We start from the raw sequence: 143054 nt of genomic DNA on the forward strand, positions 1-143054 counted from the left end.
AAGAGAGTACTTGAGTCCACTTGTGATTGTTTTTGCTTTGATTGCAAATTGAAGATTTACATCCTTTCCATTATCAACACACTGGTTCATAGATGCAAAGATATTCATTCACATTACGAGCAATGCTATAGAGTGGAGAAAAGTAGAAGCAACAGAACCTTTTGAATATAGGATCTGACATCCCTTGTTAACTTTCTGAAGAGCTGCACCATTTTCACATAAGTTACAGACCAAAAATTCTTGCAACTTGCCAATAATTTGAAAAGTTTAGGCAGCAGACCATTCGAAATAAGCCTCCAAGTAAAGGACCAGCAAGGTCCAGCCTCTTGTTAGCATAGTGATCCCTATCATCTTCAGGTCTTCGGCCAAGGACACAAAGTAAAAGCCGATGGATGATGTATCTAGTATTATGACAAAGGAACATGTATTGGTACCCAATCATAGGCATATATATTAGTGTGCCCTCCTTGGATATCACAACTTACCCAAAATAATAAGCTTTCTTAGTTTCACAGAACTCCCCAGTACCAACATGTGGAAGCATTTCCCTCTGGAGGATTTCTTTGGCATACCTACAAAGCGAATGGAATAGTTTATCTTAGTTAACAGGAAGTAGTAACTCTATAAAGCAATAACAAGATTCGCACTTAATTCTTTTATCTCGCGTGACTCCCACCGTGGAACCTCTTTTGCCAATGTAGTCAAGTGCAACCTAATACCACAATAAGTCGACAGATATATGAATGGCATATTTAAGAGCATAAACAATAGAAGTAAACTGCACAAGTCGCTCTAGCCAGCACAGCTAGATGAGAGCACTTCAATGATAAAATAAACCAAAAACTATGGCAAAATGACAAAGTACTTGTTGATTTTGAATCACAAATGCCTCTTCTAAGGAAGGCCGAAGTAGTTCCATCATTTGCATGTCAGAAAAATCATAACAAATGTGCTCTAGTATGTCTTTGTCAGCAACAAAACCTAATGCTCGAAAGACGATTATTATGGGAATTTCTGTTCTTATGTATGGGAGGGTAGCACGTATATACTGCCCTGACGAACCCTGCATTGCAATTATGCCCCTTTCAATAAAGAATCAAAGCAAAACAAGGTGATCAAACTATGATAGATTAAAATGATATGTAAAGAAATTATGGTTACCCCTCTGGCACTGGTCCTAGAAAGCATCCTGACAAACATGCTACTAGGTGACTTGTTTTGTGATTCAGCTATAGACCGAACTTCAGCTACATAAGCATATTTATTTGGCTGCCTTTTCTTAAATACATAAACATGGTTAGTGCTCATCTTTTCTTGTGCAATCAGGACCTTTTCACTCCCATTAATTATGAAGTATCCTCCTTGATCAAATGGACACTCTCCAAGCTCATTTAAATCTTTCTCCGGTTTCTGAAACAAGCTACAATAACTTGACCGTAGCATGATTGGAACCTGAGATGTAGATAAACCCATTAAACACATGGTCAATGTATAATCCTCTATTTATCAAGCATTTTATACCTTCCCAATAAAAACTTTGGTAAACTCCTGAGCCTCAGTAACTTCTTCACAGTCATGCCCTTTTCTTATGACTCTTTTAGTAACATCCACATATAGTGGTGAAGAGTATGTCAAGTTCCTCAGTCTTGCAGCCTTAGGAAATAAGGTAGCAGTCTCACCATCTGATTCTGTCATCATCGGCTTACTCAGGTATATTTGGCCAAAGCTTATCCTATAAACAGTCTGCCAAAAGCACAAAAGTTTGTGATCAATCATAGGATCAAGGACCATATTGTTTGCATTGTATAACTTTGACATTTGATTTCTATAATCATGATCTAGTGACAATTACTACCCCTTGGAACTCACTGTAGATGCACACATATGCATGAACAACAGAAAGGGGAGAGATCGAGGCAAGCATTCTAAATAATGAAACTGCTGCGAAAAGCATCTGCTACAAGCAATGCTCATAGCGTTTCTTCTACAAATATTACTGTAAGCTTTGATGTTCCTGTTATCGACACAAGAAAGGGGAAAATTTTTGTTTCTACGACATCCTATAGTTTGGCTAATCATATCCTTAAAAGGGAAATGGAAATTAAATTTCAAATCAAAGATGGAAAACCACAAATTATAATACCATCCATTACAACAGCTTTCATACATTATCATCCTTAATTATTTCAAAAAAAATGGTATAGTTCATAGATGTGACCGGAAGAAAGGATTTAGATTTTTCTGTATTCAAAGATGCAATATAACATGAGATTAAACTAGTTACTATGATCATTTTTCCATCAACAAAATACAATTACATATTCCAAGTAAACCTATTTTTTATATTTTGAGTGTAGCTCTAGATAGTCAAAAAAACACCAAATATCTACATTTAAGTCTTCTAATCGCTCAAAACAACGTAGATGCCAACATAACAGACGCTAGACACTAACACAATAATTATGCAAGCATGTACTTTTCCCCGGCCAATCCTACAAAACTTATAGATTTTTCTTCTTTTTTTTTATTTTTAGTTTCATACTCTACCAAACAAAATTCCAATGGAGAAATCATGTCCTCCAACTGTCTCATGTTGCCTATAACAAATGTCAACCCATCACACCATTATTAATGTTCCAACCTAAGCCATCTCAGTATACTTACTTTTCAATGATAAATGCTTGCTTGCTCCCACTATAAAATCATACAAAACGTCAACCAAAAAAAACTAAACACTTAAATGAGAGTGATATTACAAATTGTAGAAAAAGAAAGAAAGGGAAAAAATACACCTCAACAAAATCAGATTGTCTGCCGGGGTTATGCTGACTCTCAGGTCGGATTTCGATATCAGCAGATTCATCAACAATTTCTTGCATGGTGTTTTGTATGAACTCGTCGAATGAATCCAGCTGTTGTCTAACCAAACCCTTGTCTTCAAAATATGCACTGATCACTGCCCATGCATCTTCTTGAGTTATCTCATCTGAGTCATCAATATCATATTCTTCTTTTCCATCATTACTATTCACATTTTGATCAATAAATTCATCGTTTCCACCAAACATCTTTTCTTTCAACAAGAAAAATTAGTCAACATGCAGATGTTTTTATGAGTGTTTTCTTTTTCTTTTGTGTTTTTTAGATTGTGTTTTCCATTGGTGAAATAATCTTATTAGTGTCATTCTCAATGATTTATGTTCAAAGTTATTACGGATTTGATTGTTCCCAAGGAATAGGGTTCAGTTTTGAACCCGAGATGGAATGAGTTACAGTTAGCAAAAGAGAGAGGAAGCCTTTAGATCCGGGAAACACTATTTATGGAAAAGGAAAAAGTTCAGGAATTGCTAGATTTATTAAAGGCCTATTTTTTGTTTTTTTTTCAACTTTTCCCCTCTTATTCTTTATTTTTTTATTTTCTGAGAAGGAGTTTTGATTTAATTGAATAAAAAATTAATATGAATGAAGTTATTTGATGCTCTAAAAAATTTTTGTCAAATTTGATTTGCCAACTAACTAAAGTTAACTTTTAAAGTTGACTTGGAACCAACTCTTTTATTTGATCTTAAAAATTATGTTTGAATTAAAGAACGACCTCAATTTGGACTAATTCAATAAAAGCTGACATGATTTCGACTCAAAAAACAATTTAAAGTTTAGAAGTAATATTAAGTTTGTTAACAGGAAAAAAAAGAAGAAAAAGAGAGGGATAATAATAAGGAAAAAATCGGTCGAAATAGAAAGGAAAGAAGGATTAATGGCCAAAAGAGCGGTAAAGCATTTTTCTAATAGAACAAACAAATATCATCAACAAGGTTGCTGAAAATTCTGTAGCACGATTTGCTTCATATATAGAAATTCTAGCCTTTTTTGAGACATAGCATTAATATGAAATAATAAATCATACAAAAAGTTTAAGCGACACAAAAGCAATTACTGATAAAATCTCAAAACGGTAATTGACATAGTATTAGTGGTACATAAGAGTCAATTGCACGATTAAAAATGGCACAATGATAACAGAAATTGAGGTTTTAGAATTTAGCTTAAGCATTAAAAAGTGAACAATTAATGCGAATTTAAATAAACAATTAATGCAAATTTAAAGGTTAAGGAATACAGAGATAATGGCCCAAGCATTAATGCATTATGAACAAAATTTGTAATTGTGTTCAGTTTTGTGAAAGTGGCCTTCTTCATTAGCAACTGGAGAAATTCAGTTAATTATCCAACAATTAAAATTATGACAAATTCTTAAGTATCAAAGAAATAGTCTTCTGCATGCCCAAAACTAATGCAATTTGTGGAATGAGTGATCAAAGCAGTAAATCTGATGTTCTCTAACAGAGATATTGCTTACATGCATGGTCAATTCAATTGATTTTAAGCCATGCCAAATTAGGCACTATTTACAAAACTCTAAAACTGTAAATTGTGGAAGTAATTTCATTTCAAAGAAACATAAGAAACCACAAATTGCTAAAATTGTATCTCTCCCAATTAAACGACAACCAAAACCAATAGCAAAATTCAATGTTGTGCTCTATAAGATCATAACCTAACCAAAAGTTTTCAAATTTTCACCTCCATTATAACTGCAAGCAAATCAACTTACTCGCATATAATTAGGTCAAAAAGTTCTTCAACTCTTGCCAAAATTGTTAAAAGAGTATCCTATGCTCCGAAAGTTATCAGGCTTAATCGAGTTTTAAATATATACATATCTTTTATTATTTATAATAATTATTGATGAAAAACCTTTTTTTTAAAAAAATTTCTAAATGTCATTACTTTGTATTAGTCGAGCTCAATTAAAGTGAAATCTAAGCTCGATAGTGCTCAAACTAAGATCACCCACTCTTTCACTAACCATTTCCACTAGAACAACCAGAGAGATTAAATAAAGGAAGAAGAGAAGAAAAGAAAGGGAAAAATAAAATTGTAACCAAAAGGCCATTGCTACATCTGTTTTTGAAACCTAAAAGCTACTCTCCAAGATTTAGTTCCAAACAAATTGACACTTTAATTTTATAAAAGGTTCATAGTTTAGAGGCATGATTATTTTTTTTAATCAAAGTTATCACTTAATTAATAGGACTGTCAATGAGGCTGGGCCAGCCCGAGCTCTGCTCGTTCGGCCCAACAAAAAGCCCGATGAGCCCGACATTTTAGTGAGCCGGTCTGAACTTGAGCCTAAAAATTAAACCCGAATTAAATATGAGCCGAGCGTGGGCCCTATTAGGCTCAAACCCGATATAGATCCGGCCTTTAATTATATATATAATATTTATATTTTGATATTATGTATAATTATATACCCAAATATATTATTATTAAATACTAAATATATATATTACAAAATATAAAAATACATCTAAAGACTCTTCCATGAGATTTCTTGAGAGCCAATATTAGTTATGCATAACTGAATCTGTAACTTTTCTTATTGGTTGAATAAATTTTTGTATTGGCATAATGTTGGTTGATTTCTTTTTGATCTACAAACACAAATCATCAAGTATGTTTGGATTCAAATCACAAGATTATAAAAAAAAAGTTTAACTTTTAAAGATGTATTGGCTTATGATCGCATGTTTTATTATTATTTTTCATGTATTTTGAACGAATTAAATATAAATATTATTGAAAAAGTTTTGGTTTATATACTTTTTAAGAACTATTATTTGTTCATGTTTAGTTTTAATATTATAGTCTTGTAAATGTTAAATTAGTTTCACAACTTAATAGTTATAGTAATTATATTAAGAAAATTAAGGAGTAATAAGTGAGTTTGGGCTAAACCCGATTAAGGCTCACAACTCGAACATTATGTGAGTTGAGTATGACCTTCACATTTATAAACCCGAAACTCATAGCCCGAAACCAAAAAATGTTCCAAATTAAATGAGTTGAGTTTGAACTTATGAAAGCCCGGCTCATTAGCCCCGATTGACAGGCCTGTTATTTAACCCTTAAAAATTCAATCCTCCCCTCATCCTCAGTCAGCAAATTATCATGTACAATCATCAAAAGTCGGTGGCTTCCCATTCTTTTCCTTATCCTTTCACCCACGATTCTCACTTTAAAAACGTTTTCACGCACTAAACGCCTCCATCCACACGCACATTCACACACACAAAGAAAAGGAGAAAGACCAAACGGTCCCAAACTTTTAATATTTTTCTTCGACTACTCTGCTACTTTGCGAACAAGCTAAGCAACCCCCATCCAAAGCTTATCTATTTATATCGAAAAATACCCGACAACTCGAGAAATCGATTTAATTTGTGATTGCTGAAATTCGACTATGGCATCTGGATCGGCGGGTCGGCCTAGCAACTCGGGCTCCAAGGCGTACAATTTTGCGTCGGATGATATCTTGTGCGGCCCGTATGAAGATTATGGCAATCAGGATGGTTCGAATGGGACTAGCCACTCCGACCCGGCTATCGGAGCTACTTCGGCTAAGGTTGATTCTGATTTTGTTTTGGGTTTGGATTTAGTTTTGGTTTTAGGGTTTTGGACTGGGTGTTAAGTCTTTGTGTGAGTTTTGGGGTTTTTTGGTATTTTATGATGGATTCTGTTGTTAGGGTTTGGGGATTTTTGTGTTTTGATTGATAATCGATGGTTTAATTGGCGGAAAATGGAATTTTTTTTTCTTCTTTGTTTTGGAATCAAGACCTAGACTTTTTGGTTTATCAGTTCGATGGTCGTTGTGATTGAGCATTTCACGGATAAATGGATGAGAATTGATAATTTGACGTCTGAAACCCGGCTGCTATGAAATTCATAGCTTTCTAGTTATTTGCTTAAAGAGATGAGTGTAAACTATGTCAACAAAATATTCGTTTTGCTAAATGGTAGAACTTTGGTCCATTGGACAAGCTCTAGTAAAGTTTCTATTAAGTTCATCAACTTAGAATTTAGCAATCCCTCTTTGGTCCTGCTGCAATTCTCGGTTAAATGGTTGGAATTGCTGGAAATTTAAGATAGCGTGCATTTGATGTTAGTAAAAGTATTGACTGATGGAGCTAATACTTAAAATAAATTAGAATTGTTTGTTCAGTATTTTTGCTCTTGGTTGTTGCAGAATATGGAGTCGCACAATATTCATAATTTTGTTTTTATTCGTTTATTTGTGTTATGAGATGCAAAAAAAAAGTCCTCTCATGTTTTAACACTGTAGTCTTTGTTTTGAGGATTGTTAGTCTTTAGTGTTAGCTCTTAATTGGTCCTGCTTTTTGTTGCCATTGTATATCCTTCCAAGTTTTCGTTTTTTACCTGACCAGTGACCTCAGGTGAATTCAGTGGGTACCATCACATTTTTCATTGATGTAATTTCACTGAAATCTAGCAGCTTAATAATAGGGATTTTGCTTTTTGTTGAGCAGGAGTTCCACAAAAATAGAATGGCAAGATCATCAGTTTTTCCTGCTGCATCTTACAGTCCACCAGAAGAATCTTCGTTTAATCAAGATGTGATTGCGACTGTCGAGAGGACCATGAAGAAATATGCAGACAATCTCATGCGTTTTCTTGAGGGTATTAGTTCACGTCTGTCCCAGCTGGAGTTGTATTGCTATAACTTGGATAAAACCATTGCAGAGATGCGTTCTGAATTAGGTGGTGATCACACAGAAGCAGAGACAAAGCTCAAATCACTTGAGAAACATCTCCAAGAGGTGTGTTTCCTAGTTTTATTGCATATACTTAGCGTTATTGAGTGCAGTAAACAGTGCTGTGCTTAAGTTGGTTATATGCAGAATTTGTTGAGATTGCAGGAGGGAAGAAATATTTTGACTGGGTTATATATTATCTATCATAGTTTGTTTTTAGCGGAAGGGGAGATAGACAGGAGAAAGAGAAATATTTAAAAATTAGATAACGCAAATATTTGTTGGTCTCTGCTAACTTTTTTGCTACAATTCGAAGCTTAAGCTAAAGGACATTGAGAGATTTATTTTTACCTCCTCTGTCTATGCACTGTTGAGTGGACAAAAAGTGAATTCAAACAAGAGGAAATGTGGTACTAATAAGAATCAGTGAACCTTCCAATAGGTTTGTGTATGTATAGTATTCGAGACATAGTGCAAAAGTTAATGGTTAAATGGGTAATCAAATGGAATATATATATTTCTTGGGTGGGGAAGTGTTTTTTTTTTGGGAGGGGGGGGGGGAAGAGCTATGGGTTGGGGTAGGCAGTGTAAGTGAGGGATCCCCCGCTCAAGCCCTCCAACTTGCCCTAAAAAATAAAATAAAAGGAATATGTTGGCTTTTCTTAGGAAATGCATCAATATATGCAACATGAAAAGCAGCTTTACCACAGACATCCATGTAATAGGGATAATTGATTTCCAGCCCTCTTAATGCCTGAAACTACTGACCGAGTACTTGTGGTGCTGTTATGTACCTAAACTCTTTTAGTGATTCTTAAGCACTTGTTCTAGCCTAATGTATCTGCTTTCTATTTCCTCAGGACAAGGTTAAGTTATTTCCTGCAATTGTAGAATACCAAATAACTGATCTTTGATTTAGATTTTTATTCTGCTACTTTCTTTGGATTCCTGCTTTTGGCCTGATTTCCTGGTTGTTTTAGCATCCCAAATGAAACAATGGCTTGATTTGACCCATCCTTCTGTATTCTTGGGGCAGGTACATAGGTCAGTTCAAATCCTAAGAGATAAACAGGAGCTTGCTGAAGCTCAGAAGGAACTAGCCAAGCTTCACCTTGCTCAGAAAGAATCTTCGTCAGCAAGCAATTTGCCACAGAAGGAGGAGAGAGTTAGTGCGCCAGCTTCTGATGCTAAAAAGAGTGAGAATTCATCAGATTCGCATGGCCAGCAATTAGCACTTGCACTTCCCCATCAGTTCCCACAGCCACAGCAGCAGCAGCCGCCTCCAGTGGCACCCCCACCTCCAATGCCGTCTCAAAGCGTGCCACAGGCACAGGCTTATTATTTACCACCACATCAGCTGCCAAATGTCCCTGCTGCAGCCTCCCAACCATCTCAGGGTCAATATCTCCCACCTGATTCACATTATAGAGCTCCCCAATTGCAAGATGTTTCTAGGGTGGCACCACAGCCAGCCCAGTCTCAAGTAAATCAGACACCACAGGTACAGCCTATACCTTCATACCAGCCCCAGTGGCCCCAGCAGTTGCCTCAGCAGGTTCAGCCACTGCCACAGCAATCTGTACAGCCTCAGATTAGACCTTCATCTCCTCCTGTTTACTCCTCTTATTTACCTAATCAAGCAAATCCTCCTCCTCCAGAGACATTGCCTAACAGCATGCCAATGCAAGTACCGTTTTCTGGAATTTCACAACCAGGTCCTGTCCGTGCAGAAACAGTTCCTTATGGGTATGGTGGGGCTGCAAGGCCGGTTCAACCACAACCTCAACCCCAGCATCTCAAGGCTACTTATGCCTCTCCAGCTGATGGGTATGCAGCTAGCGGGCCACATCCAACACTTTCACCTGGTAACACGTATGTAATGTATGATGAAGCAGGAAGACCACATCATCCAGCTCAACAGCCTCACTTTCCACAGAGTCCTTATCCTCCTACTACAATGCCTCCCCAGAACTTACAGCCTAACACAGGCTCAAATCTAGTTGTTCGTCCCCCACAGTTTGTTCGCAACCATCCTTACGGTGATTTGATTGAGAAAGTGGTGAGCATGGGTTACAGGGGGGATCATGTTGTGAGTGCCATACAAAGGCTAGAGGAGAGCGGCCAGCCTGTTGATTTTAATGCCGTGCTGGACAGATTGAATGGACACTCTGCTGGGGGTCCTCAGAGGGGATGGTCTGGGTAAGCACGTAACCCAACCCCTCCAGTTGCAGCTATGCTGACAACTGAGTAGCTTCCATCTTGCTTTTAATAAAGGATCATGTCATTCCGACAATGCTACAAGTATGTATAGGGATCGAAGAGGTGCGTTGTATTTGTTTGTCATCTCTTTACTGACCTTTTTGTTTTATTTGGTGGTAATGTATCACGCTTGCAGTATTATTGCAATGGGAAACACTCGTTTGGAAACTCCCTGTTTTAGATCCCTTTTTAATGTTTTTTTTTTTTTTTGGTGCCCGCTTCGTTCCTTCTCTTTATCCTGGGTTTACGGAAACTGAAGGCCCAAAACAAGTTGTCACAGTAATGGATTCGAGGGAATGTTCCCAAATAAATTACATTATTAATAATTCTTCTCCGTCTCAATATGATTACTCCAATGTTGAATCTTGTGGCGCTGGAAACATAATTATGCTTACTGTTTCTCATGATGATTTTGTTCGGCATCCTTCTTTGTGTCGATTTCTCCTCCTGCTATGCTATCTCGAAGCTTCTTTAGCGTTTATTTCTTCTGTTCCAGAATGGGCCTCATGAGCAATTGAATGTGCAACTTCGCTGTCAATTGTCCGTACCAATTTTTCTTTAGCTTCTACGATCAAGTCATAACTTGCAAGTAGTTAATGAGGCTCGGATGCTTCTAATTAACGGTAAAATGATCGTTTGTCTTTTAAAATGGCGAATCCCTCAAAGTCTACGAAGTTAAGAAGCTGAATAGGACGTGGACTTTCTACTGCATCAGTTGTACAGTTCTTTGTCTATAAGCAGAGTTAAAGTCAAAAACGCTTGCAACTTGATATACCAATCATCAACCGAACAGGGCATTGTAGATAATACTCCTGGATGTTTTTCAGACCCCATCATCCTGATATACCGATTATCAACTAAAGAAACATGTATCAAGCTTTTTCTTAATCTTAATTAGCAAGTTAATTGAGGCTGCATTTGATGACCACTTGCCTCATCTTTATTGAACAAGTCCATCGGAAAAGCCTTCCCTTTAAGTAAAACTGAATCCCGGTGTAAATGGAAGAATGAAACGCGCATTTGATCAAAGCATATGTGTAACGTAAGAGGAATGATTTGGTCTGATCTGAAATTGTCGGATCACACGGTTTACATGACTTCTTCGTCTCTGCCCCCTTTGACTTAACAATTTTTTCAGTCATTTTGGTTTTATAAGTATGTGACGAAACTCTCTATTATGTTATCTGCAAATGTTACAATTTGAGCTTTTACAAACCTTTTTTTTTTTTTTTTTTTGAGATTTTACAAAGTATCTTCTCTTTAAATGCAAAATCAACTAATATGATATGATATGTGCCCATCTCATCTGTCGCATTCCTATCCTGGCTGGTTAAACGGCTAAATGATGCCTGTAGCATGTTGTTGGCCCAGGCATCAATTGTGGAGTCTCCCCACTAGTATGTCCTTTTCAACAATTTCTTGGATTCCATGAAAATTAACAAATGAAATTTCATAGTCATTATCCTTTGATTTTGCATCAAATTTGAAATTAACGCATTTGACAAATTGTTACTAAAATAACCGTAACGAGTAAATGTCCAAAAATGCACATGTGAGGAGGAGGTTCTTTTCAAGTTTTTCTGTGCAGGAATCTTTAATATTCCATTTGGGGGAAGTTTTAGGGATCCTAATAAGTTAACGAAGATTTTGGACCTGTTTGGCAAATAAATTTTTGGTCAAATTTCTTTTCTACAAGTTTTTTTAACAACTTTTAGTTATAGTAACTTCAAAAAATTCTTCAAAATTTTTAAACTATACATTTTAAAATATCTAATAACTTACACACTTCAAAAAAAATTTTCTACAACTTTTACAGTAAGTTGCAACAAAGTTTTAGACAAATACTCAAAAAACTTATTTATCGAACGGGCCTTTGTTGTAAATATGAAAAATCTTACAGGTCTATTCCTCTTCATGTATGTGTGCGTAACAACCAATGGCTCAACTTGGCTCTGCAGCCAACAGATCCCCTCTAATTTATTTATTTATTTTTTTTTTTGCCTCAACAGATCCCCTCTAATTAACTCATATTGTTCCTTTTGAAGTGAAGCTTTCCAAAATCTGTCCTGAAAAGATGACGATTGAGTCGAAAATTTACGCTTTACCGTGTTGAATGACTAGTCAGTCACAGCCCTAGGTAGGCAACCTCCCAAAAGAAAATGTACTAAATTTGGCAACCTAACTAGTTGTGGGGGATTTAGGACTGTTCAGGCTGTTACTTTGATTGACTAATCAGTCTTAGCCATCTAGGTTGGCAACCTCCCAAGTACAATGCACTTGCTAATGCCGGCCACCTAACTACAGTATTGAGGCATTTGGAATTCTTCATAGCAATTTAATTGAACCCTGTCCAAGTATAATTAACTTTCTCTTGATGTTTGATGGAATTTATAGAGTTATCCTACAATTTGGATAAAGGTCAACATCGAGCAGACTTTAGAAGTTTAGCTCCCATTTGAATTGCTGAATTGCTATTTTTTGAAGTTTTTTTTCTAAAAAAATATATTATAGCGATTTAATTTAATGTATATGAAATTTGAAGTGCTGAATCGTTATTTTTTGAAGTTTTCGTAGAAAAAAAATTTTGTAACGATTTAATGTGTATAAAATAAAAAAATAATTAAAAAATGCATACACGGAAAATCTAAATATTCTTAGATAGAAAATTGCAATCCAAACACCAAATCTATCTAGGAAAACTCATGATATGAGACTAACAACTTTGTTGGAAGTCTCGTGTCTCGAGACTAGCAACCTTGTTGGAAGACATTCATCAATTAAAATTATTGTTTCAAATGTGCTCCTTTTGTCTAGTTAATAAGCAGTATAATCATTTTTTTTTATAAAATATCATAAATTCATTAAAATCTGCACTAATGGCAGAAATTACACATACATCAAATAACAGATCTGAAGGAAGGATACTGCAGATCTGAAAAACAATAAAAATTACATTATAAAGCTTCAAATTTAAAAAATTAGATAAAATAATTGTAACTCCACGCCATCTGTGCAAGGTTCTAATCGTCAGATCTGCTAATTAATTGCTCTAAATTTAGATATTATGGTGAGATCTGTCGAATAGATCCAAAAAAATCCAAATTTGATGGTTAAAATCTAAAAAAAAAAACTCAGATCTAATAAAAGAAAAATGAAAAAAATATCAAAACTCAAATCTAAGGAATATAATCATATTTGTAATAGAATTAACTCATATGCCCTGGGCATAATCCAAGATGAGGAACTTTCGATTTCTCTTGGACACTGATTATATAGTTCTATCAAGCATTTGCTCGTAACTGTTCAGTTTTGGCGATCTATAAAAATCACTTACCCTTTTTGGAAAAAAAAGACAACGTAGCGTAGGCGTTACTGGGTAAGGGCATAGTCCGGACAGGCAATTCAATGCAAGTCGCTGTGCATGGACGCGACATTAGGAATATGGTGAAGAAAACAGAAGGGTCTCCATCCATATCGAAGTACAATATTAACTGTTGGAAATTGACATGCAGCAGCAGAGGAAAGGCATATACAACAGGAGGCAAGAAAGTGGCCATCCACAATGGCCATAACATTCATTCCACTATTTGTAATTTGTATGAAGTTATTTGTATAAAGATTTTTTGATTGTTATTATAAAATACATTTTTTTATTTTTTTATCTCACATACATATAATGCCATAAAAAGTGCTATATTGTTATTTTAATTTTTTTAAAATAATCTTCTATCCAAGCGCATCATTGTGATCCATTTATACTTTGTTGTTGCTTGCTTTTAACTTTTGTTTTCTGGATTTTTGGGGGGGGGGGGGGGGGGTTCTTGCTCTTTCAACGTAGTCTTCTTGATATCAATCTTAAACTTTGTCTTTGATCTTACAATCCAACGGTGGTTTATTTATTATACTGTGGCATTGGTGCTTTCAATTTTTTCCTTTTACAAAAAATTGGCTCTTTTGTATAGTTTTTTTTCCTTTTATTCATGACTATGTTAACTTGGTGCCTGGTGGTAGTTCAGTCATTTTGATTTTCTTTTAATTGGGTTTGGATGCAATTAATGACAGGGATTTAATGGTTGTTTGGCAAAAAAACACAAAACCACAAGGGAAGGATATAAAATTAATTGGTAGTGCATTAATTTTAATGTTATTTGAAAAAACGATCTGGTTAACGAATTTTAGTATTTAAGAGATGATACCTTTAATTTTGGAAAATATCTGATAAGGAAATAATTTTCCAAATAACAAAAAAGACCATTTTAAATAAATCAACAAAGGTATAGTGAATTTTTAGCCTAGCTGTTTGTAAATCAACTTCATCTCTTCTTTTTTTTTTTCTTTTTTTTTTTTTTATCTAACATGAGTTTAGAAATCTAATAATTCTTTTTCTTAAAACTAAGAACAAAAGGTATGGCTAACTTTGTGCTATTATTTTTCTTCTTCTTTTTTTTTTGTTTAAAAGATGCATAATACTGTCAAGATTCCTCAACTTACTTATTGTTATACTCTTATATATATATATATATATATATATTTAACGACAAAGGGATAGGAGGTTCCCAAATTCTAAACCAAACCCAACCAAAACAAGACCATTGCAGCTTACCCAAAAGAAAAGGACCTTTATGAAGTTGGAACTTTCTATCCACCATAAATAACAAATTGAAAGGAAAAGCACAATTCAATTTTGGAGAAGACATAGACTAATAAATGTTCAAGATTTGTAAAAAAATAACTAATAAATTCAATAAAAATCGATAAAACTAGCAAATCATATATGATTTTCTAATTCACTTCATTAAACAAAATGTATACACTTTCTTTACTAGGTTTATTTTCAGGAAAAAGGTTAGGCATGCCATTCAGGTTGCGAATCCCTTAAATATAGCTTTCCAAAATATAAAATAATTAACACATTCATTAAGCATGTTACTTCTTGTCCATATTAACCAGTGCCCGTTGGGCACCAATGGACAACAGTTAGAAAATCAATAAAAAAAAATAAGAAAAGAAAAGAAAAGGAAAAGATGACGTTGATAAAGCCATTCTTATTTATTAAGCAAATAAGAAAGGGCATGGAACGGGGTGGCACCAGTACTGTGCTTTCTAATCTATATAACTTTACACTATTTAGAAGTTGACAAAGTGGTTTAAATTAGAATCGGAGTACTATTAGGTCCATTGCATCCTAAAGAAAGACTGCATCGATCTAAACTCAAATCTTTGTTTAATTTAAGCTCCGATTTGAATTTTGAACACGCCACCTTATAAAAACCATTTGGCAAAGTGTGCTTGACACGGGGCAGCGGAATCTAGGCGTTGGCTTGGCCCCAACCAAGGACAAAAGCATCAAAATGTCCTCAAATAATAGCCTACTTGTCAATTCTTTTCTAAATGGCCAAGTGCTTTTTGTCTGAAAAGAAGGATTTTGACCCTCATCTTGTTTCTTTTTCTCCATTTTCTGGTGGTGTCACGACAAATATATATATATATATATATATATCTTCTTTTGACATCTGATTGGGACTATTATATGAACAGGTTAAGTGCATGTGAACAAAGATGTCAAGTGCAACTCCATTTTTAGCAGCTTACATATGTTCCTAAAGCAGAAGGCTCCGGGCAAAAAAAAGTAGAAGGGAATAAAATTGGTAGAGAGGGAATTATGGCAATTTTTGGATATCAAATTTTTCTAAATAATATTTTGTTTACATCATAAATATATTTTCCAACCCACCTTTTTATATTTTCAACCACCTTGTTATCTCACATATATCACATCACAAAAAATATTACAGTAATTATTTTAAATAATGCTCTATCCAAACAAACATTGATTTCACTTTTCCTGTCATTTGGTGGAGGTTTTGAAGTTCAGATTTTTCTTGGCTTTTTTTTTTTTTGGGGTTTCTAATTGTTATTGTACTCCTTTTGTTTTTCTCATTGTCTTGAAAATTAACATGTATCATTACGTAACCATAAAAAGAAAAAAAGCCCTTCTTTAAGCACTATAAGTACTTATAGAGTGTTTGGTAACTAATTTCCCTTAATTTAAAGAATCCAACTTTTGTTAAAAGTATTTGTATCAGAAATGTTTCTTTGTAAACCACAACAATCCCAAACGAAGTCTAAGGCAGAAAATGACTAACATATAATTGTCATTTAAATCAAATTGAGTTATGCATAGCATAGGTCTGATTTTCTGTAACATGATATAATTCCTTTGAACATCTAACTACTTAAAAGCTGTGAAACTAGTCTTGAATAATTTAAGAAATGAGTTGATTATGTATTTGTCTGAAACAGTGTAGTTAATGAGCAGATTTACCTTCATTGAATATGCATAAGCAGAGTTTGATCCCATATCTACAACTGCAAACAAATACAGAGCATTTTAAGCTAACAATAATGCTTATAATCATATCATAAAATCTAAAATGTAGAAATTCTGGGTTCTAATTTCTCGGCCCTCTTTTGTTTCTTAAATTTCATCCCTCTCTCACTAAAAGAAAATAAAAAAAAAAATCGCATATCGTAAAAGTATCTATACTCCTTGTCAATTTCTTGATTCCAACTTCTCTCTCTTTGTTTTTTTTTTTGGGGTTTAATTTTGGTTCTTGACAATTTGAATTCCAACTTGGCACCTTTTATAATGAAATCAATTAAGTTAAATTACTACACCTTGTGGTCCAATAATGGGTACATACCATTACTTTGTCAAACAAAAGTGTTACAGAATTGATATTGTCAGAATGAGTAAAATCAATACCTAATACTAAAGAAGCCTTTGGTCTGTAACTAATATTCGTAAAACAACTACTTGGGCATTTCTCCTTCCACAAGAAAACGAGTGGAAAGTTCCAAATGAAAGCAGAACTAGAAAGAAACCGTAAAAGCTTGTTTTGGTAATTTTTCCTGTTTCATTCATAGTGGATAGTGCCCCTTACGAATAGGAAACTAAAATAAAGGGGAAGATCCCAATTGCAACCCCTATTCCCCCAAAACTATGATCTTGGATTGAAAGTTTTAAAGATTTACGAATTCCCTACATAAAAAATCATCATCAAAAAGATGAAAATTAAAATTCCCTTTATAGTTTGATAATGGTAAAATCCTATTCATGAACGAGACCTTAGTCTAATGACTAAAATTAAAGATTTTAAAATATAGAAATCATGAATTATAATTCCCTCTTCCTGTTTCGTAAATCTCACACTTTCTATACTAGAAAAAATATATAAACAATCTTACCGTCCCAAAATTCAACAGAAAAACACAACCGTGTAGTAGGCACTTTTTTTTTCAAAAAAAAAAAAAAAAACTGTCATTAGCTTAATGAAAAAGATAAGAAGAAAACACGCACCACGCCAAAAAAAAAAAAAAAAAAAAACTTCTGTTGTCTGAATTCAGAAGTTGTCCATGCTGACCGTAAGACAATCCACATGCAAAATGCGCAGAGATTGCCTCATTGCCAGCGTTTGCCCATATCCATGTTCCCACCAAATATTTTTTTCATTTTGCACTAATGCCAAGTCTTTGTACAACTCTTGCAATACAAAGTACAACAAACTTTCACAATCCCTACTTATCACATGGAATATAAAATAAATTACCATCTTAATCAATCACAAATCTTCATTTCTATAAGTATTCAAAAATTTCAAAATCCAAATCTAAAACTAAACGTATAAAAACCCCAAATGGGTCCCACTCCTCGCCCCGTACAAAATCCCCACGCGCTCACGCGCCCCCATACATCCCTCTGTCACTATCCACCCCACAACATCTCTCTCCAGTCTCCCCTGTTCATTTTAGCCATCTTTTCTTCTCTTTCCCTGCCCCCATAAACCCCTCCAATTTTCTAATCCCCCAAAAAAGATAAAAAAAAAAAAAAAGAAGAGCCCATCTGAAATCTGAGATCTCCGGCCACCCATGATATAATGGGCCACCGTCAACGGCAGCCACCACCGCTTCAAACGGGTCCGCCACCACCTTACCGGCAAAACCCAGGTCCTCAATATCCAACCCGTCAACCCCAGAGCAACCCTCCATCCTCATCACAACAACACAGAGCTGAAGAGGACGATGTTTATAATATAATCCCCGTCCATAATCTTCTCGCGGACCACCCATCTCTCCGGTATCCGGAAGTTCGCGCTGCTGCAGCTGCTTTACGAGCCGTTGGTGACCTCCGGCGACCCCCGTTTTCGCCGTGGCTTCCTCACTACGATTTGTTGGATTGGTTGGCTTTGTTTTTCGGGTTTCAAGCTTCAAATGTGAAGAACCAGAGAGAGCACCTCGTTCTGCATTTGTCCAATGCTCAGATGCGGCTTACTCCGCCGCCGGATAATATTGATTCGCTTGACCCTTCAGTTCTCCGGCGGTTCCGGAAGCAACTCTTGAAGAATTACTCCAGCTGGTGCTCCTTTCTCCGGTTGAAGTCTAATGTGTGGATTTCTGATTCGACTCGTCACGCCTCTGATCCCCGGCGGGAGCTGCTGTATGTCTCGCTTTACTTGCTCATATGGGGTGAGTCTGCGAATTTACGGTTTGCTCCTGAGTGTTTGTGTTTTATATTTCATAATATGGCTATGGAATTGAATAAAATTTTGGAAGGTTATACTGATGAGAATACTGGGAGTCCCTTTTTGCCTTCGATTTCGGGGGAAAATGCATTTTTGAATCGGATTGTTAAGCCCATTTATGAGGCGATTAAGGCTGAGGTCGAGAATAGTAGGAATGGGACGGCCCCACATTCTGCTTGGAGGAATTACGACGATATTAATGAGTATTTCTGGAGTAGGAGGTGTTTAGAGAAGTTGAAATGGCCTATGGATACTGGGAGTACATTTTTCGTGACCACAAATAAGGGGAAGAAGGTGGGGAAGACGGGCTTTGTGGAGCAGAGGTCGTTCTGGAACCTGTTTAGGAGCTTTGACAAGCTTTGGATCATGTTGATTTTGTTCCTTCAGGCGGCCATAATTGTGGCTTGGGAGCAGAGGCAGTATCCATGGCAGGCACTAGAAAGGCGGCCAGTGCAAGTCAAAGTGTTGACCGTGTTCTTTACTTGGAGTGGTCTGAGATTCTTGCAGTCTTTGCTCGATTTCGGAATGCAGTATGGTCTGGTTTCGAGGGAGACTAAGATGCTTGGCGTTAGGATGGTGCTGAAGAGCGTGGTGTCAGCTGGGTGGATTGTGGTTTTTGGGGCATTCTATGCAAGAATTTGGTCACAAAGGAATGCTGATCGGGGGTGGTCTGCAGCAACAAATAGGAGGATTGTGAATTTCCTTGAGGTCGCTTTGGTGTTTATTGTTCCAGAGATTTTGGCTTTGGCTCTGTTCATATTGCCCTGGATCCGAAATTTCCTCGAGAATACTAATTGGAGGATATTTTATATGCTGTCCTGGTGGTTCCAGAGTCGGACATTTGTGGGTAGGGGTCTGAGGGAAGGGCTGGTTGACAATATAAAGTATACTTTCTTCTGGGTTGTGGTACTTGCCACAAAGTTTGCCTTCAGTTACTTCATGCAGATCAAACCTATGATTGTTCCGACGAAGGCTTTGTTGGACCTAAAAAATGTTAACTATGAGTGGCACGAGTTTTTCAGCAGAAGCAACAGGTTTGCAGTTGGCCTGATTTGGCTTCCTGTGGTTGTGATTTACTTCATGGATATTCAGATCTGGTATTCAATCTACTCTGCAATTGTTGGTGTGGGAGTTGGCTTATTTGAGCACTTGGGTGAGATTCGGAATATGCAACAGTTACGTTTGAGGTTTCAGTTCTTTGCTAGTGCAATTCAATTCAATTTGATGCCTGAAGAGCAGCTACTGCATGCTAGGGGTTCATTGAAAAGTAAGTTCAGGGATGCCATCAATCGATTGAAGCTGCGCTATGGTTTTGGCCGGCCCTTTAAGAAGCTTGAGTCCAATCAGGTGGAGGCAAATAAGTTTGCCTTGATATGGAATGAGATTATCTTGATATTCAGGGAGGAAGACATCATTAGTGATCATGAGGTTGAGTTGTTGGAACTGCCACAGAATACCTGGAATGTCCGGGTGATCCGTTGGCCATGTTTACTTCTTTGTAATGAGCTGCTTCTTGCTCTTAGCCAGGCTAAGGAACTGGTGGATGCCCCTGACAAATGGCTTTGGTTCAAGGTATCCAAGAATGAGTACAGGCGTTGTGCCGTCATTGAATCTTATGACAGTGTCAGGCACTTCCTCTTGGAGATTGTCAAACGCAACACTGAGGAGCATTCCATCATCAGGACCTTCTTCCAAGAAATTGATGAGTGGATTCAGATGGAGAAGTTCACAAAACAGTACAAGATGACTGCACTGCCGCAGATTCATGATAAGCTTGTCAAACTTCTTGATTTAGTGCTCAAGCCAAAGACAGATGTTAATAAAGTTGTCAATGCTTTACAAGCTCTCTATGAGACTGCTATTCGAGATTTTCTCAAAGAGCAGAGGAGTCCTGATCAACTGAGGGAAGATGGTTTGGCTCCACAGAGGCCAGCTTCCAGTTCTGGACTGCTTTTTGAGAATTCAGTTGAGTTACCTGGTCAAGATAATGAGATATTCTATCGCCAGGCTCGTCGCTTGTACAAGATTCTCACATCTCATGATTCAATGCTCAAAGTTCCAGCAAATCTTGAGGCAAGACGTCGAATTGCATTCTTTAGCAACTCATTATTTATGAATATGCCCCATGCTCCCCAGGTTGAGAAAATGATGGCTTTCAGTGTTTTGACTCCCTACTACAACGAAGAAGTGCTATACAGCAAGGAACAACTTCGTACTGAGAATGAAGATGGGATCTCTACGCTCTATTATCTGCAGACAATTTATTCTGATGATTGGAAGAATTTCTTGGAGAGGATGAAGCGAGAAGGAATGGTGGATGAGAAAGAACTATGGACAATGAAGATAAGAGATCTTCGCCTTTGGGCATCGTACAGAGGCCAGACGCTTGCCCGTACTGTGAGAGGAATGATGTATTATTATCGGGCACTTAAAATGCTGGCCTTTCTAGATTCTGCCTCAGAGATGGACATCAGGGAAGGAGCCCGTGAACTTGGTTCCATGAGACGTAATGATAGCATGGATCATTACAGCTCTGAAATGTCGCCCTCTGGGAGAAGCTTGAGCAGAACAAGTAGCTCAGTGAGTTTATTATTCAAAGGCCACGAGTATGGGACTGCTTTGATGAAGTTCACTTATGTTGTAGCGTGTCAGATATATGGGTCTCAGAAGGCCAAAAAAGATCCCCATGCAGATGATATCCTGTACTTGATGCAAAATAATGAAGCACTTCGGGTTGCTTATGTGGATGAGGTAACTGTTGGGAGGGATGAGAAGGCGTATTACTCAGTTCTTGTGAAGTATGACCCGCAGTTGCAAAAAGAAGTTGAGATCTATCGAGTCCAGTTGCCTGGTCCCTTGAAGCTTGGAGAGGGAAAGCCAGAGAACCAGAACCATGCCTTCATCTTCACTAGGGGAGATGCCGTTCAAACTATAGACATGAACCAAGATAACTATTTTGAGGAGGCACTTAAAATGCGGAACCTATTGGAGGAATTCAGACGCCGCTATGGTATTAGAAAGCCTACTATTCTTGGAGTTCGTGAACATATTTTCACTGGCTCTGTCTCATCACTTGCATGGTTTATGTCCGCCCAGGAGATGAGTTTTGTAACATTGGGCCAGCGTGTGTTGGCTAATCCTTTGAAAATCCGAATGCATTACGGCCACCCTGATGTGTTTGATAGGTTTTGGTTTTTAACACGAGGTGGCATAAGCAAAGCTTCAAGAGTTATCAACATCAGTGAGGATATCTTTGCTGGCTTCAACTGCACTTTGCGAGGTGGTAATGTCACTCACCATGAGTACATTCAAGTTGGCAAGGGAAGAGATGTTGGTTTAAATCAAGTCTCAATGTTTGAAGCCAAGGTTGCTAGTGGGAATGGCGAGCAAGTTCTGAGCAGAGATGTGTATAGATTGGGTCATAGGCTGGATTTCTTCAGGATGCTTTCATTCTTCTATTCTACTGTTGGATTCTTTTTCAATACAATGATGATTGTCCTAACCGTTTATGCATTTTTGTGGGGCCGGCTGTATTTGGCACTTGGTGGAGTAGAGGGTTCTGCTAATAGTAAAACCAACAATAATAGAGCACTTGCTACAATCTTGAACCAACAGTTCATCATCCAACTTGGTATCTTCACCGCCTTACCAATGATTGTGGAGAATTCTCTTGAGCATGGTTTCCTTAACGCTGTTTGGGAATTCATAACAATGCAGCTTCAGCTTTCATCTGTATTCTACACATTTTCCATGGGAACTCGTGCCCATTACTTTGGACGAACTATTCTCCATGGTGGCGCAAAATACCGGGCAACAGGGCGTGGTTTTGTGGTTCAGCATAAGAGCTTTGCTGAAAACTATAGATTGTATGCACGTAGCCACTTTGTGAAGGCAATTGAGCTGGGACTAATACTCACTGTTTATGCTTCATACAGCCCTATAGCCAAGGGAACTCTTGTTTATATATTACTGACTATCTCAAGTTGGTTCCTGGTGGTGTCCTGGTTATTGGCACCGTTTGTGTTCAATCCTTTGGGATTTGATTGGTTAAAGACCGTTTATGATTTTGATGATTTTATGAATTGGATTTGGTACAGAGGTGGTGTGTTTGCAAAAGCCGAACAAAGCTGGGAACAGTGGTGGTACGAGGAACAGGATCATTTGAGGACGACTGGTCTTTGGGGGAAAGTACTGGAAATAATTTTGGACCTGCGCTTCTTCTTTTTCCAGTATGGCATTGTATATCAGCTGGGTATTGCTGCTGGAAGTAAGAGCATTCTGGTTTACTTGCTTTCCTGGATCTTTGTGGTGGTGGCTCTTGGACTTTATCTGATTGTAGCATATGCTCGGGACAAATACTCTGCCAAGGAGCATATCTACTATCGTCTGGTTCAGTTCCTTGTTGTTATTCTGGTCATTGTTGTGATCATTGCATTGCTGGAATTTACACATTTCAAATTTGGTGATCTGTTCATAAGCTTGTTGGCTTTTGTTCCTACTGGTTGGGGATTCATTTTGATCGCCCAAGTTCTAAGACCCTTCTTGCAAAAAACCATGATCTGGGACATAGTTGTATCTGTTGCCCGCTTGTATGACATCATGTTTGCTGTGATTGTCTTGGCTCCAGTAGCAGTTTTGTCATGGTTGCCTGGTTTCCAGTCAATGCAGACAAGGATTCTGTTCAATGAAGCATTTAGTAGGGGTCTGCAGATATTCCAGATCATAACAGGGAAAAAACCAAAGGGTGACGTGTAATTTGAGGTAATGTTTACCTTTAATATTGTTGTCTTCAAATGTCTTGTCTCTTTTCGTTGTCGTGTGGCCCATATCAATGTCATTCTTTGGGTTTACACAACTTGATTGCTTACCCTAGTCTCAAAGTCTGTCCTTCCTGATTATATTACTAGCATAGTATGATTTCTGTTCTTTGGCATTGCGAGTTTCAACTGACTTCAGATATTTATTCTTTTGCAGATGTTGGCATTAGGCCATGTGTTACGACCATATGGTGGCTTTGCTGTTGTCTTGGAGTTTCTGCACAAAATGTGACATTGTGTGTCAAATTGCTTCTCACTATGGTATATTTAATCTTACTTGTTTTGTCTTTGCCCTATTTGTTTTGCCCAATATTGTATCCTAGCTCCCATCGTAGGATTTAGTTGCTAGTAGCTTTTTTGGAGAAATATGACATAATTGTATCCTAGCGGGAAGTTCAATCTGTCCTACTTTGTTTAGTTCTCATAATTTCTCCAATAGTCTTTGTAAATAGTCATGCTGTTCAATAAAATTGGATTTTTGCTATTTTTTTTTAGCTTATTTTGAATTTTGGGATCCTCCGCATGTATGCCCACCTCGCTGGTTTAATACAACTAGACTTGGTCCTCCTCTACGTGATGATGGCTAGAAAAAGAGATTTATAAAACATAATAACAGTTTTTCTGGATAGCGCCCTGTCTTTTGTCACAATTGCTGTGGTCAAACTAGGGAGATGCGGCTGAGTGATTTATTTGGTTTTGTCAGTTGTCTCTCCAGACTTTGAGGGCAGAGAACTGGGCTACACTTTCTGTAGCATCATTACAAAAGAAGCCTGCTGCAGTAGGCAGTAGACAGTTGTCTAACTGGATCACCTGAGCTCTGGGTTTGTTCGGGGGCTCTGCATATGGGGCATAATTTACTTAGAATTTGTGAAACCTTAACATGGATGCTCTATTCTTTCTGCATTACTTACTTTAGTAGAAGTTATCATGTTTCCCAAAAGCTACTCTGACCTTCGGGATTATGGATATTATAGTTTATTCTCAGTAATAAACATGTTTGTTCTGCATAATAATCCATTTGGTGTTCTCCCTGTGGTTTGCTCATCCAGTTCATATGTAATGTTCTTACAGCATCTCTACAGCTTATAGTAATACTTGTCTGTCATACAAGATCTTCAGATGTTTATTGTAGTCTCTCTGAAACAAATAATATGCCGCACCTTTGGCTGTTTTGCCATGGTTTGTATATTTGGTCTTTGGTAATGAGTTGCTTCTTCCTTGATCCGTTGAAAGATCAAGTTAAGTCCTCCTTAAACCGACCACGTTTCAGAAACACATCCACGGGTTAAATATAGATGATCTATCCTTTTGACTTGCTACCTTGCATAATCGATTGTCTTCTTAATCATAATCCAGCTATAACGCTTCCTATCTGTCTCCCAAACCTTTTAAGATTTCATTCGTCTAATCCAGAGGCAGGTTAGAACTTATTCTTTTTTCCAAAAGAAGGAACAAGCATATATCACTGTTTGTGTGCCTGGAGTGCGTCTTACAAACATGGAATAAACTTGAGGGACCACGTAGAGAGATGGATTATGAGGTTTCTGAATCTAGAGTTGTGATAGAAGTGATAATTTGGTTCTTCCTACCTAATTTCTCTTTTGAAACTCTCCTTGTCTCCCTGCAATCAATATATGATGTTATTGGTTGTTTTTGTGCAGGTTTAGAGTTGGACTGAAGATTAGGTACCGTACAGGACTTGACACCCTAGCTTTGTTTTCTATTTGTAGAGCTTCTTGTGTGCATTGTAGCAGCAGCTTTACTATAATGTGTCTGTTGATTCCGGTGTTGGAGGGGCAGAGGCACTAACTGGTTTTTCATCAATGCTAGATTTCATCTACTGTTGTAATTACGCTTGTTTTTTCCACGCAAATTTCTAGTGCCCAGATGGGGAACTTGTCATTCATTTTTAATACCCCAGGATTCCTAGTGTGCAGAGCTTACTTAAGCATATAATTTGGTTGTTACACAAATAGATTGTCAAACAACATAGAAATTAGCATTTGAATTCATGAGTTGTTGCAGTATAAACATCGTTTAAATTGACTTCCATTCAATTGAATACACCCAATTTTCATCACTTCTACAGAAAACTTTCATGATCTTATCTTTCGGCCCCATATTTTACACTTCCCCAATGTCTATTATTGCTTCTCATTAAGACTCAAACCTGCGAGTGGACTAATAACATCCACATGGCATATTTTTGGGCCCCTAGAGACCGCTCTAGCTGAAGACCAAAGGTCTGGACCAGGAAAGTTCTATACATGCAGACTCCGGATTGTTCATGGGCACCTGATATTTGGCACCAATTTCTTGCATTAGACTTTTGGGGCCAATTGTGTTCGCTACTTCTTAGAAATGATACATTTTATTTGAACCAATAACTTAATATGGATTTTAAGTAAACATAATTCCAACAAGTAAATATGAATGTAGGCTTACTTTTATGGTACATTTATTTGAACCAATAACAAATCTCCCCCCTGCGTTTCTTTTTCTCTTTCATTTTCTTTTTTAAGGCCATTTCATTAAAAATATATTTGCATGGGTGCCTCTAAATTATCTGCTTGGACAATATTAAGTCGGAATAGCAAGATCCAACCCAATATATTTCCTCTAATAAGAAATTTTTATGTACCCAACCAATTGCTAGGAATCCGATGGAAAGTATCTTGCCAAATTTCTTCTTTAGGCTCAATTTTGGTTTAGGTTCTTGTGGTTTAATAACCACTAAAGTTGATCCAGTTGCCAAAAAAGGGCTCCTAGAATTCAAATCTTAAATCTTGAATCTAATAGTTTGGGGGTGAGAAAGTTATGAGGAGGGAAGAGAGAGTAAAAGACAAAAATTTTAAAAAATGTCACGGTCAAATTTAATTAGCATACTTGAAATGATATTTACTTTAGATTGTTAAAATCGAGGGAATTGTGCAATCCACATTTTATTAATGATACTTTTACTATCATTTTTATTATATAATTTTCATTTATTAGATCATATGACAAATTGTGAAAATATCATTAAAAAATGAAATGCCATTAACATTTCTCAAAATCAATACTTAATTTCAGCCGAAGCGCGTAATATTTCAAACCCCTCCATCAAGAGTCAAGATCTTTGACATCACTTTTCTAAAATTGTTTCCAAATAATATTTTTACGTATATTGCCTTATTCAATATTTGCATTTCCAATTTACTCTTTTTAATTTTTTATGCTTATTTCTTTATTTTCCTTTATCACGAGGCAAAACTACAGCTTCTATAAACTGAAGAAGTAGCTACCTTATTCCTTTTTTTTTTTTTTTGCAATAAAATCCTTTCATCGATGGGCGGATTAATCCACTTATAAATTAAAACAATTTATGGAAGTTACTAAGTTATAAATATTCGGTTAAAGGGCTCAACTAACAATGTTGATTTCTCTAGTTTTTTGTGGGAGGAGCTAATTACTGATATATTTTGGAAGGTCTACTTAGAACTAACACTACAAAAGAAAAAATAATTGTCATGATTAACCAAAATTATTGTCCTTCTGCATTTGCTATTCATCTTTTTCTTTTTCTTTTGGCAGGAAATCAAGAAAAGAAGATGACCCCAAATAAGATAAAGCACGTGAAAGCAAAATTGCCTTTTTTGCAAGTCAAGCATATACACTTCATTTTCAGCACTTGCCTTTGAAAATTTCCAATGTTCCATCACCATCAATGATCACAACTCATAAGGGCCCAAATTTAAGACTCCACCGCTGCCCATGGCCAAAATTCCGGTCATTGTTCACTCCAAGTTCGTCCACTACCATCCACGTGGGCTGAAATAATCCGTATTACCAATTCTTTGGGCCCACGTGAACTTGATGTGATATTCCATTTCTTTTCGGATTTAGATCAGATCCTACAGCTGGCGCTAGATTTCGGCTCCTTTGTTTCGAATCAGTTGTTTGAAAGTTTCTGCACGTTCACATTTTCTTTCTTTTTTTTTTTAAGTCCAATTTGTTCACTAATTAAAGTCATCAATTTAATAATAATTGTTTCATTGACCTTCTGGCACCCAATAATTGTTTTTATCTTGTAATTTATTTTCATAACTAAATTCGAATTGTGGGAGATCATATGGGTTGTGAAACTTCGAGATTGGTTCTATTATGAATTTAAATCTAATTTTTATAGAAGGATTTAAATCTGCAATTCTCTCTTTTGATTTGGATCTTTTGATGCATTGATGACTTACATTATTAGTATTTAGGACTCTAGAGTTGTAATCGAGTCGAGTCGAGCTCATCATACGAGAGCTCAACTCGACATGCAAGAAGGATATTTGAGTTCGAGCGAGTAGTATTATTGAAATTTAAATTCAAGTACGATGCATTGCTCACAGAACTCGAGCTCGATTCACATGGGCTCGAGTCAATGCAAGTTTTATCGAACTCTAGCTAGAAAATTTCTCATTTTCTTGACAAATTTTGAGCGAAAAGACATTAATGCCCTTTATAAAAATTTCATACGACCTAAAATATTTTATAAATTCAACCACTCTTTTGGACATAACGATAATTTCATCATCATAATAATAATATATTAAAGAATTAAAATTAAAAAAGCTCGATAAGTCTCGACGAACCTTCGAGCATTGTTTCTGTGATTTGCTTGACTTATTGAAGTATTCGAACTCGACTCGAATTCGATTAACCCAAGTTAAAGTCAAGTTTTTAACCGAGCTGATCGCAAACAGTTCAGTTCGATTACAGTCTTATACGACTCAAGTATTAATGACGATTGGATATAATAAACAGGGTCATACTAAGAACTGAATTTAAGAAGAAACAGTGTTGAATTTGTATAAACTAAAATCTCCTTTAAAAAGAGAATATGTATAAACTCCTGAATAGCTTCTCTTATGGATTCTATGATAGCTCGTAAAATATTAAGAAGAAACAGTACTAGTAGAGTATTGAATTTAAGAAGACATTAGCACAATAACTGAAACATCAAATCGTGTTGAATCATTTTCAGTTAGTTTATTAATAATTGGTCTTTGTTTTGTTAAAACAAAAAACTGAAACATCAAGAATAATTCGAGAACATTTGCTAGATAGTTGTTTAAATTGATAAAACTTGTAGCCACCATTTTATTAATCACTACTTAAATTTAGAAATTACTCATTAGAAAATTGCTACTTATAAAATAATAAAGATTAAAATTTTTTGTATTGATATCTTCTGTATAAAAAATATTATAGCAATTTGACGTAAAGAAGTGATTGAAAAAAAACATAAAATTTTCGAGAGAAAATGGCAATAGGACTTTGCCCCTGGACAAGGGACGAGGGGCCTGGACGGTTGCTAGAGACAACCGTCCTAGGCAGTTCACGGCCTGGACGAGGTCTCAAAAATTTATGCGGTTCAGATCACGTCTTGTAACTCGATTTTCACATCGCGTGGGACCCACAAAAATGTTGTTATAGTATTATTCGCTATTGTTCTATTGTTATACCTTATACAAATGATGTCATATATAAATGGTGTTGTACCATCCGGAGCGGTTGTCAACCGCTCCAGCCCCGCGTCCCTGGACAAGAGATGGGTGCAGATTGGCGGAACGTCAGAGTGTCCCAGCATCAATGAATATGCATCTATAACCATTTCTACCATGCCAACCCCACAAGGACCCCACAAGGACCCATTGCCGACAGAAAAAAAAAAAAACCCCACAAGGACCCATTGCCGACAGAATCTTAATTACCCCACATGGAACTCGAAGAATTTATCAAATCAAATCCATTTTGAAAAACCTCCAGAAGGACCAGGACCCTGAACTAATCCACATCAACTGCTTCAAATTTTTCCCACGTATTCTGCACTTCCCATTTTGACACTGACTTGATTTATGCCACTTTATACCAGACCCTACTACTAACAAAGCCACACGTTACACTTTCTATCGTAGTAATTCTTGCCTTCTTCTGCAAATGCATAACGACCCTTCTCATATTTCGGTTATCAAATGAGGAAAGAGTATATTTCACAGTTAAAGGTTGCCTTTTTGAGCTACTAGTTCGTAAAAATCGAGACAAGAAAACAACAAAAGGGACAAAAAAAAGGGGCGACCCTTTTCTCAGTTTGCTGAGAAAATGGAGGAAGCTTTGTTGGGAGGAGAAAGTAGTGGAACCCACTCAAGTGCTTGGGGGAGAATTCGAAAAGGGGGTTTTAGTAGGAGATCGGATGCAATTGCTTATGGATCAACTTATCAGAAAGCTGCTGCTTTGGTTGATCTTGTGTGTTTTCCTCACTTTTTATTACACTTACCGTGTTTTATCTGTTTATTTGGGAATTCTTGGCTTGAATTTTGTGTAGAGAGTCTGTTATGGTAAAAGATTTGTGGTAGTTTGTTATATTGGTGCAAGTAAATGTTCTATAAAACTTCTCAGAAAAAGGACCTGCATGAGCTGAATGGGTCCTTACTTCTTATAGTGAAGTGGTATTTTCGGTTGTATGTGAAAAGAACATGACTTTTCCATGTGAAAAACTGAAGGAATTGTTGAAAAGGATTAATTAGGATAAGACTACAGTTAGTTAGACCTCATGAAAATTCTAAAGATTCTGAGGTCTATGATTATTCCCTATGAGAAGTACCTATCTCCCTTTCTCGTTGGTTTTGAGTATCATGATTTGTTGTAAAGCTACGATCTTTTCAGTCATTTACTGAATTTGGTCGTGTAGACAGACGAATAGAATTACAAATTCATTATCATCAAGCACTGGAGTTAGCTAGCCTAGTAATGGAACATTCACTTTTTTCCTCTTGTTGATAGGAAGGGCGCAATTCAGCATGCTTTTGTTGGTTTGGAATTTGGTGAATAAGAAACTAAAGCTTTGTACCCTATCTCTTGTTTCTAGATTGATACACCAACAGAGAAGCAAGGGAGTCTGTACACTCTTAAGATTTTAAATGCAAAAGAAAACATGGATGGAGAAAGAAACATGGTCCACATCTCTTTTAGGATTTGGAAAATGAGAATTTGACTACAAATAGGATAAAGTATGATCAGTGTTCTTGTTTTCAATCTCCGATGTGACGAATGAAGCCGTAGTCCTATCAATACTCAACTAGAAGTGGTCTGCAAATGTGAACAAAATTTTTCCTTGAGTTAAAAAGAGGCCTGGTACTTATTACACTCACATTTCCACTGTGTTGTTCATGCATTAGCGTTGCATGTGGAAGATGGATGTTGACTTTTGGTTACCCTCCCTGTGCTTGTTGAAAACTTGAGGATTGGAGTCATTTCTTCTTTATCTTCTTTGTGCAGTTTCTCTTGGTAATACTAGAACTAAAAAACTAGCCAAATGTGTTAATGTAGAGAGCTGACATGTCACTGTTGGATTGCTTTCTAGATAATTAGATCTGTAATTGAATTCTCTTCTTTGATCTTGGTCCTTCCCCAGCCTTAAAAGTTCTGTAGAACTAAACTGGTATGCTTCTGGGACTTCTTGTGGAACAGACGAGGGGAAATTTAAACAATCAGTTTCTTTGTCATTATCTTGCTTCTTTCCAATATTTGTTATGGTATAGTTGTATAAATGTGTAAGACCAGTCCACACTAGTATCTCTAGCAATCGTTTTTATAGACTTCTATTTTATTATCAGACGGTTTTCTCAATCTTTTGTTTCAACTTTCAATTGGTACCTTTAAACTTATTTGCAGTTCGAATTAATTGCATTTGCAGGCTGAGGACGGCATTGGACTACCTGAGGAAATTCTTGATGAATCAAGCTTTGCAATTGCTGCAAAATATTACTTCACATTCATTAAATTTGATTTCCTTTGGACCCTTAACTATTTTGCTTTGATTATATTAAACTTTCTTGAGGTAGGTAGTCCTCACCTAGCTTCTTGTTTAACCCAACCTGTGCAGATGCTCCTTTAGTGTATTATAGAAATTCTAATTATGCTCTGTTCATTTGCTGAACCACAGTTTTTCTGGCTGGTGTTTAACTTGTTTCAGAAACCATTGTGGTGTTCCAAGTATTCTGCACATACTTGCAGTGACAGAGAGTACTTCTTCCTAGGACAACTACCATTCTTAACTACTACTGAGTCTCTTATATATGAGGTAATGTCCATATCTGTGGCTGAGTTTTTTTCAGTTTTTTTGTTTGCTTGATTATTTTCCTCGGGAAACTTTGATTCCTTTACTTGTTGCTGCTTCAGAGATAGCTTGATGTTTAACTTCTCCTGCATTTTTGAATGTTTATCACTCTTGAATTTTCTTTTTAGAATTTGTATCTTCTGTCATTATTCTGATAATTAGCCTTTTGTTATCCCTCCCTTGACAGGGTGTTACTTTCCTAATTCTGGTTGTACATATCTTGTTCCCCCTATCATATGAAGGATTTGCTATTTACTGGAAAAGTCTGCTTAACCGACTGAAGGTACTTGGTCTCTGAATTTGGTTTATTAAGTCCCTATTTCAAAACTCTATTGATTTCCTTTGTTTCTTTGGATCCCAAATATTCTTCATTGCGATGTGAAAAGGGACAGAATAAGGGGATCAAGGAAGTTTTAAGATGCAAAATAAGTTTTGGTCCGACAGCAGTACATCACTTCTCAGATTGAGGCCTTAGTTAACCTTCGAGATTGGGCAACAAATAAGTCATTAACACTCAAAGTAATAATCATTAGTTCTTCTTATTAAATAAGTCCAAACTGTAATTATTCTTCAAAGAAAAAATTTAGGGTTTTTATGTGAAAGTGACAAGTCCTTTAAGTACAAAACTTCGGTAATGGAGATTTGATGATGACAGCCAGAACATGATTGCTTATACATTAGGCCATACGAGTTGGTTATGTAGCATCAGCATGCGCTAGTCTGGTCTTTTTGTTAAAGGGGCAAACCCGCTTAGACGTCCTATGTTATCTGGGTAACATGAACCGAGTTAAATTGTATATGGTTGCAGATCCACATTGTTTAAGTTAGGCCTTGAACTGTAGACCTGGGCATATCTAGGTTTATCTTGACTCTTTTCAACCAGCTACCTGAGTGGCTTTCAACCCACCATGACGTGGCTTCCCTACTTGACCTCCTTGTAGCTTGGCAGCGTCTTCTTTCTGTATGTCAAGGCGAGTCTGATGAACTTCAAAGGCTAGAAAAGGCGTGAACTCAACTCCATTGATACTGGTTTTCTGCATCATGAATTGCAGTTAGTGATGTCGTTGCCAATTCTTTAGAACTTGTATAAATGTTCCTGCTTTCTTGATTTTTCATATGAATAGGTGACACTATATGATAAATCAACCATATAGGCAGAATTGCATAGGCTGTTGGGCCATTTTTATACAGAATAATTTGGGGATGGTTCTGAAATTGATTTTTTAATGGAATCAATGAAATACTATACATGTTAGGATATGATGCAACTGCAAAATTTTCAATGGCATTGACTAATACTCATTTCTTTCTCACTGATTTTTCAGGTTCTTTTGCTGCTCATTATGGTTGCTGATATCTTAGTCTATGTTCTATATCTCTCTCCAGTGGCCTTCAACTCTCTTCCATTCAGGATTGCACCCTATGTCAGGGTTGTGTTTTTCATTCTAAGCATTAGGTATGAAAAGTTCATTTTTACCTAATTCCCCAATTATAAGTATCACCTCCTGTCTTGCTATTGTTCTTGCCAAGAGATCAAGTATAAAGGTTTCATCTTGCTATGGAGATCTAAATATTTCTTGAGTCTTGTAGAAATGTAATTCTAGACAGATATAGGACACTTAAAATAGCAATTATGAAGAACAGGTCTTAGGTTCTAAATTCTTTTCAAGAAACTTACTTAAGAAGGAAAAAGAAAAAGGACTTAAAAGTAATGTCCATGTCATCTGCTGGTAAAACAGACCTGAAAAATCAGAGCAGATTGCTGGTTCTTTGGCATTTGAAAGTTTTTTGGTGAATGACTATCAAGGTTGAAATCCAAGTATAATAGTAGCCATGTGATTTTATCGCAGAATCATTTGTTTGATTTTTCGTGTTCCACAAATATGTTGTAAATGCACATAATTAGTTTTTTTCCCCCATTTTGTATATTTCTTGAGTCAGATAAATGAATTCTGATCTACCAAATTGGACGGTTTCTTTTCAATTCAAGGGACTTGTGCAACAGCATCGTTATACTAGCTGGAATGCTGGGCACGTATCTCAATGTTCTGGTGTGTTTTCCTCTCTATCATTTGTTAATCTTGTTTTTGTATGTTTTTGGAGACAACTTAAAAAATATTTCAAGTTGTTACATGACTGTCTTAGTAATGAAACTCTTCTGTTATCCAACATTATCTAATGCTTGTTCTTTTCCTTTTCTCCTCTTTCATCAAACAATGTCTATTTTCAGGCTTTATCACTTTTATTTCTGCTATTCTCTAGCTGGATAGCATTTGTCATCTTTGAAGACACCGAACAGGGGAACACTGTATTTACCTCCTATGGCATGACGCTCTACCAAATGTTTGTTTTATTTACCACATCCAACAATCCAGATGTCTGGATTCCTGCATACAAGTAAGTTACATAAAAAATTGTACTTTGATGTCTACTTTATCATTCATTACAATTGGAAGTTAACTGTGCAATTATTTTACATCTGGTGGAGTTCTGTTGTCCACCTCTTGTGGTTTTGATAAATGCATTGAATGATTGATAATATTCTAATTTCATCATCCTAGTCCCCAGTATGTCTATGTATACATAAACATACAGATCAAGGAAAGGAGATTAAGCTTGCAGGAAATGACACTCTATATACAACAGATTTCTGAACTTGTTACAATAATTGATCTTTCATGGTTATTAATCCTTTCATTTTATTAATGTTTAACATAGCGCTAACGAGACTTCTCTGTCTTATAATTTCTTTAGGGCCTCCCGTTGGTATTGCCTTTTTTTTGTTCTTTTTGTGCTTCTCGGTGTTTACTTCGTCACCAATTTGATCCTTGCCGTTGTTTACGATAGCTTTAAAAATGAGGTATAGGTTTCTTTTTTTACTTTATTCTTTCCATTTTTTTTTAATGAATGGTTATATGGCTCTTTGTCTGAGTTATTCCTTGTGAATTCTAAACTTTGTGTGGCATCTCATTCCATCCTCACGAAATATAGTATTTGGGAATCTTTCTTTGAGATGTGACTATTTTTACAACATTTAGTGCTACATCTATCTGGTTCTTAGCATAAATAATTTGCGTTTTTCAACTTTTAAATAAGTTCAAATAAAAGATAGCCATCAAAACAGTAATTTTGTTTATTTTATTGTTTCTATTGCTAGTTACAGTTTCTTGTCCCACTATTTGAGGGTTAATACTCATTCTTATGTGTTTCCTTCTTTTCTTTCACCATCTCATGGTACATAGCTTGTAAAACAAGTGGCTGAGAAGGATCGTTTGAGGATAAGAACACTGAGCAAAGCTTTTAATCTGGCTGATACCTATGTGAGTATGATTCCTGCTTTTGTCTTGTGAGTCATTGCTGCATAACTGTATGCCTACTGCTCCTGTGCTACATCTTTCCATCTGCTTCGCTTTTTCCAATTACAAAATGATAGAGCCCGTCATGTCCTCACAAAACATGCATGTATGATATTCTGCCCAATCTTTGAATTTGGACAAACCATCTGCTATGTTCTAAAGTAACTTAGCAGTTTTTGCAATTTGCAGTAAACTTTGAGGTCTCTAATACCTTGTTTTTAAAGTCAAAGACTTTTAGGTAGATTATGCAGAGCAAAAAAATGAAATCTTATTAAAGCAATAGGCAAGGGCTTCTATCAGCAATATCTGCTATCTTTGCCCTGTCAATTCTCAAAATTGGGGCTTTGACAAGCATTAAGTACTCCCGCGTGGACTGCGATCATGTCGCTGACAGTTTACAATGTACTAATCTCTAGTTTCATATTTCTCTGACTGCATGATGCTGTGGTCTGCTCTCCCTCTTTATGGTGTTCTCAGTGGAACGTGAAGCTGTGGACGTTGTTGTGTTGGAAAAGATATGTGGGTTTTGGACACGATCTGGGGGGTATAAGAAATGACATATTAGTTGTCAGCTTAGGACAATATTCAAGAATAAACAGTAAAATAAGGATGCAATAGCAAGATGAAATGGATTTAAGAAATAAAACAATAAACACTGCCAACATGGCAAGTTGCAGCCAGACAGGAGCCACAAGCTTTTGTTTTCTCTGTTCATAATATTGTCTGTGACTCTTTTCTAGTATTTTTTCCTTTTTGGCATGTTACTATTTTAACATTTTCTTTTATTGTGCACAGAATCTTGGATTCCTTAACAAAGATCAGTGCATCCGACTGTTTGAAGAGCTGAACAAATACAGGTGTATTTTTCCCACCATCTTCAACTCATCATATATAAAAAACTTTCCCACTTTGAGACGGAATGATTATTGAGATTGAGATCAAGCTAGGCTTGTTTAATACAAATTAACCATGCTTGGACATGCTGATTTATCTGTTTAAAGATCAATCAGGAGCTGATCAGCCAAGCAACTAAAAACACATCCTTAAACAAAACATCAATTGGGATTTAGTTCAAAGTTAATTAAACACCAACTGAGTCACGGCAGCAGTGAATAGGGTAGTGAAGTCAGGAAGAAAAATTACCAGAGGCTACCATGTGCAGACCGCTAGTCGGCCTGTGGTGGGTGTGTTTGGCTGCCGGCTGGTTGTTGGAAGAGTCTTAGTGGTGATAGGTGGGGTCATATGGAATGGTGGCAGTGGTGGTGACTGGAGAGAAATGGCAGTCTTTTGAAATAATCAGCAAAGTGGGGAAATGAGGGAAGTAGTAGTTACTCTCTGTATGGTGAAAAGATTTTTATGCCTATGTTTGTGACAGAAGCTATGTTTGCAAACTAGGCTCATGTTTGTACTTTTATTCAGTGTTCGTTCGTTGACTTGAACATACAAGCCAAGCCAAGCTTTGTTCACAAAGTGATTGGATCCTTAGCAGCTACAACCACACATATAATACTGATCTATTGCTGAAATTTTAGAACTTGATGTGTAATTTTTTGTTCAAAAAATGCTTAACTGTGAAGATTAAAAAAGATATCTTAATTTTCATCTTAATTTAAGTGAGGCATGGTTCATCTTAATTTTTTGATGAACTTTGTGTTATACTGATTTTATAGCGACGAATGCTTGTCTGAAATTTAGTTAGTCACATAAACTAGCTGATAAACCAGAATTCCAGAAAAATAGTGCATGTGAGATGCAGTTACAAAGATTGTTTAAAGAGTGATGTGATGGGGAGCTTCAATGAGAAGCATAAAAGGTAGGCTGTGTCATTCTATTCCAAAAACGTGGCTCAAGCATGAGATGGTGCTCTTCTTTAGGCGGCAATTGGAACTAGGAAGCAGATTGTGTACTACTAACAACCAGAACACAGCCATAAATTTAGTTGGAAATGTATTTAATTCAGATTTTGTGCATGGCTCTATATCAAGGATGAAGTATAAAGCTTTTATACATGTCATGTTTATGTAAAATCTCTTTCATGCATTCTTGTCCTAACCACCCACGAGCCCTCTCCTACACCCCCCACCTGAAAAAAAAAAAAAAAAAGGAATCCTGCTTTTTAAAAAATCTCATATTTTCTCTAAAGATTGGACATTAACTACTGTCTATCATATGATTTTTCCTTAAAATATTTTGTGGGATTATATGTTTTGTAACTTACTATTGGTTTATTGTTTCCATAATCATTTCTTTGTCTTGATTATATTGACGATGCATATACTAATCCTTTTGGCATTAATTTAGTTTCATACCATTCTTGATTTTCATGTGTTCAGAACATTACCAAAGATATCCAAGGAAGATTTTGAACTAATATTTGATGAGTTGGATGATAGTCATGACTTCAAGGTATTTTGTATTTTCTTGAATTGTTTGTTGGAGTAAGTTGTTGTTGTTGTTGACATGCCTATTATCTAATGGTTTTAATAATCATAAATCTATCAATTAGAAGAAATATTCAAAATTTTCTGATCATCTTATCTTTGACGCTTTTACAATTTTCCAAGTTTCTGACAATATATGTAATTGTTTTTGTGGGGGGGGGGGGGTTAGAGCACAAGAGTTGCTGTCAGTGCTTCTTTTTGCACCAATCAGTAAAACTTTTGTCATCAATTGACACCATCATTTTGTTATTCATCATTGGACATGTATATGATAGTACTCTTCATTCCCATATCCATTGCTCCTTCTGGATGTGTCCAGAGGCTAGGGTTTTGCTTTCAAGGATTTATGGCCTTCATACCTGTGTGTGAAAGTGACAAACAGTGTTTTGATAGTGATACTGAATGTAAATGTTGTCTGGTGCACTCTTTCTTCCTCGTGCAGATTAATTTGGGCGAATTTGCCGATCTTTGCAATGCCATAGCACTGAGATTTCAAAAGGAGAATTCAGTTAGTTCACTTTCTTTGAACTATAACTGTCTCTTCCTGCTTCCCATTGCTTTACCCTGATTCTTTTACTCCTTGCTTTCTCTTCACAGGAACCGATCTTTGAAAAATGTCCATCAATCTATCATTCACCAGTTTCTGAGAAATTGAAGAACTTTGTTCGAAGCCCTACATTTGGATATATCATAGCATTCATTCTTGTCTTGAATCTTGTTGCTGTCATTATTGAGACAACGGTAAAGCTCAAAGATGCAGTTTGGATTGTGTTTCCCATACGTAATTGTTATGCATGATTAAATTAAGTCATTGTCAACAGATCCCCGTCATTGTTGTATGCTCGAAGCAAAACCTTAAAGCTGAATAACTTCGTGCCATTTTAATGCTAGAATATCATATAAATATCCAGAATATTTAGGGACTTTTGATTCATTTCAGGGTAGGTAATTTAGGGAGTTCACATTTGTTGCAAGTGGGTTCAATTTCAATTCTAATATACTGATCTGAGGAAAAATTAGAAAAAGAAAAGAGCTTAGGGTTTGTAGCTGAAGCATTGTTGTTTCCTTTTATGTTCCTGGTATTTGAAGATTCTTCTTCGAATTGTTGCAGTCAAACTTTCTAGGTTAAGCAGACTTTTTGGCTTAGGGCTGTATCTGATTTTGTTTTGTATGGTTGGAGAAAAGAAGATAAAGAATCATAAAGTTCACTGATATGCAAAGGTTTCTTTATTTCAGAGAGGGAGGGATATTGTAGAACTTTGAAGCATGAATATGGAAAACAAACAGTATATTTAATATGATTTGATAGGAGACAGTTTATAGTGGTCTCAAAGTGAGGAAGCGGCAAGAAGTATCTTAATGTTTGTTTAAACTATCCCAGCTCCTATTCCGGTAGTTACAATTGGGTAGCATCAGCTTGACAAAGTCCTATTTGCTGGGTTGAAGTGGTTTTTGTTGCAGTATTTGTCATAACATCCCATTAACTACAATTTTTTTCTGTCATTGTGCGTATGTATTCCTTATCCGCTCATTTCCTGTCAATTTTATGAAGTTAAGGAGAATTAGGATACACGATCTTTCAAGTAGAGAAATTTCATTTATTTTCTTTTGAGGCTTTGTCCCTTTACTGGTGAAAGTTGTTATAAGTGTTACTCTCAATCTCACTTTATAATCCAATGGGAATGAGTGCTTGTACCTGATCACTTACCTAGGATTGAGCATTGAAGGGACCTTTTCACCATCCACCTCTATTAATCGTCCCAGCACTTGGCACATCTCAAAGCTGCGATGTGAACAAGTTTGGAATGCTGGAAAAGTGGGACTAATTCAACCTTAAAACTGATTGCTGATGAGTGAAGGTTTCACGGGTGCCATGTACTTGTGACAAGTTAGAAGCTTATGACATGCATGGTCCACCTTGAGGGGGAGTGTTCAGAGAAGTAACATTATTCTTGACAATATTAGTTATGCACTACTTTTATAAATGGCAGTACGTCACCCACATTTGGTTGGCCAAGTTTCATCTACTTTTTTGTCAAATAAGTGAAGTTGATTGAAGTATGTCCTCCTTGAATTAGTAGTCACTGTGATATAGGTATAATTCTGACATTTGACAGAATCAATCTTATGTGTACCTTTTATGCATATAAACATGCTTTCTCGACACTAAGGACCAGGGATTTGCATGTACTGTTTTACATAATTGCTTTTTAATGTTGCTCATTGTATAACCTGATTGGTTTCAGCTTGATATAGAGGACAATTCTGCTCAACAGGCTTGGCAGAAGGTTGAATTCGTCTTTGGTAAGCCATCAATCAACTATAATACAATGTCTATTCAAAGCATATTTGCTATTTGACGTACCAGCAGCAGTGTTGTGTGTACTTGTTTGTTCTTGTTTGTTGGGGTGGGGAGAAATCTTGTACTGACTTTGTAAAAGAGTCTGAAACCATGATAAAGACAAGGTATATAATTCTTCTTAGGCATAAACTTCTTATTTATCAGTCTAAATATTTGTCAAAATTTGGCTTGAGGTTTAGTATTTTGCTTAGCTTTACCTCTACCAAATACATGATCATGCCAATAAAGCAGGTAGATGAGCTTAGAGCTTCCTTTTTCTACCTCATAAGCTACATGTTTACATTTATGCATATGTATGAATTTGTTTCTCTCTCAGTTCCTGCAGAACATGCATACTACATTTGCTGCAATATGTAATGCAATTAACTCCTCTCTTAAAGATGTCGCATTATTGGTCATATGTCTTCACGTGTTAGTGTTCAAGAAGCTGCATTTGTGTCTACAGGTTGGATTTATGTCCTGGAGATGCTGTTGAAAATTTATGCTTATGGTTTTGAAAACTATTGGAGGGATGGTCAAAATCGCTTTGATTTTATTGTCACCTTGGTGATAGGTAGGTTATATTCATTATTGCTACTGCCACTTTTTACCATCCAATCTTCAGTTCCCTGTGTTTCAATATCTGATGCTCCCATATAAGTTTCTTCTTGTTGTGAACCTTGGGAACTTCTATACTGGCTATCATGGGTGAAATGGTCTGGGCTTTAGTTCTTCGAAATATCGCCATCTTTGACAACCTTAATTCTTGTAAGATTTGACTTGATCAGTAACACAAGTCCCAGGAATCCTGTGAATATCATGGATCAATGACCAGACGAAGGATGCCCTGTCTTCTTGGGATATGTTAAGAGAATAGAAGTATTTTTGTAGACAATAAATTAGTAAGGGTATTCTTGTAAATAGTTTGTTAGGTTTGTCCTCCCAAAATACCTGTTGACATGGTATCAGAGCAAAAGTCCTAGGGTTAGGGTTAAACATCTAGTCAAAAGTACTGTTCAGCCGCACTGTTCATCGCGGCACTGTTCACGTGCATACTGGTCACGCGTCACTGTCATCTCGAGTTTTGACCCTTTCTTTGGTTTGACGTGCTATTCGCCATGGTTGAAAGGTTTGTTAATGCGGTTACCACTGACCAAATTGAATCGAGTTTTTCAGCACATGGGTCCCAGAAGACTGTTACTATATCTGAGGAAAATTATATTAAATTCCTACAGTACCAAGCTACAAATCACGCATCTTGTCCCTCTGTTTCTTTAGCATAAAAAGGTAATGACTCATGGATTATTGGCTCCGAGGCTACTGATCATATGTCAGGTACCTCTAAAATTTTTTCTAATTTTCAAGAGTCTACTCCCTTTCCACATGTTACTTTAGCTGATGGATCTACCACTAAAGTTAAAGAACTAGGCACTGTAGAAATTAATCCATCACTTCCGCTGTCTTCTGTTCTTTACGTACCCAATTTGCCCTTTAATCTAATGTCTGTTAGTAAGCTTACTAAATTTCTACAGTGTACAGTTACTTTTTCTCCTGATTCTGTTGTCATTCAGGATTTGAAGACAAAGAGGACGATTGGTGGAGGGCATGAGTATAATGGTCTTTACTTTCTCAACTTCAATGGTCCGATAGCATGTCCTGCTACTGTTTCTCCTCTTGAAATTCACTGTCATTTAGGTCATCCGTCTTTACAAAATTTGAAAAAGTTGATTCCTACTTTGAGTCAATTATCTTCGTTAGAATGTGAGTCTTGTCAGTTAGGAAAGCATCATCGTGTTTCTTTTGCTCCTAGAATCAATAAACGGGTTTTTGAATCCTTTTTGTTAGTTCATTCTGATGTTTGGGGTCCTAGTCGAGTCACTTCAAAGTTAGGTTTTAAATATTTTGTAATCTTTGTTGATGATTTTTCAAGAGTTACATGGCTTTATTTAATGAAAGATCGTTCAGAACTATATTTCATTTTTTGTGCATTTGTTGCAGAAATAAAGAATCAATTTGGTGTGCCGGTACGTACGTATACTTCGCAGTGATAATACGAAAGAATATTTTTTCACTCCTTTTAATACCTTTATGAGTAAGTCTGGTATTATTCATCAGTCCTCTTGTCCTCACACTCCACAACAGAATGGAGTTGCTGAAAGAAAAATTGGACATTTAATTGAAATTGCTCGAACACTGTTGTTGCACATGAATGTACCCAAACAATTTTGGAGTGATGCAGTTCTAACTGCATGTTATTTAATTAATCGCATGCCATCTAATATTCTTGGAGGTCAATTACCTCACTCCATTCTTTTTCCTCATGAACTTGTGTTTAAATTACCTCATCGTATTTTTGGATGTGTGTGCTTTGTTCATCAGCTTACTCCCCGGGTGGATAAATTAGATTCTCGTGCTATTAAGTGTATTTTCTTAGGATACGCACGAGCGCAAAAAGGGTATAGATGTTACAGTCCAGTTTTAAATCGATTTTTTACTTGTGCTGATGTTACTTTCTTTGAATCCACTCCATATTTTATCAAACACAGTATGCCTTGTGAGTTAGACCAGTGTCCCTTTTTTTCTTTTCCTGTTTTATCAGTCCCTTCCCCTTTATTACCTGAGTTATCTAGTCCACCAGATTCCATAGCTCGATTAACTCGTCCTCATTTTCAAGTTTACTCTCGTCGTTCCATGGTTGAGAAAGTTCCTGATATGCCACGCACTTCACCAATTAACTCTCAATCTTAAAATCCAGGTATGACGCCTTCCTTTGAGTTAGATCTTCCTATTGCTTTACGCAAAGGTAAGAGACATTGTACTTTCCATCCTATTTCTAATTTTGTTTCTTATTCTCGTCTCTCTATGTCATATTCTTCTTTTGTTGCTTCCCTTGATTCTATCTCCATTCCTAAGTCTATTACCTATGCTCTTAATCATCCTGGTTGGAGATTAGCTATGCAAGAAGAGATGTCTGCTTTGGAACAAAATGGGACTTGGGATCTTGTCCCTCGTCCTTCAGGTAAGCCTGTTGTTGGTTGTAAATGGATGTACACTATAAAAGTGCAGCCTAATGGTTCTATTGATAGATTGAAAGCTCGTCTGGTAGCTAGAGGATTTACTCAGGTGTATGGAGTAGACTATTTAGAAACATTTTCTCCTGTTGCAAAGATTACCTCGGTTCGTCTTCTTATCTCTTTGGCAGCAACTTACAATTGGCCATTGCATTAGTTGGATATGAAAAATGCATTTCTGCATGGAGATTTGAAAGAAGAGGTATATATGGAACAACCTCCTGGATTTGTTATTCAGGGAAAGAATTCGCGGTTGGTTTGTTGTTTGAAAAAATCCTTATATGGATTGAAACAGTCTCCAAGGGCCTGGTTTGGCCGGTTTAGTAGTGTTGTCATGGAATTCGGTTTGACAAGATGTGGAGTAGATCATTCTGTATTTTATCGGCATTCTAATGCTGGTAAAATTTTATTAGTTTTTTATGTGGATGATATTGTGATTATAGGTGATGATGTTGTGGGGATCCAGAAACTTAAATCCAATTTGCAGGCAAACTTTCGGGCAAAGGATTTAGGTCATCTACAGTATTTTCTGGGTATTGAGATAGCTCGATCTAAATATGGGATTTATTTATGTTAAAGAAAATATGTACTCGATATGCTGAGTGAAGTTGGGATGTTAGGTTACTGACTTGTGGATACTCCTATGGATCCTAATGTGAAATTAGTAGGAGATCAAGGTACATTACTAGATGATCTTAGGCAATATCGAAGATTTGTGGGTAAATTAAATTATCTCACTGTAACGAGGCCTGACATTTCGTTTGCAGTGAGTGTTGTGAGTCAATTTCTTGATATCCCTCGTACTAGTCATTGGGATGCTGTTATACGGATTCTCAGGTATCTTAAGAGTGCACCTGGAAAAGGATTGCTGTATCAAAATCATGGACACACTGATATTGAAGGATATAGTGATGCAGATTGGGTTGGTTCTGCCTCAGATCGAAAATCGACCACAGGATATTGTGTATTTGTTGGTGGTAATTTAGTGTCGTAGAAGAGTAAGAAGCAAACAGTTGTCTCCAGATCAAGTGCAGAATCTGAATACCGCGCTATGGCTCACACTGTGTGTGAGTTGGTTTGGTTGAATAGCATGTTACTTGAAATTGGGTTTGAGCATAAACAGCCTATGAATTTAGTGTGTAATAATTAGGCAGCTATTCATATTGCGTCTAATCCAGTGTTTCATGAAAGGACAAAACATATTGAAGTTGATTGTCATTTCATTCGAGAGAAATTGCTTGACGGAGTCATCAAGACATCTCATGTACTGTCTGTAAATCAATTGGCTGATGTGTTTACTAAGAGTTTAGGGGGCTCTAGGGTGAAATACATTTGTAACAAGTTGGGTACTTATGATATATATGCTCCAACTCGAGGGGGAGTGTTAAGAAAATAGAAGTATTCTTGTAGATAATAAATTAGTAAGGGTATTCTTGTAAATAGTTTGTTAGGTTTGTCCTCCCAAAATACCTGTTGACAGGATAAATGTGTTATTATCTTTGGTAAAAGCACTAAAAGGTGCTTAAAAGCTTTTCCATTAGGAAAATCTGTTTCTACCAGCAATTTAAAGACTATTTCTGCACAGAAAACAAACAAGCAATAAAAGGTTGGATTTATCTGAATCCACCCAAAAGATCAACCACAAAAATTATGCTATCTGTTGGGTCAAGCTGATCAATAAATGGAACTCAGTTGATTTTTCTATTTACAAATAAGAACTCTTTTGTCATAATGCGAATCATAACTTCAACATCAACTGCAGTTGGAGAAGTCACTAGATAATGGAAACATCCACCATAAGAATATTGCATTACTTAACTTGCCATTTTGTCTCTGATGTGGTAGATGACTTCTGTTTTTGCAGTTGTTGGAGAAACAGCCACTTTTGTGGCTCCCAACAGGCTGACTTTTCTTTCAAATGGGGAGTGGTAAGAATGTTTAATCTTCTTAGTTTTCCTATTGTAGTGCTCAGATCAAAGTTTTGATTGACTTGGAGCTAAGAGCTGCATATGGGTGTTTAAAAATTGGTCTATCTATATGCTGTCATTGTATCATTGTAATTCCCTGATGCATTTGGTGATATGTCCAAGCAAATAAAAGAGGAGGGCTGAATACTGCAATGGTCATGCATGGTCCTATATGAATATTGAATACTATTGCTGCAGCTACTTTTTTTTTCCTTTGATTTTTTGTGCGCATACGGCTACTTTATGATTTTGGCAAAGCTAATTTAGGTTCACTGAGTACTTAGTTTGCCAGTGGGAGTCAAATTTCACGTAAACCAGATTTTTTTGCTTGTTAACCGAGTTTTTGTTATGTTATGGGAGTATGCTTGATGGGTTTTTGGATATTTTTGTGGCCATAATAAGGTTTCTGCTTAACTCCAAGCTCTAGGTGTGATGCCTAATTTTGTTCTCCTTTCGGTTGAAAGAAGAACAAATTAGTTTCTGCTTGCTGATTGACCTTTTCCGTTGAAAGGTTTAAATCATTGGAGACCAAATTAGTTTCTTCTTCTTTGTTTTTTTTCCTCCATTTGCATAAATGTTATCAGATTTAGCTAGATTTAGTTCCTAGTACAAGACTTGCTTGATCTAATGAACATGATCTTAGCCTCATCTGGTACTACTGCACATTCCCACCTAATCAAAGGTTGAAGTTGATAGATATAAGACTGACTGTATTCATTATACGTTTGAATTGGTTTTGTTCTTCTCCCCTCTGATATTTATTACTTCAAATTGTAGTTAGGTCTAGAACTTTTATTACTTTTTGTAATGCCTATTTGAAATTCTCAGCAATAAGTTGATGAAATAATTGTATCCTTCATTTGTGAAGCAGCTTAAGCACCCTGTGTAATGTTCTAGACAATTTTAGCCACTCAAACTGAACTTTCAGTGTAGGCCCGAAATTTTTGAATATGCCACTGTTACCAAAGTTGGTTCTCAATTTTGGGATCCAGGGCTCATCGCCTTGTCTTTCTTGATGAGTAATTACAATTTAGGACTATGATAAATGGAATCCAACTAATATCTTTCCTTATTTGGTTGTAATCGAGAATAATCAGCATTTGCATACATTCTCAATGCCTATTGATCTTTTCAGGATCCGCTATCTTCTCATATTGAGAATGCTAAGATTGATAAGGCTTCTCATGAATGTTCCACAATACCGAGCTTTTGTTGCCACCTTCTTGACCCTCATACCAAGTCTGATGCCATACTTGGGAACCATATTTTGTGTCATGTGCATTTACTGCTCAATTGGCGTACAGGTAAATCAAGTATCCTTTTCTGACTGGATTTATAATGTTTGATTTAGCTGATTTCTTGCTTTTAGACGAAATATATGTGACAAATTCTGTCTAATATTGCTTAATCCATCAAATTCAGCATTAGGCCCAATTAACTTTTATAATCCTCCAATTTAATTATTTTCAGTGCTTTGAGTCCATTAGCCAACTATAATTGTATTATGTGACATCGGCTCTTGTGTATTCTTATAGATACTATTACTGCACATCTTCTCCTTGCAGGTATTTGGCGGGATTGTGAATGCTGGCAACCCCAAGTTGGAGAGCACTGATCTTGCTGATAACGAGTATCCACTGATGTTTCTGGAAATGCATGTATGCATTTATATATCTGTATATATGTAAATGGAGATGTGGTGATATGTACTTGTTTGAGTGCATGCCTAATAATTACACACACACATTGTTCTTTGACAAATTATTGTACCTTTTCCTTCTACAAAGCGAATTGTGTGAATCAGCTTTCCCCCTCTGTATTTTCTTGACAAGTTAGCTATTTACTTTTTAACTTCAACGACTACCCGAATGGAATGGTCACACTCTTCAATTTACTGGTGATGGGGAACTGGCAAGTGTGGATGCAGGTATTATAATTTCCATAATTTTGAGCATTTTTTCATGGTTACCAAAACGTATGCTTTTGTCAAAAAGCTACTTAGCTGTTTTTTTTTCTATTTTTTTTTTTTTTTTGTGATATTTGTCTTTTCAGCAAGCTGCTTATCGAGGTTTTATAAACTGTAATTTATACTGCCTGAGCATTCTTTCTCTATGCCTACCCTTTTGCTGTAAGACCATTAGACCAACCTCATTTGGTTAATGCATGAAGGTTAGTAGGCCTGGCTTTTGCTAGGGATAGGTTTTCAGTAAGGTTTGTCTGGTCCAGATCTTAGTTATTTCAGATTTAGGTTAAGGTGTTAGGTAGTATTATAATAAGCTATTATGTCAGTTTCTTGTTTTTATTAGGAGGGACAAGCAGACAGCAATGTTTAGCGTTAAAATTCACCCTCACTTCATTTTCTCAGTTGACCTTGCGGGTTGATTCTAGCCCTTCTAAGATTAAAGTGTAAAATGCTATTAGTCCTAAGTCCTAACTAATCAAGGAGGTATAAGATCGTGGAGATACCATTGAGGCTCACCCTTAAGCATTACAACTTTCTATCTGAAGTTGCATTTCCTTTGCAATCTGAGGAAGTTCCGTTGCTCATTTATCACATTCAGCTCCATACAGATTCATCAGAGAAGAAAGGATACTTGCAGGAGTTATGAGAAGTTCTCAGTTTCTTGGTAGCAAGTGAGACTTCTTAAGAATTATCAACCATTGTATTTTCGTAAATTTGCTTAGCTTCAGAGGATGGCTGTCCTTTGCCAGTTTACATCACAATTACTGCTTGATTATCTCCCCATATGTTCACAATTCTATGAACTGTTAGAACAATAAATAATTTGCTTGAGAAACTCACCTGAATTGCAAGTTTGTCCATTGACAGATATTATGTACTTGTCCAGAGATTGAATATGTCTACATATTATCTAAATGGCGGGATATTATTAATTGTGCATTCAACTTTGCCTTATATTAACAGATGCTGAAATTTCTATTTTTATGGCTTTGTCTTGCAGCCATTTACATACCATGACTTAGAAATAATGAGAATTTCTTCGTTAGGGCTATTTAGTTGCCATACTGGATTCTCTGATACTTTCATGATAAAATTTCAGAGCTACAGGGATTTGACTGGAACTTCCTGGGCTTATACATACTTTGTCAGCTTCTACCTTATCACTGTTTTGCTGCTTTTAAATTTGGTAAGCTTCTGTTGCAATTTAAAATCCTTACTAGATAATTGAGTGGTCATATTTTACAGTTGTGTGTGGTGTGTCAACCCCTCTACTTGCAAAAGAACTTGATAACAGTAAATGAATGCCTTCCAATTTTCATGGAACTTTTACTGCTTGGGTAAGTATCATCTTTCATATTTGAAAGCAGTTATAAAGTTTGGATACATACATGGCCTATTATCTTGCTTTATTGTGCTTACATTTGTTTTCTTTGTTGATATAAAAATATAGTGTTCTTGCTTTTGAACAGCGTTCTATCCTGTGAGAAAATTAGCAAGTTGGATTCTTTTATTTGATATAACATTTTGGTTGATTCCTGATGTCAAAAGCTAAGACTTTATGCTCTTCATTTTCATTTCAGGTTGTGGCTTTTGTCTTGGAGGCTTTCTTTGCGGAGATGGAGCTTGAAACTTCAGAGAAATGTGAAGACACAGAAACCCAGGTTAGTCTATTTAGTTCATTTGAGCTGCTCTATCAGAGTAGAAATTTTAGGTACCATAAGATTGTGTTCATCAGTAAATCATTTGCTAAAAGGTACTTAATCAAACTGTCATTTTAGGAATTTTTGTTGAATATCTTAGAAATTCTTCGTAGTTCCATTTCCTTCTTATTGTTATTTAATTATGGAGGTCTTCAAGGCTGGCTCTCTATGAAGTGCTTTACAGTTCTGCTCTGCAAGTTTAAATTAGCCACTGGAGGAAATACTTGTGGCCTAGTTCTTGTTGCAAATTAATCTTTTAAGCCGCAAATGTCATATTCAAGCATTAGATCATGTTTCTTCTGGATAAGCGAAACTAATGCAATTCTGCATGCTAGATTGGAAATCGTCAGAGCAGAAAACTAAGAAAAATGAGAACCTTGATGTCTTTACGATGAGGAATTTTTATATGTATGATGATGTCCCAAATGAATTAACATCTGCTAGACTGAGAGCACTAGCCTGTCAATCGCTTGGCAATTTCAGTTGACTTTTTTTTGTTGACTTGATTGGTTTCTTGCAAAATTAAGTCAAGCTTCAGGCTTAAAGGTTTTAAGAGGTATAAACTTTAGTGCCTTATGCCTAGATTCCAACCCTTTTATTTAGTGTGTATATGGAATTAAATGTACATGCCTTGAAGATGTCAAGTTTAGATGTACATAGAAATGAGCATGTAAAATTTTTAAGTTATATATGGTAGCTGGAGTTCTAGCTTAAGCTCAAGCTTAATTCCAAATCAAGTTTGTTTTTACTTCATGAAGACACTAAGCTCGAGCTGAAGAATAAGATTTTGAGCTGTGCATATTGAAATCTCAAAGAAATCCTGTTTAAGCATCGTTTAAAGCTAAGCTGGCATGAAAAAGATTTGCCATCAAGCAACATGCTTACGGGAAGAGGATTTTCACCAGACAACTAATGAACTTTTGCAAACTGGCTTACTTTTAAGGTCTAAACATCCTAGTAGGGTTGTTTGCCAAAACTGATTTTTTTTTTATTGGAAATAAGAAATATTGTTGGTTTTATTGAGGTTCCAGAAATAGAGAAATCAACTTCTAAGAAATTGACTTCTCCTTCTTCTTTACCATTTCCTTCTACTTCTTGTGCTACTATTATTTCTGTTCTTCTCAAATTCTTCACTCTCCTCCCCCTCCCTGTCCCTGTCCCTCTCCCTTTCCTCCTCCTGTCCATAAATTCTTTATGCACATACAATAAGAGAATAAAGTGGAAGAGCAGCCACAAAAGCACACCATGTGATCCCTGCCTCGTCCAGCATCTTTCACTCCCAACCATTTCTCCCATGACCACTGCTGCCACCATCATTGATATCAAACTATCACCGCAGGGGTGCCTTCTTTCATTTGGCGTATTAGCCAATTCCTGGTGCCCAAAATATCACGATCATAAGGATGTTAAAGTAGATCACATCCAAAATATTGCTGGTGTTGTGGGCCAGGCGTTCCTGACTGCCTTCAAATCCTGAGGCTAGCAGCTACAGAAATAAAGCCCTTCTCGTCCTCATCAAAATCAGGAGTAAGAGAAAGCCAAGAAACATCATCAGTAGCAGAAGAAGAAAAGGGACAATTCAAATCAACAAGAAGAGTTGTGCCTTAGTGGTTTTGCAGGGTTATCTGCTTGGAAGAAAGAAATCGACTTTAAATTCGATTTCTATAAGGTCGATGTTAAAGTCGATTTCTCTATTTTGGGAACCTCATTGAGACCCACAATATTTCTTTAGTATCCAATAAAAATAGGAATATTGTGGTAAACATCACCAACCTAGTATCATTAGTCCTTTGACAGAATGTGTAGCAGCTTTCTTTCCTAGATGCTTAAGTTCTGGTTTATCCATTCCATGGACCCCATCTGATGCTTGTGGTATTTTCATTTGCTCTCATTTTCTATATGGAAACATCCATTTAAGCAGTCCAGTATAATTCTTGATTGTCCACCAGTGACAAGGTGAATGATACATAATGCAGTGTGTCATTCTCAGATCATATCTTCAATCACAATTTTCAGAGCAGTTAACCACCTTAGAAAATGATCAATTATAACCAGTCAGCTCAACAAGCTACTAAGATGATTTTCTTGATCTTAGAAATTCTTTCTCCCTCCTGTTTCATCCTATTGATATGACTTGTGGCTTAGATGCATATTTTTTCACCAAGTCATAACCTTTTATTTGTACCACCTTATTCTACAATCAGGAAGGAAGCCGGAAGGAACGCAGACGTAATATTGGGTATGTCTTGTCATTCTATTCAATATGTAATTTTCATTTTAGATGTGGATTATATGAGATACGTTCAATTGACAAGTCATTGACTCTGCAGCATGAAATCACGAAGTCAGAGAGTTGATATGCTTCTCCACCATATGCTAAGTGCTGAGCTGGACAAGACACAATGTTCAACCGAACCAACCCCTTAAACCGTTCGATCCTGGTATTTAAACACAATTCACTAGTTTGTTCCACTGTATTTTATACGCCAAGCATTACTATTGGTATACCTTACCATGTTACTGATAGATGAAGCATTAATTTGTTTCACGATAATACAATGTTTATGAAGTTGAGCACACCTTAGTGGTTGCATTACTGTAAAACGGTAAAATATAACTATCAAAGATTAGAATTTTACTGAGCTTACCGTATATGAAGTTGAGCACGCCTTATTGGTTGCATTATTGTAAAATGGTAAAATATAACTATCAAAGATTAAAATTTTACTGAAGTTAACTTAATGTTTAGAGAGTCTTACCTCATGGTGAAAATTTCAACTGACCAAGGGACTGAAAATTTTCACCTTTTTCCATTTACTTGCAGCATATATATGCATAGAGAGACACAGAGAGAGAGAGAGAGAGAGAGAGAGAGATCAGTATGCTAGTTACTACATGCTGGTAGAACATATCATCATCCTGAAGGATGTCCAAACTCCAAAATTTTCTAAATTTTGAGAGAAATTTTCTGTTTAGCAGATTTGAACCAATAAAACTCTTTACTGCTTTCCTTGGAAAAGAAAAGAAAACAGCAATTATATTTTATCAGGCATAGTTTTGTAAGCATCACCGTATGTCTTCAGATGAGCAAGATTTTGTTACTAAATTGCTGATGTTCGTTCATCTTATTTCCCTCCTCTTTAACAGGGTCTACTAAACAATGGGGAGCACAAACAATCACTCATGAGGTGGTTACTCCCATTCTAGGCCAACAGCTCGTGTTAGAGCTTAAGCCATGTAAAGAATTGATGTTTGAGTTGCCTATAGCATGGTAGAGGAAATGGGATGATGCCGTACTGGTTTTTATTTCTTCAGATCAGTTCTTTGTTTTTGGCTCGCTCCTTTTGCTTTCGTTTTGTTCCCTCCTCTGTCTGCATCTTGATGCAAGGTCATTGTCATTCTCATCTCTTCGTAATAGCTTGTTCCACAGCTTTCTGCAAGTGCCTGTTTAAGATTCCCTTGTGTTTGCCATGGCTATGCGCACATTCTTTCCTTCATCAATAAAAATTTGGTATAAAATGAATGGCGCCTACTACACTAATGAAATATAAAATGTCTAGGTGCCTTTTTTTCCCCCGAGAATCCACATTATTTCTGTTTTTTTTTTTGGAACTCTCTGTTTCGATGGGAGTATTTTTCAAATACAATAAAAAATTTTAAAAAGTATTCTAAAAGGTAATTTAAAAATTAGTTTAATTTTTTTTTAAAATTTTAAAAAATATCTCAAAATATATTCTAGAAACTCTTTTACTCTTAAATATTTCAAAATATTTTCTGAAAATATTCTAAAATATAATCTAAAAACTCTATTACAGCATAATTTTTCAAAAACATCCCCAAAAACAGCTAATTCAAACAGTATTTATTAGACAATTGAGTTACAATACCTTAACGTAGTGGCTAGCTTATATGCATCTACTAATCTACTACTTGGCCACGACCTACTTCTACAATAGAAACTTTATAGTAAAAAGAAAGATGCAGTTGCAAGGATTATTCAAAAAGCAATGGCTTGACACAAGGGGAAGCTCTATCGAGACCCTCTTAAAGCGTCTAGGTACTTCATATTAGTCGATTTAATCACCCAATCCAAAAAAGAGTTTGTAATGCATAATCTTGTACTCTTGAATTGGGTAATACTAGCAGCTTTTCTACCTGATTGTCTAAAGGCAAAATTTTAGGACTAATTTTCCACCACCAAGTCGAAGTCCAGATCTTGTCAACATTTCAAAGATAAAGGGACGGTGACAAAGTTAGCACATTTTTCAGAAAAAAAAAATGAACATCAAATAAAAGGGCATAAACAGTATAAGAAGCGCAAATTGATTGGACGATCCTGTTCAAAGATCGACTTTTAAATCACCTGCAATTTGATAAATACTAAGGCAATAACTAACTGACTTTAAGATCATCTACAATTTGATAAAAATACTAAGTTGATAACTAACTAAAAAACCTGAATATCACAGACGATTACCATTCACCACATCAATTCCTTCTTATTGATTCCAAATAACAGGACCACCCTAAAATGCCACACTCAAACCTGTTCACCAAAACACGAAAGCAAGAAGCTACCTTAGGTGTTTAAAGCCCGAAGGAAAATTTTCAGCAACACTAGAGACAAGTATTAAATTCTGCATATGATGTTTGTCAGGACGGAGCAGCGGCTTATTCCAATAAGTACTTCATCTCGGTGATAGGTCCATACGCCAAATTTACACGTCTATTTGAACACCACGCACAAAATTAGAGATTTATGATATATTCCCTTTTAGCCCCTTGGTTAATCCGAGCTCAGGCCAAGATAGTTTCCAAGGTGCAAGCTCGGCATCTAAGAATGCAGATCAGCCAAAAATTCAAGCCCGATGGAACGAAAAAATAAAGCCACGGATGCACACCCAAACACACTATCAGCAGGCACTAAATAAAAACTTCCATGAAATAGGAGGCATGTTCAGAGATTTGCCAAGATAGTTTCCAAGGTGCAAGCTCGGCATCTGAGAATGCAGATCAGCCAAAAAATTCAAGCCCGATGGAACGAAAAAATAAAGCCACGGACGCACACCCAAACACACTATCAGCAGGCACTAAATAAAAACTTCCATGAAATAAGAGGCATGTTCAGAGATTTGCAAGAAGCATATCAACAATAAAGGCATCCCCTAATCTCTAATATACCTAGCTTATCTACAACTTAATCAAAGTCTGAAAAAGAGTTCTATATATGTAGTAGTGCTGTGCAGTGGTGTGAAAAGCCTGGAGTACCATGCCCGGACTCAGAGCTTCAAAAACAGCCGTATCTTCCATACTCTGTGATCCTACCACCAACATGATCAGCGAGGAAGACGGAACTGTTCCCAGTCCTTTGCACCGTACTTGGTAAAGTTGGAAACGAGTACATTCATCATTTTAGCAACTGCTTCCTTAAAGTCTTTTGACATACTCTTGTCAGCAGCTTCAACATCAGGTGCTTTTCCTTTGACCAGAGAGCCTACTGGAGCACCCTCCATATAAGCTTTACAGGCTGTGAGAATATCACATGCATGAATACGGAAATGACCAGCAACCAAGTCCTCAAAATGCTGTAAGAATAGGTAAACTTTCAAACCAATGAATAGTAAAATAGAGATTAAATCATCATATCAAGATCTTTCACATCATAAAAGGCCACAACTATTGACAGTATTATCACATCATGTACTTTACAAAGTGACGACACAACGGAGAATTTCAAGGGAGCTATCCGGAGTCATAATACACAGCAACAAGATAAAAATAAACCACATCTATAGCAACTGGATGAAGCAGAGCATTAGTGTATTTGTAGTGAGACTCTTTCAAATAAAAATATTTAGCAACTGACCTCTAAGCTATAACTAGAAGGGCTCAATTAATACAAATACAACTCTTTAACAGATATTGAATTTAAGACAACCGAAGTTAGTTGTCACGGTCAGCTCAAATTAAATTGCCAAAGAAAAACAAAAGAAAAACAGACTTAATCCATCTAAAAGCAAAGGAAAAAATGGATGTTCAGAATTAACAAATATTCATGTTGGCAAATGTAAGGATTGGTCAAAAAGGCAGTATAAAGCATACCCTGGGAGGCCTCCTAAGTGTGTACATCATTGTCTTCAACGACAAGATAAATACATTCTCATTGTACTCCTTAGAACGCCTCTCCCCCTCAGCTCCAACATAATGAGTGTCATAACCGGGCTCATTGAAGAAGGGTTTGGCATTCAAAATTAAAGCTTGAATAGATACTAGAACTTGCAGCATGGTTGATGTCTGAGGCATCCACTTCTCATTTCCCTTACCACTCCATGTGTTAAGAAGGCTGAGGCAGACTTTTCCGCAATCATACAAGTTAGGGTTTAGGCGCAAGCCACCAGAATAGTAGTAAACCATCTAAAAGGAAAATAAAAACACACAAGTTTCAAATACGAGGGTGAAAGAGATAAAAGTGAGGTAAAGAGCAAGGGTAAAACAACAGCACGCATACCGGGGGTACATCTGGGTAGTTAGACGGAAAGTGAACATCAAAGACAAAAAGACCATCATGGTATGGAGTTCCCTGTGGTCCTACAATAACGGCCCTTAAGAGATCCATCCTTGCTTCATACACTCTCACAAAAATTGTGTCTGAGAGAAAACAGAATAACATCAATATATCCTTAAGACTTACTAGTATTACACAATCCAGACCACCTATATATCCTTACCACTACTTACCAGGTAAATCCTTCTCCAAAATTTTCCACTCATCGTGTACTTTCTTTGTCCATGCCCTTGGTGGCTACAAGGACAAGAAACATGACGAAATTAAACATCAATACTTGATCAACAAGCAAGAGCTTAAACATTAAGGAATTCCACCAATTCATAAACTGGAAAAAAGATGGAAATGGAAACTTTCTTCATCCTGAAATTACCTGTTGACCTTTAAAGCCCATGTTAGTATAATGATGGTCAGAAAAATCTTCAACGGTATCAAACGATTTGAAAGCTTCATACTTTCTCATAATTTCATCTTCACTCTCCTCTTTCTCTTTGCCATTTGAACTTGACTCTACGGTCACAGCTGAACTGCTTGAAGCAGAAATTTCATTTTTATGGGGACACAGATTCACAAAGGAAGAGCTCCCTCCATCTGCAGAAGGAGCTGCAGTATGAAATTGGGTTGTCACTGCTGGAGGAGTTGGTATACTGGCACTCATGGAAGATGCCTGCAGCCAAGAAACCGAGGCCTCCACACCTGGAGGCAAATCCACATTATCAAACTGTGCTTGCATACTCAAGTAATCACCATCATCATCGTCATCATCGAACATGTAATCATCATTATCATCATAGTCAGAAGCATCATCATCAACTGCATCTTGTTTGTCATTTCCATCATCATGATATGACAAGTCCGAATTTGAACTATTTACATTTTCCACACTAAGAGATCCAGAGCCCGACCCGGCAATACTAGTAAAATTATTAAGATCCTTAGTAACAGCCTCCTGGAGAAAAAACACAAAAACATCATCTTTATCTTGAGTCAGGCAAGCATAGCCTTTATCAGGGCAGGCCGCAATCCAATGATCCAGCCATAAACAAGGACAGAGAGAAAATACAGGAGGAAAAGCAAAACAAAAGGGAATATGTTTAGCAATAGCTGCACATGTAACAGAAACCTATCATCAATCAGAAAAAAAATCCTCCCAGGAATTCAATCAGACCTCATGACCCCCAATGGGGTAAATATTCCAATTGTTCCTTAATCTCCCACAAACAACCTCTAACCAACTTGAAACATCAACTTCTATTATGCAAGATCAGCTCACCCCAAAAGATAATCTCAGAGAGGATTACCTTCTTCAACTATAATCCCCTTGGTCAAACAATCTCAACTCTTACTCTCTAATAACCAATTGCTCCCCGACCCACCAGCTTTTGCACCATTCTTCCTCAGTACATCTTCTCACTTTCTAGTGAAGGATATGCACCAAAACACTACAACAGCTCCAATTGTTTTCCACAGCCGGCCTACCTGACTAGCTAAAAACCACTAGTCCCAGTTCAAAAATCATTGCGATCATACAAATTGAATAAACATCCACAATGTGCTACTTGTGTAACAACAGTCATTAAAATTAAAATTACTCTTCAATATCACAATTTTCACACCTTCATCACAATGATAAAAACAAAAAAGAAAAACAATCAACAGACCTACTAAATTCCAAACGAAGAAACCCTAAAAGACCCAATCTTACAGAAAATTCGACCCTACAATTAGTCAAACACGACGATCATCGAATGAACTCACACAAACTAAAATCCCACAATTAAAACCTCCAATAAAAGCAAAATTCCACACAACATCACCAAAACTCCTCCCAAAACACTAAAACACCAAAAAAAATCCACTTAATTCGAAGAAGTCAGTTACCTCATTTTCTTTAAGCTTCTTCGCGACGTTATCTTCAGACTGATCGATTTCCATCGCCATGATTGTTAGTTTCTTTATTCCCAATTATTGACGCCGAAATCGATGAATAAATATATTTGTATCAAAAAAACCCTCGCGAATTTTTCTTTCCCTCGAGCCGGCGAGGAGGTAGGAGTGTAATTATAGAAAGAGTTATCTGCATCAGTTGTACGTATAGGTAGAGAGAGAGAAAGTGGCCGAGTGGCTTTAGAGAGAGAGCAAAAGAGACCCGTTTCGAGAGGGCTTTACATATATACTGGGTTGGGTTAACGAGTTGAGCGAGTTATTCGCGCGTTATTAGGTAGCCGAGGCTTCGCTCTCGTGTTACGGGCGGACTGTCTTTTCTAGGCCACATTCTGGTGTACTGGGAATGACACGTGTTGATGGATGATTTGTTCGAAAAGGATACCACCAATGGAAATACGAGTCATTAGGGGAGTATGGGAGATGGGGAGTATGGGAATATTTGTTGGAGGATCGTCGATTAGAGAATAGATGCATGACTTGGATGACTTCTGAGTTCCGAAGTTCCAGATATGCCCCTAGTCTTTGTCGCTGTGTCACACTTTGTAAAAGATCTTTTCAATGGGATTGATTGACAGAATGACAATAATTTAATTGTACGACTCTTTATTTTAGTAACGTTTTTTACTCCATATTTGTTTGTCTTTTATTTCAAAAGCTAAAAAGTTTACTAGAAGAAGCGATTACCATTTTTTATTATTGGGGCATCGGTAACGTATAATAGTTATTAAACTCGGTCCGGTTTGGTGGTTCAAATGGTTAGTTCCGTAAATACAAATGTCAGTCGAAACTTGAACCTTATATAGGTATGTAATTTCAAAAAACACGACAATTGATTTAATTGGTAGAGTCCAAAAAAATTATCATATCGAACCATTAATTCAATGATTAATAATTTAAGTACTTTATTTTATTATATTATAAATCACCGATTAAACCAGCACATTCATAATAAAACCACTAACATTATTGAGTTGATGTCGAGCACGAGTTTAACAACTATCTCGAGTAGGACAGAAAACTTTCCTTGAGGTGAATGAAGTCAGCCCTAGTTAGCATCTTGTTACTCATGATATTTATTTGCCTTTATCACTCTAAAAATTTATTAGAAACAAGAAAACCAATAATAGAACAAAAATTAGATAAATCCCTTGAACAGTACAAGTCTTTTCATTCTCTTGTAACGAACTTCAGAAAAGGGGAAAAATCAGTAGTTTAGTTGTCAAATACATAATCTTCGTCTATGAAAAGCACTGGTGATTTCTATGAAATTTTCCCTAAAACTACCAAAAACCCTATCCACACGTAATAATCACATCAAGAATCTTGATACAAATGGGTGAGTTTTGAAGTTTAGCGGTAGTGGGCAACAAAAAGTTGATAAAGAAAACACCGGGTAGTGTGTAGTTGGGCACTTGGGCGGTTGGAAAGTAGGAACTCTTCATTGTATTCAATAGAGGAATTAGAGTCAAGCTGCACATTCTTGGACGACAAGGCCGAAAGTAAAGATATGACCAAGACTAATAAGAGACTTCTGCAGCAAGGATTCGACCCAAGTAATTCGCAGTTCTAGCTTCATGACTCTTTCCTCGATCCTTCTCATCAGCAGATACTACTATTCTGAGTAAAATTTACTAAGGTTTACTGATATAATCATTCCTAGGTGAAAAGTTACTCGTATTGGACTATATGATCAGTGCTACATATTTCAAGAACCAGCAAAAAAGTTCGAAACCTAACAACCCTCCGCCCATTAATTTTAAATGATGGGTTGGGTCAATTGGGTTATGGGTTTTGTTGGGTTTGGTAAGAATAATTCAATTTATTTATTGGACGGGTTGGGTTTTTTATTTGGGTACCCAATACCTAACTTGTTTAAAAGTAATTCAAAATAAAAAATACAAGATTCAATACACATATGTCCAAATATTTGCATTTGGACATGTGTTAATAATTCATTGATTAATTTGTATTCAAAATTCTCATATATATATATATATATTTTTTTTTATTTTCAATCAATTTTTTAAATTTTTATTTAAAAGAAAAAAGAAACTTGAAATAAAACTCATGCTTATATTACTTTTTTATAACAGTAGTTAAACTTGCTCAACTTTTATAATAATTTATTATGCCTTTTAAGAGTATGTTGTTTTCCTCCCCCTTTTTTTCTTTTTTTTTTGTGGTTGTTCCCAAGTTGCAACTTGCTTTTGTTTGTTAATATTTCGTGTACGTATAATATTATACAAATTTCTTTTTTAACCTTTTAGCATTATATAATTTCGGATTCTTCAAATTTACAAACAAAAGCTTACTTTGTATCAGCCTAATTTTTCGACAATTCAAAATAATGCGATCCCGATGTGGTAAAAATGTCATAATAGTTCATGAATTCTCCTCTCATTTATTTCTTAAAAAGTTTGGGATTTTCCTTAATAATTTTTTGGGGACCAATACCAGTTTTAAAGCATATAATATTTTCTACTTTATATAAGAGCTGTGGTAATTCTAAAAGATTAATATGACCATAGCATCAAGTATGATCCTAGATGATTCTAATTAATCAGGTGATGAATTATCTAACTATATCAAATCAATAAAAAAAAATACCTTCTAGTATACATTATATGTATATGGATCATGATATTAACTTCGAATCAATATAGTTGACTTGCGGATTCTATTTTGTTTTGATTAATTATGACAACTTGGGCATGACTAGTCCAACGATTTCATTTCGTCTGAACCAAATACCTCCCATCTTCAACTTCACGAGAAACTTGGAATCAGCAAGACAATTAACTTTCCCTCTTAATTACCGAGTCCAAAAACCAAAATGCAGTAATGTCTCCAGTCATTTAATAAGTTTCAATCAATTAGTAGTATTAAAAAGTATAAAGTAAACAATTTTTTTTAGCTAATCTATTTAAATGTACAATTTATTATCTAAAATTCACAATACAAGTAATATAAAATATTATTCTATTTATGATGTGTTTTCAAGGAACTTAAGAAGTGAGTGTGTGTGAAAATACATTTATGTATGTGAAATGTGTTTATATGTGTGAAAAAAATCTTTTTTTTTGTATGTTAAAATGTATGTGAAAAAAGTTTATGTATTAAAATGTATTAATTAATATGTTAGGTCATATTTGAGTCATGGGTTTGAGATAACCCAATATGACCCAACCCAAAATCAACCCAATCTAAAGTTGGGTGGGTTGGGTATAACCCATTTAAGTGAGAACCCAATATTAATCCGCCCAACCTGCCCAATTGCCAGGTATACATATTTCTTATACTTTCAGTGGAGATTTAAGATGGAGGCACTGGGGGCACGGGCCCCACTATCCCTTTAAACTTCTATAGTATCCATAAAATTTTGATATAATTTCAAGTATGTCTTCAAAATTTTCTTATGAAAGGAGTGAAAGAATTAAGTAATCCTCTAAGTTGGTTCATGAACTAATATTCTAAAAGAATATGCGGGCCACAAAATTTCATTTGAAATAAACTAAAAAAAGATTTTTCATTTCAACTTGTTGGTGAATATTTTTTTTGCTTAAAAAACTAAAAAGAGAGTAGGTAAAAAATTTTAATGTTGTTTTTGCCCCCACTGAGAATTTTTTCTGGCTCCACCGCTGTATACTTTGCACAACTTCAAACATGTTTGTATAGGCATGCCTAGATTAATATTAGTTTTTGTAATGTGTACAGGGCATCGATCTCAAATCATCCCACAAGGGGATTCATTATTAAGTCCATAGTTACTTGGCACAAATCTTGACATGTTCTGTCATTGAGCAAATGTGCAAGGCTGAATCCATCAAAGTAGTAGAACTTATGATGTTAAAAGAACTGACGATTGTCAGATCATAAGTATCACCATCAGGAATAAATGATAATCAAAAACCATCATGACAATGATATATTGGACCTCTCAAGTTGCAGAAGCTTTGAACTTCAAAACATGCAATTCCTATACAATCAAGCTTTCCTTGTAGATTAGGTTGGTGCTAAATCAGCAAGAACAGAATAATTTGCAGATTGTACGCAACATGACACATGATACAAGTTCATAATTCACGGTCAGTATTGATGGTTTCCATTCAAAGAAGTACAACGTTTTGTTTTTCTTCCAAAAAGACGAAGCCATGCAAAAAGTAGAACAAATAGGTTTTAGGTCAGTAAAACGTGCGACCATGCACAAGACATTATTCATGGATATCTGCTTTGTTAATTAGGTAAGGATTATTCCAATTGTTAGTTGGTCAAAAGGGATTGTATGAATTTGGAAGTTGGAACTCCTTTGCCTGATTAGCATGCTGTTTCTTTGACCACAAACTTGAGGCTCAAGAGAACATCTTGTAACAAAGAGACTGTTGTCTTGGTTCACTACTGCTTGATTTTTAGGCTAAATTGAGTCCTGAAGTTCTTAAATACACAGTAATATATTTATATATATAACAGTAATATATATAATTAATTTCTTTCCCATGCAAAAAGTTTGTATTGCATTCAATAGTATAATCAGAAATTACAACACAAATTTTAAAAATCTATAAATATTCAGTTGACAGATAAACTTTTTTTTTTTTACTCGGGATGCAAAAAGAGTTTGGGAATGAAAAAAATAAACTTTTTCATCGCGCTAAGCTAATGAAATTGAATTAGTGGCATTAGGTAATAGGCTAAAATTAAGATATTAATTAATGAAAAAAAGAGTGAAATTTCAAAGCGTTAAGAAAAAAAAACATGTGACCAAACTCAATAATAGGAGCAAGGAAAAAAGAGAAATAGTTGTAGAAAAATAGAAAAAAATGTGACTAATTATAAATTTCCCTAATCACGGATAAAAAGACAATCTTATGATTGAAAAAGAGAATTAAAACCACGGGTTGATTGATTGATTGATTGACTAATTGATTAAATAAGACGAAAGGTATAATTAGCACAAACATATAAATAGTAAAATGACTATAAATTAAGGTAAGTAATTGATACAAATACATATAAGGTAGGTAATTGATAATTGATTGAAATTTACTATGAATAATGGAGTGAAAAAGAACTGTAAATTAATTGTTACAACAAAAAAAAAGAATGAAATCCATCAAAAAAATACATAAACAAAAACAAAATTTTTTTTATCACATGACAAAAAGATAGGACCTCCACTTGATATGATATAGACAAGTACAACTTGACAACCTAACATACAAGAAATTGAACATTATATGCGTGTGCCGGCACGTGCACGCTAGAAACTTACATAAACATAAATTATGGCTGTATTGGTCCTTAATCTTTTCATAATCCGATCAGATACTCTTTCGGTTTGCAATTGAGATTGCTAGTGGTGTCCAATCTCTCATATTTCAGTGGGAGTGCTTCCAGGGATCGACAATGACCTTCAGCATTATCCCAAATGGTAAATGCAGAAGAAGTTTATATATTTGTTGAAGGAAATGTCCGAGGACACTGCGCTTTCTCTTGTCCTATGATTCATGAATGATGTCCACAACTTTGTCATAGTGACTGGCCTCCGTCCTGTTCATTTCTAGTACGACATTGATTTGAGTCCATGTGTTTCCCGATTTCAACAAGACATCCCAACGAACGTGATATCAGTCAACTTTACTCTCGCTAAGGTCAAGAATTACCCAGCTTACCTGTTGCATGGTGTGTGAAAATGAACATTCGGTTGATTTGGTATTGCATCCAACTTGTACAGAAGAAGTGAACAAAAGTAGGTTCACAAGTTGTCTAGATTGGTAATGACAAGTCATTCCTCAGTTGATTAGGTATGGTATCTAACTTATATAGAAGTTGTCAACACAAGTTAGTTCATAGGTTAGATTCAATTGATAAGAACAGGTAATGTGTTCGAATTTCGTTATCGATATGTTTCAAACCTTGCTATCAATGTAAAAATTATATTAGTGGACAATTTGCAGAAGTTTTTATAAGCAACCAATGTTTGCAGGATTATGTTAACAGGCGATCAGTAAGAATTCCTAAATGATTGTGGTTTGGAGGACATTTCTTGATCTGCGGTGATGACCAGAGTCCCATTGGTCGTCATTTCGGGGTCGAATTCAAGTCATTCGATCTCATATTGGGTGATGAAACTAGAGATGGAGAGAGTACCAGGAATTTGACGATGAATTGACATATAACGTCTTCAAAACTAGTACCAAAATGCAATCATTTTGTAATCGGATAAAATATGGAAAATTTGTATTATATATTACATGATATCATCATCTTTGATGATGTGTGAACAACCAATTGGTACAAATCCTTCACATAATAGACTCCTTCGCACCAATTGAGGAACAGCCAATTACTACGCTGCGACATACCATAAGCGCGCCTATGTTGTTGAAATTCCTCTTTCTTTCTTTTTTTGGAGGGATATGTTGTTTAAATTCTTAAGCAGCATTTTCAAGAAAAGCACGTTTTTTTTTTCTTATAATAGCGCCATAATGAGAGAACAAATGTAAAGTATAAACGGTACCTATGTATTAACTGTTAAGCAGAAACAAGTAAACGCTTTCGGCCTTTGCCATCCAATTTAGCACTTGCCACAAATATAAGAGGCATTGCTTTTGAGCTGATTATTCCATAACTAAACACAACTACGCACATAATTAGAGTATAATTGTGTTGTGCTTACGCCAAGCAAACAGACATGGTGGTATGATAGTATCCCATGAAATCTTTAACAAAATTGACACCTTAATTAATATTTATGACTAACTTATGAGTCGCAACAGATCTTCTGTCTCACTTCTTATTCCATTCTCTGTCCACATTTTATTATACCACATTTTATTATATTGCTATTATTGTTTCATAAACATCCTATTTTAATTTTTTTTTGTTTACTTAAATTGATAACTACAAAAAAATAAAAAATTACAATAGTCTAAAAAAATATATAATAGGAAATTAATTCCTCATGCTGCTTCGTACCCAAAAACGAAAAAGAGTAATGCTGCTAATTAGTCGACGCCCTTATTTTCTTTCTTTTTCTCCTTTCCCATCACAAATAAGAAGCCAAAAAAAAGAAAATACCTAAAGAAAAAGTCTTTTATCTCAGGTATGCTCAATTTTATTTTAACGTGTTACGTGAAAAGCCGTCAACGTGGTAATGAATTAACAGTAACGGCGTTTAGATCTCAGCGCGGTAAAAAGTTCTGGCGCTAAGACTTGGCGCCAAAATCTTCCGCCATTACTCAAAAAACGTATTTTCCAGTGCTATAATACAACCGAGCCCCAACAAAACACGCACCAATTCACATAACGTTTCCTAGATCTCGCAATGGTGGTGGCTCTTGGTCCCGGAAAATTCTACGGCAGCAGCCTCCCAAGGCCAAGGTTCTACACAGACGTGAAACTGAACGACGAGAGGGTAGATCCACCGGTTCCAGTCATGGATCCGCTAATGTCGTGGGCTCAGGAGGCTCATTGGTCGATGGGTGGTCTGAGTTTCACGCGCCACCGCCTCCAAGGCAGGATTGAAGGGAACGTTAAGAAGCTCCGGGCTGAAAGAGAGAAGCTTTTTAAGAAAGCCCAGAAGGAGAAGGGGAGCGGTAGTCCGGTGACGCCGCCGGCTCCGGTGGCGGTGAAGCGGAGGAGGAGGATGTTGGTGGATGAGGAGGAGGAAGAGGAGGAGGAGGTGGTGGTGGAGGAGAAGAGGAGGGAACTTAGGAAGACGGCTAGGAAGTTGGGGGATGATTTTGACAGGGTGGCTAATGAGAAAAAGAGGAGTCCGGCTAGGGCTGGTGGTGGTGAGGCGGCAGGGAGAAAGAGAGGCCGGGTTGGCGAGGAGGAAGAAGGGGGTCGGGATGAAATTAAAGGAAAGTTGAAGGGTAAGAAGGAAATTGGAAAAAAGAAGGGAGAGAAGAACATGGCTGTCGCTGCTAAAGGGACTAGAACTTCCCCTAGGTTAGCAAAGAGAGGATGAATTTGACAATCAATGGCGTATTCTGCTGTTAATTTTAGGCTTATAGCTACCTATATACTTAAGAAGAGAGTTATGGTGTAATCTTGCACTAATCTTTTTCTGCTTTTAATTTTTCTTCTCTTGTTCTGGCCTTCTAATTTGTTGTGTATATTCTTCTTGATTATTAGAAAGTGAAAGATCCGGGGTTTTGGCTGTTCTAAAACCTCTTAGCATTTTCATGAAAATTTGCTTATGAATGTACTTTTGGGGGCAGAAACCAGATTTCAAGCAACGCTGTAAGTATACTCAAACCCTTGTTTATAGAGCTTTGCCAAAGATCAATTTCATTTTCTCAAGTAACAAAGCATCCATTTGACAAGTGACTTGATTGATGACTTGAGACTGCAATGACACTAAGGATAAAAAGACTAGTAATTTCTAAACTGAACCGAACATAATAATACTACCATGGATTGGTGAAAATGCCAATTAATTTGAGGTTATTAACATAATACTATATATTGCTAGTGATAATATGCTAATTAATTTGAGATTAAACGTACGCGATTAGCAACTCTTACCAACCCCCCCCCCCCCCCCCCCCCCCTTCTCTCCCACCACATAAAAAAATACTACATGAGATCAAAGTCATAACGCAAATAATTGAGGAAAATAAAAGGAGTCTTGGGCTTCTTTTTAGACTGGATTTGGTGGGTGCGCCAGGCCGAAGGCAATAAGGCGATAAGCTGCTGAAATGGGTTCTTTCCCCTAGAAATATCGTAACAGACACTACACTTGATCTTAGCCGAAAACCAGAGAGGTACGCTCTTCAAGGCCCCAAAAAGATCCTTTTATAGCAAGGCACGCACTTGGATAGATCTAAGATTCTTTTATGATAAGATAAACATTAAGGTAGACTAGCTCTATGTAAATGGGATATGGGGCAGGGACGACATAAATTTAGACGACATGTTTACAAAATCAGATTTACCCAAACTTTTGCCTTGCAGTATGTTTCTGCAGTCCATAAGAGGAACCATGTGGGAAAAAGCACAAGGCAGCATGCCAACTCCATAACCCTCCTAGCATAGGGAGGTTTGTGATTCGGGTTCTTTGCATTCATCTTTGAGTGTCATGTTCAGACCATAAAACCAATTAACAACTTAGGCCCGTATGGATTAGGTATTTTTGAAAGTGTTGTTTAAAAATTTTATTATAACGATATATGTAAAAAAAATTACGATAGATGATTAAACATTTTTAGGGTATTTTTTAGAATGTATTTTGAGATATTTTTAAAATTTAAGAAGGAGAGATTGCACAAGAGGAGGGGAGAGAAAGAGGAAGGAGGAGGAAGGGAAAGGAAATGGAGGAGAGAAGAGGAGGGAGAGGGTGGCGGTGGCGGTGGAGGTGGAGGATGGAAGCGGTCATGGTGCTAGGTGGCGGCGTGCGGTGATGATAGATAGTGGATCGAAAAAGATGGATGTGGTTGATTTATTTTATTTTTTTTAGTTATATTTGAGATTTGTATGAGTTATGTGCTTTTAGGAGTGTTTTTGAGAGTTTGTTACTTTAACATTATATTTGAAAAATTTGTCGGTGAAAAAATGGTAAATCCATGCAACCCTTAATTACAGCTTAAAAAGTGCATACCACTTGTTAAGGAGGATTGGATTTTCATTTGCTTTGATATAAACCATGAATAGGTTTTCCTAACCTATCTCACTATGTGAACCTTGAATTTGGACAGTTTCCTAAAATTATACTTTTGTGAAAAAATTAACACCTAAGACCCTCTTAACAATTGCATCGGATGATAATGATATTCATGATACATCAATATGAAGAAAAATCAATAGAAGCTTATATTTTGTTTCCTTTTTCACTTTTATACTAAAGGACAAATTTCATTCAAATACCATAAAATTTACATCACTTATTCACTGTAACAAAGATCCAGCTTTGGTATCTAGATTATGGTCACCCGAGACAAGCTGCATATTACTTTAGCAAAAGGAATTACAACAGCAAGGAAATAACTTTATCATAATGTCATGTCTCATGAAGCACTGGCCTAACAGCAGACTGGCCATTGGATTCTAAGACACCTGTAAGTTCTGCATATCTGCTAGCAATTGGGTTCAGTTTATTACAAATAATTCCTTGTGAATTGTGCCCATCTTTTGGAATATAAGCAAAGCACTGCTAAAGAACATGCTTTTGATGTAAGAATGAGTGATGCTGAGTTCTAGTTGGTCCAAGATTCCTACTTGTTAGTCTTTTCCTTTTTTTTTTCCCTAATGCAGGGGGTATCCATTTCCTGCGATGATGCAGAGCCCGTCCCAAAGATGCATTACACCATAATAGGAATTGAAACGTGACCTCTGGATAAGGACCCAATAATACTAACGGCCTGGGGGCTTCTACATGTTAATCATGAAAGCAAATGTTCTTGGTCAAGAATTGAAACATTTTTTTGACTTTTTCTGTCAATTTTCGTTTATATTTCTTCATAAGATAGATTAGAAAATGGTTTGTAAAGTTCAAAATATTGAGTAACATCAAAAAAAAAAAAAAAACCATTTGATTGATAAAATAAAGACAAAATTGTACTTATTAAGATACAGTGAGTCTTCAAGAAAGAGAGCAAGCTAATTCTCAAAACCAGTCAAATCACTACCCAAACGAAAAAGGGGGAATTTTTTCTTCTTCTTTTTTCCCAAAAACTGGGTGATTCATAATAATTTTCCCAACCAAAAAGAAACAGCTAAAGAAACTTCAATTTTATCTGTCAAAAAAGGGGAAAAAAAAAAAGAGCGAGTAGTTTACAATGACCATTGACCAATAGTGCAACCGACAATAAACCCGCCAATGTGAATGCACGCTTACCAATGACAAATCGCCATCTGTCAGGCTGTCACCATTCTTCATCCTTCTCCGCCAGCACTATGATCCTTGGGTTAGGGTTTCCACAATGGTACCATTCCTCAATGATTTTGTCTCTCCTTTAACATCGAAATTCTCAATAGATTTGGGGTTTATCTCAAATTGCAGATATCCCCAAATGGGTCTCTCTTAAAATCCCCAATTTCGGTGCCATTGTTTGGGAATTAGCAACAAACCTCAAAACCATGACCTAGGGTTTTGTATTCCAGTTCCCAGTTGTGGATCATCTTGCACACATTGATATCTTATTTTCTTCAATTCCTCCTTTTATTTAATAATTGTTGTATAAATAGCCATATTTTCTTCGTTTTACGTATCAAATTCTCAAACATTCAGGTAGGCTGGTAATAATATATGATCCTGAACCCCCATTTGCATTCTCCTTAATTGGAGTTTTACCAAGATTGATTTTTGGGCTTCACTTTTTTCTTTTTCTTTTGTAGAATATTACAGCTTTAACTTGATTGAAGACTTGAGGTTTGAGCTGGAAATATAGTGGAAACTTGGGTTGAAAGATCGTGGGGTGGTAATTTGGCAAATGGCATCATCCGGATTCTTTATTATATGCACTTTACATTCAGTAATTGCTATAACTTGCGGTGCATTGATAATGTTCTATCTCAATGAAATATCTGCTTTTGGGCACGGTATTGAGACAGCTAAAAAGATGCTGGGATCAACTCCACATGATCAGTTGTTAATACAGATATCCAATTCATTTGCCGGGTTGCTTTTGTTTGTGATTGGATTTTTATTGTTAATGGTGGCTTTTGTCAAGGACAGGGACTTTCAGAGCTTTTTCGCTAAGGGGCTTATTCTCATTCATGTCTTGGTAGCACTCTGGAGAGTTTATTTTGAGAGAAAGCTTGAGGATTTAGCTCATGATTGGCCAAGGCAGCTGGTTGGTGACTTTGCTCTGGCACTCTCGTGGGTGTTCTTTCTTGTATACTCATGGAGAGAAAAGTATGATTAGACGAGTTGAGATGAACAATTATGTTCCTGATTGGCCGAATCACAAGATTTGCTTGGTAGCAGGTCAACCATTCTGAAAAGATTTCTATTGCGTTGCAGAGTAGCATTATGGTGCTTAATGGATCACAGCATACCACCTTTCTTAAAATGCCTGTTTTATTTGCTAAATAAAATGGTGGTTGAATTTTGAAGGGGAGTTTGTTGTCAGCATGAACCTTTGGTTAGCCTGTAATTTATCTCTGATGGAACCGATGTTGCTAGTTTGATTTTCTTTACTGTGTCTGATTTTTCAGAAATGTACTTAACCATAGCATTTGGAATAAATAGAATAGAAATTGATATATGAAGCTTTTATGTTATTTTATGACTTCCAAAAACTATTCTGGTTTTCTATATTGATATATCGGACTGTTAGAAATCATAAAATCCAGGGAAAATTAGTTTGGTCTTGGTAAAGAGATAGAAATATTTTTCTGGATGGTTTGATTTGTCCCTACCATTTGATAATCTGGATACTATTTTGTGATCTGGTCGTCATTCAAACTAATATTGCTATTTTAAGGAGTTGAATTTTGGTCATGGTGATTGAAACATCTGATTGAACAAATTCATGTCATGTTGATTGAAATATCTGATTGAAAGAATTACTTTGCAACAAACAAGGATGTATCACAAAGCTATCCTGACAGTGCAATTTTCTGCCTAGAAAGCAGATTATGTAGCTACTCTGTCCACTATGAGCCTCTCTATCATCAACTTGATTTTCACTAGATCTCAACTGTTGTGCCTCTATAGCTGCATAACTTTGTAGCGACCATCATGTGTGCAGCAGTGCACGCTAGAAGCTAGGACTTGGTTGAGCTTCAGTAGTAAGGGATGGAGACCATGCTATATATGGTTGCTGGCTTTCTCAAACATAATCTTAGTTGTCTGCTCCTGTCAAGACATTGAGATGTTTGGCAGTAGCAAGCATGATAAACCAAATCTCTTTGCCAGAAGCGCTGTCCATTTTGATGTCTGACTTCTGCTTGGATCCGAATCTGAAATCCAATCAAGTTCAGAAAGCAATTCGATTTGGGAATAATTGGAAATATGAATCTGAAATCCACGTCTGTTTAGTGGAATTGCTATGGTGAACATGGATTCTCTGTGTTGTGCCTAGATGATTGCTTAGTGCTCCACAGAGAGGAGGAATAGTCATTAGTAGTTACTAGTGTATTCATCTAAACGGATGAGAAAGTTGAACTGTGTGACAAGCCTATCATATTTTCAGAAAAGTCTTGGCTCTAATTGCATGCTTTGAGTATGTATAAGAACTCCTGCCTTAGAATATAGTTTGATGTGCCACCTTTATGCAAAATCTCGTCCAATAATTGCTGCTAATTCTTGAAACTTCTGTTCTTGAGGATGTTAGCAAGTTAGCATTGTTGTCAAATGGTAACACCTTTTTGGCTCTCATTCTCAAGGATAAATTTGAATATACACCGCCACAGGTGTGAATTGAGGTCAGTTCTTGAGGCAGATTGGGGGGATGATGATATGCTAAACATTGTGCATTAATAACTTCCTCTTCGTTGTGGTATCTATGTGTGTCAGAAGTAGCCTGATGTTGTGTTCATTTCTGTTTTCGCTTTTGAGTTCTTTGCTCTTCATAACAATGACAATTCATTCTAGAATCTATAGATGAAGTTTCAGCGAGCATTATTATTAGCACATTATTTGGCAGTCTTGTTTTGCCTGAAATGAACGTAGAAGTCAAAAATATTGGGGCCACTGATTTGTTGTAGAGCCCAAAAGTCTCCGCTGATTGCAGAGTCTTGATTTCGGGTGGACAAAACAACCAAGTTTTCTTGTGTGATTTGGTAAATTGGTAAAGGGGTGCAGATCCAATTGTGGGTCATGATTGAGGGTTGGAACCAGCTCTTGCCTCAGGAGTCACTAAGGCAACTCCCCATCTTCGTTCTATGTAAGATGAGACTGCAAAAAGGTAGAGGTGGCAATTTGTCCCAAGTCCCAATGGGTTACCCATGCCCAAGGGGACTTTGGGCGGGATGGGTATTGGATTTTGATATTGGGTTTAAAATGGGACAAATCCCAATTGTACCCATTAATTGATGGGAATACTTGGGAAATACTTGGGTACCCATTGGGCTCAAATAACAAGGGCTCTGTTTGGTTTAGCTATTTTTAGGGGGTATTTTTGAAATATTTTATTATAGCAGTGTATATGAAAAATTTTTACTATAAAATTTTTTTGAAATATTTGATATACTAATATGGATGGGATGTTTTTTGAGTTATTGTATATTACTGTAACATTGTATTTGAAAAACTTATTTTTTGAAAAAATAGCCAATCCAAACGGAGTCTTAGATTAAAAAATTATCTTTAACAATTTTTATAGTCATACTAGAGAATATAATCTAGTAGTTTTTCTAGTCATTATCCACAAGAATTTTCAACATTTCAGTCAATTTAGACCTGTCATCTTTGGACAATGATAAGGATAAATATTCAACACCTTAAGTACCTTGGTCATCTTGATATATGTTGGAATATGACTGTATTTCTATTTTTTCCTTTATTTGTTAATCCAATTTTTTATGGGAATCCTGAGTATAAAGCACTTACATGTTTATTTAATAAAACAAAAAAAAATTTAATAAATCAAAAATATTAAAATTATATAAAAAATAAAAATGAATTAAAGGAAAAAAAATATGTAGAAAATAGATTTGGGTATTGGGCGGGATCAATCTAAACCCATCCCAAAGTGATCCCGCCCAAGTTAGTCCCAAAACACATATGGGTAAGGTTGGGCCCAAACCCATATGACTCGGTTCCATCACAAACCCAAGCAAATCCCGCCCATCCCGCCCATTTTGCCACCTCTACAAAAAGGGTTATCAATTATATGAAGCGGTAGAGATCACAAATGACGTGGTAAATATCATTAATTCTAATTGTTGATATTTATTGGGCTCTACTTACTCTTTAAAAAGTGGATCAACTACAACAGTACATCAAGCCCTGATTTCTTCCATAGAAAAGAAAAGAAAAGAAAAGAAAAGGCACCTTTTCAGCTTTATCCATGGATTTCATTAGTGGTTCCGCATATCATATGCATTTGACCGAAGAGATCATGGAACCATAAATTGCTCACCCCAAGTTTGTGACCAAAATCTCTTGAATGTGAGGCCTATACATGTGGAGGAAGATCAAAAGCTGTTGAACGTTTGGCTAAATTTGAAGTTGTTTTCTTCTTTTAAGAGAAGCATTTACCACTTCTTTGAATACATTTGTGCCCTGTTTCAGTAATTTTACTGACTTTCACTACATTTTGTCTATCACCAATCAATCATTTACCAGTTCGTTGAAGGACAGCATTAATGCCGCTCGGCGTGGACCACCAAGAGTAGATATCCCTCTTTCTTTTAAGAAGGACAAGAGTAGCAATACTAAGTCCCAGCACCAAGGAAAAAGAGAATACATTTCCTAGAAAGAGTAAAAGTCACACCAGATTCCATGACCATTCCAGTCCTGAACTTGCGTGTTAGATGGATCATACATGTGGTTTCTTCGCATTCCTAACCTAAGCAGGACGGCAACAATATACTCTTGACAGAACTTTGCTGAAGAAAAAAATTTCAAGTCTCCAACTGTCGATCCTGAGAAAGGAAGAAATGAATTTTCAATGACATGAATTTATTGATAGGACCCTTTCAGTGAAGTAACACTTCTATATATTTTCAAAAGAGTAAACTTTCCAACCGGCTCCTGAACTATTCAATTTGTGCGGCTTGGTCTCTCAACTATAAATTGTCGCAAATAAGCCTCTGAACAAAAGAAAAACTTAATTTAAGGATTTTCGTCAATTTTGGATGTCAAATGTAATGGAATTAGGGGCAAAACCAACCAAACAGAAAAACCAACGTATTATTTAATTAAAAACCATTTATGTTAAGTCAACTAATAACACCGCGTTTAATTTTCTTTCTTTTTTTTCATCTTCCATCTTCTCTAACCCTAATTTGATGAAAAAATCAGTCAACGGGGTCTTTTGGACTGTTTTCATGGGTTGATTTTTTTTGCTTGTTGGTTTTGTCCCTAATTCAGTCACCTTTAAAGACAAAAATTGACGAAAGTTCTTAAACTAAATTTTTTTGTTCAAGGATTTTTTTGTGATAATTTATAATTGAGGGTTAAAACCGTATAAAGGCAATAATTCAGAGGCTGTCCGGAAAGTTTCCTCTTTCCATAATAATTTAGCAAATGCACATTTCCTACTTTGCCACACAAGTGATCGGTTCTATAAGGTCACTAGGCATGTAGGCAATTCTAAGTTTGGTCAATTTTAATGGCACTTTCTTTGGCCTTTTAAATTTTATCATGTTAATTATACAAAAAATATTCTACCTTCAATTGAATTTACAATCACCCATCATTATTGTTTTTTTTTTCCTTTTACATGAGTACAAAAGTCAAAAATAAAGTGTCTTCAACAAATAAAGAAGAGTCTCTAACATTGCTCTTCTAGTATAACAATTTAAGTGACATTATGGGTTCTTGTAAAAACATTTGATTACAGTCATACTAACAAACAAGCTAGATAAAAATCAGATGGAGGGTTGGGTTGGGTAATAAAAGGGGAGAGAAATTGTAAGTTGGATTAGATCACATCGAGGAGGGGAGAAAAAGTGTAAATGAGACGGATTCGAAACCTCCTGCTTACAAAAAAAAACAAAAAGATGAAAATCAATGCAAGAGCCAATCCAAACTTATTCGAGATTGGATAAATTAAGAATAGATCAATGTTAGACATGAAAGTTTTAAAGTCAAAAAAAACCTAGACTGATTGAAGACATCAATTGTTTAATGTTTTTCTATCACTATTTGATCAAACCGGCCAAATGGAGCACCGACCAGAAAAATACATTTGATCTTTTTGGTCCCATGGATAAACACTTACCTGAACCAAGGCCCGTGAACCTAATTTGGGTTTATCTCACTATTACTCCTTAATTTCCTTAATATAATTATTATAACTATTAATTTCTAAAACTAATTTAATATCTATAGAACCACAATATTAAGACTATACATGACCCAATAACAATTCATTAAAAAGTATATAAACCAAGAATTTTTCAATAATAATAATGTATTCCAATTAATTCAAAGTACATAAAAAATATTAATAAAAATATTGTCAAAAGTCAATACATTTTCAAATGTTCTCAATTTACTCGTACGATTTGTCATTCTGAATCTTTTGATATAATTTTGTATATTTAATATTTCTTATATACATATGCAGACTAAATGGTCGGGTTAATATTAGGTTTGAGTTTAATAGGTCCAAACTCAACTTACATTTAATTTGAACTTAATATTTAAATCCAAATTCAACTTAGTCCATGAAAGGCTAGACTACTTTTCAAACTTTTTCCTCAGCCAAATGGGTTGAACTTGAATTTCTGAAAAAACTTGAATTTCTTTCTTAAAAAAAAAAAGCTTGAATTTATCCGACCCTAATGACAGTAGGTCTGTCAACGGGCCAGGTCCGGGCCGAAATTCATTATTCCGGACCCGGACCTGGCATACCAAATCGGATCCGGATTCGACTCGTTTACCCGACGGGTTTTCTACTCTATGTTCCGGATCCGGATCCGACGGGTCTCGGATCCGGGTCCGGGTCTACCCGAAAAAAATTATGAAAATTTACAATTTCTAATAAAAATGAGAAAAAATATATTTGTACACTAATTTCTAACTAATACAAAAAAAAAACTAAATAAGAAAATAAATCAAATTGACTTTACTCAAATACATCACCCTAATCAAATTATATTGATAAATATACATATTTTAAATTATTAATCCATTTATATCCGGATCCGGATCTAATACGGGTCGGAATACTATATTCCGTATCCAACCCATTTTTTGTTTGACAAAACGGATCCGGATCCGAATCCGGGTAACGAAATTAAATCTCTACCCATACCCGTAATAATTTCATGGATCCGGGCCGGGTCCGGATCGTTGACAGGCCTAAATGACAGTTCTACTTGGTCAAACGATCAAGACATTTACTAGTTTCCAAGTAGTTCACCCAAATTCTTCTTCTAATATACTACTACTTGCTTTTTTTCTTTGAATTCGAATATTGAACCGTCCCCAACAACTCATATCATATTAGTATTTGAGGTTGGAATGTTAGATTCCATTCTTGCCAGTAAGTTTGACCGCCCGAAAAGGGCAACTCACAAACTTTAAAGCAAAGAAGCAAAGAATTACTACTAAAATCTTTCTTTAGCTCGTGGGGTTATTGCACTTTACTCTATTGTAATATTCTCAATTTGCTCCTTATTTCAAGTTTGACACGTTTGATCCATTAGACTTCTATACTTTTAAATCTAGTATTGCATGATATTAATTTTATTCAAATCTCAAAGATTTTATTCTCAGGATCGATTCTGTCAATCTTGAAATTTAATGTAAAAAAAAAAAAAGCAGAAGCACTATGTATATAGGAAACTAAATATGCTAGAGAAAAATATATAGCGAAACATAGGCCGCGTTTGATAAGTGAATTTTTTGGGTGTTTGTCTAAAACTTTACTGTAATTTACTGTAAAATTTTTTTAAAAAAATTTTGAAATGTGTAAATTTTTTAATATTTTGAAATGTATATTTTAAAAATTTTAAAAAGTTTTTTGAGGTTACTATAGCTAAAATTTTTTAAAAACTTGTAGCAGACAAACTTGGCAAAAAATTTAAATGCCAAACAAGGCCATAATCAATCAAACCGAGATTATAATGAACTTATGTGATTATAACGAGGTATTTCCAAATATACAAAATTAGTAACGAAGTATTTCCAAATATTACAAATATATAGATTGTTTTTCTTTTTTTAAAATCCAAATAAATGGTAAATAAATTGAGCCCCATCCCCTTTTTTGGAAACTTAGCCCCATGTCCAAAGTTTACCACAGGCTCACAGCACACTACTATAGTCAAAACAGCCTGCTCCTCCGCGAATCTCTTTTTAGTGGTACATAACATTACCACGCGCCAATAGGCCTGTGAAATCACCCCTTCAACCTTTACCTATCTATAGTACAATCTGCTTGCTGTACATCAAGAAAACCAGCCCCTTTTCTCTAAAGGTACTGTTCCTTCCTGCAAGAAGAGGAAAGAGAGCAGAAACACAACTGAAATTACCCAAAACAAAACAACAGTAAACAAAAGAAAAAATCATTAGCCATCAAAATTGAACCTTTGAAGGCCTCAGTCTTTAAGTTTTAACCATCCAAAGCATCCAATCAACCATGGCAGAACAGATTATAGAAGAAGAACCCACAACTTTCCCACCTTCAACTTCACCTCCCTCGCAAAATCAAGCCCAACAAGAGTTACCAACTCCATCGAACACCTCCATGCTTCTCTTAAGGATTATGAGCAAAAGAAGAACATGGGTCTGCCTGTTTTTTGGTGTTTACACGGTTTTGTTATCGCTTTCTTGGAATTTCCTTAAATCAGTTCTTGCTTGGTATGAAACAACTTTGATGAACTCTTCATCAAGTTCAGCATCATCATCAGTTTATTCAGGTTGGCCAGCTTTGTATGCATCAGCTCTTTTAGGTGTGGCTTTTGGAGTGCTCTCCATGGTGACAGCCTTGGCTGTGGCTGTTCCTGCTACTTTGGTTACTTGGATTACTGTGCTGGTTTTGCTGACTTTTTGTGGGAAGCCCAGAAGGACTTTGGTGATGGAAGGCAAGAAATTGACTGCTGATATTACTGGATTTGTAGTGAAGGTTTTGCTCAAAGAAGGGAATATTGTGGCCGCACTTTGTGCTGTTCTTGGATATTTTGCATTTGTTAGGAGAGGCAAAGAAAATGCTACTGCTGGTGACTATTAGATCTGACTCTAAACAATAATTTTTGTGCATGTTTCCTTGACGAAATTCAGATGGTGGTCTTAGACTATTAGGCTGGATTCTGCAGAATTAATATTTGTGGATTTCTGTTACTTGTTGGGTGAAATTTTGCAGAAAAGCAACACTTTTTCCCTTTTTTTTGTTGGGGGGGGGGGGGGGGGTTGGGGGGGATTTCTGCTGATGTTTTATGCTTTGTGCTACAGAGAATGGAAAAAAGAAGGCAGATATGCCATGTAAATTCTTCATTGCACTTAATTTCTTTGTTCATCTGGTTACAGTAGTTCTTTTTAACTACATTAGTATTTAGAACTGGACAGATGTCTCTTTCTGGAAGTTATGGTAGGAGCAAGTGATTAGGTAGTGACATGACCATTCAGCCTTATCTAATTTCTTTGACAAATTCATATGATGTTCGGTGATTGTTGTTTAGAATAGATAAATTTGGGAATTCTTGCTCCCTTCCCCACCACACCCCACACCCCCAAAAAAAAACACCCCCCAAGCCAAAGTTTATGAGTAAGAGAAAGCTTATCCTAACGATCAAAATTGGCTCTGGAAGATTGACTAGCTCTACAAAATTCAATCCTCTGAAACTCTGTAGGGTTGGGACATGAACTAGTTTGAAGGGGTTTACACATATCCGTTGCTAAATACAGGCCTAATTTGATTGAGCTGTACCGGATCAGAAAAGAGATCACAAAAGCCCTCAGGACTTATTTGGATTTTTTTTTTGTTCTTTTCAAAACGCTCTAATTGTTTACATTACTTAAGAGGCATTTGAATCTGTAATTTACCGATTATCAAAATATATTTTAAATATTACAAAATAATTGATGGTTTACAAATTCAAATCCATCTTAAGTCATTTAAGTAATTGGAGGAATCAGAAAGGATTTCAAATCCTTCAATCCAAACGCAAAGTAAAATTAGTAGGAGTATGTCTTTTCACTGGTCAAAATTTTAAGCAGGCCTTTTGTCTCCGGGCCCTTAATGGACGATGTCTTGTAGTATTTCTTTGTTAGATCAACTATCCTTGTTAAAGATGATTCCCTTGGCCCATTAAGTGAGCTTGCAGACTAGATACACACATCACATGGCTCTTTCAGCCGAAGTGCTAATTTGGAAAGGAGGCTACCTGACTTTGAGCCCAATGGGCTAGATTTGGATAGTAAACTAAGCAAGTTAAGAAATTGAATCAAGTCCAGTCCATTTTTTTCATTTTTAGGAAGTCAAACTCAACTCTAATTAATTTTTTCCTAACAAATATCGGACACCGTGATGTCTAGTCTAGTATTAAATGGGCAAATTACATTTTAGCCCCCTGTGGTTTTCGAAAAAACCACATAACCCCCCATCGTTCAAAAAGCTATACATAAACCCCCTGTGGTTTGGGTTGAACTGGCAAATAGACGGAAAGCATCCACCGTAACGATTCGTGGGCAAAACGCGCATGTTCTTCTGGTAGCAGTAGGAAACATACCCATATTACCCCTGACCAATTTGACGTACCCAATAAAGCCTAGATGGGTGCTCCTCATCTCTTTCCATCTTCCGAAATACTTTGTAGCTGACTTTGCACTGAATGTTGGTGAAGGAACCCAAGATAGAGAACGAAGGAAATCTGAAGGTGAGTTCTAACATCAAGGTGCAGTCTTTTCCTTTTCCTGAAATATGACTTGAATGGATTATTAATTTTTTTTCAATAAACTATAGATGTCATGCTCAAGCAGTGCTGGTGGAAGTACTGAAGATCTAAGGTACCAATACCTATTTTGTTCATGTGGGAGAAAAGCAGCGGTAAAAATTGTTGAATCTGACAAACCTTCAAAAGGAAAGCAAAAGAAAGTATCTCAATTAATTTAAGGGATAATTTCAGAAACCTCCCCTGAGAGTTGGACGGGTAACTAGTGTGTCAGAGAGTTGCCATAATCTCCTTAAACCCGCATGCGGGTTTAAAGAGTATTCGGATATTCTCATATGCACCTATGCAAATCGAACCAACCGAATATCTTATCCGTATCCCATTTTTTTAAATAAAAATCTTATAAATTTGAAAAATAAAATCAAATTTAGATGTATTAGGGTTTTAAAAATATTATATAAGTGATAAAAATTTTATAAATTGTAAAAATAAAATCAAATTTAAATAATTAAATGTTATATTTGCATAAGAAATAATACAATAATCATAATAATGATAATACAATAATATTGGTGTAATAAAACTGCCATTAATTTAAATATTTACTTATAATGCCCAAAGAGCCTAATTACCAATTTTTTCTTCTCGCGCTCAAATATAACATTAACCCGTATGCGAGCTAACCTTGAAATAGAAAAAACACAGAATCCCGCTTGCGGGTTTCAGTGTTATTATGCAGGCGGGATTTTAACCTGCTTGCTTGTAAACATGTACCACATTGCTCTGAAATTATCCCTTAATTTAACTACCATTATAGCTATGCGGCAAGAGTTCAAGTATAGACAAATAAGGAGCAGTAAAGGTTCAGACTAAGTTCTAAAGCAAAAAAGCACACATCAAAAGCCAATTTCCAAAAGCCTGCATTAGAAATAGTGAAACACATGATAAGAAAAAAAAACACAATCTGATTAAGAAAAGGACATTTAATAGATTACACACTTCAATGAAAACACATGATTACAAAAAAATACAATCTGATTAAGAAAAGGACATATTGCATATCGCATACTTCCATGGACCACATGACGGCCAATAAGCCGACAAGCAAAAATTATTCAATGTCCAAATTGTCAAAACTTTATCAGCAGCCAAATCACTCTATATTATTGAAAATCAAGCCACCCACATTTGACCCAAATCTGACACTAATCAACAAATCTCAAACTAACAAAGTCGTATTCTACCCATGTTTAGTTGAAATTCCGGTGATTTTAGAACTCCCGAATGCAATTTTCTTTACCCTAATCTTAATGCATAAATTCAATTCTAGTCGATAAAATACTCTATGCTTAAATATGATAATACAGATTGTCCCAAAGCAGCAAAATTTTAAATTAATCAACGCTTAAGCAAAATAATCATTGATTTATTAACTTTCCAATGCCCGCTAGTTTCTGTTCAAAAACCATGCAAGTGCATCTTATATGCTAAAATGATGTCAAAAAACTTACCAGATGCAACAACAGCTTTCGTGATGCTCTTTCACAGCTACTTTTTGGTCTTCAATGGTAGATCTTTGTGGGTTAAATTTCTCTCCTTCATTCGGTGGTCATGTTTTTCTCTCCTTTTCTCACGACAAAGACAGAACAAGGAAGAATCTGACTCATCTGCTTCCTTTTGTATTTATATTAGGGTAATTTGGACATTTTGCCCACGAATCGTTACGGTGGGTGCTTTCCGTCTATTTGCCAGTTCAACCCAAACCACAGGGGGTTTATGTATAGCTTTTTGAACGATGGGGGGGTTATGTGGTTTTTGCGAAAACCACAAGGGGCTAAAATGTAATTTGCCCTATTTTAAAGGCTTAAGATGTTGGGAATATTTGATACTCCCTCCGTTCCATTAAAATTGTTAATTTTTTTTTATTTTGAAATGCCCTAAAATGTTGTCATGTTGAGAAAGTGAAACCATTTTTTGTCTCTTTTCCAAGTATAGTCCGTTTCTTTAATTATATGCATATTATCATTTAAATTCGAAATTTGAATTTTTGGAGATAAGATTGAAAAGACAAGTACAAACATCACAATAAAATTGCTATTCTTAAAAGTTGCATTCCCGATGCATGACAAAATAATTGAGATGGAAGGAATATAAGTCGATGATTGTTTTAGGGTCTATTATAGGAGATAACATAGAGTCATATGAAGGTCAACAAAGATTTACAAGACATAAGCAAGAATAGAAAATGAGAGATTTACAAGACATGAGCAAGAATAGAATATGAGATAAGCTAGACATGACACATTTATACTGGATTTTATAATAACTCCTTAATCTGCAATGAAAGATGAATTTTGGTCCATCCCTTATCATTTTGGACCCTGATTGACACCCAAAAAAAAAAAAAAAAAAATTCAATTTATAAAAAATAAAGGGGGGGGGGGGGGGAGTGTAACTAGTTCTACAAAAATCATATTGAGATTCCATGATTAGTAATTTCCGGATAAAAGATACTATGCCTGTGCTTTAATAATTTTACTAAGAGATATATAGGCATCCCAACCCAGAAAAGAGGGACAAAATATGAAAAAAAAAAGAAGAAAAGCTAAATATGGCCAAATTTTGTCTATTTCTTAAAGAGAAGTGTTCAAATACGCAAAATCTTTCAAATCTAATCTCGCCTGACATTCAAGACGGCATAGATTGAGGAGTCATCATATTTTATTCCCTCTTCACTTTCGTACACGTGCAGGAGCATGAGCTAGACAAGCATGAAACATGGACCTTGACTTGCATTTAGTCCCGATGGAAAGGGAATTGATTGCTCAACATTGGTCATTGAATTAATTAAGTCAATATATTGACAGGGACTAAATTTAAAAATTTTAAAAAAGGACTTAGCACGTATAAATCTTCTACAATATGCTTAACGCTAACAGTTGCTAGACCATTTGAAAATGTTAAAACATCTTAACAATTTCTATACGGGTTTGGCTAACAGGTGTTCTACGAACGCTCATCAAAAGAGGGTTTCTCATGTGTTGTTAATATCTTGCAAAATTGTGTTTGGATAGAAGTTTATTTGAAATAATTATGTATCACTGCTTGAGATGTGATCTATGTTAGATAAAAAAGTGGTTCAGAAAATAAAAAAAAAGTGTATTGGAAAATACGTTTGCGATGGATGCAAGTAAGTAATTTTTGTACAAGTATTTAACTATAAGGAGCACAATGAACATGAATATGTGCATTCATATGATAAATCAAGTATATTTTAGACGTACTAATGAGTACCTTCAGATTACTTGTTAGAAAAAGAAAAATCATTTTTATATATTTTTTGTCGATATCCATAGTTTTAGGCTTAATAGTCTAATATCCGTACTAACTAGCGATTTTATAGCAAATTATTTAATTAGGGATTAATCAAGGATTTGGCTAATGAATGCTCCGGAGCACTCATTAAGATGGTTTCAACTGCTAATTTTTTTTTGGGGTAAAAGTGAAACTAATTCAGAATAATATATAAATGTAGGGCGGTGTGATAAATGTAAGTATGCCTATTCACATAGTAAGTCAGGTATAATTTATGTTTTAACAAGTATTCCATGAGTACTCATTCAAAAAATCTATTAATAAAAGTAAAGCTCCCGGCTACTCGTCACAAAAAATGAATATATTAGTAAAAATAATGCTCGCAGATTCTGATCTGCGGCGGTACCCAGGTCCAAGCTGCCCAGATTTCACCGTGCACGAACCAAAGCTGGTTCATCTCTACTAAACAAAATGAATAGGAAAGGGGAGCAAGGGATGGGATATTAAAAATGAAACATAAGGTTCGAAGTTCCTGATTTGTAGGTGATGCATTAATGGATAATCTAACGATGTTGAGTAACGCCAAAATATATAGATGTTACTTCTGACTAGTACTAGTTATATTTTTTTTTATTACGTTCAAAATCTACTCTTGGATTTTTGGATTGTTTTCAGCCTAATTACATTTTCAGCTTTGTTGAGAAAATGCTCTCAATTGTTGACATGACCAAAAGCCCAAGATCGTGGACTTCAAAATATTAAGCGACTTCTCATCAAGTTATCCTATATCAAAAGAAAAGAAAAAGTGGGATCCTGCATCAGGGCCAGATGAAGTATTTTAGTTGGAGAATCTTGAATTTTTTAATTCCGTACCAAACTTGGATTCAGGTAAAGGATAAGCAAATTAATATGCCATCATTAGGGGAGATTGAAGAAATAAAATTCTTCAAAAATGGAGAAAGGGCATAACCCATTCTTCATTTGCCAGGTGCAAGTCGAGGACTAACCACCTAATCTAAAATGAGCAAGCAAGAACCAGAACCCTTCCAGTTTCTTTATGGTTGCAGACTTTTAATGGAGAGAACACAACTCGATCTTGGAACCTTGGGCTGTGTAGTTTTCTTTCCCCATTAATGAGTTTATCACATACTCCCTCCCTTTTTTTATAACTGACGTTTAAGGTTTTGCACACCAATTAAGAAAAGTTTTTCATTGTTTAAATCTATACACTACTTTCCTTTTGTACCCTCATTAATTGTCCAATTCACCCATGTTTTCTCTCACTAGAGTACTAAATGGTGCTGTTTTACTAGACCAAAAGCAATGCAAACTAACTAGGAGTAGTAATTAAGAACCCTGTATTGGAAAAGAGAGATAAAAGGGTAAAATTGTGAAAAAATAATTAATGCTGCATGGGGATAGTAAAACGACAGATAAAAGTACTCAAGGGCAAATTTCTTAAACGTCAGTTATAAAAAAAGGGAGGGAGTACTAAATAATGTATGGTTTGTTTGACGAGTGGCCATAGGGCATTCGTTAATATATATTTCAGGTGTTATATTTTTAAAAATATAATATTAAGTAGGAAAAGTTGATAAATACAAGGCAGGGTAAGTAAAATTAAATAGAAAAAGTATATAAATATAAGAGAGAATAATAATTATTAGTATGTATATATGTACGATAGATTAGGTGATACTAGGTATATTAACGAATGTCCTAAGGATTCAGATAGAAAATCCCAATAACGTATTGAAAAGTAAAAGCATCATCAAATTCTTAATCTTAAGGCTTCATAGGTCTTATCAATGTTGGTGTAATCATATTATTGTGTGTCCTACCTTTACCCCTAATAATACTAACTTTAGAAGGATATCAACACGTTCCTTTGTAGGAGGTGCAAACTATTCGGACAAGTTTCTTTTAATTTGAGAAACTTCAACAAGATGGTAAACTCATATGCAGTCTAAAAAGGTTAATTAAGTTAGAAAATGATCGTGTCTGCGTTGTGGTGATCAAGAAACATAATTAAAAGGGACAATTAATATTCTATCCCACTCACAGGACGATGATATGCACCATAATGGTACCTCAGCAGGTTTTTGACTGATTTGCCTTTCTTTCGGAGTATTTGGTGTCATAATTACACCTTAATTGCTCTCATCATCTTTGATGATTTGGAGCAGCTAACTGAGAAAACGAATGATGGTCTACTTTTAGTTGGTTATTTCCGTAATCAATTTGCCAAGTCATCAGTTTCAATTTTGGTTGAAACTTTGAAACAGTTGTTAATTTTTATATTTAAATTATTCATATTTGTATAAATTCACAATAAATAAAAAAAACTGTGCTAAGGCATGTGTAAAATTCTAGTTGCTATAATAAATATGAATTTTAGACAGGAACGATTGCAGTAACAATAATGGTTTTTGAAAGGTTCACGATTTTGATCGCTCAAGAAAAAAAAATGTATGGCTCAAATTACAAAATATTCATTGTTTTTAATACTATGTGTGGAGTGTACAAAAAAGATTACTAAATTTATATTGTATTCAAATTGATTTACGTTGTGAACAAATGCATTTACGTTTTATTGAAATGCATGATACACTTTCGAGCTCAATAATTTCTATTGTTACTGAACTTTTTAAGTTTTTGGAGACCTGAAAACTTTGGAAATTACAAACTTCAAATGGTTGGTGGAGTTCTGCTTAGACGTCAAAGGAGAAACTAATTGCATTTGGTAAGGTGAAGAAAGTACCATATTTTACCTCTGCAGGATTTGACTATAGAAAAATTCTTTAGGGGTTGAAATGAGGTTTCAGTTAGTATTTTAACAAGAAATACACACACACATATATATATATATATATATGTATATGTATCTTAATTTACACCAAAAATAGAGATATTGTCTTCCTCTTCCGGAAGCTGAAGAAACTAAGGGAAAATTATTCCACAACACACACACAAATATACACACACATTCATAGGTTATAAAGGAAAGAAACTGTAGACATGATACCTTACTATATATAAAGCAACGTGGAGAGTTTGGCGTAAACAAATTGAGTCATTTAATATATTACCTAATTTATTTTTATTTTTAAAAATAATTATATCATTTCAACTACTCATTTCCAAACAACCACTCCACATCCACTAAAATTAACTATCATTTTTCTAACAAAAAACTACAACTTCACTATAATACAAAAATAGTTTAACTCCTTTAAACTACTATTTTACAACAAAAAACAAATCAAATATTTTTAATATATTTTTTGTTAATTGCATACGTATTAGGTGTGCCTCAAGCATTAATAGTTTATAAAGTAGCTAACTAATTAAGCATCACTATTCTTTTTTTTTTTTTTTTTTTTTGTCGACACAGGGGCGTCCGGGTCAATCCTTACGGGGCCCGACTAATCCCCTGCGGCCTGGGCCTTGGCGCCCCAACCCGACCCAAGCACGGTAAGCATCACTATTCTATTCCAAATAAATATAGATACTTCTTTTTTCTTTTAACAAATATATATATATACTTCAAGATATATCATTGTCAGCCAGAGTTGATTAACTGATTTTTCATTGTTATATGGTTGATAATGCCATTGAATACGGAGCATAGACCCTTTTACATTATGATGCTGATAGAAATGGTTTTATGCTGGACATGTAGCGGATCATACGGCAGTTAAGTCCGGTCTATCAAATTACGATGAAAAGAATATTAGACAAGTCAAAGGAGAGAAAGGAAAAGAACTGAGAAAGTGATGGAAACCATAAAGAGGCGCACCAATTAAGCCCAGAATCCAGATCTCACATGGGGATCAAGACTTGGGTCATCTTTGAAACCCTGCTTTGAAGGCAAGTCCTTTGAAGTTTCAGGTACATCTGGGGGAGAATTGGTGCAATGGCCCCTAGAAGTTCTACAAAATCTCATTTTAGTTCTCAGAAGAGCAAAATTAGAATTAGAGTTACCAATTTCTTTCCAAAAATCATATGCAAATTAGAAAAAGCAATAGGTGTCAAATGTGTCGTCATATATCGACCACAACCAAAACAATTCGACCGACTCTGTCAAGCATAACTTATTTAGAGTTTATATTTGTTTATCAAAATGAGCATCCACATAGTCTATTACTCGATCGTTCTTGCTAGTAATTTAGCATCAATTATCACATCATGCATCACAAATAGACAAACATTTGCATTTTGCAAATATTTCCCAAGTTGGTGCAATCTGGGACAACCGTGATGCACTTTGATCTAAAATTTAAGGGCCAAAATAAAATGCTCTCGAAACTATAAGGTCAGTTATGACGATAATTTAGCATGTCGGTTAACTATGTTGACGGTGCAACAACTGTTCTGCAACTAAAGCTTAAAAAGTCCTTCCAAAGACAGTATATGTTCTTTTGCCCAACTAACAAGTAGAGTATCAAATGGGCACAAGCAAATAAATGACAATCCGTAAGTCCTCTGATAATAAATATGGAGATATTCTTGACAATTATAATCTAATAGTACTAAATTAAGATGCGAGGCACGTATCACCGTTGGCCCATCACTGTTTCTATAAACCTATGATTTATTTCATAGTAAATTAATCTCAATATAAAGCCTGAGTGTTCAAGGAGCAAGGGATCTAATCTAACTAGGTGAAATTTGACACTACATTGCACCTCATGTCCAACACCAACAGATGCTTGTCCTTAATTTTTGACCGGACTTGGGATAATGGGGAACATGTTAGGTATGCTTTCCCTACCTCTCTCCTATATAGTCTAAAGTTTCATTTTCCCAACCATCTCTTTTAACCTTCCAATGGTTTATTCCCCCTACTAGTAACAGGGAACCGAGGCCGAACCGCCAAAGTGATCAATTAGTCATTTCTTCAACCCAACTTTCCCAGGATACAAGTCACAGAGGGGAAAAGAAAAACCATGATTCAGTCTCATGTGAGCTTCTGAAATTTAAAGCCCCATTTATGATTCTTGGACTTCGGTTATCTTCCAAGTGAGTTTTGAGGCACCCTTTTTGGGAAAGAGATCTGGGATTTCTTCAAAATCTTGTCTTTTTCCGTGGAGTGTAAATATTGTGGAAGTTGAAGAGGCTTCAGGGATCAAAGAGTCATATAGGCCGGTGGGATTTCCATAATTTGTTCATTGGAGCTAAGAAAGTTTCCATTTTGGCATTTATTACGCCAAGATTTAGTTGATATTGAGGTGGAAAGCTGTTCAAGAATCAGTTTTTACAACTAGAGGTGCTGTGGTGGTTCTGTTTTTGATTCTTTTATGTCATGGTTAAATCATTTATGAGCAGAATGCTAGCAGGAAATGGCCTGCTATATCCAATTCTTGGCTTTGCATCGTGTATTGCTTTCATATATTTGTCATTTGGGGACCTTTGGATTAATTTCAATACAGAAACAAAGCTGAGTTTTGTGGAGAGGAATGGGACTCACTTCTTTCTGGATGGTAGAGTTTTTCACATTAATGGTTGGAATTCTTACTGGATGATGGACCATGCTGTGGATGAACATAAAAGACCTAGGGTGAAAGCAATGCTGCAAGTTGGAGCGAAGATGGGATTCACTGTTTGTCGGACTTGGGCCTTCAATGATGGTGATTACAATGCTCTCCAGATTTCTCCTGGTCGATTTGATGAAAAAGTTTTCAGAGTAAGCGAGTTTTGTTTCATTTATTGAATTTTTGCATTTGTTTGATTTAGTCACATAGTGTAGCCTTTTCAGGATTTGAGCGTCATAATAATTGCTTACCATTGATCTGTGCCTTTTTGCAGATACTTCTTATCAATCAAATCATTTTACTAATTTATTGGAGCTATGACTAGCTTGAGAATTTTTCTTAATTAACTGCGTAGACGTGAAATCTAAATTTCTAAGCTTTTATTTGAACTATGAAAAGAAATGTGTAAACTTTGTAGGATTAATTTGACGACCCCAAATTTCAGCTGATTCTGGTTCACTGAACAATTTTGTCTGCTCATTTTACTCTTTCGCACTCTTGAAAGCCAAAACGTCTAACCTAGTGAACTGCAATCTGTTATCGCCTTTTCAAACTACTGAAAACTTGAGAAAACACTGAAGTTGATGTCATGATTTTTTTCCCCTTCTGATTAAGCTTTTGATAATTTCCATGGCTTCTGGGATATAAGCATTTATATTTGAATTAAATAACCATTATTTTTTATTTCTTTGGTATTAATTTCTTGACAAATGTAGCGTCATATTTTTCACTTTCGCGTTTACAACTTCATTGACTGCATGAGCTGTGTTATTGTAGGCCTTGGATCATGTAATAGCAGAAGCCAGACGACAAGGAATCAGGCTTATCCTTTGCTTAGTCAACAACTTGAAAGCATATGGTGGAAAGACTCAATACGTCAAATGGGCGTGGGATGAGGGTGTTGGTATAAGCTCTTCTAACGATTCTTTCTTCTACGATCCATCCATCCGTCATTACTTCAAAAACTATGCCAAGGTAACTTGTCAGTATTCCTGTGTCATGTTTGAGTCAATTCTGTTCAGAAAGCTTGAATTTCTTGTCTTATTAGACGGCAGCTGAAAATTACATCACCTATTAGGACTGTTTTAGTTTGAGTTTCCGGTCCAGTTTGTCTTGAATTTCTTGTCTTATTAGACAGCAGCTGAAAATTACATCACCTATTAGGACTATTTTAGCTTGAGTTTCCAGTCCAGTTTTCTTCTGTACATCAAAAAGGTGCTCTTGTTCGGTGCCAAAGTTCATATGACAGTACTCAGACATCATTATTTTGTTGTTTTTAGATCAATCCATTTCCCAGAACCAACAAAAATTTGACAGCACTCCTGAGAAATGGCAAAAAAGATTGTTTTTTTGACTCACTGTCTTTTCAAACGCAAAAACTTATTTGATTTCTTCTGATCTGGGGCGTGGCCAAGCGGCTGCCGAAGATGCAAGAAGAAACGATGAGACATCATGAGTTTCTGCCTAGTGCCTGTGGTGACAGTTAGTGAACGTAGCATTATTTAGTTTTGTGGGACACCTTTACAATGTTATAGGTATTTTATGAGACAATTTAGATCTGAAAAATAAAAATCAAAACTTGTACGAATCCTTAATGTGTTTCTGAATCATTGATGCTGTAATAATAATCACACAATCATATGACAGTAATTTAAGTATTTTAAGTCAATATATTGACAGTTTTGCAATTTTGTAATGAGAGTCCTTCAATTTTTCTTTATTTCTCCGATAATAGCCTATAATAGCACAAATTTTCTGATTACAGCTCCAACAATGTCCCAGAATCTTGTCAGAAACTGGAGTTTTAATCAGTAAATATCAGCTAATTGGGTAAAATGATAAAAAATTTTCTTTTAACACAGTTGGCCAGCGACAAGTATTTGTATTTTTTGTGCAGGAATACGACGATGTAACTAGTTTAACTCGTCTTTACTAGTAAAGATACTAACTTAAATGTTTATTGCAATCTCTTTGCACTGGCTTAAATGATAGACTACATATATGCGTATCAATCTATTAAATAATGCATAGTTTTGTGAGTTGGTCCTTGTTCTTGCTTGAATATTTGCAGCTGCTCAATAATGGTCATGCTTCTTTGTCAGCAATATAAATTATGAAATAATGTTGTTACTGTAAATTCTATCATGTCTCGTAATTTCTATAAATCTTTCTCTTTCCAGACAGTTCTTACAAGAAAGAACACAATCACTGGAATTGAGTACAGGGATGACCCTACTATACTTGCATGGGAATTAATTAATGAACCCCGCTGCATAACTGACCCTTCAGGTGACACTCTCCAAGTAAGTCTTTAGTCGCATCCGCTGCTTTGAATTTGTGTGTTGATGATGGTGTAGTCCAAAAACTATACCAAGTGAATTACAAGCATCCTGTCTTTATTAGCTTCAATTGATTTCCTGAACTCTTCTGGTCTGGAATTCTGCAGTTTGATGTATATATTATTTTGGCCAGTAGTTATAGTGTTTGACACATTGTAGTGACTCCTGGCATTATTTTTGTATGCTTGTGATGATCAAACTAATAAAAGACATTACTATTTTGTTGCTAACTTGCTATTACTGTGATCATTTTAGTAACTCCTATCCCTTATAGCTTAAATTGATTACCTTAATTCTTCTGGCCTGGAATTCTGCAGTTTGATTTATATATTAGTTTGGCCAGAATTTATGGAATTAGACCCATTTTAGTGACTCTGCACGTTAATCAATGTATGCTTGTGATGTTCAAACTAATTACTACAAGCTATTACCATGTTGTTACCACGACCATGATACATTAACTTATCTTGCTTGCTCAATGTGTGGCACATGCTAGTTTTTCTGCTTATTTACGCTACAACTGGTTTGTGACTACATAAGCAGTTTTAACTTCTGATTATTTCTTTAGATACCTAAATCATCAGATTCTGTGGAACATGGTGCTGAGAACTAGTTGTTGCCTGCAAGGCAAGTTTATGTATCCATAGTCTGTAAATTTTCTAGACTTGGATACAATTTTTCTACTATCTTTCCAGAATGCCACTAAAAAATTTACAAAATATCCATCCGCTCGGTCAAAGTTTCAGATAGCTTTTATTTTATTTTCCAAAGTCATTTGGATGAAGGAGGCATTTTCTTCACTGATGTTTCTGCTAGTTATGACTTATTGGCCCATGGGGGAAGTTCTCTTAGTCCAGATGTTGATCTTTTCTCTTCATAATGATTACTTTTATGTCATAAAAATGCAGGACTGGATTGAAGAAATGTCAACTTATGTAAAATCAATTGACGGGAATCATCTCATAACTGTGGGTCTTGAAGGATTCTATGGTCCTAAAAGTCCAAAAAGGTTGACTGTCAATCCAGAATTTTGGGCTGCTGATCTGGGATCTGATTTCATTCGCAATTCCAAGATCTCAACCGTTGATTTTGCCTCTGTCCATATTTATCCTGACCACTGGTAAGCTCCTACTGGTATTGCATTTTAAGCTCTTTTAAAAAATCTCTTGATTTCCATTTCCCTACTGAAGTCACCTTGAGGCAGAAGCTGTGAACCTTGGTTGTTTTCTGGGTAAAAATTTGAGAATAAGTGAATGGAGAAAGCTTTGAAACTGCAATTGGAGTCATATGGCCTGGGACATATCCGGTTCTTTCCCGTCTGTACAGAGATTCAATGCCATTTTGGGTTCTTGTTAGCCGCATGTGCTATATTTAACTTGATATTTTCAGACAGCTACATTTTTTTTATTGGTTAGCTTCATTTTCTTCTCATGGAACAAATGATTTAAAACCATGCTATGGGTTACTTATTTGTAGGTTCCACGATCAAGCCTTTGAAGAAAAACTCAAATTTGTTTCTAAATGGATGCTTTCTCACATTGAAGATGGTGACGGAGAGCTGAAAAAGCCTGTACTTTTTACTGAATTTGGACTGTCAGACGAAAACAAGAATTTTACGCCGTCTCAAAGAGATAAATTCATGAAACTTATTCTTGATATCATCTACAAGTCTGCAAAAAAAGACAAGGCTGGGGCAGGATCCTTCGTATGGCAATTCTTTGTTGGAGGGATGGAAAAGTACTATGACGATTTTGCAATTGTTCCGTGGGAGAGGCCATCAACATATCAGTTATTTACACGACAATCATGTAAGTTAGCTGCAATTCAAGGAGTTTTACCTTCACAGAAGCAACACTTGAAAGATTTCTGTTCGCATAAACAATGATCTAAACATTCGCTTCTTAAGGAATATAGAAGATAAAAAATACGTCTGAATTTCATTTGGTAACTTCACAAATGAATGCCACAGGAGAAATGTGGTCTTTCTTTTGTCACTTCTCCTTAGTCTATATGTAGTAGGCGAGCTACAGGCATTTAGTAGTTGTGCACTTTACTCGCACTCCATTTCTGTATAATTTTGGAGTGTAATACTTTCTGATTCTTTTATGCATTGTTGATAATTTGATATTCAGCTGACTAAGAAATGTGGCCAAGTGAGAAACTAACAATCAACGAGCAGTATACCTTCTAACGAGCAAAATACTTGTTGTATACATACATCTGTCGGTTGTTTGTTTGATATAACATCGTATCTGATCCGGTGGTGACTAGAATCAAAATCATTCAAACTTTTTTGTTACAAAAAAGAAAAAACAAAAGGCGTTGTACTGTTTTTTGTACGCGCTTTCTTGTGTAAATTATATCTGTACTTAAAAAACCAGTTCTGACAATAGTGTCAGAATATTTGGATACCACACCAGTACAGCAAGTTTGACAGAGCAGAAATTACACCCTTTTTCCTTCGAATTTTGTCTCTAAATTTGCCTCAACAGTGGAGGCTTGCCAGTTATTTTGCTCATTGCTAAGTTGGCCTTGGATAGTTAGGGTACCATAACTGCAACAAGAAAGCAACTTCTTCTTGTTGTATGGATGAATGGCCAATATTGTTATACCGACAAAATCATGAAAAGGGGTCTCATGGATCATCAGATATATTTGTGTTGTGTGGAAGAAAAGCAGATAAAGTGAGAACCACACATTTTGATATAATAGTGCTGCAACTGCAGCTCTCCAGCCCGGATTCGCTGAAACTTTTGGGGTCTTAATCTACAAACTCATGCCAAAATGTGAGCCACAAGGCTCACTTTATTTGTGCTTCTCAAGATAATCATATAGTAATTGATTACCTTTGCAAATGCGCCAAAAAAAAAAAGTCTGTTCTACATCGGAAATTCCAAATCCACTAAGGCCTAAATCATTATTGTAATCCTTTGTGGTCCATCCATTCCTACAACAATCGAAATTTTATACTGTCATCTTTGAATGTTTACTCTTTTTTTTTAACTTTTTTTTTTTTTTATCAAATGAGGAGGGGAGTTTAAGAAGGAAGGAAGGAAGGAGAAGCAGAAGTTGAACTTAAAATTTCTAATTTTTGAAATTTCTACCTTCGTTATCTATGAATATTTGCTAATTAACCAAACACAACAATATTTTAAAACATTAATTAGAGGTTTTTTTTCTCTTCAGTTGACTCATATAATATAGCAGTCAAAACAAACGGGCTTGAAACTGAATTCAGGATCAATCAGAATTGTATTAAGCCCACAGCATTTGATAAACTCTACCTTGAATTTCTGAGGAATTCATCCATGTTACAAAACCTTGGATAAGGCATGGATTAGGAGCAAATTTTCTTCCATACAATAGGACTTTATGCGTTGGAAATAAGTAAAAGATGGTCCATCTCATAAGTTTTAGTATTTGGTAGAAATAAGCTCTGAGAATTTTCTTCCAAATTCAACTCTATTGATACAGATACTAACTACATAAGCATGAAATCTTTGTTTCTATTCTATTCTTTAGTTCTTATTTTTTTTCTAGAGGTTTAAAGTCTTCTTTAAATGTAAAAGAGAGGAAACAAAACTCTTCGATTTTCCAAAGACATCTAGACTTCAAGTCTTCTTATTACAGTTAGAAGTTGGTGGCATGTTTACATCCTCAGGAAAATCATCATTCCTGGAAAGATTCTAATGTTAATATTCAATGTAGGACAGATGTAGAGTATCTGACTTGTGGTCTCATTTTCCTGATAGAAACCCAAAGCTGAAAACGATTTAGAAAATAAAAACCTATGGCCGAAATTGGAAACAGCTAAAGAATAAATAGCTTTAGAACCTAGTTATATATATAAAAAAAAATGAAATTTGAGTATAAATCTTAGAAATCTATACCAGTTGGCTTCTTCTAGATTCAAAATGTGAATCAGTCCCCGGTCCAAAATGACTTCATATTATGAGTTTGTAGGACAACTTTGCAAGAAACCTCTAATCTAGAAGTGGTACTCTGATTTCATATTTGCATTATTGTTAGTCCAAGTTTGATGGGTCAGTATTTATGTCTTTCTTCACTAATCTGCAGATTTCAAACGAGTATGATGATGCTGATGGTGATGGGCCTTAATAATAATGCTTGTTGACGGCAAAATAAGTATGAGAAGAAGAAAAAATGAATTGATGATATTGTTTTAAATAATTGGGGTATTGGTGCAAGTTAGAAAGCGTAAATATTTATAGTACTGCAAGAAACATTTGATATAGTCATCTGTCAAACTTGTCAGGCTTCAAGAAGTTTTAATTAATCTGTCCATGACTGATAATTTAGTATATAGTCTTATGTGGAAATTATCCCACTTTCACAGGAACATACGTGTTCTTTTGATTCAGAATAAAATAAAACCTGTGTCCTCTTTTTTTTTAAGGTAAAAATTTGAATGGGCTCGACTCTGATCATCACCACGAATCGAAACATGATTTCGAAACAGTAAATCGTTTACTGAGATTCTTATAAATCATTCACCAACACAGTTGTCAGAGTTGGCTTACACGTATCCCCTCTGCGTTAATGTATCTTTAGTATTCTCTTCGTCCCACTTTGATAGTCCTGTTCTTTTTTTTTTTTACACAGTTTAAGAAAAAGTAGTTAACTTTGTTAGAACAATCAATTTAGGTAGTTATTTTCCTAAAATACCCTCACATTAATTAGAGTATAACTTTATGAGAACTTGAATTGATGGTAAAAAAAGAATCAACTTTTATTAAATGGGGTAGGTTTATAGTAACAACAACTTACATTGAATAAGGGTATTTTAGGAAAATTAAAATATAACTACATTCTTCAATTGGAAAGTGGACTATAATTTGAGACAGACAAAAAAGGAAAACAGGACTGTCAAAGTGGGATGAAAGGAGTATTATTTTGTGCATGACTGCAACTATGGACACACATTGGACCGGACCGGAACCCAGCCTTAGGCAGCTTATGACCACAAAACAGGATTCTATGTATTCTGTTATGAATAAATATGGTACCACAAATGAAATCCTCCTTGCACAACTACTGATGGACACCTTTTAAGCTAGGTTGTTGCAACCACAAGAAACTGACGCAAGTTCTTGAATCATTCACTCCTACTATTACAATTCCTCCAGGAATTGGTAAACTTTTTTCAACTTTTCTCGCTTTCCTATTACAACAACTGCAGGCCATATATGCTGACAAATTATAAAGAAAATGATTTTTTTTGGTGACGCAGGGATATCCCAACATTTTTGCTGGACTAATCCCCTGCGACTGTACAGAGCCCCGTCCATGGATGCACAGTAATATTAGCATAACAGGATTCGAACTGGTGACTTACGGGATGCTATCGTATGTGATCACTAGCGGAGCTCCCTGATGGGAGCATAGAGAAAATGATTGAGTACTAGTTTAGATTTGTGTAAACTGTAATCATGGCATTCTTGAAACATCACCCAAGTTCAATCATTATTTTGTTTTCATTGAATCAATATGTGCAGCTACAAAAAAGAAAAAAAAACACTGATATAGTACTGGAAAAAGATAAACATTTCACATATTAGTGGTAACAAAATTAGATAATCTAAATTGAATTGAAGCTGCTGCAAAGATATATTTATATTTCTTCTCATCTTAAAGCAAATTTGAATTCACAATTCAAATGCTTAATTACTAATTAATCATTTGAGCTATCGTCTTGTCTGTTACTAGAAAAATTCAAAAATTGATTTAAATTTTAGTGGAAGTCTATGAATTATGATCGGTTAGAGTGTTAATGGGAATTTGTCCTAATCGTGCCTTAAGTAAGATGTTGGATGCCATGATTAGGATGCACTTGGCTTAGAGAATTGCTAACCTTAAAACTTAGAAGGCAGAAAAAAAATAAAAGAAGCTTCCTCTTTTAGTCAAATGAAGAAGCAAAAAATATAATAAGAAACAATTACGACTTAGTGTTCAAAGTTGAGGACCTCGTCAAAGTATACGTACGTCACCTATCACAGCTGTTCCTTCAACCTTATGTTCCCATCATCAAATAAATTTTTTCAACAGTCAAACTGATTTATCATTAGAAGAAAACGAAGGTTTTATCATTAGAAAACGTTATTTTTGTTTTTAGTTCTATCTAAGGGTTTATACCAACGTTTTACAAAGCGACTTAGGAGTTGAAGGGTTGGAAGACGGTGGAAATTGTATTCCACAAGTTGAGTACGTGGATCAAGTGGACAACATAAAAATCCCACCTCACATTTGAAGTCAAACCACAGAGCTCAATTGCTGTTTGAAAATGGAAATTGGTGTTGGCATTTTCTCATTGAAATATCAACCCACTTTAGCAATCCCACTCCAAAATTTTCTTCAATTTTTTGTCCACATTAGACCCCATTATATTTTCAAGGGCAAAATATATGGTGGATTCTCGACCTATTAACGTTGTACACTTTTAGCCATTCAATTATTATTCATATATTTTTAGCCCTCTTATTTTAAAAAATGTAAATTTCTAGCCCTTTTGTCGATTTTAACATTTAGTCCTAACGAAATCTATCTCAAATTGATATAATTTTGATTATCTTCAATCTTCCAATTGCATCTAATCACCATTGCAACTACTACATGCAATGAACAACCATAGATTGTTATTGACTAATAATTGACAACTATTATAGTGTTGTTAATATTAGATGAAATTACATTTTTAGAATCTGTTTTTTAATTAGATTCCAATTCTAAACTTCTATGAATCTTGCTAGTTATGAGTAAATTTTTGCTTGTGTATTGTGCATGACGTAGTTTGTGTTGGTTTTAACATTTCGAATGAACAAAAGGGTTAGAAAGATACGCTTTTATGAGTTAGTGGGCTAAAAATATACAAATAATAGTTAGAGGGTTAAAAATATACTGACTTAATAATTTGAGAGCCAACCAGACAATTTGTCCTATTTTCCAATAAAGTAGTGTATCATATATGCCCACCCTATTTGGTTCTAAGGACCAAAACAAGATTCATCTATCTATGGTATACCAATAAACTAGAAACAGAAAAAAAAAATGTTTTTTTGGGGTTCTGGTTACAGTTGATCGACTAGGTACTGAAGTCCAAAAATGACCAATTGAATGATAGGACTGACCTTTCCAAGTGTGGGACGCTTAGTCTTAGGATTGAACTACCAACAATTGAAATTGCCGATGAATGGTTGCTCAACTAATATATGGTGTACCAATTGGTCGCTTTGCTGTTCTGATTGGAAATGTCAAAGAATTAGAAAACAGCAGGTAAAGATAAATAAAATCTAATAATAAGAATTTTATTTTCATCGACATCAAAAGTGTGTAATGCCAAAAGTTGACGTAGAATTGGTGCAGATACAAAAAAAACCATCATGTTTTTTGGTTTCGATATTACAAATTGATGTTTCTTGCATCAATTGATGATGGGTTTTTGTAACTATTTCAGCCAAAATACTAGGGTTTAAGTCTTGAATCTTCATGCATCGATTATCATACCTTGAACTATTTTTCTTTAATTTTTTGGTGATATCTAGGTAATTGTTTCATTAGTAATCACCACAAGATTATTACCCCCTTCATAGGTAAAACTTGAAAGCGAAGCTATACTATAGAAAAGAGACGCAGAAAGCGAATGATGCTTCATGCCGACTTTAAAACTAATCATACTATCACTGTTTATCTCGTTGTCAGGTTTCCATTGGCATTGATTCGACTGTATAACAGAAACGAACAAGCTTGACTCATCAACTTAGCCATTTACATTCCTTCAAAAAAAATTAGTTATATACATTATCAATCAAACAGAAAAAAAAAGAAAAGAAAGAAAGATACATGATCTCTGTACTGAAATTCTGTATGATTGTAAACCCTAAGGAGGTAATTCAGGAAAACCTCCTTACCATGGGCACAGGAAATGAAACCTTTTGAAAAAATAACTTAAATCTTTGTAGAAGAGGTAACCTCTTTCTACTGTTCATTTAATTCCATAAACCATGCATGATTAAATAACTGTTTATTATGTTTCTAGGTTTTTGTATGTTTTGAGATGATTTAGTCTGGATATATAACCAAGACAGTTCGTGTCAACATCTAAACCCATAAAACTACATATAATTGATGGAAATAACAGGATTTATTGAATTATTGATTTGGAATATGCGTGAAAATGTTCGTTGTTTTGGGACAACGACTATGTGTAATTATTAATTTACAAGTATCATAGGAAAAAGAAAATACACAATCTATGAAGACATTAAAGGTTACTCCAAGATAATACATAAGGTTAATATTACATACACTGACAGTGTATACAGTATCTAAAATTCAAATTTAAAATTATATTAGTTGTCATACATCAAACAGTGATAATGTATATGCTGTCAGTGTATAAAAGATTAATTCTAATACCAATTCGACAAAGTTTATTCTATATCCTATTTGCTCCCACGTATCACATCTAACATTTCATTTAAACATGTTGATACTACGCCAAGAAAAAAAATAGAGGATCTATCAGAAAATATCAAATGCACAACTTTCTTTCTATCAATTCAGAAAAATAAATAAAAACAGTTTTTTTGCCCAAAAAAACTTAATTTTCCATTTCGCTTTATACTTACTTTTTAAATTAAAAAACGTATAATCCAATATCATTAGACTCCTAAAGCAACCCAATATTGTGAACTCATTGTTGATCTTGATCCCAATCTTTTGATGTTTACAAAACAAATGGATGATACTAATATTTCTTCAAGATATACTTTTAGTTTTGAAGTTGTTTGATTCCATGAACAAGTGCAATTGAAAGGGGACTAAGTATGCTGAAACTGTCGGATGCTCAAATAGTCAGGATCGGACGTCCGAAAGGATGAAGAACATCAAGAAGGAAACTCTGTCGGACGCTCGTAAGGAAGCATCGGACGCACATCAATCTCATCGGACGTCCTAAAAATTCCACGAAGATTTGATAACTCTCTGGACGACGTTCGGACACAGAAGCTCGGACGATAAAATCCCATCGGACGTCCGAACGACAACTTGGCTGATTTTCGGACGATGGGATCGGACAGTGATTAATCTGTCGGACGTCCGACGTCCCCAACGGCTAGTTGACTGTTCAGCTACTTTCTATCCGTTGGATGCTTTAATGAGGCACTTTCTTGGTTCTATATAAATAGTGGTTGGTCAGATACTTCAGATAACTTTTGCACACTTTGTTTACAAGATCTCAAGAGATATTTTAGCTAGAAAATAGTCTCCAAAGCTAGATTTGTAGTCTTAGTGGTGTGAGATTCATTGTAAGCTTTTCATTTGTGAGTGAATCTTTCATGAGTGTAGCTCTGTGAGGGTTGTCCTGAGAGATAGTAAAACGTCCTGGCTTGACCGAGTGGAGTTCGGGGCAAGGAGGAGGTGAACCTTCCTTTGTACACAAGAGTGATTATAATTCATCAACTTGAAGTAGTTTGTCTCAATTAATCTACAAGCTCAAGAGGAGTTGGGTAGTTAATTGGTTTGCAACTCTTTCCTTTTTATTTACTTATTGTTACGTTTATGATCTTTAATTTGTTTATTTCTTCTACTCACAAGCACTTGTGCTTTCTTATCAACTGTCTCATTGGTTGTCTTCGGGCCTTACACTCATATCCCAATTTAATGACATTACTTAGAGTGCCTAATCGTGGCATTTTATTTCGTACATAACTTCATTTAGTGAACCGTGTCTTCTGTTATTACTATGCTTTTTTATTATCTATGCGTAGCTATGCTTCTTCCCAAACTTGTTGCTATTCTCCTCTTAGAAAAGGAAATAGCACAACTTCTTTGACCTTTGAAAATAGACTATCTCACCCAAATGCAATTTGAGAAACCAAAAGTCAAAAGAATCATACGCGATACTTTTATTTTTAGCCCCTCCAAAATAGCATAACTAATCATAGACATGGCCACGATTCCAAAATTATCGGTTTAGGTTTAAAAATGTGATGGTTCCAGTTCCTTTGGAAGGTGGAATTGAACCAACCTTATAACGGTGGTTACAATTACGGTTTTTGAACTTTCGGTTTCGATTCAAGTTTAATTCTAATTTTATTTTGATTATGGTTATGGTTTCTTCTGGTTACGATTCCGGTTCTTTTAGTTATATTTAAACACTTGTTGTTATAAAATTAATTTTAAAATAAAATATGACAATAAATGCAGAAAAAATAAGTACTTTATTATATTATAATGTGTGAGGAAAAAGAAAAAATGATGCGAATTTTATAAAAAAAAAAATCTGTTGTTGATTAGATTGGATTGCTTTTGAATTTCGATTAGTTATGGAATTTAGACTATCAATGAAATGGGACAATGGGCTCTTAGGCTAAAATTGAGGCTGCTTGTGTTTGATATTGATTATTGATATTGAACTTTAAACTTTTAGGCAATTTAAACAAGTTCTAAACTGCTGATTTTGATTTCGGTTCAAGTTTTTGGTTAACCTGAACCTGAATATTTAGTCATAGTTCAGGTTCTGATTTTGATAATTCGATTCCAATTTGTGTTCCCAATTCTGGTCCGATTCGGATTCAAGTATGTAACTTGGTCCCCCCTAACTAATCACACAGCACATATTACCCCAGTAGCATAACGAATCCACCTGGGGTGAATTAACTTGTCAGCATAGCCAATCCACCAACACTTCACCTGATCTGAGATGCTAGTGGTACTAAAAAAGAATAGAAAAATACTATTCACTGAAGAAGAATATAAAAAAAAAATAATCATAGTGGTCAAAGCAGAAGAAATACTTAACCCCAAGAGTTGCATAGATTTCAGCACCTAGCAACATTCCAAAAGCCAATCACAAATTCGACACCTAAATTTCATCACCCCATGAAAATCCAATCACTTTAAAAGTCAAGACCAGACCACTATATCAATTGCTACGCCATGTAACACTAGATTCCACCATTAATAAACATTCTTAAAGTTGTTTGGTTCAAACAGTTATTAGAAGACCGTGTCAAAGCACAACATTCATACCCTCCCCAGACATTCCAAACAACTTCTTTTACATTTTCTTGTGTTGAAAAAAACAAAGAGAGTCCCACGAATGAGGAAAGTCCCATCCTTTGCCTTTGCCGTAATTTGACTGCAGATATGGTTTGCAAGCTAAATGCAAGCCTAAAGCGTTGCCGGCACCTTGCATTTTCGGATTTCCCCAACCATTATGTGTTAATTGCAATGTGTCCATGAATTATCATTAGTCTGCATTTCACCCCTTAAACTATCAAGTCAATAATAAAAGGTATTTGCCACATCTTGACATAATAAAGTGCTAAAATAGTATATGTGATTAGTTTAGATACAAACCATAAATTAGTGACAGTTCAGGGGTGCATATTGCAATCGAATCTTTAGCCTTCAACTTCCTCAAAAAAAAAAAAAAAACCTTTAACTTTTAACTGAATAAAAGGAAAGTAAAAGTATATGTATATAATATAGTATTATATTGTGTATGCTGGGATTATCGTATAACCGTGTTGAACAGTCAAAAGGGAACAAAGCAAATCATTCTTTCTTCAGAACCAAGTTGTGTTTTTTATTTCGTTCTGGCATTAGTGTACGTGGGGTTAAAAGGCTTTCCCAATCCCAATGAAGAAGTGGTGAAGATCAATTCTTTTAAATATTTTTTTTTTATGTTATCTCATGTGGGTTGTTCTTGTTTCGATTCAAGGTGGTTGAATTGAGGAGTAATTCTATTGAATTTTGTGGAAAGTTTGAGTCTTTTTGGATTGTGAGGTGTTTTGTGGAGAATTGGGCTTCTGGGAATCTTTATCGAAGGCGGTTTCTGCAAGTTTTTGTGCTTGCATGATCGTACGGTGAATTGGGTTTTTGGTAGTTTGATGACTTGTTGAATGGTTTCTGAAACAGAGGGATATCTATGTGGTTAATAATGGTTTGCTGATTTTTCAAGTATAAGGGAAGATTGTTTATTGCTATTGATATTGGTGAATTATGGGAAATCTTTGTGGAAAGCCTTCTTCAACTATCAAGGATGGTGGGGAGAGTCCAAATGGAAGGAAATTAGCGAAAGCTTCGTCGCAAACGGATTTGACCAGAGCAGTTTCATCAAGGAGAGATGAAAGTTTTAGATTGAAGAAGAAATTCAATAGTGGTGAGATAAAAATTCATATGATTGATAGGAAACTGAGTGGTTCAAGAAGGGTTAGAGATGATTACTATGATAAAAATAAAGAGAATTCTGGAGCTCTTGGCAATTATTATCCAGGGCCTGGAAGTGTTCCTAAAGGTTTAGAAGGGGAACAGGTTGCTGCAGGATGGCCTTCTTGGCTTGCTTCTGCAGCTGGTGAGGCTATCAAGGGATGGCTCCCAAGAAAAGCTGATACTTTTGAGAAATTAGATAAGGTATTTTTCTGGTTTTGCATTTGATCACAGCAAGTCTGCAAATAATAAGTTCTTTGTCTGCCTTTTATATTTATTGGTTTTACTTACCTATTGGTTGAGAGATCAGAGACTATGTCTTTTCTTCTTTCTGTTTTTGGATAAAATTGCTTATTTTTGATATTGTTCTTGTTATTTCTGCTGAAATTGATTAAGCTTCGTTTTAACTGATCATTACTCACGTCTTGGTATAAGTTCTCTAGCATTATAATTCGATCTTGGCTTAAAAGTACAATATGTCAGAGGGCTATGCTGTGATCAGTCCGTTTGTCCTCAAAATTTTTGTTTTTTTTTTTTACTCGTTAGTTTTCTACCATGATGAAAGTTAATTTTCTGGCTTTGTTGCCTGGCTCGGGCTGGAAGCTTGATGCTTATCCCCTTCTTAGTCACTAGGCAGAGTACTGGTTGCATAGAGTAGCCTTATTCTCTGAAGTGAAAGGGAGTAATTTTGTTAGTGTTTTACTTGCTGTTAAGCAGTTTATGACAGCTCAGAAATTAACTATTAATATCGATACTATGTGAGTTGAATTATAGGTTGTTGCGCTTTCTTTATAAAGAAGAATGTGGAGTGTATTTTAGTTTTGGTCCATTGTAATTTCAGGAAGATATAAATGTTTAAAAATGAATGTAAAGTAATCTTTCCTTCTTTGTTACCATTTCATTCTGCAGATTAAGATTTTACCTAAAGTTTTATTTGGTTCAATTCCAAGATAAAAGAAAGAAATCTGCATTTCTTGCATCAGTCTTTAAGTAAACAATGTCAATATGACGTTGGTCCTTACTTTTGAAACATTTTTGCTATATTTACCTTTGACCAAGTCAATCGTCAACCTTTCTTTCTTATGGTTTAAGTCTTCCTTTCTGTCATTCATTTTGTAATCTTTTTAATGCCCTAGGTTTGTTCCTTAATCCTTCATTTACCTTTAATTTCAGTTTAAGAAGGTCGTCCGGGTCTTGTAGGTGGTTTACACCTGTAGGAAACAGTATGACTGTCAGTATTGTATTTTTGATATATTAAGTGGGATTAGTTATTTACATGTTTAAAGTTCATAATTCTTGATGGTGAAGTGCTTGTATCTTCTTTCTTTATTCTCTCTGTTGATATTGTTCAATGATTGGGTTTGGATCTTGCGTGATAGCATTTATTTCTTGCAGATTGGTCAAGGAACTTATAGTAGTGTATACAAGGCTCGTGACCTGACACGTAATAAACTGGTTGCCCTTAAGAGAGTTCGGTTTGACAATATGGACACCGAAAGTGTGAAATTTATGGCCAGAGAGATCCTCATTTTGCGAAGGCTTGATCATCCAAATGTAATTAAGCTGGAAGGCTTGGTTGCCTCAAGGACATCTTCTAGTTTATATCTTGTTTTCGAGTACATGGAGCACGATCTAACTGGTCTGGCATCACTTCCTGGTGTTCGGTTTAGTGAACCACAGGTATTTGAACTTTTGTTTTCATGTAATTTAGATGGATTGATTTTTCATTTTGGGTTGAATTGTAAAGGCACCCATCACAGCTCATTGAAGTCTTGGTTTCATTTCATTTATTTGTTCATTCACATAGTGCAATGTTGGCCATGCTGTCAGCCAGTTGTGACTTCCTTAAGCCTTCTTCTTTCAGTCGGATGACATTAACTAACGCCTCCACATTATCTAGGTCAAATGTTACATGCAGCAGCTGCTAAGTGGACTTGATCATTGCCATACTCATAGTGTTCTTCATCGAGATATAAAGGGTTCAAATCTTCTACTTGACAACCATGGCTGCTTGAAGATTGCAGATTTTGGCTTGGCCACCTCTTATGATCGTAATAAAAAAATTCCATTGACAAGTCGTGTTGTGACTCTGTGGTACCGACCACCAGAACTATTACTTGGAGCAAGTCATTATGGAGCTGCAGTGGATCTATGGAGTGCTGGTTGCATTCTTGGAGAACTCTATGCTGGCAAGCCTATTATGCCTGGTAGAACAGAGGTATAGTAAGCACAAACTTCTCCCTCTTATCATAATGGGTTATCACGCTATTGCTTGTTCTTCCTAACTTCTGGTACTTATTTTTGGCTTAAATGTTGCGTGATGCATTCATGTATTTGGTTTATAGGTTGAACAACTTCATAAAATTTTTAAAGTTTGTGGCTCACCATCAGAAGAGTATTGGAGGAAAGCAAAATTACCGCATTCAACGGTATTTAGGCCTCAGCAAACTTATAAGCGGCGTCTTACAGAAACATTTAAGGATTTTCCTCCTGCAGCTATGGGGCTAATGGAGACTTTACTTTCCATAGATCCTGCAGAACGAGGAAGTGCAGCTGTTGCCCTCAAGAGTGAGGTATTCAATCCCTCGCCTGTGTACATACATATACAAGAAGGGGAACTATCATTATTTGCTGAAGCTCGTTTCAGATAATTATTTAGTTCCCTTCCCTTCTAAGAAAACTCTCCTCACGTTATAAAGGAGCTTTTTTTGTTTAATTTTGCAAGTTTCAGAAAGAAAGAGTTAATTTGGTGGTACTAAGTAGGTATCCTACTGTCTGATGATGCATATTATGGTGCCATAAGACTAATATTTCATTGATAACACCTTTTTGAGCTTTTTTAACTTCTATCTCAATTTCCAAACTTTTCACAATCTAGAATTGCTAGCATGACTGATGGTTTGCATCTCTACTAGTTCTTCAAGACGGAGCCATTTGCATGTGATCCTTCAACTTTGCCCAAGTACCCACCCAGTAAGGAGATTGATGCAAAATTACGGGAAGAGGAAGCTAAAAGGTATAGACTTATAAGCTATTCATCTTCCAGGTGGAAATTAGCTTTAAGATTCATTGACTTACTCTTTAGGCAAGCATTTTTTGGGGTAGCATTATTTAAATTTTGGGGGATGTTGTCTTCTCATGTTAAATATTTCTACAATAATTACAAAAAGTTAACATTTTCATGATATCCAAGTGTCATTTTCTGGCTGTCTTAGTGTTTACTGTCTGAAGTTCTCAGTTAGCTGCATTATTTGTTTTCAAGCTTCTGTACCTACCTTTCTTTTTGTGGAAATAAGTCTATTGTTAACATGCATACCTGTTTGAGATTATGCTCATATTGTTTATTGCAATATGCCTTGCAGACAAGGTGCTCAGGGAGTTAAGGGATCTAAAGATTTGCGAGCTGTTCCAGTACCTGATGCTAATGCTGAATTAGTTTCATCAATGAAGGTGATTGGATGATGTTCTAATTTATATATAGTTGGATAGAATTTTCTTTTTCTATAGAGTGATACCATTACGTATTGGTGAAAATATGGTTGTGACGTCTCTTCCATATGGGACAACATTACATATATCGTGTTTTGAAGTTTCCTTAGAATGACACAATAAATTAGTAAGATAAAAAATATTTTGTAGTTACTTAATCATGTAGTTGGGAGGCTTCCATTTTTCTCCATTGTTACAGCTTATCTTCAATTCCATTTCCCAAAGCAAGATATCCTAGATTGGAGATTTCAGGTCAAACAGCCAGGTCTATGCTATGGCACAATTTTCTGTACCTGAATCTCCAAGTGCTTTATGCTTAAATAAAGGAAACAGAACTCAAAAATCTGTATCATGTTCTAAATGAATGGGTTTACATTGTCTTTTACATAGTTAAGTCAGAAATTGGATGTCAGAAATGCATTTAGCTCTCCTCTTTTTCTATAGATAAAATGCTGCATCTTTGAAAACCTTCAGATATTCTGAGAGTTGGGCCATCTTGTAGAACTTTCTGCTTGATTGGAAAATGTCGTAAAGTTAGAAAAATTTTTTTTTTTTGGGTGTAGTAAAGAAAGACAAAGGAATTAGTTTTGCTTCTGAGAAAATGACTTATTGTATGTTGATAAGACTAATCATTATGGTTGTACTGATTTATAATCTTTTCCCTCACATACAATAACACACATAAGAAGGATAGGTAGTTAAATTGGTTAATATTTTGCCACTGTACTAACGTATTGGTTGACTATCTTTCTTAGTCATAACTCTAAACGCGGAGATAAAATCCTTTCCTGTCATACAGAAATGGGCCACTTATCTGCTTATTTCAGCTTTAGTGTTCCTCTCAAAGAAGATTATGACGAGGGTGCTGTTTTTGCACTTATACTATAGTTTTGCTTGTTTCCTGTTTTTTGTCGTTTAGACTGATGTTCGAATTTGGATATTGGGAGAAGGTCTTCTAATTTACCGGGACTAAATATGTATACTTGAGATGAAAAAGATGAAGTAAAAATTGGTTTTGGTTTTTGAATTCTGCTAAAGGACTAAGTAAATGTGAGAATACATAGTGTAATCTTTGAAAGTTCAATTTTACTGTTAATCTACTGTGTATTTTAGACGCGAAAGAAGTGAGAATGCTAATGATTCTAGTTAGTAGTTAGTTAAGTTGTCCTCAACAATTTTTTCTTACAACTGTTCATCTTCTGTTTAGAGAAATGCCCATTCAAAGAATCGCAGTGAGCTGTTCAACCCCCATAAAGAAGAAACTTCCCGTGGTTTTCCTGCTGGTCCACCTAGACTATCAAAGGGCGTTATAGAGACAAGGAAAGCAACCTTGGAACATCCACCACAGAGAATCTCTTATTCTGGTCCTCTTGGTCCTGGATCTGGATGGGCAATGTCTGGAAAGAAATATGATGATATTTCATTTGTTTCAAATAAAGCTGATTTGTCGACTTTGTCTGGATTAGTTGCATCTCGGACTTTGCCATCTGAAGATTCACGGGAAAAGTATGGCTCCCAGCAGGTAGAGATAGCAAATCAAGTAAAAGAATCTTTGAATTTATCTGGGGAACCTATGAAAAAGCATGATCAGAAATGTCGCATGGAGAATTTAGCTAGTTCTCGTCATCTAGAAACTGGAAGAGCCACAAAAGGACCAGTGCTGGTAAGTTTCATATTGACTTTAAGCCTGTGGGAGTGCTGTGAAATGGTTACTTTTTTATCTTTGATTCCTTTTAAGGTCCAATAATACATTGAATTGATTATGTGAACTCTTCATACTTTATTGCAGTTTGTTTTGAGTTATGCTCTAGTGATAGGATTGATTTTGTTTGACCAAGAACTGGTGTTTTTATAACTTCATTTTTTTTAAACTTTTCACTGCTTACAATAATTAAAGTTTGTCAGTGTCACAATGTTTTCTGGACGGATGTCTGCATCTGATCCCAGCATGGTTACTTTTTGTTGGCGAACGAACATTCTATCTTTCCATTCAAGACCTGTATTAGAACACAAACCAAATATGTTTCCCGGTATCAGTCTAACTTGGTTCCGTCTTCTCTTTTTTGTTTATCCATGTCTGCTTTAGCAGGGTCATCCTAGCAAGGCAACCAAGATCCATTTCTCTGGTCCATTGGGCGTCCCTCCAAATAAAGTGGATCAGATGCTAAAGGAGCACGATCGGCAGCTCCAAGAAGCTGTTCGACGGACTAGGATTGAGAGGACAAGAGTAGGTAAAGTAGAGGGCCAAGAGATGCAAATGACAGCAAATCCCGTCTATGCATCCACTCAAGGCGTGAGGTAGATCAGCTTTTACACAACATATTTAGAGAGAGAGAGAGAGGAGTTCCCGGTGTAAAAATTATTAGTTCTTGTATAGCTGTGAAATGATTTTGCTTGATTTCCTTCTAGTTCAGTTATTCCTTGCATAAATTGCATCATAATGAAGAAAATGTAAAGTAGCATCAAAATTTTGAGTTTGCTGCAGAATATGGCTTTTAATTTGGTTTGTGTTGGACTGATGCTCCAATATATCAGGCTACGACAGACTCATAGCCAAGGTAGAGACCATTTTTCGCACCGCAGCTGTCATATCATGTTTCAGCGTATATCAAATTCATAGGAGTTTCACACCATTTTATATGCTACAAAATCTTGTACATCTTTACTTTATAGTAAACAAAAAAAAAAATCCGAGGCTGAAATGGTCCATTTAGATGTATCTGTTCGTTCTAGGACCAGAGAGGGTACACTCAACTTTGAGTTATAGATTTGATATTTCTGGGCTGAGATACGAGCAGCTTTGGACTATAAAACTGCAGCACATGGAACCTGTTCAGATTCGAGGACCTTCTTTGCTGCTTCTTTGATCACTTGTCCGCTAACATAATGTTTTCGACAAACGGGCATATATACTTCAGCGCCAGCAATTAGTTCTGTTTCAGTCTCCTCTGTCTTTCTCAATGTAAAGAAAGCACGTTTACCACAGAGCTCACACCGAGCAGTTAACTTGGTTACAGAGTCAGCAAGGGGTATAACTTCAAGAACGGACCCAAAACTTCTCCTAAAATCATGAGGAGGAAGGTCAGCAAAACATGAAACTTTCCCAGAATCAGAGAAATACAAACTTGAGTTGGTTCAATTTTTTGCCTCACAATTTTATAATGTTCAGAAAAAACATAGACAGAAACAGTACTACCTTAAATAGTCCCCATCCAGCCCAGCAACTATTACAGTCTTGCCATCATGGTCAGCAGCTTTCCGACAGAAATCATGAAGGTCTTCGAAAAACTGTGCTTCGTCTATACCAATTACTTCTAGCTGTATTCATGTTAAAAGTTGGTACTGAGGATACCCTTATGATGGATATGAGAAAATCATGAAAACTTGTTTGCTCCTTTTGAAATATCTTATGTGCATATAAAAAAGAAAGGCCATGCTATTGACGCTGCATTATTTCTTTACTACACGGTTAATTTCAACAGGCCATACCTTATCATATGCCTCAGGACCAAGTTTCTGTCTGAATGATGAAAGATCCGCCATTGGCCAGCATGGTAATTTTTCTCCATCATGCGTCACAATTGAATCCAATGCATATCTAGTATCCTTGTTTGATTTTATTACTGCAACACTTCTGTATTACGGCGTTAAGTAGAAAATCAATGTATAAAGAAGTCATGTTTACATCCACCAAAAATGCCACATTCCGTTCAGACTGTACAATTTCAAACAGGAAGACAGGTATATCATATTTTCGCTAAACCAGCGTCAAGTAATCAAGTTCCAACAAAAGATGTGCACGAAGAGAACAGGAAGATTTTGGGAGATATAATTCACCATAGTGATTGAAAACTTGATGCCTCTGCATTCTTTGGTTCTAACTCAAAGTTCTTAGCCACAAGGTTTACCAAGCCAGTGTCTCCATGAGCCTTACAAACCCCAATTGAAACGCCCTACACAAAAGGGTGGGTGATCCTTACAAGGTGAAATTTTGACAAAATCTAACATATCCACCATAGCTGCATAATGCTTCCCATTTGGCAGAACTCCACATTCTCTCCTCATATACTCATTCACCAACCCTCCATGGCTACAAGCAGCCAAAATTGCAAAAAATCCAACATGATTTGGTCTGAAAACTTCATCTATGGCAGAATAAAATACCAGAAACTCTGCCATTATTGCATGGTGTCCAAATCCAGATATAAAGGGAGTCCCAGGGTACAACTTTTCAGTTAAAACACATAATATCCTCACAGGTGGTCATTCCTCAATCCTAGTACCATCTCACCAAGCACGCCTAACAATGAACACACATCCTAGTGCTTCTCTACAGAACCCGACATATATTCGTACAATCAACACCTAAATTAAAACAGACTGTAAAATTCTTCAAAGATCAAGTTTTTAATACTGCTTGATAGCATCCAATTACCACCAACAAAGTAACAATTCAACGGGAAAACAAAATGAAAAATCAAATAGCTTAAAAATAAATCCTACAAGCAATTATACGATATGCAACAATCAAGAATACAAGCAGGATAACAATATTATCATCACCTTCCATTCGTGCTCTCAGTCTGAATCCTCCTTAGAAGGGTGGTAGTTTTACCAGCAAACATGGGACCCACAATTACGTGAATTTCACCCACCGGAGCAGCGGGTTCCATAATATTCACGTTTTTATGATTATGCTGTTGATGATGATGAGTAGGGCGGTTTTGCAAGGGGGTTTTACCATGAACAGAAGCAGGAAAAAACCGGAAATTTGTTGTGGGGTTGGGGTGCCGATGGTGGGAAAAGATGGGATTTTGATTTTGGAGGGAATGATTTACAGGGATGATGGTCATAGTTGTAGTGGGTTTGGAGAAACATGGGTAGCTGAGAACCCTTGAATATTTCATCATCATTCTTGAAATCAATAGCCTAGAATTCATGATTCCTAGGTTTGGAGAATAATTGTGAACATTTTTGCTGGAGACTCGGGGCTTTTGGGACTTTTGGAGGGAATTTTCCAGGTGGAGAAAGTGCACGGTGTTTTTTTTTTCTTGGTCTTTTTCATATTGATTAGTGGTAAATGGTACACTCAATGGGTGTAATTTAGAAATAAATTATTTTTTATGTGGACTTATTTTGCATATATTTCTTTATTACTGAACATGACTTTGCTTTTTTAAGATTTTTTTTCCTTTAAGACTATAATTATGTTGTATGTTTATGAGTAGTTATATTGGAAAGATATGTAATTACAATGAAAATAAATTATGGTTAAAGTAAAATTTAGGCCGTGTGACTGTGAGAATAAAAATGAAAGTGATAAAAAAACGTTTATATCAAAACTCAATGCTCTCACTTTATATATAGTATAGATTCTATTGAAAACCTAAATAATACTAATAAGTAAGATTTAAAGGAAAATAATAATCTAAACACTTGGGAAAAAAGAAAATCGAAATTTTCAACTCTGTGAAATGTGTAGCTATTTTATTTCATCTTAAATTCCTTCTTTTTTTTTTTTTGTTTGTTTTGGTTTCCTTCTTTTTGTGCGCGTGTGTTTTGATCATGATGCCATTATCTATCAATCTGGCAATAGCAAAATGTATTTGTTGGGAGACCGACTAACTTAAACTAATTTGGAAGGCAAAAAGTATTGTCATAGCTAAAATTTTAAGGCTACACGTAAAATAATAAAATTACCGTCTCAAATAAATTTGTGATAATATTTCTATATAATATGATTCTAAGAAAAGACAATTTTGAAAATTTACCACAAATTCTTCAATTTGATTCAACACTCAAATACTCACAAGTTGTAAACATTCGCCGTCAAAAGCGAAATTTTGGGTGCTCTTGTCGATCACGGCCACATACATAAAGAAAAATTCATATGTTTTTACCCGTACTCATGGTGGTGATTCGAGTCATACTCATTTAAATTATTTTATCTATAAAATTAAAGAAGAAAAATGCACAAGGAGTGGGCCTGAAAAAAGAAAAGGTAGAATTCAGGCTTGAGTTTTTTTTTTAAAAGGGGTAAATTCAGGCTTGAGTGTGGTTCTCATGGATCCTGATCCGTCATACAATGTTTTGTTCTCTTAGGCCCATTAACTTAAAATTTTTAGATTAGTTCTTCTTGGTACAAGGCTTCACTCCATCTAGAGCTCCTGTATGTCGAGTTATCGACTCTATTTGTGTTCCGGTACATTAGAGAACAAAGAGAGAAAGACAGACCAAAACAAAAGAGGCCCAAGAAAAAAAAAAAAAACGCTTTTAGAGATAATTTTAATGGAGCTGGGTCCAGATGATGCTGCAATTGTATAAAAAGAAAGATAAGATCAGCTCTATCCAGATGAGCCTGTTTTGTTTTAAAAGTCGAACATAGAGCCTTATTTTTTTTCTCTCTCTTTTTTTTTTTTTTACTGAATTCTGTTAGCTAAAATGGTTCTATTACCAAAAGTTTTTACTTCAAATCCAAGCTCATGTTTGTAGTGCAGAATTTGCCCAAAGAATATATTGGTTTATAGGATCAGAAGGTGACTTCTAAAGGGTAAAAATTAAGGCATCTTGTACCTCTTATTAGGTTCCATTTGCCTTGTCTGTCTCCTTCATGTACAACTATTTTTTGGCCTTTTCTTGATTCAATGCAGATTTTTCACTTGGGTAGTTTACTAACGATTAGCAGCAAAGCAGTATTAAACCAGGTAATTTGTCCACTTCAATTAGTAATTCTACAGAAGATGGTCATCATCAAGCAATTTTTCAGCATGATGGTTCACTTATTACGGTTGACTGGACTCAAAAACGAGTAGTAATTAAAGCAGAAATAAACCAGGTAATTTCTCCAATTCCATTACTAATTTCAGAAGATCATCATCCCCAAACAAATCTTCATCTAGATTATATGGTATGGTTTGATAGGACTCGAATGATTAGCAAAGAAGAACTTAACCACAAAACTTCTCCACTACCATTAATAAGTCTAAAGAAGATAAAGAATCATCCATGCAACAACACAGTTTCATGAAGTGACATGAAATCATACACGAATAGTCCATTATCTTTGATTCTTCGGATAAGTAAATCATTTTCAGAAGGCGTGCTGTAGGTTAGTCGAGATTAATAGTTAGACGTTTCAAGAACTTTGCTTAAACAAAAAGAAAACATTGGACAAGACTCTTGCACCAATTGTGATACGTTTTGGATTATTGATGGGCAGAAGATCCCACAATTCGTATTAATACAAATCGTTACACTATAATGCTTTGGATTATAGCCATGGATACTTTTTTTTTTTTTTTTCTGTTTTAGTGAGCGAGCGAGGAATAGAATTAAAAAGCGAGAGATTAGAAGTTTGAACCTAGAACCTTAAATTCTTGAGATTTCAAGCTTATTCGTCCATTAGTCCAAGGCCTCGTTAGCATACTTGCCCGTTTAAAAGATTAATCAACCTAAAAGTTGATGTCCAACTAGCCCAATTCTCGTGTGACTTCTTTTTTTCTCTTTTCTTGTGAATTATTTTTTGTTTTTAGAGTACATATCAGAATCTGATGAGTCAGATCTTATATATATATATATATATATATACCGACCAGAATTAAAATACAAGCATTGATGGAAATGCTTCTCAATGTTGAACCCAGGAAGTTATCTCCTGCATGCATGATAACAGCTGGAAATGGATAGTTGTCAGCAGAGTGGCAAACCTTAAAAAAACAGAAGCCGCTCGCAGATTTGGCTGCTGCTTAGAATCAAGATTCTATCCTATACCCATGCATTATCCCCTAGATAACAAATTATGCCCGGTCATTGATAATTTTTTTTTTCATTTTTTATTTACACAAAAGAATTTTGGCCATATTACTTCATCGATCACGGATTAAGAAAATCTAACCTTAAAAATTAAGTACCTCGTACCTCGTACACATTATCAATTGGTATTAATTAAGTAAATTCTGAAACATTATCTGCACGTACTAGAATTTCATCAGATTAATCAATTGGTATTAATTAAGATGGAATCACAATTTCATAGTCAAATATTGGAATCAATTGAAGCATCAAATTATGTGTATACCTGATTCAATTGTTTGGTTGTAATTAAGGGCTTAAACCCTTAGCTCGCGGGAAGCAAAGTATAATGGATGGTCCAAAAGAAATGATTGCAGAGAGAGGAATTGTTTGTAATGCAAATTATTAAACCTGAGAGCAGTTTTTAAAGCTGAGTGGATTGGGCCAACGCATCAACATCAGAAGATAAGCCCACGTGTACTCCGTACAATGATATCAACTCTCCACCTATGGGATTTCGATTTTATCTATGTGGCTATTATTTAACTCTTCAGATTAGGATAAACATCAAGAGCTTAACATTAATTATTAGTATTAGTACTTTGAGCTTTAATAATTGATAGATTCATTAAGAAATTGTTACTTCTAAAGTAAGGGATCCCAGCCAAAAAATATTGAATCAAATGGGCTGGTGTTCTACGTGACTTTGAACTATCTAGCGTCTTTTGCTGATAATAAATCTATATCTATATGTATTCAGGAAGGGATTTTTAGCAGAAACCCTCTCAATGCCTTCTAAACTTGTCATACTTTTTTCTAGATTTTTGTATTTAGTTTAATACATAAAAAAGTAGTGGGTTATAACCCACCTTATCACCAATCAATATTCCCACTATCTCACTCCCACTATCCCACTAGCTTAACTCATATTTTTGTATTTATTTTAATACATAAAAAAGTAGTGGGTTATAACCCCCCTTATCACCAATCAATATTCCCACTATCACCTTATCATCAATCAATATTCCCACTATCTCACTCCTACTATCTCACTATCTTAAGTCATCCTACAATTACTCCTACAAATTCTTCTTTTACTGATCGACTTAATTAACTTATCGAGTTAATTCCCTCACCCTCTCTCTCAGTTTCTTATTTATTTTGGGTTCTCTATTGATTTTGTAAATGTATTGATTTTGTTTCTTTTGTGAGCAGTAGTGGAAGATATTATGTGCAGAGACTCCAGCAGAAATCAACCTTCTTGCGGCCGGCTTAATTTTTCAGGTCAGTCCCCTCTGCCTTTTAAGTATGTTTTGCTTTTGCTTTGTTTTTTGTCATGAATGATATTGCATTGATTTTCTGATAATCCATTATTTCTGAAAATTTTTTACAAAATCTTATGAACGGTTGTTTGCTTATTGTTACACTGTAAAGCAAAGATAAAAAGGTATTGCTTGCTTATATAATTGCGGATGGTATAGGTTCATGATTGAGGGTTCTACTATTTCTAACATAAATTGTATATTATAAAAATTTATTTGTTTGTATTACTGAAATTTTTTTAATTATTTTTTATTGCACATTTATTACATAAAATAAGTGTTACGATAGTTATTTTCATAATTTTATTCCAAAAATGATCGTGCATGAAATAAAAAAAGATTTTTTGATAATTAAAAAAAATAATTAAAAAGGTTTATAATTGGAGAAAAACAATTCAGATGCTACTAATAACTAAGGCACTATACGCCCATTATTAAAATTGGATTAATTTTTAATTTCGTCAGAAATCCTTTTGGCAAAATTGCATTCTAGCATTTCTTTTCTTTATCAACAATGATAATCACAACTACGTGATTCATCTATCTAGCAACAGCACAATTCAACTCATGGAATAAATAGTTCATTGCTTAAAGTACTTAAACGAAATGTTAGAGCCAAGTCCTACTTAACACCTGCAAGTAATATATTACAATTAGAAAAAAGAAAATGATTCAAGAGGAGCAAAAAACTCACCAAGCCCCTAACATATGTGCAATCGTCAAGGCACTTTTGAGCATTTAAAAATGCATTCCTTAGTTCAGGTAACCACTTATCTGTAATTGTTTTCATTTGATTACAATGCAATTCTATTAAATTCTATTGATGCTATTTCTATATTAATTATTGTATTTTTTTGGTTAACAGTTCTCATACAATGTATCACTATTTATACATAAAATAAATACATAAACTATTGATTTTTAATTTAATATATATTTTATTTCTAGATCAAAGAAATGAAAAATCTAACTGTTCTCAAGATCGCCAGGCATCCACATCACCAATGATTTTGCGTGATCATGGTAAATATACAGTTTCTTATATCGTCATACTCATCTTACATACACATTTTTTGGCTGCACTATCTTGCTAAATCAACTATAGATACAATACAATACAATTCTATTACAATTGTTCGATTACAATACAATTGTATTACATTCTATTGATGCTATTTATAGACAACTTAGCAATTTTATAGATTAGCAATTTATTTTATTTTATAGATTACCAATTACTACATGTACCAAAATATTTTTATATAGGGATTACTTCATTAACTATGGGTGCTAATAACAATTCAATTGGTGCGTATTTTTCATTTGATTACAACACAATTGTATTAAATTTTATTGATGCTATTCTATATTAACTATTGTATTTTTTTGTTAACAATTTTCATACAATGATAAAAAAAATTCTCATAAAACCGGAAAAAGACGGTTCTTGAATGATATATACATTCTATTATATTTCAAACTATTGTTAAATAGATATTATATTTTAATTTTATTGGTAAATTTTTTTCACCTTTATTTGTTCACCATTTTATTTTTTTTCCAATAATGTCAGCACCGTGCATAGCACGGGTATTCCCACTAGTTTATATGTAGCCCTGTTTGGAGTTGACGTATTTAGCACTTTTGGGTGTTAAAAGTACTTTTGAGATATTTGATGAATATCATTCCACAAAATTAGGAGTGGATTTTTTAGTGTTAAAAACAGTTTTAGTAAAAATTAAAATTTGGTACTTTTAGAATAGTTTTTATGTTTTAAAAAATAAAAACGTTGAATTTAATTATTTTATCCTATATTGTTAACTAAATAAAGAGATAAACACATTTTAAAATTTTAAAATGACACATTATCCAATAAAAAAAAGTACTTATTGAATTATATATCTTACTAATATACTTAAAAGTACTTGAATACTTAATAAATGCATTTATTAAAAATTTTATTAGGTGAAATACTTTTCAATAAGATACCATAACCACAAATAGGCGTTTTTCTCTTTTTTAAAGGGATCAATAGGAATTCTTACTTATCCCTTTAATGAGTCAAATCCGTAACCTTTCGCTTATGATTGAGGCGTTTTACTAATTAAGTCGCTCTTCATTGTCCACATATGAACTCGTTAATTCATCTTTATTTAGAACAAAGTATCTGAAAATAACAATGAATCCAATTAACTTCTATCCGCAAAAAAGGTGAATACATAAAGACAATCGTAGGTTTCCCAGACTTCTTTAAAATGTGGTTCTGATATGATATTGGCTCGCGATTTTTATGAAAATTTCACCCAATTGAAAAACGTGCTGTTTGCATCCAAGTCGAAAATCGACAAAATGGGATTTGTTGTAGAATGTATGACTCGGTTCATACAAATGTCTTTTTCTACGTAAAAATCATGATAGACTTTGAAAGGTTTTTATTTCTACCCGTTGGCTTAGCTGATACGAAACTTCCAGCTCTGTCCCCCACTTTCTATTTCCTCCTGGAAAGTGGAAATATATTACACGTTTTTCCTTTTTCTCTTTTCTTTTCTAGTTTCAAAAAAAAAAAAAAAAAGATTAGCCAACTAAGCTCAAAAACAGATAGACATGACCGCGGCGTCCAGTTCATTTCGTCCAACTAGGACAAAAGGGGTCCCCATTCTTCTACTATAAAAATGGCATCATTTTAGGCTAATTCGATCATAGCCAACCACGGTCAGTCAGTTAAGCTGCTTGTATCTTTTTCAGAATTTTGTAAACATGGCTGGAGCAACGGCTAAATTTCGCCAAAATTTTGCCCAGAACAAGATGGACAAGTTTTATGGTGATCAAGAAAGTTTTACCGAATTAATTTTTGGGTTCATTGAGGAATTTTCTGAGGATTCATCTGAGAGTTCCTGCAGCTCTACCTTTGAGTTTGACGATAGAGCTATAATTGACGAAGATGTTGATGAGGATGAGAATTTTTCCATCGTCGAGGAGTCCAAAGCTTTCTGGGAATCCCAGGAAGATCTTCTCCAGGTAAAGTTTGTGGTATTTTTATGTTGTATTAACAATTAAGAAGCTTTAGTATTGAGTTGTACTTAACCTTTCCTTTCTTTTCTATAATTATTGCAGACAGCTCTGTGTAGGACTACTTCTATTGAAAAGAAAATCAGGCAGGCAACAAAGGAAGCTGTGAGGGATATAAGTTCAGTTGGTTTGGATTGTGCTTGTGAGAAAATGGTTGGCAATAGTTGTGAGATTTGTTTGAAGAAGGAAATCTGCAATCGCCTTCGAAATGCTGGATATAATTGTGTTGTTTGCAAGTCCAAGTGGAGAAAGTCGCCAGAAATTCCATCAGGTAAATGAAATTGAATGAATTTAATCAACCAAGTTACTGTTAATTTTGATCAAGAAAGAATGAAATGAAGAATTACATTTTGGTCCTCAATATATAGTGTAATTCAATTTGAGCACTTTCATGTTTTGAGTCCCTTTTGTTTTAGCAATGACAATATGTTGTTTCATTACATGTAGACGCAACATTATATACTGTAATTTGCACTAATGTCAGCTCATTTCTTGTCTGAACGTAGAACGATGGTAGTAACATAGCATGTTGGATAGTTCGCATTAAGATGCCGAGAGATTTAACATAAACGTGTGTTAAAGTGAAACCAGATTAAAATTATCTAATTTACAGTGTCGAAATATGAACATGAAAATAAAAGTGATAAATCTGAGACATGAATCACTCGAGTGTTAATGTAATGGAGTTGTTTGTTGTTAATTTCAGGCGAGCACACCTATTTGGAAGTGGTGCAAAACTCAAAAGGTGCTAAAGGAGAAGTGAAGATAATTGTTGAGCTGAATTTTAGAGCCCAATTTGAGATGGCTAGAGCAAGCGAAGAATACAACCGGTTAATCAACCAATTACCCGAAATTTTTGTTGGGAAATTTCTAAGACTACAAAATCTAGTAAAGATCTTATGTGCTGCATCCAAGAAATGCATGAGGGAGAGAAAAATGCACATTGCTCCATGGAGGAAGTATAAGTATGTGCTAGCTAAATGGCACGGCTCACCGGATCAACAAAAAGTGGCTCCAATTTTGTCGCCCGTTAGTCACTTGGGTCGGGCAACGAGGCCAAGAACCTCGATGCTTACTTTTGATTTGGTTGGTAGTTTACAGGGAATACAATGTACCACAATGATCAAAGTAGTATGATAAAAGAGAGTTGCTTTTTTTTTTTTTGTGGCCGCTACAGGTTTTTTATTTAGATGCTAATTTTTGGTCTTTCCAAATAATACAAATAAAAAATACCAAAAAAATTGACACAAGATATATATGTTGTTACGTGTCCAGTGGATTGATTCATTGGCGGGACAAAACCCGATAATATTTTGTATTCAAGCCTCAAAATGTGGTCCTACTAGTTGCTGATCAGGAAGTTATCTTCATCTATCAAGACTTGAAGAAGACAACAGAACTGCTTATGTGATGTTTGGTAGCAGATAAAAGGGTTCTTGGTTGTGACTTGTGAGGATTGCTACTTGAAGAGTAGTCCCCACTTTGGTATAAAAATCATCATTTCCGTAAGGAAATTTGGGCTTTGAAGATAATTTTTTTTTTAATTACAAAAAAGCTTTTTTTATTGTAATTCAAACGAGTGCTAATACAGAAATGATGTTCTTGGTTTACTACTATAGACATTTTCAAATAAAAAAAAAAATCCCAATGGTAAAAGTCAAAAGTGCTACTATCGTGTACCGTACGTGATGAATAAATTGCAGTTTTAGTCCTTGATTTATGGAGGACGTCCGAATTTAGTTCTCTCAAGCCCTTACTTGGCTCGTTAGCCCGTTTCTTTTTCGCCGACTTAGGTTAATTGAGATTTGGGGAATATTCTGGCTGATTAATGTACTTGATACTCGTTTGGTGTCAACAACGATATGTTGGAAAGGTTAAAGATCTCACTTGCATAGCATAATTTTTTCTTATAGACTCCACCCTTTTGAGGCTCTCTTCATAGCATTTTTGAAAAGTAAGGTACTAAATTTGCCAAAGTTAGAATTTTCATGGACTAAATTGAACAGCATCCCAATGTCAAGGACTCCCTTTTTTTATTTTAACTTTTATTTTTGTTTTGGTGCAAGCAAGGACTTAGAGTCTGGATCCTTGCATGCATATCTTTCCTTGGATCTGATTAGTTCCATTTGGGTCAATTCTCTGTAGATTCAAGTTTTGTGGGCATTTTTTTAATAACACAGTTAAATCATCTGACTCCTAAGGAACCCACAACTTGTCATTTCTTGCGAGGATAATGAAAGTAATATTAGGGAATAAAGATAAGGATAAACAATTTTAGGGTTTCCTAGTTTGATTTTCAATCCCTCCCTCTTCCTTTTTCTTTGTGAGGCTGAAATTCTCCCTTAATTTTAAAAAATTAAAAGTAAGGTATAAATTAAAGAGGATCCATTAGTTGAATGTAAGAAATCGAACATTGTTTAGTGGATCATATGAAGTTGCAGCATTTTGAAATGCTATCACAGCAATAAAGATGTCTAGATTGTGTCAAAAGGTTAAAATACAAAGATTTCCAATTTGAAAAGAAAAAAATTTTTAATACAAGACTAAAATTTGGAATTTTCTATTTTTAACATGACATCAATGGCTAAAATCGACCTTTTCTTGGTTTGAAATTGATGGTTAAAATTGCAGTGTCCGTGAACAAAAACTAAATTTCATATCTTTGCTATGAAACTTTCCACTCAAACATATTACTTTCGGAGGAAAAACCCAATGATATATTCATGTAACTAGTCCCAACGCCAAATTCATTAAACAAGGGGACAACGGTAAATTTCGAAGGACATAAGATAGATTTCCCTTCTCCAAACTCCTTTAGGTAATAAATTTCTAAATTATTCGAAGAATTCTAGAAGCCAAGGCCTCTATAGCAGTAGGCAAAAAGTAAATTTAAGTCACAATTTGGTGAAATATTGAATAAGGAAAAAGACTAAAAGACGTTGAAAAGAAAGTGAAAAGTGATCAAAGTAGAAATCATCTATACTGGCTACCATTTTTCACGATTTTGACATAACCATTAATACATGCTCTCTTTTTCTCATGGAAATCATCGTGTCATCCAAAAACCCCTTTCTGACTCATCCTAAAGTACTTCTTGATGTTGACAAATCTTAAGCAAATCAAAGGGTTTTTAGTTTATTAATATAAGAGGTAAGATTCCCTCACTTTTTGAAATTTAGTAATTGATGTTATTTTCCATCTGATGTATGAATCTGCTGCCAACTTGCCATCAATGCAAAATTTTTAAATCAACGAAATGGTCATTGTTATCTTTATTAAAAAAAAAAAAAAGTAACCACATAGTTTTGAGTATTTATTTACTTTCAACATGCAAAATTCCTTATCTTTTCCTTCTTTTTGTGCTAACCACATCAAATTCACTTCGAGTGCACAGCTAATTTTCTAATGATTAAAACATCGAAATTTAAATTTGCTTGAATCCCTTTCTTAGTTTCGTCTTCGCGTTTCTTCATGTCATTATTGTCTGGACTTCTGGTGTCTGCCTATTTAAGTTTCTTCGAAAGAATGGTAGCTGTTGCTGAACTGGATCGAGATACTTAATTGGGTAGATCTTATCTTGTTTTGACCCAAGAAAAGGTAATTAGGATTAAACTTGACACTTGAAGAAGAACCTTTTCAATTATAGATAAAAAGTATCCTACTTTATACTTTTGATATGATTGATTAGTGGTTTGGAACCCATGGTTTCCGTAAAGTTTTTTTTTTATATAAAGATTGTACTTGTTTTCAGCTTTAGTCTTATCAAATTAATTGGGCAAAATAATTTTATTAGTCATATAAATTGAACTTTCGTACCTTCAAGTCTGAAATCTTTCAATTGAGTCCTTGAACTAGCTGGTAGAAATTCATCTAGTAGACCCTGTCGCACAAAAAAGAAGCTCAAATTGTTTAACGGCAGTTAAATATATCCTCACAACTGCAAATTTTGGAGCTTGAGGTGCAATTTAAAGGAGTTATAATTTGTCTATTAGGTGATTTTCATCTGACATTTTAAGGAGCAATTTAGGGATTGGATAAGCATTATACAAGTAATCCACCTCAGAGTACAAGCAAGTCATGCTCATTGGAGTATGAGTTTACTACAGTGCTTTTTGTGAGATGATGACTACATTCGCAAATAATACTTATGTGCCATTAGTGACACTTTCACCCCTTTAACCATTAGTTTAGTACAGTGGTAAGACAAAAAGAGAGGGATGAATTGGGGTAAAGCCATTCGATTGAATTAAATGTGTTTAAAACAATATTATATAATGGGCCAAAATAGAAGAACCATTTGTGGACTGTAACTGTAGGAAGTTTTGTCTTCATCATCGTTAAAACTCAAGAAACATTAATTGAGTTCTTCTAACAAAAGACATTTATTTGAACCAGTAATTGTAGCTTGTTGAAGAGCTCATTAAAGTGTGAGAGGTTAAGAATCATTTGAACTCAACTCACAAATGTAACTGAAAAACCCCCATGTTCTCCACCATTTGTAGATTAGTTTTTGAACTAGGTGGCAATAATGGCAATCACTAATATATGAAATTGTGGTTTCAAATGTTTCTGTTTCCCACCATTAGAGTTAGATTTGCAAAGGTATGCTCATTTTCAATCGTGCTTTTAGCTTTGTGAACTGTATAGCTTTGTTTGCACAATAAAAATTTCTAAATTAGCTTTTGTCATAGCTATTGCAGGTAGGTGAAGTGTGGGTAGTTTTTTTTGTTAGATTGCATTTTGTTTCTCAAGGTACAAGATAATTGTGTATTCCCACTTGATGCATGTCATCAGTTGTTTAAATGTGATTACACTTTTATTGCATTGATTACAGTTGTGTGGCGTCTTTGACAAGTGTGTGAATAATTGATCTAGTTTTCAAATTATATTAGAGATGATGCAATTTTTTATTTCAATAGTTAAGTGTATGAGATAGTGTGTGCGGGTTGAAATTGCTATTTGAATAGACAAGTCTCTATATTCATTTGCTTTTTTATTTTTTTATTGAATTTAGTTGAACTCATGAAATAGAAGTTTTTGGAAGTAACAATTTAGTTGAACTCATGAAATAGAATTTAGTCGAACCAAGCTCCACTCCAGAAGCTTTGACCATAATTGGTGAAACTCAAAGCTCTGCAGAAGGCGCTCAACCATCAACCAAGAAACACTCATGAAATAGAAGTTTTGCAGAAGGTGCTCAACCACCAACCAAGAAGCATCGTACGTAAAGAAGCAGAAATCTAATCATATCCTTTCTCATCCCTATAGTTATTTACCTTCTTTTTCCGAGAAAGCTTGAATTTTTAGAATGTAGGTAAGGGGATTTAATCTCTTGACCTACACCCAAGTAAAGTTTTAAAGATCTCTTGATGGTTAGAGTAGTTGGTTAGCTATTTGCCTACTTACCTCTTAGGACTACTACTTTATCTATCTATCTATCTATCTATGTGAATAATATGAGGTTGAATAGTAGAACCATTCAGTATCAACCCTCAATTTGAACTATAACTATGTCTATTATCCCTTCACTACGATCGTGTAAACTTTTATAATTCTCTCACTGATTTTATGCTATAATAGTATGCAATGTTTTATCTACATCTAGTATGACATTTTTGGCTACCATTAATAGTATGCCTTACCTAAGGAAAAAACAAATTGTCCAACATTACCAAATTATTTAACAACATCACAGGTATAAACTCCCATGCTTTGCATGGGCCTTCTCCCTAGTGTTTTGGATTAAGAAGGACTTAAAGACTTTAAACTAATTTCGAATTTGAGGACTTTATTAAAAGAATTTGATTGTTTCCTGTAAAGTGTATAACTAAACTTTTCCTCAAAGTTTAAAGAGTCTGTAAAGTATCTGTGAGCTCTCAAGAATCTAATTAACTTTAAATTAATTCCATAGAAGTTCTGGAAAGCTAAAGCATGGGAAGGGACATAAAACAAGCAAATCTGAACTTTGGCTGACCCAATTATATGGAGTTACAATACGTTGGTTGTTTGAACCCGTATACAAACGTTTTGTTTTTGAAAAAAGATATATAATGTTTTGGTGACTCCTGACGCATTACAAAAAGTACAATCAAATGCAGACTTTCAATTGGAAAAGAAAAAATTTACGTTGATAGATGATACAAAAATGAAATGTCTTAGAAGCATTGAATAACAGTCATGAACATTTCTTCAGTAAGAAACCATTTTCTAACATATATTGACTTTATACCAATCAGCTGATGCCCGAGTGTAGCTCAAGCCAAAAAGCCACAAAGGGAGTTCGTGATTTAGGTAGACTTTTGTTGTTAAAAAGTGAGCTATAAACCAATAAAGGTACATCTCTTTCGTTGTATTTGCTTTGCTGGATTCTTTCTATCAGACGAATTCTGGAAGACGAATGCTAACTTAGATATGTGGTGTAGTTGTTGTACGAGGATAGTGCAAACTGATTAACGAAAAGATATTTTGTTTAGAGACAGAAACATTTTTGAAATGACCCGTTAAAGAAGAAGTCCAGCGGATGTCTTCTTTAAAGAAGACGACATGGTATATAAGTATGTTATCGTCACCTTAATTGAAAACAGGCTCAACTTGCAGTTCATGAATGTGCAACTTATAGATCCATTTCAGCTTATTCTATATTTTTGCTGCTTTTGGATGTCGCTTTTGCATGCCAACTGGTGAGATAAGGAACTTCAAGTAGCTTAATATAAAATAAAGCCTTTCTTTATCATCGATTGGATCCAATCCATATTTTGTTTTTTCTGCAATTTTTTGGGCCCTTGTGTTTTCTTTCTGATTGATTATTCCCCCCCCCCCCCCCCACACACAAAACCCCTCTTCTCTTCTCTACTTAGTGAATGACCAGCTAGAAGCTTCAATGATTGGATTTTGACAAATATTTTTGCTTTCTTCAGTGTGAATATTTTTTTTTTAGCATCATCAGTGTGAATGTTTTAACTAGTAAGTTAGTTTTAGGCCTTAAAAGATGTGTTTATTGAGTTTAGGTCCCAAAAATTATTGCCCATTGATATTGGATCCCCTTGGATTTAGTAGGAAAAGCACTACAACCCCATGCCTTACCAGTTAAAGTCCCCAAATGATTTCAAATCAATTGCAAAAGCACATGCATATCAGGATACAGAACAAAAAAAGCCGCTTTGTAGATTATTTATGTAGTAGTAGCATTAAAGTGCTCAAATTAATTATCTTTCCACATTATAAGTATACATCCATCATGAGATTAAAGTTCCTCGTAAATTTCCCACTCCAGCTCTTCCATTTCTCAAAAATTTGGTATTATGCTCAACATCTAGCAGATAAATCAGAAAAGGTATGGCAATAGAACCGAAAACAAAGAATTTCTTTTCACAAACTGTTTGGTTTTATTTCTTTCTTTCTTTCTTTTTTTGCAAGCTGATCTTCGTAAGGCGCTATACAGTTGATTAAGTTACAAATGTTGCATATGATTATTGGGAAGACTTTGCATGCAAGTCCATGGTAAGATCATATCTAGTGATGGTTGTTGCGTTTTTAGCTACGCAAACTAATTAAAGGTAAAATATTCAAAAGGGATTATAAGCCGAAATTACCAACGGCCTCAAAATTTTTTTTAAAAAAAAAAAGAAAAAAGGCCACTCAATAACATTTTTTTGCCTCTAGGAGAGGCGTGGAATTTAAAAAATAGGGAGAAAGTAAGAAAGCTTGAATCCAGGCCTCTAATTGCTCAGTGACTTTGATGCACTCAAAGTAGCTCCAAAAAAAAAATGTACCTTAGTTATGAACTTAAAGCCGCAGGATAGGAAGGTTCATCTTCAATTGAAGAGACTAAGAGTAAGGATTGGTTTTGGAATATTCAGATGCCGAATGGCCTAGACTGCTTTCCCACCTAATATTCGCATAAGCTATTGGAATGTCCCATTCTAACATCTGATGACTTTAGCTAGTACTAAAGGGTAAGCATAGATCCTACCCCACCCTCTTGGCCGATGAAGATTGACTCTAAACCTACATGTGAAAATACTTAAGCATTTCATCTTTAAAAAAAAAAAAAGGGTTCTGCAATTACCTATAAAAAAAGTAAAAATCAAGAAGTTGAAGCTATATTAATGGATTGTCTATAGACTACCAATCGGCCTAATGTAGAAAGTTACTCCAGAAAAACAAGAGGGATCACAACAAAATACTTATAACATTTCTCTCCAAGTCTCAACCAATTGCAAATTAATTCTTCTAGTGGACCCAAAACAGCATTATCTCAAGGATATGAGCTAGTAACAGGAACATTATGTACGTTTAATTGATTTAAAAATAGCAAAAAACCCAAGGTCTGCAATAGTAAAATCTATTTTGTATTGCTAGTCGATGTAATGGATATACTAATCCAGATGGGGTGGGGGACTTCTTTACAAATTATTATCTCTTTGACCGAGTCTCTGGTTTATTTGATTCGCATATTTACAGAATCTATTATGACTTCTCCTTTAACCATTTCAATCGAGCAAGAGAAGTTCTAAGGTATTCTTTTATTGTATTGCTACTGTTTAATAAGACTATTGGCGCATATACTCTTGATCCAACACGAGATCAGAAGGAATAAACTCTACAAATAATAAATAAATAAAAAAGACACAAGAGATTTTCAGCTTTAAGCACATACCCAAAAAGGCTTATCATTGGGCTCTTTCTCTCCAATCATCTGAATATTACATTTTTTTCCCAATTCAATCATACAGCACAAACAATAGAACACAAAAATAGTTATTGGTAGCAAACTATTTGTGATGAGTTAACAGTTAACTACTATAATGCTATTTCCTAAAAAGAAAAAAACCCAATATAGTACCATTTCTGTAATGAATGACTGAATATTCCACTGGAATATTACTTGTATCCTACAGAACATAGTTATAGAGTACATAATATACCGCAATAAATTCGAATAAGTCTAACTATACTATAATTTCATATTTGCTTGGCATAAAAAAGGGCACATCCTATATTCACTAGCATGCTATAGAATATCCACATTCGTTTTACATCAATCATTCCGAGTCTGGTGTAGCGGCATGCCTTCAAAGAAAATATAGATAATCATGGGCGCGGCGGCCCGTATGTTAGTCACTAGCGAGTCGTCTTCGGGCCCGAATATGCCCCTCTTTATAAATACCTTAGCCTCTAGGACCATTTTTCACGTGCATTTCTTTCTTGCTAAATTTCAAGTAGCAAAAGCAGTTTCATCTCTTAGCATCTCAAGAAATCATTATCATGGCCGCCATTAACAAAATTCAAGTGGTTTCCAAAGAAATGTTAGGGCAAATAGCAGCAAAAAATGGTGATACCAATCTTTATGAACCCCGAGATGCCGGGGAAATGATTTTTCACTTCTTTGATGAAGTTGAGGAGTTTTCATCTGGTAGTTCATCATGTGGTTCTTCTAGCACTGGCTTTGATGGTAAAGAAGGCGTTTATCATGAGGTTGAGGAGGAGGACGACGAGGCAGCAGCTGTCGACACCGCAGAAAATAGTTCTAAGGCTGAGGTGGCTAAAGCTTTTTGGGACTCACAAGAGGAGCTTTTGCTGGTAATTTAGCTTATATATATATATCTGTGTGTGTGTGTGTGTGTGGCTGCTTTTTCTTGATTCTGTTTTCCTTTGTTTAATATGAATTGAAATTTTACATTCATATTCTTGGTTGTTTTTTGATGCAGTCAACTTTACGTCGGACCACGTCTTTTGAATTAAAAATCAGGAAGGCAACAAAGGAAGCTATAATGGAGTTAAATGCCACTGGTGTTAATTGTGTCTGCCAGAAAAGGGCTGTTGATGGCTGCCGGAAATGTATGCGAAAAGGAGTCTGTGATCGGCTTCAGAAAGGTGGATTTAGTTGCACCATTTGCAAGTCCAAGTGGAAAAGCTCACAGGGGATTCCAGCCGGTAAGTGGAGTTAAATTTATTATTAGTTAATTGAATCGGCCTTGTGTGATTGAAACAAAATAAACTCTTATGAGTAGCTTTTTGCTTACTAAATTTCATTTGTTAGGACCAAATTTTTTTACTTTAGAGCTAGAAATGTGGTCCCGGGTGTTTCATTTCTTGCGGCCACCATGTCACACTTTTGGAAATAAGAAAAAAAATTTTTGTACTTTGATTATTGGATAAAAGGTAGTTTTATAATATGTGTTACAAGAGAAAATGTGTATTGCTATATAAGTTAATCTTATATATATGCATATATGATTATGATTAGATGCATGGCATGTACATAAAATTTGTATTTAATAGTGTATACGTTATTATTGTCTAAAAAATTAATTCATACCATACATTAAAACTTCACGAATTTGCACATCTTAATTAGTGGACCTTACTTATGTAGTTATGTGTAATGGTTCTATAGCGATACAATTAGCAGAAGTTTCAGAACAAAATTGTATGTTTCACTCTTTATAGTGGATAATAAAGCACGTAACAACATTTGATGGGTTTTTTATTTGTGTTTTTCTTGACTTCCCATTTGAAGACATAAAGCCCCATCTTACAGATCTCCTAACTAATTCAATCTTTGCTAATCTTTTAGGGGAGCATACCTACATGGAAGTAGTTCAAGATACAGGACCTAAAAGAAGTGAATTGAAGGTGATCATTGAGTTGAATTTCAAGTCAGAATTCATGATGGCAAGAGGTTGTGAGGAATATAACCGGCTACTTGAACGATTGCCCGATGTATACGTTGGAAAGACTGAAAGACTCAAAACTCTGACCAAAATACTGTGTTCTGCATCAAAGAAGTGCATGAAGGAGAATAAAATGCATATGGCACCATGGAGGAAGCATAAATACATGCAAGCTAAGTGGCTTGGCAAACCTGAAAAGCAACCAACATTAATCTTGCCTGAACTGCATATGGAAATCAGGCCATCAAGGCCCAAGGCCTCCATGCTTACCTTTGACTTTTCGGATAATTTGAAAATCTTGCACCCTGCAACCATGATTAAAGTCTTGTAGTCATAATTTTATGGTCAATTTTGCAAGCTAGATCTCTTATGTTGTACTCTAAATTATGAGAAGCGATGGTAGTAATGAAATTTTGAGAGTTTTGTGTATGATTTCTTTTGAGAAAAAGTATTGGTTTGTAAATAAGGTAAGAGATTTAATTGTTTTGAACGAAATTAAATTGTTTCCAAGCAGATGAAAAAAATGTAGTTTAGTGTAAATGTCAATCTTGTCTAGCATGATGGATGCAAATTCAATCCGTCGTAACCATGGTCTCAAGCTGAATGTTGATTATCTTTCTTGCTACTATCTTCGTTGAAGTTTACGAACATTGTTGGTTTGAGTATCCTTGTAGCTTATCAAGATTTTGCTTTGGATAGTTTTTAAAATATTCACTTGATATATAATCACTTTCTTATCTCCTATATATCACACTGTTACAGTAAGTATATATGTATAAATGTATATATGTATATGCGTGTGTTTATATGTGTGTGTGTTTGTGTATTACAAAAATTTCAAAAATTGCCATAACTTTCTAAATAGCACCTACTGCCTACAGTTTTCAGTACTAATCAAACTTTTATTTTATGTATGTCATATCATCACCTCAATTAAAAACAAGCTCAACTTGCAGTTCATGAATGTGCAATGATATAAATCCATTTCACGGTAAATCTATTCTTTTCGTGATTTTCTTAATTGTGCGTTCGGATGTCTCTTTGCGTGCCAGCTGGTGATTTTTTTAGGGTAAATTATATATAACTTCTTGTGACTTTACATAATGTCAGATGATCCCTTTAAGATTTTAAGATAGCTATATAACCCTCATATAGTTTTCTATAAAGCAAAAAATGGTTGGAATGTATAATTAGTTATGGCAATTATGCAAGATAGATGCGCTCCAAAAGTGCATGTGATCAAATCATAATATCTTCTTAATCCCTCTATGATTTACACAAATGTTGCGTTTGTCCACATGACCCTCCATTAATGGTTCTATCTCAGGCGATTATATTTGTCATTTGATTTAGTATTTAAGTAAGAGCACTACTAGTATTTTAATTAACGACGTTATATAGGTTATTTTCTGTCAAGTTTTGACTTTACATGAAACTATAGAGAGTAAAATTGACATTTTAAAATATTAAAGGGTCATGTACTAATAGATGAAACTATAGTGGAGTTATTTGTAATTTATCATTTTTTTAATCAGGATTTTTGTCCTTATGCCTCTTCAGGTTTGTTTTTCTAATTTTTTTTTTTATCAAAAAGCTGGTTTCTTTGAGGGTATAACCTTTGCTGAAATGGGATGGATATACTGAATTGGGTAGATTTTATCTTGTTTTGACCTAAACAATGTTAATTAGGCTTATACTTGAAACTTGAGGGTGGACCCTTAAGATTATACATTGGCATATACAACAATTTGTGCCTACTTTGTATTCTTCTTATGATGGACTAGCTGTTTGGAGCCCACGGTGTTCCTGAGGCATTGGTTTATTGATTCTACTTAATTTCAACTTTATTATCTTCGCGAAGGCAGACATATATAAAAGTGTTAAATCCTTATTTCATGTTAAGAGTTCACAACCTATGGGGTCTTTAACCGTTGGAAGTTTAAAAATAAGAGTTAATTTTACTTTGGACTTTTAATCTATACTTGATTTTCACTTAAATTTTTAAACTTTAAAGTGAGACACTTTAGTTTTTAAAGTATAAAATTTTTCCTATTTAAGTAAAATCTTTTCTACTTAAGTTTCTAAAGTGCGAACACAAGTTAGTTTAGTCGGTAAGAACGGATCAATTCCTCACAAAAAATCGTGTGTTCAAATTTTGTTGTTAATGTAAAGGCTGCATTGATGGATAATCTATAAGAACTCTTGCAAGTGAAACATGCCTTGACTCGTAATTATGATCGAAATCGAACTCATCCAAACTTTTTTCTATTTTTTTTTAAAAAAAGCCCTAGAGAGAGTTCATCATCTTGGTATATTGAACTGCTGATTTTAATAGTAATACTACGACTTTTGTTGTTAAAGTCAGATATGAACCAATAAATTTGTATCTTTTTCGTTGGATTACTTTGCTGGATTCATGTCATGCCAATTTTGTAAGACGAATGCTAACTTAGATATGTGGTGTAGTTGTTGTACGAGTATAATGCTATTAATAATGAAATGGCAATTTGTTTAGAAGACTGTAACATTTTTTAAATGCCCCGTTAAAAATGAAGTCCAGTGGATGTCTCCTTTACAAAGGACATTATGGTATGTCATCATCACCTTAATTGAAAAACAAGCTCAACTTGTAGTTCACGAATAATGTACTGTTGGAAAAATGGAAAAATCCATTGTAGAGTGAATGAGAAAATCGTTCTCATAATGGCACTCTTGATAGAATTCAAGGATAATTATCTATCATTCATGTACCTGAAGATTTATGTACTTAGAAATTAAGTATTTATGTACTTAATTATTGATACATGAAGTTGGAGTTTTCTTCTCGAGAAAGGATTCATGTACTTAGGAATTAAGTATTTATGTACTTAATTATTGATACATGAATTTGGAGCTTTCTTATCAAAAATACATGTATGTACGTGAAAAGATAATTAAGTGGAATTTAACATTTGTTTCCAATTTCTACAATCACCCTTGGCCAGCATCTATAAATAGATAACTCTCTTTTTGTTTAAAAAACAATCGCTCTCTCTATTTTTCCTTCTTGCATCTTCATCTTTTATAGTGTTCCATATTGCTCTAGTTCGAGTTCGCTGTGGTGAAGAAGTTTGGTGCTAACATTTTCACCTTTAATCCGTTGTATCCTGGGAGATAAATGCCTACTGAACCTCAAGCACTCAACCTGTAGGGGGCGAATCTATTTTAAGGAAATTGTGCTCACAAGTCTCGGATTGTTATTTTCAATCATTTCTTTCTTTCCAGTTTGTATTTATTCTTTCCTATATTGTACTAGCCTCTATCACTAACAGTCTTAAAACAGATTCTGTTCTCAATGGCTGACAATACAGGAAGAGAAACCAACAATTCTACTTCTGATGCCTCTGCCTCTAGCACTATTGTGAAACGACCTGAAGGTATGATTACTCCTACGGTTTCTACCAACCATAGTGAGAAACCTGAGAAGTTCCATGGCCTGAACTTCAAGACATGGCAACAAAAGATGTTATTCTATTTGACAACATTGAATCTCTTGAGATTCTTAAGTGAGGATGCTCCAAAACTGTCTGAAGGCTTAACTGATGCACAAGCTATCAGTGCTGTTGATGCTTGGAAGCACTCCGATTTCCTTTGTCGAAATTATGTCATGAACTGCTTGCATGACTCACTGTATAACGTGTATCAAGTACACAAGACGGCGAAGGCATTATGGGAATCCTTGGATCGGAAATATAAAACCGAAGATGCCGGGGCAAAGAAATTTGTCGTCGAAAAATTTCTAGACTATAAAATGGTGGATTCCAATACTGTTATCAGTCAGGTGCAAGAAATTCAGATTATCTTGCATGAAATTCTAGCTGAAGGCATGATTTTGAGTGAAACCTTTCAAGTAGCTGCTGTTATTGAAAAGCTACCTCCTGGGTGGAAGGATTTCAAGAACTATCACAAGCACAAGCACAAAGAGATGAGTATGGAAGACCTTATTGTTAGACTTCAAATTGAAGAAGACAACAGGGGTTCTGATTGCAAGGCAATAAATTCTTTTGATGCTAAAGCAAATATTGTGGAATATAAGCAAGAGCAAAACTCCAAAGGCAAAAAGTCAAATCGAAATTTTGAGGCAAAAGGGAAAATCTCTAAGCAGAAATTTCAAGGGAAGTGCTTCAACTGTGACAAAAAAGGTCACAAGTCCACTGAATGTAAGCTTCCAAAGAAGAAGAAGCATGAAGCAAACTTGCTTGATAGAATCGAGGGAGACATGGAAAACATGAACCTGACTGCTATTGTTTCTGAAGTGAATATGATGGGGTCAAATCCGAAAGAATGGTGGATTGACACTGGAGCCACAAGACATGTTTGCACAAACAAAGACCTGTTCACTACCTTTGAAAAAATTGAAGGGGAAAAAATGTTCATGGGGAACTCTGCCTCATCTGCTATTGAAGGTCAAGGTAAGGTGTTGCTAAAGATGACTTCTGGCAAAACATTGACTTTGAACGATATTCTGTATGTGCCAGAAATCTGCAAGAACCTTGTTTCTGGATCGTTGCTGAACAAGTATGGCTTTTGCATGGTTTTTGAATCGGATAAAGTTATATCATCCAAATCTGGAATGTATGCAGGGAAAGAATATACAACCGATGGGTTGTTCAAATTGAATGTAATGACTATTGTGAATAATAAGAATAAATCTTCTGCTTATTTGCTTGAGTCTTCCAATTTATGGCATGGTAGACTAGGTCATGTTGATTACGATACTTTGCATAGACTAATTAATTTGGATCATATTCCTTCCTTTCAAATCAATTCAAACCATAAATGCGAGATTTGCGTAGAAGCAAAATTAACAAGGTCATCCTTTCAAACAATTGAAAGAAACACTGAACCCCTTGAATTGATTCACACAGATGTCTGTGATTTGAAATTTGTTCAAACAAGAGGTGGTAATAAATATTTTATCACTTTCATTGATGATTGCACAAAATACTGTTATGTGTATTTGCTTAAAAGTAAAGATGAAGCCTTGGAAAAATTCATTCTCTACAAGAATGAAGTTGAAAATCAACTTAACCGGAGAATTAAAAGGTTAAGAAGTGATCGAGGTGGTGAATATGAAACACCTATTGGTGATTATTGTGCAAAATATGAAATTGTTCATGAAGTAACTGCACCTTACTCACCTCAATCAAATGGTGTTGTTGTACGGAAAAATCGCACATTAAAGGAAATGATGAATACGATGTTAATAAGTTCATGATTACCTCAAAATATGTGGGGTGAAGTTATTTTGTCAAGCAATTACCTTTTAAATAGGGTACCCCGGAAAAAATAAGATAAAACTCCTTATGAGTTATAGAAAGGTAGGAGACCATCCTACAAATACTTGAAAGTGTGGGGATGTCTTGCAAAAGTGGCTATTCCAACACCAAAGAGAATAAAGATAGGTCTTAGAACTGTGGACTGTATCTTTATAGGCTATGCACATAATAGTGCTGCTTATCGGTTTCTTGTGTATAATTCAGAAATTTCGGATATACACAAAAATATGATAATGGAATCAAGAAATGCTTTATTCTTTAAAGATGTGTTTCCTTGTAAATCGAATGGTGCATCAAGTTCATCAAAACGAACACATGAAGAAGTTATGAATCAAGAAAAACATGATCATAACTTGATTCAACAAGATGAACCGAGACGTAACAAAAGGGCTAGAGTGAAAAAATCATTTGGAGATGATTTTACAACTTTTCTATTAGAAAAGGAACCACAAACCTATACAGAAGTTGTAAGTTCTTCTGAAGGATTTTTGTGGAAAGAAGCAATAAAAAGTGAGGTTGATTCTATTTTACAGAATCACACATGGGAGTTAGTGGATCTTCCTCCTGGTTGTAAACCTTTAGGATCCAAATGGATCTTTAAAAGAAAAATGAAACGTGATGACTCTATTGATAAGTATAAAGCCAGACTTGTAATCAAAGGATACAAGCAATAAGAAGGTTTGGATTATTTTGATATTTATTCTCCTGTTACGAGAATAAATTCTATCAGAATGATTCTTGCTACCGCTGCATTGAGAAATCTAGAGATACATCAAATGGATGTAAAGATGGCTTTCTTAAATGGTGATTTAGATGAAGAAATCTACATGGAGCAACCTGAGGGTTTCCTAACTCCGGGAAAAGGAAATAAAGTCTGTAAATTAGTAAAATCATTGTATGGACTAAAACAAATGCCAAAGAAATGGCATGAAAAGTTCGACAATGCAATGATAACTAATTGATACAAACTAAATGAGTGTGACAAATGTGTCTACACTAAAGAAACAGAACATGGCTATGTCATCTTATGTTTTTATGTAGATGACATACTTATTGTTGGTAGTAATGACAAAATGGTCAAGTCTACCAAAGACATGTTAAATTCAAAATTTAACATGAAAGATATGGGGCATGCTGATGTAATGTTAGGAGTTAAAATTACAAGAATATCAGACGGGTTGGTCTTGAGCCAAACTCATTATGTGGACAAGATTCTGAAAAAATTCAATAAGGATGATTCTGAAATTGCAAGAACTCCATTAGACAATAGTTTCCATCTATCTAAGAAAAGAGGAGAGAGTATTTCTCAAGTAGAATACTCAAGAATCATTGGCAATCTAATGTATTTAATGAGTTGTACTAGACCTGACATTGCATATGCAGTGAGCAAATTGAGCAGATTTACAAGCAATCCGAGTGCTGATAATTGGAAAGCAATTTTAAGGGTACTTAAATACCTACGGTACACTCGAAACTATGGACTGCATTACACTAGATATCCTGCTGTTCTAGAAGGGTACGCTGATGCAAATTGGATATCTGATATAAAAGATTCAAAATCCACAAGTGGATATGTGTTCACACTTGCCGGTGGGGCATTATCCTGGAAGTCTTCTTGACGTGCGCGGAGTATACATATACAATTAAGCTCATCCTAATCAAGTTTTACATTTATAAACTCCTAAATACCCCACACGCGATTTATCGCAAGTATACGAATCGTGAGCGAGTATAGGGTATTAAGGGTCGATCCCACAAGGAAGATTGCAATTACCGGTACTACTAAAGCTTCTCTATTATTTAGACTATCAATTAATGATAAGAAATTTAACCTACTGCACTTATACAAGAAATTAACAAATGAAAGCTCCTTAAGTTGTGGTATCCCTAACTACTCATGCAAGTGTTATATTTGGATCATTGAGTACTACATCTAGGCTAATTATGGTGTAATTTCCTTATGCATTTGAATCCTACTTTCGTAGTGAATCAATTATACTTATAACTAATCCATACCTATTCTCATGGTTATGAAATTAGCTACAAGTTCATTTCTTCAATGAAATTACATGAAATAAATCACTAAAAACCACATAGATGCACCTCTACTTTCGTGAGTGTACTTCCTATGTTTAGCACTTCTTGAACTAGTGTTAAATCTCAATTTCCATTGCAGAAACAACACCTTAGATAATCACAATTAATGGTACCAGATTAATCATGATTTAAAGAGCCAAAGTGCTAAATAACTTGCTCAAATCGTAGCAATCAAATAACCAAACAATTAACACTAACAATCATAGAAAGTTCAACCAAACCCAAGGTATAAACTTTAGAAACACATAATGAACACAAAATCCAGAACTTGTATATTAACTAAACTTGGAATCAAATACAAAAGATAAAGAGTTTGGAAGGAATATAACCCTTGTCACATGAGCTTTCTTCCTTGCCTTCTTCATCCTCCATCTTCATCCTAATCTAGATAATAAACAAGAATGGAAAGCTACACTACTCTATACTAAGCTAAACTAACACTAGAGAGATGAAAAAGCTACATTTCTGCAGCTTCAAGCTTTCTCCCGTAGCTCACTCTCTATTTTTTTTGCTATGGACTCCCAATCTCCTTTTTGCAATGAATTTGGCTCTTTTATGATGAAAGGTGGTCAAAAAATGAGGATTACATCTCCCTTTTACAGCTGGGAATGTTTCTCACATGTCTAGCATCCAATGTGAGTTGGTGGAGGTGAAATTGAGTTTTACGCGTACAGAGCAGCCTTTTCTGACCACAATCCGGCCAGTGATCCGAGCTGCTACAGTACCTCGGATCCGTATGGATCCGAGCTCGGTTCCACTAACCCAGAAACAACCGAGGGTTCGGATGAATAGTGGATCCGAGTGTGGATCACTTGCTCTGTTTTTGGCCCAACTTCAACCAATCTTTTCTTGATGTTAGAGGCTGAACCAGCTCATGTCTAAAACACGAAAGTTGTAGCCTTTTGAGTTATCTTTCTAATGCATCAAGAATCACCTCATTTGGATCTGTGTAGGCTGAGATATGACTGAAATACCCTTGCCTGCTCATTGCCCTGTTCCAGCTTCGACCAGTAGAAATTTGCTATTGTAATTCGGCATTTTGACCTGGAAAACATTCAAACTGGATTTAGATGTCTTCACCAAAGTTGTAGATCTATTTCTTATCTTCAAATGGGTTCAAGAATCATCCCAATCCGATCATTGTAACTCAAGTTATAGCCGAAATACGAAAATGAGTCAAAACTGTCAAAATACACAAAATCCAAGTAAAAAGTGATAAAAACCTCATTTAATCACTTAAAAACATTTATTCACCAATTATAGCCAAAATGATTCATATTCTTCCAATAATATAACCAAAGTGACTAAAAATAATATAAAATGTCATACAATTATTACGTAAATTAGTCACTTATCAAACTCCCCCACACTTAAATCATTGCTTGTCCTCAAGCAATTCACACATAATCAAATGCAATGATTCAAGAGGTGAAACAATATATGCACTTTGTCCAATTTAATTCCTCAAGACTTGGAAAATAATTATTATATAATTATTCAATTTACACTAAATACTCATAATATCAAGTAAAGGAAAGATAATTATACCCTAAATTCAACAAGTTAAACTTAATCTCTTACCCTAACCTAATTTCACAAATAAGCAACCCACATAGTCGATTTATAGCCTTCCTCCTCCTATAATCATCTTTTTCTCAAAATTCTATAACTAAGAGGGATTTATTCATACTAATTTTACTTAAATAGTGAAAATGCCTTTTTACGCGAAAATCGACACTTTTAGGTGAAGATCCCCGGTTACTCAACATTTCACTTATTCAAGTTGCTATGCATACTCTTAATTCAAATACCTTTTTACGCGAAAATCGACATTTTTAGATGCCAACCCCCGGTTACTGGGTACGAGAATCATTGGAGTAGAACAATTTTTATTTACTTTCTTTTCTTTTCTTTTTTTTCTTTTTATTTATTTATTTATTTATTTATTTTTCCCTCATAGAAAAATATATAAAAATAATCAAAGGAGGAGTATAACCTTTATCGACTATATCAATCACTTACTTGCAAAATTAAATAAAGAGAAGAAATCTCATTAAACATGTAAAATTATAGGCATAATTTTCCTCACTTTACCAAATATACTTTCTAAAATGTAAAAATTCTAATTGCATAATAACTATTTCCAAGTTAAATGAGGACTAAACCTTCCAAAATACACATAAAGTTTCAACAATTGGAAGAATAAAACACTTAAGGTTGAAATACTTTGCCCTTTTTGAATGAAAATGCAAAAATTTGAAGAACTTTTGGGCCATAGTGAAATATTGGAAAAGATTTTAGAAAAATTTTTACAGAGTTTCTCCTTATAAATGGATGAAAACTCCCTGCCAACAAACCCAATTTCAAGCAAATTATCCACATGGCAAATAATTCAAACACAATTCCAATATTTCTAAGCATTTAAATCCACAAAATATCATCACATAGCATTAGAATGCAAGTTCACATATTTCCTCCCCCACACTTAAACTTCACATTGTCCTCAATGTGAGAAAAGGAAAATAAAGAAAGAGTAAAAGAAAATACTCCCCTTATGACTTGCGCAATCCGAATCCATGTCCAAGTGATGAATTTCCAACCGTATTTGAGAAAGAATGGAAGTTCACTTATTGCACCCTTTTCAATTGAGATCATTTGCATGAACTCTTGCCATTGCCACCTACAAAACACACAAAAACATTAATCGAACAACTAAAACTTACTAAAAACAAGCCAACATGAAGAAAAGTGGAGTTGAAAAGTGATCCAAGCCTTCGTTTTTAAAAGGATCCGATGTCGTTTTTGAAAGGATCCGAGGTCGGATCATTGTGAGTGAGCTCGGATCAAGAAGTTCGAATTTTTTTTCTGATTGCAGAAGTGGATCCGAGGCCTCGGATCCATTGAATCTGCACTTATTGCAGAATTTTTGCAATTTTCAGTTTGACCCCAATTCTTCAAAATACACCCTAGATCATTTCTATGTCAAAATAAATCGTTCACGCACATGTAAAATGATCTAAACATGCATTCTAAACCTCTTTAATGCATCAAAAATCACAATTACTGAATTTGAGGTATTGAGATCTTTGATCAAACTTCGCATTTTTCACCTCATTTGGTCACTTTTGCATCTTTTTCCAAAACCTACAAATGAAAAAATAACAAAATAACTCAAACTCATACTTTAAACATAAAATCACTCCAAAGTAACACCAACTTAAACAAGCATTGGGTTGCCTCCCAATAAGCGCTTCTTTAAAGTCAATAGCTTGACTATTTCTCCTCATTTTTCAAGGAGGTTTAGTTAACGAATAATCCACCATTTTAGGTCGTGGTGGATCATTAAATGGTGACTTTATAGCCAAAGCCACATGATCTAATGATGTGAGAAATGAAAGTGACTTACCTATCCCAAGTGTCCCATAGATATTACCTTGAATATGCACCACTTGAGAACTTACCAAAGGACATGTCATAAGAGTATCTTGGGCAGGAATACCTTTAGAACCTATACTTTCACTGCACTCCTCAAGAGGGGTGAAAAATGAATCATTAAAACTCACCTCTTGAGGCTCAAAGTTAGTTTCAAAGGTATTATCATGTGAAATGGATATTTGCTCATTGAAATATAATTGAGATTCATCATTTTCATCCAAATGCAATCCATTTTCACATACAACATTCTCACCATTCATGCTAGGATTATTTTGCAAATTATTAGAAGAAATAACTTCACACAATACATTCAATTGCTCATGTATATTACCAAAGTGAGAAGCTAATTCATCTAACCTTTCCTCAATCCTATCAAAATGGTCGGAAGTTGCATTTGCTAACTTTTCTATTGCTGAATCAAATTGATTAGAATAATTTTTTGCAGCTAGCTCCCAAAATGCATTAGAATCATTAGCTAATGGTTCACTTTCTAACTCCCAAGGTAGAGGTCCATTAGCTAACTTCTCTATTGCTAACTCCCAAGATGGTTTTGATTCATATTGGACACTTTCAGGTTGGTAATCATAAAAATACGGATAATCACTATATGCACATTGATTTTGCCAACCATAAGCAGGAGACTTGCTCCAATTAGCACTATATTGATCAAAACAAGGATTGTAATGCTCTAATTCATCATAATAATCCATATTTTGTGCTTGCATACATGTATTAGTAGCATGATAACCTCCACACAAGTCACAAATCACATGATAAGAATTAAAAACATTAACATTCCTCCTCTGCTCAATTTCATGCATCATGGTGTCCATTTGAACTTGTAACTTAATTACATCAAATTTTGCCTTTAAGCACCTTAAACCATCTTCAAAAGACATACATTCAGTAAATTCTTGGTTACCTCTATTAAAGGAGCTTTGCACTTGGTAACCATCCATTACTAATCTTCCATTTCTCAAGCATTGTCCTCCAAATTGTCCTACCCTTCTCATCACCTAAAATTGCTTTTAAACAACTTAAGAGCAAAATTAGTAAGAAGAATAGGTGATAAAACACATACACATATAAAACACAGAAAATAACATTCACAGTATAACTAATAATATGTCTAAACTAATAAAGTTGCTCTTCACACCGATATTGCCAAATCTTCCCCGGCAACGGCGCCAAAAACTTGACGTGCGCGGAGTATACATATACAATTAAGCTCATCCTAATCAAGTTTTACATTTATAAACTCCTAAATACCCCACACGCGATTTATCGCAAGTATACGAATCGTGAGCGAGTATAGGGTATTAAGGGTCGATCCCACAAGGAAGATTGCAATTACCGGTACTACTAAAGCTTCTCTATTATTTAGACTATCAATTAATGATAAGAAATTTAACCTACTGCACTTATACAAGAAATTAACAAATGAAAGCTCCTTAGGTTGTGGTATCCCTAACTACTCATGCAAGTGTTATATTTGGATCATTGAGTACTACATCTAGGCTAATTATGGTGTAATTTCCTTATGCATTTGAATCATACTTTCGTAGTGAATCAATTATACTTATAACTAATCCATACCTATTCTCATGGTTATGAAATTAGCTACAAGTTCATTTCTTCAATGAAATTACATGAAATAAATCACTAAAAACTACATAGATGCACCTCTACTTTCGTGAGTGTACTTCCTATGTTTAGCACTTCTTGAACTAGTGTTAAATCTCAATTTCCATTGCAGAAACAACACCTTAGATAATCACAATTAATGGTACCAGATTAATCATGATTTAAAGAGCCAAAGTGCTAAATAACTTGCTCAAATCGTAGCAATCAAATAACCAAACAATTAACACTAACAATCATAGAAAGTTCAACCAAACCCAAGGTATAAACTTTAGAAACACATAATGAACACAAAATCCAGAACTTATATATTAACTAAACTTGGAATCAAATACAAAAGATAAAGAGTTTGGAAGGAATATAACCCTTGTCACATGAGCTTTCTTCCTTGCCTTCTTCATCCTCCATCTTCATCCTAATCTAGATAATAAACAAGAATGGAAAGCTACACTACTCTATACTAAGCTAAACTAACACTAGAGAGATGAAAAAGCTACATTTCTGCAGCTTCAAGCTTTCTCCCGTAGCTCACTCTCTATTTTTTTTGCTATGGACTCCCAATCTCCTTTTTGCAATGAATTTGGCTCTTTTATGATGAAAGGTGGTCAAAAAATGAGGATTACATCTCCCTTTTACAGCTGGGAATGTTTCTCACATGTCTAGCATCCAATGTGAGTTGGTGGAGGTGAAATTGAGTTTTACGCGTACAGAGCAGCCTTTTCTGACCACAATCCGGCCAGTGATCCGAGCTGCTACAGTACCTCGGATCCGTATGGATCCGAGCTCGGTTCCACTAACCCAGAAACAACCGAGGGTTCGGATGAATAGTGGATCCGAGTGTGGATCACTTGCTCTGTTTTTGGCCCAACTTCAACCAATCTTTTCTTGATGTTAGAGGCTGAACCAGCTCATGTCTAAAACACGAAAGTTGTAGCCTTTTGAGTTATCTTTCTAATGCATCAAGAATCACCTCATTTGGATCTGTGTAGGCTGAGATATGACTGAAATACCCTTGCCTGCTCATTGCCCTGTTCCAGCTTCGACCAGTAGAAATTTGCTATTGTAATTCGGCATTTTGACCTGGAAAACATTCAAACTGGATTTAGATGTCTTCACCAAAGTTGTAGATCTATCTCTTATCTTCAAATGGGTTCAAGAATCATCCCAATCCGATCATTGTAACTCAAGTTATAGCCGAAATACGAAAATGAGTCAAAACTGTCAAAATACACAAAATCCAAGTAAAAAGTGATAAAAACCTCATTTAATCACTTAAAAACATTTATTCACCAATTATAGCCAAAATGATTCATATTCTTCCAATAATATAACCAAAGTGACTAAAAATAATATAAAATGTCATACAATTATTACGTAAATTAGTCACTTATCAAACTCCCCCACACTTAAATCATTGCTTGTCCTCAAGCAATTCACACATAATCAAATGCAATGATTCAAGAGGTGAAACAATATATGCACTTTGTCCAATTTAATTCCTCAAGACTTGGAAAATAATTATTATATAATTATTCAATTTACACTAAATACTCATAATATCAAGTAAAGGAAAGATAATTATACCCTAAATTCAACAAGTTAAACTTAATCTCTTACCCTAACCTAATTTCACAAATAAGCAACCCACATAGTCGATTTATAGCCTTCCTCCTCCTATAATCATCTTTTTCTCAAAATTCTATAACTAAGAGGGATTTATTCATACTAATTTTACTTAAATAGTGAAAATGCCTTTTTACGCGAAAATCGACACTTTTAGGTGAAGATCCCCGGTTACTCAACATTTCACTTATTCAAGTTGCTATGCATACTCTTAATTCAAATACCTTTTTACGCGAAAATCGACATTTTTAGATGCCAACCCCCGGTTACTGGGTACGAGAATCATTGGAGTAGAACAATTTTTATTTACTTTCTTTTCTTTTCTTTTTTTTCTTTTTATTTATTTATTTATTTATTTATTTTTCCCTCATAGAAAAATATATAAAAATAATCAAAGGAGGAGTATAACCTTTATCGACTATATCAATCACTTACTTGCAAAATTAAATAAAGAGAAGAAATCTCATTAAACATGTAAAATTATAGGCATAATTTTCCTCACTTTACCAAATATACTTTCTAAAATGTAAAAATTCTAATTGCATAATAACTATTTCCAAGTTAAATGAGGACTAAACCTTCCAAAATACACATAAAGTTTCAACAATTGGAAGAATAAAACACTTAAGGTTGAAATACTTTGCCCTTTTTGAATGAAAATGCAAAAATTTGAAGAACTTTTGGGCCATAGTGAAATATTGGAAAAGATTTTAGAAAAATTTTTACAGAGTTTCTCCTTATAAATGGATGAAAACTCCCTGCCAACAAACCCAATTTCAAGCAAATTATCCACATGGCAAATAATTCAAACACAATTCCAATATTTCTAAGCATTTAAATCCACAAAATATCATCACATAGCATTAGAATGCAAGTTCACATATTTCCTCCCCCACACTTAAACTTCACATTGTCCTCAATGTGAGAAAAGGAAAATAAAGAAAGAGTAA

General features: G+C 35.1%; 13 protein-coding genes and 1 non-coding gene across 21 annotated transcripts in view; 11 read left to right on the plus strand and 3 right to left on the minus strand.

Moving 5' to 3' along the window:
- The window catches only part of LOC113743312 (DNA-directed RNA polymerase II subunit RPB2-like), a 6838-nt gene extending 3770 nt beyond the window's left edge, over nucleotides 1–3068 (minus strand). The window contains exons 1-9 of the mRNA XM_027271294.1: nucleotides 2793–3068; nucleotides 1522–1743; nucleotides 1162–1452; nucleotides 866–1063; nucleotides 648–712; nucleotides 486–572; nucleotides 281–401; nucleotides 159–203; nucleotides 1–81 (exon numbers count right to left, since the gene is read on the minus strand). The exon at nucleotides 1–81 is cut by the window's left edge and continues 57 nt beyond it. Of these exons, the coding sequence (XP_027127095.1) occupies nucleotides 1–81; nucleotides 159–203; nucleotides 281–401; nucleotides 486–572; nucleotides 648–712; nucleotides 866–1063; nucleotides 1162–1452; nucleotides 1522–1743; nucleotides 2793–3068 (1386 nt within the window). The remainder of the gene's footprint in view (nucleotides 82–158; nucleotides 204–280; nucleotides 402–485; nucleotides 573–647; nucleotides 713–865; nucleotides 1064–1161; nucleotides 1453–1521; nucleotides 1744–2792) is intronic.
- A 3098-nt stretch (nucleotides 3069–6166) lies between these two features.
- Nucleotides 6167–10043, plus strand: LOC113687990 (uncharacterized). The gene is made up of 3 exons (XM_027205567.2): nucleotides 6167–6469; nucleotides 7392–7682; nucleotides 8653–10043. The coding sequence occupies exons 1-3, from the start codon at nucleotides 6308–6310 to the stop codon at nucleotides 9817–9819; spliced, it is 1620 nt and encodes a 539-aa protein (XP_027061368.1). The 5' UTR covers nucleotides 6167–6307; the 3' UTR covers nucleotides 9820–10043.
- Nucleotides 10044–17547: 7504 nt separating this feature from the next.
- LOC113743279 (callose synthase 12-like) lies at nucleotides 17548–25354 on the plus strand. Of its 2 annotated transcripts, XR_003461069.2 has the most exons (3): nucleotides 17548–23218; nucleotides 23432–23535; nucleotides 24936–25354. XR_003461069.2 is itself a non-coding variant. In XM_027271251.2 (2 exons), exon 1 carries the CDS (start codon nucleotides 17813–17815, stop codon nucleotides 23210–23212), a length of 5400 nt encoding a protein of 1799 aa, XP_027127052.2. In that variant the 5' UTR covers nucleotides 17665–17812; the 3' UTR covers nucleotides 23213–23218; nucleotides 23432–23758. The 2 variants fall into 2 exon arrangements, 1 of the variants encoding a protein (XP_027127052.2); XM_027271251.2 differs by lacking the exon at nucleotides 24936–25354 and having other exon boundaries at nucleotides 17665–23218; nucleotides 23432–23758.
- Nucleotides 20853–20933, plus strand: LOC113688665 (small nucleolar RNA J33). The gene has a single exon (XR_003448030.1). It is a non-coding gene; the product is annotated as a small nucleolar RNA J33 (small nucleolar RNA).
- Nucleotides 25355–29270: 3916 nt separating the features above from the next.
- On the plus strand, nucleotides 29271–51699 carry LOC113743184 (two pore calcium channel protein 1B). 5 transcript variants are annotated; one of them, XM_027271137.2, is made up of 24 exons: nucleotides 29271–29547; nucleotides 30998–31141; nucleotides 31277–31384; nucleotides 31608–31703; nucleotides 32746–32876; nucleotides 33411–33471; nucleotides 33651–33817; nucleotides 34175–34280; nucleotides 34663–34740; nucleotides 35572–35633; nucleotides 37110–37182; nucleotides 37660–37725; nucleotides 37815–37958; nucleotides 39464–39521; nucleotides 40025–40132; nucleotides 44494–44557; nucleotides 45732–45900; nucleotides 46162–46226; nucleotides 46433–46523; nucleotides 47659–47745; nucleotides 48140–48220; nucleotides 50464–50498; nucleotides 50590–50700; nucleotides 51407–51699. In XM_027271137.2, the coding sequence occupies exons 1-23, from the start codon at nucleotides 29404–29406 to the stop codon at nucleotides 50684–50686; spliced, it is 2235 nt and encodes a 744-aa protein (XP_027126938.1). In that variant the 5' UTR covers nucleotides 29271–29403; the 3' UTR covers nucleotides 50687–50700; nucleotides 51407–51699. The 5 variants fall into 5 exon arrangements, 4 of the variants coding, with proteins under 4 accessions (XP_027126938.1, XP_071904964.1, XP_027126939.1 ...); XM_072048863.1 differs by lacking the exon at nucleotides 31608–31703; XM_027271138.2 differs by lacking the exon at nucleotides 30998–31141.
- A 1646-nt stretch (nucleotides 51700–53345) lies between these two features.
- Nucleotides 53346–56918, minus strand: LOC113688413 (putative ubiquitin-conjugating enzyme E2 38). Its single transcript, XM_027206226.2, has 6 exons — nucleotides 56706–56918; nucleotides 55198–55773; nucleotides 54998–55061; nucleotides 54768–54907; nucleotides 54362–54673; nucleotides 53346–53844 (listed from the first exon to the last, which is right to left on the minus strand). Exons 1-6 carry the CDS (start codon nucleotides 56763–56765, stop codon nucleotides 53596–53598), a joined length of 1401 nt encoding a protein of 466 aa, XP_027062027.1. The 5' UTR covers nucleotides 56766–56918; the 3' UTR covers nucleotides 53346–53595.
- A 7050-nt stretch (nucleotides 56919–63968) lies between these two features.
- Nucleotides 63969–65011, plus strand: LOC113687751 (uncharacterized). Its single transcript, XM_027205290.2, has one exon. It carries the CDS (start codon nucleotides 64096–64098, stop codon nucleotides 64738–64740), a length of 645 nt encoding a protein of 214 aa, XP_027061091.2. The 5' UTR covers nucleotides 63969–64095; the 3' UTR covers nucleotides 64741–65011.
- A 2415-nt stretch (nucleotides 65012–67426) lies between these two features.
- LOC113743515 (uncharacterized) lies at nucleotides 67427–69001 on the plus strand. Of its 2 annotated transcripts, none has more exons than XM_027271562.2 (2): nucleotides 67427–67696; nucleotides 68109–69001. In XM_027271562.2, the coding sequence occupies exon 2, from the start codon at nucleotides 68204–68206 to the stop codon at nucleotides 68636–68638; it is 435 nt and encodes a 144-aa protein (XP_027127363.1). In that variant the 5' UTR covers nucleotides 67427–67696; nucleotides 68109–68203; the 3' UTR covers nucleotides 68639–69001. The 2 variants fall into 2 exon arrangements, with proteins under 2 accessions (XP_027127363.1, XP_027127362.1); XM_027271561.2 differs by having other exon boundaries at nucleotides 67428–68001.
- Nucleotides 69002–75973: 6972 nt separating this feature from the next.
- LOC113743687 (uncharacterized) lies at nucleotides 75974–76564 on the plus strand. The gene has a single exon (XM_072049786.1). The coding sequence runs from the start codon at nucleotides 75974–75976 to the stop codon at nucleotides 76562–76564; it is 591 nt and encodes a 196-aa protein (XP_071905887.1).
- A 9628-nt stretch (nucleotides 76565–86192) lies between these two features.
- Nucleotides 86193–91539, plus strand: LOC113688329 (mannan endo-1,4-beta-mannosidase 2-like). The gene is made up of 5 exons (XM_027206132.2): nucleotides 86193–87225; nucleotides 87851–88048; nucleotides 89254–89376; nucleotides 90321–90532; nucleotides 90889–91539. The coding sequence occupies exons 1-5, from the start codon at nucleotides 86845–86847 to the stop codon at nucleotides 91295–91297; spliced, it is 1323 nt and encodes a 440-aa protein (XP_027061933.1). The 5' UTR covers nucleotides 86193–86844; the 3' UTR covers nucleotides 91298–91539.
- Nucleotides 91540–100947: 9408 nt separating this feature from the next.
- On the plus strand, nucleotides 100948–107619 carry LOC113688031 (probable serine/threonine-protein kinase At1g54610). Of its 2 annotated transcripts, none has more exons than XM_027205613.2 (8): nucleotides 100948–101847; nucleotides 103039–103323; nucleotides 103544–103861; nucleotides 103989–104216; nucleotides 104559–104659; nucleotides 105006–105093; nucleotides 106340–106795; nucleotides 107222–107619. In XM_027205613.2, exons 1-8 carry the CDS (start codon nucleotides 101437–101439, stop codon nucleotides 107432–107434), a joined length of 2100 nt encoding a protein of 699 aa, XP_027061414.1. In that variant the 5' UTR covers nucleotides 100948–101436; the 3' UTR covers nucleotides 107435–107619. The 2 variants fall into 2 exon arrangements, with proteins under 2 accessions (XP_027061414.1, XP_027061413.1); XM_027205612.2 differs by having other exon boundaries at nucleotides 101299–101847; nucleotides 107219–107619.
- A 97-nt stretch (nucleotides 107620–107716) lies between these two features.
- Nucleotides 107717–110200, minus strand: LOC113688032 (thymidine kinase a-like). Its single transcript, XM_027205614.2, has 4 exons — nucleotides 109696–110200; nucleotides 108622–108766; nucleotides 108329–108450; nucleotides 107717–108193 (listed from the first exon to the last, which is right to left on the minus strand). The coding sequence occupies exons 1-4, from the start codon at nucleotides 110070–110072 to the stop codon at nucleotides 107938–107940; spliced, it is 900 nt and encodes a 299-aa protein (XP_027061415.2). The 5' UTR covers nucleotides 110073–110200; the 3' UTR covers nucleotides 107717–107937.
- A 6673-nt stretch (nucleotides 110201–116873) lies between these two features.
- Nucleotides 116874–118475, plus strand: LOC113688538 (uncharacterized). The gene is made up of 3 exons (XM_027206383.2): nucleotides 116874–117263; nucleotides 117360–117585; nucleotides 118021–118475. Exons 1-3 carry the CDS (start codon nucleotides 117003–117005, stop codon nucleotides 118449–118451), a joined length of 918 nt encoding a protein of 305 aa, XP_027062184.1. The 5' UTR covers nucleotides 116874–117002; the 3' UTR covers nucleotides 118452–118475.
- A 7841-nt stretch (nucleotides 118476–126316) lies between these two features.
- On the plus strand, nucleotides 126317–128419 carry LOC113687572 (uncharacterized). The gene is made up of 3 exons (XM_027205155.2): nucleotides 126317–126896; nucleotides 127025–127250; nucleotides 127894–128419. Exons 1-3 carry the CDS (start codon nucleotides 126582–126584, stop codon nucleotides 128319–128321), a joined length of 969 nt encoding a protein of 322 aa, XP_027060956.1. The 5' UTR covers nucleotides 126317–126581; the 3' UTR covers nucleotides 128322–128419.
- The last annotated feature ends 14635 nt before the right edge of the window (nucleotides 128420–143054 follow it).

Source organism: Coffea arabica, chromosome 5e, assembly GCF_036785885.1.
Source record: "Coffea arabica cultivar ET-39 chromosome 5e, Coffea Arabica ET-39 HiFi, whole genome shotgun sequence".
In the NCBI taxonomy this organism is placed as follows: Eukaryota; Viridiplantae; Streptophyta; class Magnoliopsida; order Gentianales; family Rubiaceae; genus Coffea; species Coffea arabica.

Coding starts and splice junctions, on each gene's coding strand:
- LOC113743279 (XM_027271251.2), top strand. CDS start 17,813: ATGGGCCACCGTCAACGGCAGCCACCACCGCTTCAAACGGGTCCGCCA.
- LOC113687751 (XM_027205290.2), top strand. CDS start 64,096: ATGGTGGTGGCTCTTGGTCCCGGAAAATTCTACGGCAGCAGCCTCCCA.
- LOC113743184 (XM_027271137.2), top strand. CDS start 29,404: ATGGAGGAAGCTTTGTTGGGAGGAGAAAGTAGTGGAACCCACTCAAGT. Junction 44,558..45,731: donor TTTCTTTCAAATGGGGAGTG/GTAAGAATGTTT, acceptor TGATCTTTTCAG/GATCCGCTATCTTCTCATAT. Junction 47,746..48,139: donor TTTTGCTGCTTTTAAATTTG/GTAAGCTTCTGT, acceptor TTTTCATTTCAG/GTTGTGGCTTTTGTCTTGGA.
- LOC113687572 (XM_027205155.2), top strand. CDS start 126,582: ATGGCCGCCATTAACAAAATTCAAGTGGTTTCCAAAGAAATGTTAGGG. Junction 126,897..127,024: donor CACAAGAGGAGCTTTTGCTG/GTAATTTAGCTT, acceptor TTTTTGATGCAG/TCAACTTTACGTCGGACCAC. Junction 127,251..127,893: donor CTCACAGGGGATTCCAGCCG/GTAAGTGGAGTT, acceptor CTAATCTTTTAG/GGGAGCATACCTACATGGAA.
- LOC113688413 (XM_027206226.2), bottom strand. CDS start 56,765: ATGGCGATGGAAATCGATCAGTCTGAAGATAACGTCGCGAAGAAGCTT. Junction 55,062..55,197: donor TGGGCTTTAAAGGTCAACAG/GTAATTTCAGGA, acceptor TTGTCCTTGTAG/CCACCAAGGGCATGGACAAA. Junction 54,674..54,767: donor ACTACCCAGATGTACCCCCG/GTATGCGTGCTG, acceptor TTTTCCTTTTAG/ATGGTTTACTACTATTCTGG.
- LOC113687990 (XM_027205567.2), top strand. CDS start 6,308: ATGGCATCTGGATCGGCGGGTCGGCCTAGCAACTCGGGCTCCAAGGCG. Junction 6,470..7,391: donor TCGGAGCTACTTCGGCTAAG/GTTGATTCTGAT, acceptor TTTGTTGAGCAG/GAGTTCCACAAAAATAGAAT. Junction 7,683..8,652: donor TTGAGAAACATCTCCAAGAG/GTGTGTTTCCTA, acceptor TTCTTGGGGCAG/GTACATAGGTCAGTTCAAAT.
- LOC113743687 (XM_072049786.1), top strand. CDS start 75,974: ATGGCAGAACAGATTATAGAAGAAGAACCCACAACTTTCCCACCTTCA.
- LOC113688032 (XM_027205614.2), bottom strand. CDS start 110,072: ATGAATTCTAGGCTATTGATTTCAAGAATGATGATGAAATATTCAAGG. Junction 108,451..108,621: donor GTCCTGAGGCATATGATAAG/GTATGGCCTGTT, acceptor ACATGAATACAG/CTAGAAGTAATTGGTATAGA. Junction 108,194..108,328: donor CTGGATGGGGACTATTTAAG/GTAGTACTGTTT, acceptor TCATGATTTTAG/GAGAAGTTTTGGGTCCGTTC.
- LOC113688031 (XM_027205612.2), top strand. CDS start 101,437: ATGGGAAATCTTTGTGGAAAGCCTTCTTCAACTATCAAGGATGGTGGG. Junction 104,660..105,005: donor CGGGAAGAGGAAGCTAAAAG/GTATAGACTTAT, acceptor TATGCCTTGCAG/ACAAGGTGCTCAGGGAGTTA. Junction 106,796..107,218: donor CCACAAAAGGACCAGTGCTG/GTAAGTTTCATA, acceptor TGTCTGCTTTAG/CAGGGTCATCCTAGCAAGGC.
- LOC113688538 (XM_027206383.2), top strand. CDS start 117,003: ATGGCTGGAGCAACGGCTAAATTTCGCCAAAATTTTGCCCAGAACAAG. Junction 117,264..117,359: donor CCCAGGAAGATCTTCTCCAG/GTAAAGTTTGTG, acceptor TAATTATTGCAG/ACAGCTCTGTGTAGGACTAC. Junction 117,586..118,020: donor GTCGCCAGAAATTCCATCAG/GTAAATGAAATT, acceptor TGTTAATTTCAG/GCGAGCACACCTATTTGGAA.
- LOC113743515 (XM_027271562.2), top strand. CDS start 68,204: ATGGCATCATCCGGATTCTTTATTATATGCACTTTACATTCAGTAATT.
- LOC113688329 (XM_027206132.2), top strand. CDS start 86,845: ATGGTTAAATCATTTATGAGCAGAATGCTAGCAGGAAATGGCCTGCTA. Junction 87,226..87,850: donor TTGATGAAAAAGTTTTCAGA/GTAAGCGAGTTT, acceptor GTGTTATTGTAG/GCCTTGGATCATGTAATAGC. Junction 90,533..90,888: donor CATATTTATCCTGACCACTG/GTAAGCTCCTAC, acceptor ACTTATTTGTAG/GTTCCACGATCAAGCCTTTG.